The 139,987-nt window shown below is 35.8% G+C and overlaps 1 protein-coding gene and 1 non-coding gene across 2 annotated transcripts; one reads left to right on the top strand and one right to left on the bottom strand.

Moving 5' to 3' along the window:
• Window positions 1-1,357: 1,357 nt before the first annotated feature.
• Window positions 1,358-1,430, top strand: Trnap-cgg (transfer RNA proline (anticodon CGG)). The gene has a single exon. It is a non-coding gene; the product is annotated as a tRNA-Pro (tRNA).
• Window positions 1,431-25,417: 23,987 nt separating this feature from the next.
• LOC149796115 (igLON family member 5-like) lies at window positions 25,418-88,416 on the bottom strand. Its single transcript, XM_089964197.1, has 5 exons — window positions 88,304-88,416; window positions 81,629-81,952; window positions 66,620-66,901; window positions 61,844-62,098; window positions 25,418-26,659 (listed from the first exon to the last, which is right to left on the bottom strand). Exons 1-5 carry the CDS (start codon window positions 88,359-88,361, stop codon window positions 26,370-26,372), a joined length of 1,209 nt encoding a protein of 402 aa, XP_089820323.1. The 5' UTR covers window positions 88,362-88,416; the 3' UTR covers window positions 25,418-26,369.
• Between the last annotated feature and the right edge of the window lie 51,571 nt (window positions 88,417-139,987).

Raw genomic sequence — 139,987 nt, 5'->3', positions numbered from 1 at the left:
ATATATATATATATATAGTGTTAATACTCTATGGTCGTCAACACAGTAACAGAAAAGAGAGAAGACCAATACGTTTGGTAAAATTCAACAAATAATATATTTCCCTTGAATACAAAGTGAAATAATCATAAAAAACCTTACAGTATTGTGAAGTAAATCCCAAATAGTCCTAAAATGTATATCCCTAGTCCAAAAGGGTACCGTGCTCTGAATGAATTCCAGTGGAATTCCAAATGAATTCCAATAAATAAGGTGCTGATATACCAATAACCTGGAATAGTGTTTATGCACTAACAATCTTTGTTTATGACAATGATATAGTACAAAATATCTCTAAATGAATTCACAATAATATCAACATAGTGATTTAGTCGGAAAGCATTGCTGAGCACTTTGTCATTCCAGTGAACAATTTAAAGAAATAATTTTTTCAAATATTAACTGAAAATCAACTAAAATTATTTCCTCTAAAGAGTGATGCTGAGATATGAATGAGTAATTCATATATAAACTCACCCTAATATGAACACCTAAGACAAAATTAGACGACCTGGATAATGGTTAACTTGATGGAAATTTCCACCAAACTGTAAACAAAATTCGTTTCTGGAATATTTTAGGGTCAGCATCAAGGCTGGGACTCAAGCTCAAGTAAACATGTTTACCCTACATGAAATTAGGCCTGTATGCCCAAATTCCTACCCTCAGATATGGACAAAAGACAACACACGCTACAAATTAGATATTCATAACACATCCCTCATAAATAAAAAAATATTATATAATAAAGCTTTCATTTACATATTAATCATATGCATTTGTACTATAACAATTACAATTACATAGAAAATTATCTTATGAATGTCAAGAGATATACACACCATAAAACATTATAGTACTTCAATACATGTGATTAGATTATATTTTCCTTTGAGGTGACTGATTTCAATATTGTATTTTTGTACCATCGAAGTCCATCTTATAAATTTCTGATATTTGCTTCTCATATCGTTAATGCAAGCGAGGTGATTGCGATCAATGAATGCCACAGTAGGGGAAGGAGCTGAAATAATATACACTCCAAAGTGTTACAAAACCAATTTCAAAGACAAATATTTCTTCTTGATTGTGTAATAATTATCTTGTAGTGTTCAATGTTATATAAAAAAAATAGCAAACTGGGTGATTCCAACCATGTTTGTCTATTAAATTCATACACCACGAAACCCAGCGTCACTTGACTAAACAGACATTTTAATGATTCACGTAAATCGAGAGCTAAAAGAACATATGCACTCTTAAGTATGGTATTTAATTTATCAAAAGCCTTCTGATATTCTTCAGATCATACCGCTCCGGTCCGGTGGCCTAGTGGTTAGAGCGTCCGCCTCGGATGCGGGAGGTCGTGGGTTCGATCCCCGTCCGAGTCATACCAGAGACTTAAAAATGGTACTAACAGCTGCCTCGCTTGGTGTTCAGCATTAAGAGGTTAGTGTTAGGACTGGTCGGCCTGGTGTCAGGATAATGTGACTGGGTGGGACATCATGCTACATGTCTGCGGCATGATGCCCCAGTGCTAGACATCACTATAAACTGCCACATTGCAGACATCGTAGCGATATGACTGAAAAATTGTTAAAGCTACGTGAAAAATCAAAATCACATCACATCACATCACATCTTTAGATCATCGAAACCTGGTTGTCTTGCTCAACAGACTAGTCAGAGGATCAACAATTATAGAAATATTGGAGCTAAATTTCCGATAATATCCAGACATACCCCAAAAAATGCATCAATTGGTTTTTTACTGATAGACACAAGGAATTTAGAAATAGCCTTGACCATAACTTTTATTGTTTTAATTTGACCGTCTCTAACAATGTATCCCAAAAATGTAACATAAGCATGCAGAACTCACTTTTTACATTCATTGTCAAATATGCGACAATCAAACATTTTCCGAATGGATTCCAAATGATCTCTCCAGGTATTCTTGTAATTGATGACGTCATCAATGCAAGCGTAGTGTTTAACTAGACTAGATGTTATAATATTCATCATATGCTGGAAAGTTGAAAGAGAACTTTTAACCAAATGACATCGCCTTATATTGGCAAGGTCTGTCTGAAGGTAAGATTGCTAAAAGAGTCTTTGCTAATTCCACTAGTACAAATTGCCAGAATCCTTTCTAAAGGTCAAACTCGTGAGATATTTTGCATTTCCTATTTCGTCAATGAATTCATCGTTTTTTGCATTATAAATTAATGCTTCAGTCACAGTTCACTTTCTATAGTCGATGCACATGCGGATATTATTTATTATTTTCGGCACTTGACTTAATGATGAACTACAGTTACTTTTACTTAGTTCTTTGAAATCATTCTCCAGCAAATATTAAATTTCTTTTTGTAAACATTCCTGTTTGAGATGATTTGTTCTGATAGGATGCTGTTTTACAGATTTAAAATCTGCAATTTCAACGTCAAGTGATATTTTATTAGTTTATGTTGGAACATCTGTACACAAGTGCTTTTATTCATATAGGTCTGTTTTAGTTTACTCTTTTCCTTGGCGATAGATGCGAATTAATCCGGCCAGATTGTTCAATATTTCAGAGTTTGAAAAGATGTTAAACGAAATGCACTATAGTCTCATTGCATGCCCTCGTTTAAATCCTCCCTGTGTGGGACAGGTATATCTAAATTTACTGAATAATTGACTGGGCTATTTATATCAACATACTCCTTTCACATATTTATGTGACATAGTTGTTTCTGTTTCATACTCCTCCCAGGAGTATTAAGTATCTAATTTAAGTCACTTACTTTCTTCTCAATTGCAACATGAGCATACAAATTAGACTAAAGAGGATATTGATATATGGGCAAGAGTGCCGGAACTATTTCACCAGGCTGAACACGCCTTTCCTTTATATTCCTGATATACCTTAATTTCAGTTTTGACTGCGTTGATAGGCTAAAATAATTGGAACTGGTAAGCGGAAAGCGCACTCCCCATCCACACATATTCAGTTTTTTTATGTTACCACAAATATTAGTTGTATACCCCCTTTTAAAGAAAAAGTTGCTCAAAATTTATCTCATTTTGAGAAAATTGCTTGCAATTTAAAATAGTCAAGAGATAATTGAAATATATTAATCTACTTCGTGGCTAAGCTTGTGATTTATACACTTCTTTGTTAACACAACAATGTGCTAAGTATCATGCAATCTGGTTAAGGAACGTATCTTGAAGGGTTACGGGTTAAATGTGCTGATGTGACCGTAGCCTCGAATGTGGAATATATCAACAACTGTCTTGATTTGGCGCAATGGTATAATCAAAATATTCTCTAATGAATTCACAATAAACCCAAAATAGTGATTAAGTATAAACATATACTTTAGCATTTTGTAATTCCAGTGAATGGTTTAAATAAATACTCGCAGATTAGAACTGAACAAAACAATAAGACTTATTCCACATTATATATTAATATAATCAACCTAAAAATTAGAGGACCAAGATGAGGGTCAAAATTTCATTTCCGGAACGTTAAATAACATAAAAAATTATTTGTGGATCCCCATCATTAACGGAACTTTCCATCAAAGTCTAATAAAAAATTGTTTCAGGAAATATTTAAGGTCAGAGTCAAGGCTGTACATAGAACTCAGTAAAAATGCTGCCTACATGACATTATTAATGTAGGTGCAACTCCTACCATCACGTATGGATAACTGTTGATCACACAATATAAATGCAATATATATACCACATAATCATGGAATGCCCAAACTCCTTCTCTCAAGTATAGACTAAAGACAATCACACAATAAAAATTAAATATATGTCAGATATAATCATGCGAAAAGACATTTATATATATATATATATATATATATATATATATATATATATATATATATATATATATATATATATATATATATATATATATATATATGGGTGGGTGGGTGGGCGTGGGTATAAAGACTCTTCCAATGTTGCCAATCTGTCGTTATTTAAATTGTCTGTATTTCTCTCAGTGTGGTTCATAAACATCAGCCGCATGGTGTAAGTGAGCATCAGCACTTAAAACTGCCATGGCATAGACGACCTCTTCCATAGTTAATAACGTATGGTCTGACGATGAATTAATCATAGTTTTGCCATGAATAGCTCGGTTTAATATGTATAACACGCACAACTAAGTTAACTATGATGTCCGCCATGTAACACAAAGGTATTTTATCGCTAAATTGACTATTCATTTCTAAGTAAAAGAGCGTTTCGTTCGTAAAGATCTTTATTTGGTCTGGGCGATCTGTACCATCTGCATTGTAGTAGGCGGTATCTTCCTTTTCTTATTTTTGTATCCCCGGAACATTATATTTGCCACTGAAAATTAGGGTAAGAAAAATAAATAATTAATGTGTATATTGATATTAATGTTCAGATATGGTATTTGCGTGCAAAATGGATTTTACAGTTACGATAATGTCACAAAGACAATAACGACATTGCAATATAAATTGGAATTACCTTTTAAAATATTAGATATTTCACACAGCAGAAAATTGATGCCTCAGTAAATTGAATAATTTACATTGTTGTTCATACAGATTCATAACCATGCATATCATGCAGAGGTTCGTTTGTACCTCCAGAAAATAAGTCAAATGTACAGCGTTTAAATATATAGTTTGATTACCGGTGCTTTTAATATCACTTTTTGCCAAAATACAGCTCATACATGAAACTAACTAATATAATGTGTCGAAGGACGAAAACGAAACATTAGTGTTATTTCAATACTTTCCACGAGTTGAATGTAGACAAAGAATGAAGGCCACTTACAAAGTTTAAGTTCCTTGGATAAGACAAGACCTGTTACCGATTAAATTAACATTTCCAAATAGTCATTTTAAAGAGTTTTTCATAGTACTAAAGTTAAGAATTAAAATACAAAACAAAACGTTTGACATTAGTCAACGGTATGCGACATAGTATCAATTGTTTAACGATTGTAACATTAGTTTTAAATCTCTCTTTCTCTCTTTTCCTCTTTGATTGATCGATTGGTTGATTGATTGATTGATCGATTGATAGATTGATCGATTAGTTGATTGATTGAATGATTGATTGATTGAATGATTGACTGAATGATTGATTCAATTATTGATTTTTATGAAAATACATACATACATGCATACATACAGACACACACACACACACATACATACCTACATACATACATACATACATACATACATACATACATACACCTAATACACATAATACAAACACCAGACAAAACCGACATGCTGCCAACCAATGATTAGTAATCTGTTTCTAAAATACGGGGGGCCTTAAAATGGAATGTTGGGAGAACCCTGAGGGTTATTTTCAGTTGACTTACCCTCTAGGCCGGACTATGCGGGCATGATAAGTCTCCACTTATTACTTATAATCCACCTTATATACACGGTTAGGCGAAAAAAAGGCTAATTATCCTTACTGTTTGAACTTTATAGGATATGATAAAGACTTCTTCTGATGGCCGAATGAGTTGAAGCTGCTTCTGCAACTGCATCCTTGCCTGAAAGAATTGCTGCTGCTCCAGTTGTTGCAAGATTTGTTACAGCGTCTGCTGTTCTTTACTTTTAGTTCTCCGTAACCATCCAAAAGGACAACAGAGCTATGTTTTGTACTGACTTTAGAGAACTGAACAAAGCTGCTGTTTTTGATGCGGAGCCAACGCAAAAATATTAAAGACACATTTTCAAAGATAACAAAATACAAATATTTCAGAAAAATTGATTAGAGTAAAGGGTACAGGCAAGCACTATTATAAGACAAGGCAAAATCAATGGCAGCATTTAAAACTTCTCAAGGATTGTTTCAGTTTAAAATGATGCCATATGGGTTGTTTCTGCATGGTTTGAAGCATTCAGATAGTTTTATAGACGACATAATAGTGTTTGCTCTCACATGGCAGTGTCACATTGTATCATTACGAGAATTGTTAACTAGATTGAGAACATCTAATGTAATGTAGGATATCGCAGACTAGAACGTTTAGGACATATGACAGGAGAGTCTCAGACGTATCTCCATTGCCTAGCAAAATGCAGTCGATATAGGAAGTAAAACGTTTTCAAACCAAAATGCAGGTCTGTTCTTTTATAGGTTTAGTAGGATTCTATAAGAAGTTTATTCCTAAATTTGCGGCTATTGTTGTACCACTCACTTACTTGACCGAGAAAGGTCAACCAAGCAAAGGTTTATGGAATGAAGCCAAGAAAGAGCTTTCGAGGCGTTGAAAACTAGTCCGATAGACTGTCAGATCTGGAGAGAAACAACATTACAAGGGTAGATGCTTAGGCTCAGTACTATTACAGGAACATGAATATGAAAATTTTCATGTTGCCTATGCCAGCTGAAAACTATACCTAGGTAGACAAAATATTTCGTAAGTGACAAGGAATGTCTAGCAATGGTATGGGATGCTTCCAAATTCCACAGGCACTTGTCCGGAATCAATTGTATCGTGGAAAGGACCACCAACCACTTATTTATCTGAAGAAGTAAAATCGGCAAATTCTAGATTGATGAGATTGACATTAGTACTCCAACCGTACAGAATGAGAATTCAGACAATTCCAGGTAGAGAAAGGAAGGATGCAAATTATTTGAGCCAACTTGATTAAGCAAAATATGTAAATAGACTCGTCTTTTAAGACAAAATCAATAACATAATTATTTGAAAGTTAGTTTAGTAATAATCTACAATATACTGTGAAATCTGTAATTGTGTCTGTGAACCAACCAGAATAGCAAACAGACTTTGACTTCCAGCGTTATGCGTCAGAAAGATCAATACGTAGATGACAAGAGTCTGCGTGGTAGTCAATAATTCTGCAAATTTTTGCGAGTGTAGAATTAAACCTACTTTTGTAGATGTTATAAAGTAATATAACATGGATATCCTCATACTGTACACACTCAGTTTTGTCCCTGGCTGGTGATATTATTTATTTCTTCGTTAAAACCACAATCGCCGTTGTATTAACCATTATTGTACTTGTTCGTCTGTTTATTCAACGACGAAATCTGTTTCCCCAGTGATATTCCGGATTCTAGTTGGATGAATGATTTCTTCACAGGCTACTACCCAATGAATTTGTGGTCCATTTGTTTCGGACTAGTATATTTTCATTGTGAAACAACGCCGTGTGTTGATAAAGAAAACACAGCCTTGTTGTAAACTATATTTCGAGTAGCGGTTCTAATCATACAATGTAGGATTGCAACCTGACCGACAAAGAGGACCGTATTAGTTTTGGACAACTACGCTACTCAACACTATAACCACTGTTATCTTTTGTTTATTTTTTTTTTTTTTTTTGGTTTTTTTTTGGCTTATTTATTTATTTGTTCTTTGTTTTTATGGAGCCTTTTGCTTGGCTTGTTTGATTATTTGGGGTATGTGCTCTTAGATCGAAATTCTAGCGAAAATAGCACAATGCTTTATGATAAGTTCATTAAGTCCTATTTTCATATTACTTGAGTCGCAATACTACAACTATTGACGTCTTTAATAAATTGTCAAATACGTTTCTTAAACCAGGTTTAACTAACATCATTAGCAACGAAGGTGAGATTACTAATGCTGGCACGATTGCAGGTCGAGTTTTTCTTAGGTACATGAGCCTTCGTGGGCAGTTAAATCTTGAACTGTGAATTCGGAATTTCGACGATGCCTATAGTTTTATGAACCACACGTACACTTTTGATAAAAGAATGTTACATTACGGTGAATACAAAATTAAATGAGTTATACGTGAACAACAGACCCACCATGTCGGCTAATTCTGCGCGTCGGCGAATTCTGCGCAACGATACGTCATTTCAGTAAACATTGCATCACGTGTTATTTTTGTTCAACAATCAATTTTTGTTACAAGAAAGAACGATCGTACTTAATTAAGGAAAGTGATATTCATAATATTCATTCGAAATGCATATGAAAATGTGATTTCTAAATGTCAACATGAATACCCACTCCGTGATATTCTTGAACCAGTAACCCAGAAAATCAGATTTACTATGCATCTTTTAGAATCATACAAATAAATAGATTATATAAAAGATGGAAATTTATACCTTTAAACAATACTGCATTTTAATCCAAGTTTCCAATTTTGCAAGACGTTGTCCCATAAGTACAAAATCTTCTGCTACCCAACGTGTCAACTTGACGGTAGAACATAAATTCTCAAGAAATTCCTCGGCGTATAGTCGGTTTCTAAATTCATCAGTAATATTCTCCATCAACAAAAACTTCTAAACACATTACATCCTATTCATTGTTGTTTCTCTTCCACATAATAGCTTATTTTTTTATAAAATGTTTAACTTTACTAACTTTATTACAAGATCGGTTTAGTTTGCTTTATATCTCTTGCCATTTATTGTCATTTTTACGTTGAATTTTGTAACACTAGCAATAAAATTGACCTAATTACTCAACTGAACTACTGACAGAAAGAGTCCAAAGTAATGCATTTCATTTGTATAGCCCGATGGATAAACATTTCATCTTTTCAAAGCTGTGCGCAGAATATGCCGGCATATCAGGAAAACAAGGGGATGGTATCCCCTGTGTCCAAAACTAATATTGTTTTGAACCTAATATTCTTTTGACAATTGCCTCTTTACAAATGGTAAGCATTGCTGTATTTTATTTTCGTTCATCGGTCGAATTCTGTATGCGTTTTACTTCAATATTGGCGACGGAATCCGTACGTGCGCAGAAGTGCCCGACATCATTTAATATATATATATATATATATATATATATATATATATATATATATATATATATATATATATATATATATTGGTGTATCCAGCAGCAGCGTTGGAGTTAATGACATGTCGTGAAATGAGTATTGTACCCCGATTGCAAGTCTTAAAAGAGTGTTCTTGATTGTTTTTATTTTCTATTTTTATTTTTTGCATTTTATTGTTACATTCTCAATCGAGTTTATGGAGCAGGGTAAATCTTGAAAATGCAACACTTATTCTGTGCAGTCCACATCATAAACCTTTTATTCACGTACATATTTTTTTTTTTTTTTTGCTGTTTTCACTTTATACATATACATTTGGTTTCAAGCTTGATCGAGTGTCAGTAATTCTTAGGTCGCTACTGCGAGACTAAGATGAGTATATTCGGGACGTTTGCAGGTATACGCTACTAAACGTTCTTGTTTGATGCTATAGCGACATTCCTTCAGAATTGCCGATGCGCATAGAGCTATAAGTGTCAACTTTAAGGACACGGATCCCTAAAGCTTCAGAAACCAACAAAATTTTAAACGGTATTGGATCTCAGGTGAACAGCAATAATCATTATGACAGCTTCGTTGGTTTTGACACACACCACAACCTCCTCTTATTACCATGATCAAATCTTCTCGTCTTATTTGAACGTGCTTCATAAACTTCATTATCCAATATACATTGTTTGGTCTGGTTTTATGCGATCTTCAATCTTATGTATCAATAGGCTTTGTTATCCATCAAACAATTCATATTAACTAGACAAAAGCTTGTTTCTCTCTTTAATACTTTCCATCTAGAATTCCTCGATACATAAATGCCATTGCCTGAAGTGTTCCTTCTTTGCATTCCATTCACACAGTGAAGTAAAACTAATAGCCACTTTGCTTCAATATGAGAGACTCGTTGACGTTCAGCTATATTTATAATACACTGGGACATGCAGTCCACATTGAAGACGTCACCAATGCCAGAATTGCCCAAAATAAGCCTGGACTTCGGGGGATGAGATATGATGGTCGGAAAAAGTCACTGAGTTTGTCGGACAAGCTGGTATTCAAAGCATCCAATCTGGCCATAAATGTACAGCCGAACGTCAGGCAACGTCATCTAAATGCGTAAAACGAACGAATTCCAAAGAATATTTGATACGATGAGCTGAAAGATGAAAAGCAACGTACACTCTTCAAACACTACCTCGAATTACTTGTAAAGAACTTTAACATTGATCTGAACCTGTGAAAATTTTGCATTGTATCATTCCAACTGGCACTGTCTTATTCGTAATGAAGCTTCAGACTATGAGCTGAGGAGAATAACTAAGGCAGTAACGAAGATTGTGCGGGGTAAATCTCTAAAGTGTAGCACTTCTCTGTGGATGAAGCAATCCCAAGCGGCAAATCGATGTTTGGAAGAATTATTAGGAAAGGTACATCTTATTTATAGAACCTAACTTATAGAAATAGGATAATAGCACGAATTCAGATGGTGCCCCAAAGTCGATGGAGTCACAAAAGCAACCGGAGATACAAATAATCAGTGTCCTCCTTTCTGAAATACCCTTCTATGTCATTCAGCCGACGTCAGGAAATGTGCTATATGTATCTAGGTATGACTGGATCAGTCAATGGATTGTCCCTTGTGTCACATACATTTCAGATCATACACTGGCCTGATCAGCTACTCACTTACTCACAGAAACAAAACCAGTTAGTGGTTTAATGGTCATATGCGAAACTGAAGAACGAACAAAACCAATGACTGATGACCTGTATAATTTAAGAAGTGTGAATCTTTCCTTCTTTGATTTGGATAAGGCGATTTCATAAAATGTTCTTATCTATGTTAGTTTATTAAAGCTCGGAAGTCAATAATTCACTATGTTTGGTTCGTTGATTGATGCATGTCATGGATTTCATGTTTCGGTTCCCATACCTTCGTTTCGTTCTAGTATTTTGTACAAAACCTGACTCTTGTTACTTCCGTCTTCATGTTTACGGTGTGCTTTAACCCCTTAGGCGTCCTTCTAAAATTATCGTGTTTTGTCAATGACATCATTAATTAATGTGCCGACAACATTTCAGAGCAAGCTAAATCATTTGCATCTGGCACATGGAACGCATGCTGTATAATATTCTACTAAACAACACTCTAATATGGTTTACATAAGAAATGTTCCTTTGTACAGCCACACGTCATCCTGCACACTGGTTGGTGGATTCAAAACAAGCAATGGATGGAATGAGTAAGACAACGTTCTTTGATTGTTTGAGACTATGACAACATTATACACGGCTGACAACATGCCACACCAAATTATCGATCCCTTGTTTATCTATGGAAACTGCAGTTTTTCCTCTAGTCTTGTATTCAATTCGTCCAAAAATATCCACATTATTCTGTTTCATTCCGATCATCCAGTCAAGGTGGTCTCAAAGTAGCTATTTAACGTTTCACGTGTGCATTGAAGATGAAATTATGTGGAACGGTAATAATAAGAAGCCTTGCAACAACAAACGATCCATTTCAGACCCCGTTCCCACCAGTACTCTAGAAACAGGAGATTAATCACTAATGGCAACCGTTTTCGCTTTATGTATTGGTTGCTTTGCCTCTTTGATGTTTTTGTTTATATAATGTTTCCAGAATAACTTAGATACCACATGTTCTTTTCCTGGTTGTGTATGTGCGTGTTTGCGTATGTTAATCATCTTACTATATTAATTCCCGGTTTGGATCTCCCTTATGGTGTGTCTGCGCAAGTATGCGTGTATAAATACAAAATATACTATATTTCCTACTCTCTTACAGTCAGCCTGTTCAAACTGCCATAGGATCAGATAGTCAACCATCCGTAATTTTCCGTTAATGGCCATAATGTCATACCAATGTTAAATTCTCATAGAGGCCTATAGTGTTACCCAGTGTTAAATTCATATAGATGACCATAGTTTTCCCTAATGGTATTGTCCATAAGCGGCCATAGTATCATACTAATGTTAATTTGCTATATATGGCCAGTGTCACCCGATGTCAAAGTTCCAAAGACATTGTCATGCTTTTTAAACTGCAACCATGATGGATAAAGTGTCTGCTAATGTTTAATAACCATTAATATCCAAAGTGTGCCCTATATATGATATATCGTCCCGCTTAACTACTAACGTGATATGGTTTACTAGGCAGACAATATTTATTAAAAATACGGTATGATCTTATTATGACCTATAATAAATATGCTCAGTGCATCCCTTCGTTTTTCCCAAGCTGCTTTTATACGGATGGTCAATATATTTTGCATCCAAAAACTTTCTCAAGAGACAAATAAACCTAATAGTTATTGTTTCTTCGGTAATGTGCTTCAAAAACCATGGGAAACATATTTCTAATTTCTCAAGGAGGTTGAACCAGTTTGAATTGAACTATGTACCAATGCGCTTACAAAATACGAGATGCCTTTGTCCAAGGCGGTTTCTCTATTAAATAAAGAATTACACAAGATCCAGGTTGATAAATCTTTGAATTTGAAGGCTACGTGTATAACCATTCATGACATCATTGAAATACTCTTACTTCTACTTATCCGTAAATATTTTATATTAAAGAGATTGATTGTGTATCTACTAAGCAAGTAATATAGATGATTTAAAACTGCCAACCTTTCGTTCGTGTAGAGGGCTTCACGGAACTGTAATTATGGTCTTGACTGTTGGCATACATGTGTAGGTTTTCATAAGCACCGCCAGCGGGAAGACTGAAAGGGCAACTGAAACTAAATACTACAGGAAGTATGCCAAGTAGAGACAGACATATAAGTACGTTTGCATACATACATACATACATACATACATACATACATGCATGCAAATCCGAGAAAATCGATACTGATGAATCGATACTTAAAGCATATGCCAGACTTCAGATTAGATCAAAACCTTTGCGAATATCGGCCAGAACCTATCATCCAATTTGTGGGTAATTTCCACGTCCTGGCTAGTTACCTTTGCTTTATTAATATTAGTATATAAATATCAATTGTAAACTTAATTTGATGAAAACATGGCATTTATAGATATTGGTCTTCTTTTCGAATTCTTTACTTTTGTTTTCTCTAGCCTACTTAATTAGACTTAGACGATAACTTCCTTTTTCACAATGGTCAATAATAAATATTTTAATGAACATGCTATAAAAGGTTAATGATAGTTTGTGATTGAGTAAAGGGACAACAAGGTCATAAACATACAATGTGCTAATTTTGCGAAATATAACGCCAATGGCAATACATAACAGTCTACTTCTTAGATTCTTTTCATCACACAGCGACATAATTTGAATTCAATAAAAGACATATTAGTAGTATAGTACGCCGATATGGGGACAACGGAAAATTAATGAATCGCTAAAGGGACTGTAAACTTTTATATTTAGGGCTTAACATTCAATTGTCCCCATAATTCGTGAATAGTATGGATTTAACGATATGCCTCCATGTTGGAAAATGAATAGGCAAGATACATGCAATATTAAAACCACATTTACTAAACGATTCATTATTGGAGTGACCAATACCTACTCGGTCGTCATTAAAAACTCCCCACCCACATTTCAAAACACCGTCTGAGTTACTAACACCCACTCATCTACTATCCAACTCCCCATATGTTATATCCAACAAGAAATTAGAATAACCAACACTCACCCATCAAACACCACACTTACTCTCCATCATACTGCATTGAGTGACCAAAGCCAACTGATCTACTATCCAACGGGTTAGACACCCTTCACATAAATAAACAGACATATGTTCCATAATGCATGAAACGTAATCAGAGAATATGATGAATATATACACACTAGTCAGAGGAAATTATGTCAAATTTATCTCTTGTCTCTATATAGGTAACCTTTCACTCTGTGTATAGAATCTACGACTACAAAAATATATGTAACGAAATAAAATATATTATATTAACCTCTAATGTTTGATACCATTTATCGCTATCGTAATATATAATGCTAAACCTGCGAAATATTCTTAAATCCCAATTGTTCACATATCGACCCATTTCAACACGGCGACATAATTTTAATTTCCCATTGTCCCCATACCAGCCGTCTATACTACTCGCGTTATATAATAGGAACGAGGTTCTATTGCGTCACTGAGTTATTACTGATAATCAAGTTACCTGTTACTTGCATTGGCACTGCAATCTGCTACAACATCTGCAATTATATATATATATATATATATATATATATATATATATATATATATATATATATATATATATATATATATACATACATACATACATACATACATACATCTGGATAATTGAGAACATTTTAAGCACTGGTAATGCATGAAAGTCACAAAGGTGTCCGATTCATACGGGTTAAGAATAATTTATTGTACTTTTTTCTGATAAGATTATACAGTTTTGTACATGTTTACGATCTAAGTGAAGTTCCCTAATTTAATCCCACTCCACAACTTTAGAAGGAATAGTATAATCTATATAACTGAAAGTAATACAAATCCTGTAACATGAACGCATATCGGCCTAGTTAAAAAGATGTTAGTAGTTAAATGTTATCTAGAACTAAATATGTAGTCATTTACAAATTGGGATTGGTTGCCATGTCGTTTTATAAGGCTACATATTTAATAGAGTAAGTGCGATATCTAGACTCCTGTTCTCTTTAACTGCATCTTTCTAGCCATCTCCAACCTCCTGTCTGTATTCGTCCATTGTGCATTGCGAAAAATGATATATGACGCGCCTTACATTTCTGACAGCATACACGACATTTGTCCAAATAATATTAACGATTTCATTGAGTTGATATTAGCATATTGTGATCTTCAATACTTCCAATGAATCAAAAACATGAAGCCAAATATGAGGTAACTTGTGTAATAGTTACACGGAGTTAGATATAACCACGCATTTAGTAAAGTTCCATCAAGCAGCTTAGATGGTTTGGTAATGGCCTAACAGACAGACAAATAAACATTATCGAAGTTACAAGGCCTGTGGATAAAGGTATTGCACATATTAAGTACCAGTGATGTGAATTCTCCTGCCATGAAGCTAAATGTGTGTGCACGCTTGCTATCCAAGTCTTCACAGTAACGTATGTCGATGGGAAGACTTGCTATATACGTCTTCAGCGTTTCATACGTGTATGGTTATGCTTGCTGTGCACGTCTTCAGAGTGTCATAAGTGTACGGGTCTACTTGCTATATATGTCGTCAGAGTTTAATACTTGTACGGGTATACTTGCTGTACACATCTTCAGAGTGTCATACGTGTACGAATAAACTTTCTATACATGTCTTCTGAGTGTCATAAGTGTACGGGTATACTTGCTATACACGTCCTCATAGTAACCTAAGTCTATGTGTATGTTTGCTCTACTCGTCCTTACTGTAAATTAAGTCTTTGTGCATGCTTACAATCTACGTCTTCACTGTAACGTAAGTTCATAGCATGCTTGCTATAGAAGTCTTCACAATGATCAAAGTATTTCGGTTTACGTGCTAGGCACGTCATTACAGCAATATTTAACTTTTCTTGACTTCTAATTAGAAATTTTAAATGGATTACTTATGGGTTTTGGAGAAGCTAACATATATCCTAGGCAAGGACATTCTATATATATATATATATATATATATATATATATATATATATATATATATATATATATATATATATATATATATATATATATTACATTTCCTAGGCAAGGACATTCTATATATATATATATATATATATATATATATATATATATATATATATATTACATTTATAGATAAAATACCCTGACAATTATTATTTAGTCTGATAAGTGAAACTAGCCATATTTCGCAACTCTATAAGTCACTGTGTCTTTTAAATATTCTTACTGAAGACACAGACTTTGTTAAAATATATTCAAAACCTCGTTTTCCAACAGATTTTAAATTAATCAGCTTCATAGGCCACAAATTTTGTCCTACCATATATTTCTGAGTACGGGTTGTCATCGTTTGTATCGACTCTGATATCTTCGTGCTCACCAGTAACTTCAATATTCAGCAAAGATTTGATGATCTCTGGTCTAGACTCTGCGCTATAGAAAAACAAAAATATGACAAGATTAACAGCTATAAGCATTCGTTCCTTACCTGTTTTATTTTCCATATATAGTTCTTTTTTGTTTATTATATTTGACGTTGATTATGTAAAAGTTGAGTTCATTCTCACTTTAAATGTCGACAGAGAGACTGCAATACAGGCAACGAATATGAGGCAAAGCACCTTGTAATTATATCAACGGTAACAGGACAAGTCCAATAATAGATCTTGTCATAATCAAGTCGGACAGTTCTCAATAATTTGAGATTCACGATGGGAGTGTCGTGCATAATTTGGAAAAGTATGTCAAATACCTATTTTCAAAGAGCAAGCCATATGCGGGTGCATCTTTAACCTGTGTCGTTAGTGCAGGCTATGCTACCCTCCGTTCCTGATGCTTGATATTCTTTTCGGGTCAACAGTTGATAATGTTCAAAGAGTATTACCAATAACATGTTACAACATTGTCGAAAAAGCTTCTATGCAATGGCTCTGTATTGTTGTCTGGTGTTAGACTCTCCTTCTCAGAACTGAATTCGAAAATTTTATGGACGAGCGCCAGCATTTGTTTTGTGTTTATCAGGAGCATTCATATTCCTGCCCTTAATTATTTGCACTTTGATATTGTTGTCATTTTGGTAAATTGGTACCATTTTTAGAGACCTCCATAAACTCCTTTGGAATATTTTGAGAGTCAATCTGACTAATTGCCAATATATAAAAGGAGATTTCTCAATCAAATATGTGCTTTTTGAATAAGTGCTTTGAAATTATTGGCATGCAACTAATTGTAAACAGTTTTATGTGAGGTTGTACGGTGAAAGTAATGCGTGCAGCCCATATCAATTTTAGATTCGATTCAAAGATTGTGCATACAAAGTACGTGTTACTGAAGTAGACTTTAGTATCAATTTGACTATAATTTATCACATTTCACCAGCTTGTTGTCGGTAGTCTCGTAGTTATTGAAGAAAATATCTCCGAAACTTGGACTTGAAAAAGCAATATTGTGTTTGATGGTACGACGATTTAGCCTTCACGGCGATTGTCTGTGTTAAAAGAGTGAATGAAAACCCTCGTATTTCTAGTTAAGAAATGTCTCAATAACGAGAATAAATATTTCCCTAATCACCTGATATCGAAAAATGCTCTATTTTAAATGATTATTTTATAACATTTTTATTCATATCCACACATGGTTCCGTGTAATGGAAGGCACAAATAGTCATGGAATATTAATTTTAAGGCCAACCGGATATACCACCAGGAATACGTCAACTTGGTGTGATTGATAGCTTGTATTAATTTTGATTTTAATTTAGGCACACCACCGAAAAGAATACATTGCTAAATTAAATCCCAATAGTTTTCTTCTCTCTGACTTTTCTGGCATGTACAATTAGCTATAGTGATTGTAGCCGCATCGTCATAACTGGTCCATGTAATTACATTAGTTTACGAACATCATCGAATTATCGATCAGTAAAGCACTTGCTGCTTAGTAACTGTTTGTATAATCAGAAGAACGTGTCTGTGTTTCAATCATATTCGTGGATTAATCATCCACGCTTGCACATAGTATGTAGTTCGCATGCCAAGTCATGGGGTATATAGGTTGTGGCGATTGTCAGGACCCATGAAGGCGAAAATGGCAAAACAGTCAATCAGACAATAATGTGTGTTTAGAACAGGGACATTATGTGTGTCAATTAACCTTTCTTATTGATAAGATGAGTGTATTATATGAGTTTTGTTTTTATTCTCAGCTAATTTAGTAAAGACTGTATGGCCCTATCTTTGATACAACTCACTAAACAGTTTAATGTTTCATTTTTTCCCGTTTCTTCTGGTTTCTTAGGACCTCACCTCTTGTTCGGTAAAATGTGAATATGTAGTAAAAAGAATAAGAAATTTTGAAAAAGCCGCAACATTTTCTTTTGTTTGTTGCAGTACTATTTTTGACTATCACAGTACTAAAATGTGCAGAATATTATGCAATATGAATTGATTAACCTTGGAATCAAGTTATTATTTTTAGAAATCATACATTAACATTGTTTTCGATGTCTACAGACCAAAATAAACATGAATAATAACTTTAAAACGAATTTGGATTAAAATCTCATATCAAGACGATGTTTAATTGACATTGAATTTATTTAATTTAACAGCATCTGCTTTCTTTTAAAGGCGTATGAACACACTGAGGAAGGATTATGCATTTTGTCTATCTATTTAAACATGTTTCTGGTTCTAAATATTATTATTAGAAGAAGAGAAACAAGTTGTGCCTGCAATAAAAAAAATCTTACCAAAGCTTGTTGTTTTTACTTGCGTCTTTACCTGCAAAATGCAAAGTAATTTAAATGGTGAATTAATGTTAATATTATTCTTTAAAAGTCTTTACAATTAAGATATTTGTTGAAATATATATATGTATTTAATTTTGATACAATTTTGTACTGCATACCGATAAAAATCGATACTTGTGATTAAAGTAAATACCTTTTATTGTTGCGAACTAGTCATGAAATTGAAGTTATTGATGATCTTGATGATGCAATGTTAGTTTTCTGTCATCATGGAGGATCATGAGACAAATTTTGAACCATGGCCCAGTTAATTGGCTGGTTAGTTAATTGACAGACTGATGAACTGCTTTTTAAATTCACAAAATGTAAAAGTGGTATTTGCATATATTTTGCTATATTGAAAGAAATGTAATAAAATTGGGTAGCTATATCGATGTCAACAAATTGATCATCAGTGAAGCTTGGAATAATCATTCAACTATGTTTGAGGCTACACAATAAACGTATCAGTATAACAACCCAAGCTTTAGAACAAACTCTGGACTCTGTTCTTTCAGCATCCATGCCTATTTCGATTTAATCACATATAGAGAAAAAGGGATGTAACTGAAATGCCTCGCCGTCTAATATAGTTCTCCGATTTAGAGCAATTTTTTCAAGAACCAATGAATGCTGAGTTTCATATACGAGCGGTAAGTTTCATAGGATACAATACAGTTAATACAACAACTTTTATTTATATCAGTATGATGTGAGTTGACAATGAAAAAGCTCACTTATCTCAATTAAGTCCAATGTTGAAAGGTATCACAGAGTACTCGAAACAGTTAGTAGAGAAGATGTAATAATCAATATGGTACAACTTTCTATTTCCATATTTTCCATATATCTATTTGTCTTATTTAGAGTAGAACAAATATATCATGATCTTGACCTGAGATTTATGGATCTGATACACCTTGTCGAACATAAACTGTTAAGGCATATCTGCTAAATGCATATCATGCAAGACTTTGGTGGCAAATTACACTAACCTTTTTTCCTACAAGTACTCTGTGGACATCCCCGTCTCTTGGTAATGCAAATAGAGATTACCACGACAACGCAAAGAATAAACACTGCAGCAACTCCTACAAACAATAGTCTCGTCTCTGTGGTATGGCTTATATTTTCTTCTGAAAATGAGAAATATGTCCTTTCTTTTTTGTCATGCAACTGACACTGTGCGATTTTAACATTAACTGAATTTATGTCGACCTATAGGTATTTAAAAAAGGGTCACTATGACCACTTATCAGATGTAAACTTGACATAGGGTACGATGCGCACCTATTAAAAAGGAATATGATTGGATATGTGGCCATCTAATGGAATGAAACATGACAGGTGTTGAAAGAGAGACAGTGAGAAACAGATAGAATGATAACTGCACCTAATGATTAACAGATTGACCTATTTGTACTCAAACAGTGTGACAGTGAAATATTCGCCTTGAAAAGCAAATCTCCAAGTCTAATTAAACATAATAACTTCTTTTGATATGATAAATATTTGTATAGTGTTGGGAGCTGATAACTTTCCAACATATTCCCCAATTATACGTACCAGTTCCTATAGAAACAAAAGCGCTCATGAGTGAAGGTATGAGAGGTAATGGTTCATAACACTCAATATAACTAACCAATATAGCTTCTTACTGATCAAAATTCAGCCTAATTAACCAATTCTAACAACCTTGAAAGATGTTCATGTTCATTGTAATTGTGTAAAATAGAGGGTACAGTGTTTGGGAATTGAACATATTCCTATAAATCACCATACTATTTGGGAATTAAACATATTCCTACAACTCACCACACTGTCAGTATAATACGCAAAACAAACTATCACTTAAAAACAAATGAACAATGCTGATGTAATGATTATTAACACAAGTTTACAAATGCTTAACAACAAACTCATGCTCGTACAAACAATCACAAACTTTGAATCAAATTTGAAGATACTGAAATTTTGCTTGGAATACATGCAAAGATAATTGACATTAACAAACAGAGTGAGAGAATAAATGATCAGTACGTTGTTTCTCTAATACTTGGTGACGTAGGACGTGGGGCTCAACATGACCGTTTTTGCAAAACTGAGAAGGGTTGTTTTCGCAATGGACGCACCTGCTTTAGTGTGGGCAACTCTCATACAAATCTTTGCAAGCAGACTAAATCAATCCCCATCAGCGTAGATTTCACTGATCCATGGAGAGGAATGAGCTACATGAATATGTTATCCTCACGTATCCAGGCCTTCACTCTTACTCCAGTTGTTGCTATTCTAAATTATGTTGCTCCTCCTGCCCACACGCGTGCGTCACCAAATCTGATCTGCTCCAAAATGTATCAAATCCACTCCCAATCTGTTACTTATATTCTGGTTCTTCATTCTTCTTTCCTCTATATGTGATCTTGATTTTTGGGGCGCTGCTTATATAAGAGAGGCTTGGCAGTGGTGAGGAACATCTCTTTTTTTGGTACGTGGAAGTGATTGAAAACATATCAAGACTAGACACGCTATTTGCAGCATTTGCCGCAAGAGAGAGAGAGAGAGAAAGAAAGAGAGAGAGAGAGAATGAAAGAGAGAAAGAAAGAACGATAGAAATTCAGAGACATCATTAAATCACCTCGTATAATAATAATAATAATAAGCAGCAAAATATTTTGCAAAATCAATATTGTATTATGCCCAGCTCAAGTGATCAACTGATTCGCTAATTCACTAAACAAGGAATGAATACGGAGGATTATTGCAGATCCTCCTCCTTGTGCACAAATTTATAGTTTTCCCTTTGCAAATAGACAATTTGCAATACACTGCAAATACAATACACTAACGTGTTTTTAAAATTAACCTTTTAAAGGTCGACAATGGTGGTGAAAGTGGCCTGAGTTCTAATGCCTATGACATTTCCAGCTTGCTATCGTCATACACTCCATTTTCCAGCTACAGAAACTTTAAAAAAAAATTATTATTTCTTCATTGTTTTTTGCATAAGGAAACGCTCTCTTAAACAAACAGTAAATGTTGTAGTGCAAGATCAGAGGCTTCGATCTTTAACTAAATCCTTATAATCTTATACGATAGGCGGGAATATATATGTATTTATTTAGTGCGTGTGTGTGTTTTAATGCCTAAAATTGAAAATATTCCAGCCTATCGTTCTTTGTAAACTCGACAATGTCAATGACCCATTGTGTTTCTGGTCGTTGGCAGTCTCCGACGTTATTAATTAGGATCCATTTTCTTTGGATTGGCGATAACAAGGTTTATCGTCGGCTCAGCTTACACTATTTCATTAGATTTACATAAAGTATGTGTTAGTATATAATGAGTTTCCCATTAATTTATTCCTTTACAAAGTCACAGGTTATGATGGATGATGATTTCAGAACTACTCTTTTTTTAAACTGACACGTCATGTAGAGTTGGTATTAGTATAGGTCCACTGAGATTTAAGAGTGATTCGATGCTTTTCCTATCACATGGTTAACAAGTTATTATAATTAGCATAAAGTTGTCTCTTCTTCAAATCTGCATCGTCAGGAGCGCTGTAATCTTGGCCAATTGTAGCTAACACAATGTCACTGAGTGCTTATCTTTTTGCCTGTTCCTCACCATGCCAATATTGCTGCTTCCATGCCTCCTTTTCCTTTCAAGAACTTACGTTTCGTAAGCACTTTTCCCGAGCTGATAGTATGCAAATATCCCACGTATCGACCTTGAGCTTGCGTGAAATTGCCAGCTTAATTGCCGTACATAATGCTGTTATACTTAATTATCATGATGATTTGGATAAAAGATCACAAATGATTTTTCTGGGTAACATTATGTTATGAGGGTCTGTAGACAATGCTTTTTCAGTCCAGGGTGACTTATGTTCTGAAATCGTAGTGGTGATGGAGGAGGGAAAATTGCGTTTGCATCAAAATGCGCTGCTCAAGGCTTGTGGGTTAGTGTATAGTCATTACATATTAACTCCACTATGTTAATCCATCCAGATTACCAAGTCTATGTGGAGGCGTTAACAAAAATGCGTTATCAAAGATATAAACGACACGGTCATATTGCTATAGGGAATGTATAACAACACTACAAAGTTGTTTGAAGCTTGACAAAAGTCTTAGAATATTGACCAATTGTGTGAAGAAATTTACGGCGCGCAGAGATAAAGGATGTGAAATATGTTAGTAGGCTTTGTTAATACACAAACAATCCTTTTGCGCCATGACCCTACCCCTAAGGAAAAATTACTATGTAATACAGCCGCATATATTTGGTATGTATTCCTAAATATCATTTCTCTTTTTATGAATTCGAAATGGAAACATTCCATACACGCCACCTATTTTTTCCAACACTCATTTGTGTTCGAGAGTGTTATATTGTTTGCATGTGGGTTTTTTTTTGTAGTATTGAATAATGTCTATCCCTCTTCACAACATATGCAAGTGTGCGTCTATGTGCAGGTTTGTGTTCGTTTTTAAAATTGTGTGAGTCTCTTATAGCATTATAATCCCTCCTGAAAGTGTCCTCTACTTTGCATTCCCTTAGACATGAACTTGTACGTGGTTGAATTTTGGTCAGTATTAGCGGATATTGATCATTAAGACTATCAGCATTAGTTACCATTTCCTATTCTATACGTTCCGCTTTCTCTTTTCTTGTTTGTAAGACTTTGATCCTCTGCTAACTTAAAGCAAATACAAAAAGTATTCCATGAAATCAATTAATGGTATCTGACTGGAAAGAAGATTGTTTTTCTCCATGGGATATAACAGTTTTCTCTATAATATTGACTATTTCGATATGTAAGAGAGAATTAATTTCATTTAACATGTAAAAATGGTTTCTTAGAACTCAAACATGTAACTGCATGGTTGCAATTAGTGAAGAGAACAATTTTAAAAAGCTATTATATTGTTCAATACACCAATTACACACAGAGTTTGGTTTACATTAAAAAATAATTCATTAAGTCTCATTTAGTTCCATATTCATCCCTTTATAAAACATTAGAGCATGAACTGCATGTGCTTTATCTAGGTCATTCTTCTTTTACCAACATCACATGGTTTACTAATATATTGATTTTGTATTTCTCTCATAACTGTTTTACTGCCAACCTCCACTCACATATTCCAACTTGGCTCATTCACTATCTAGCTTAGCCTGATGTTCGGGAATAAAGGTTATGAGAGGATTTGAAAATAGGACTCTCTTTCCTTCGATTGAAAATCTGCACTATGGTTAGACGATAGGTCTGTATTTGTATTTGATCTTAAGTACTCTCTGATATACGATAGGTTTTAGGTATTTCACAAATCGCCTGATAGCGATGGTCGAGCTTTGGCATATCTTCAAGTAATAAGTTTGGGACTGGACTATTTGGTTGTACTTTACTTACCTCTTCGCCGGTTGTTTTACTAGTGTGTGACAAGCCCCATGCTTAAAACCATCTTAGCGTATTTGCATGCATTCTCTAGGGTATATCATAAATCTAGCAATAATTCAGACGAACTTAAAAATTATCTTTTGCTTAAAAACATTAACAGCAAGTAAAGGTTCCTTTCCGTTTTAGCGTAACTATATTTTTTAGGGTAGGCTACACTAAAGATTGAGTCCGTATCTTTCCAAAAGCCAGAAAATATAATGCTTAATGTCCGATGTATACTATTCATCGTGTTAATGCAAAATATGTCAAATTCTAAAATCAATGTAAGCAGGTCGGAATTGTAAAAGAAATCTCGTAGATAATGTCCGATTAAGTGCATGCTTTCCATTCCGATCAGAATATAGATCAGATTTGCAAATTCACACCGTTTTGCATTTATATTGTGAATATAGTTATTCTGCTTCGGCAAGCTACATTACCTGCTACAATGAGTTCAAACACCACCGTTGCAGATGGCGGAAATGGATTTTCAGCGGTGACTGAATACAATCCAAAGTCCTTCAGGTTCAGATGTTTAAATGTCAATGTGGAATGCTGAGCATAGTCATGTTGGACTGAGTCATTTGGTAGGGCTCTTTTCTCGCTGCCATTTCCGATGAATCTCCATACAAATGTTGGGTCTGGATAAGATATCACCGTGTATCGTAATTTTGCATCTCCAAGATGTTTGCAATAAACCTTCGTAACTGGAGGGGATCGAAAGTCGGTTCGAGGATGACCTTAACATTAATTAATATAATTATTTTTATATTCTAGAAATCTGAAAATAATCCAATGACAATCGAAAAGTCAGTAGTTTGCTCTTTCAATGGATATATTATATAAAGTACCTGTATAAATACGTAAATACCGAAGCATTTAGGAAAACATTCAGTTCAGATGTATTTGTTAGCAAAGCAAGGTCTTTACAGATATTTTGAGCCCCTTTTCTTTAAACTTTAGTCTGCATAGTCTGACAGAGAAAATTGTATTCTTTAAGTTAATAGCATAATGACTCTGAGATTTAGTGTGTCATCTTTGTCATAGATATCGAGTGCACTCTTCCTTTCCCATTAACAAGCTAGTTCATTTTAGGAAGAATTGTTTTTTCCTGGTTTCATCTTTTTAAGTGGATGGCACACCAGTGTGATGCCATTTATATGCAAAACTGACATTTGACGATGTGACTCATCATATTTGATATTCTGTTGTAAATGATTTCCAAGTAGAACTCAGCTGATGAAAGATCATATTAAAGCAAACAAGTGAACTTATCTTTGTGATTAGGCTTGAATAGCTCATTGGCAACGTGAAAATCATCTAATGCTACTATTGTGTGAATGACAAACATATGAATCTAAAACTGCCTTGCAGTAACTTCGTTAGGTTTTGCATATCCGTATTGCTACAAACATTATTCATCATTGTTTTGTTATAAAACATATTTTGAATATGTTAGTTTCGATTATGGTGGTGGGGTATGTTATGACAATTTTAGTACTTGTGGTGATGTCTCAATAATAATAAAAGTTTTGTTGGTGGTAACGTTACAAAAAATGGGCATTCCTTTTTAACCCCACCAGAATTCTTTCAAAGAAGAATGGAAAACATTTACAAATCCAGTAGCGAACTTTTGTTTATTCATACACCAAGGTTATGCATATTATGCAAACCTGTTAAATTGCAAGATTTGGATATTAGCTATCAGTAGGCTGTAACGATGAGTTCTGTCGATTTGCTCTTTAATGCAATGCCAATGCGTTACATATAATTTAGAGACAAAGAACATAAACTAAAATTAGAACAGAAAATATTGGGGAAAACTTATATGACGTACATAACAAGAAATCGATATCTAGATTTCGTGTGTACAGAAGCTTAAGCTAAACAATATGGATCAGTCGATACAGACAGTACAAGGTCGGTAACATTGTACAACAAATCGATATCAAAATATTATGCTAACATACGATGCAGCCAAAATCCCCCTCAGAGTACAGTTTGTACATATATTGTATATAAAAACAACTAGAATTAGAACAATCATATACGGAAACTAAAGCAGAACTTTGAAGACGCGTTTCAAAATAACATTAAAAAAATGTTAAGTTAACCTAGTGGTATAGCGATAATAAAATAATATGGTGGCAGATGTCCTGCAAAAAATGATCTGGATATTTTAAAAACTAGCCTCCCCCACAGACAAAAGCAAATTACAGAAACAAGTAATAAAAATTAACAACATCAAATAATGAAATGGTCGAAAGTTATTATCCATAAACAACTGACTGAGAGGAAAACGGTGGTCTAAGAATTTACAAAAATTAAATTGTCGGATGATAGGTTGGGTGAAATATGTTTGAAAACTTGTACAAATTGGATGGTATCTGCCTAACCGATTTCAGAGTGATAGAACGGGTTCAGTGGTCTATAATGTACAATTAATATCATATCTGACATTCTACACCGATTAAATAAGTAAAGGCGAGATGTAAAATGGATTAACAGAATACCAGGCCTATTTATAGTTCGTTCTTTTTTCCACGAAAGTGTTAAGAAATAGACAAATTATGATGTGGAAGTTATTACATTGACGTACAATTAACATGAAGCGGAATCGTTTTCTCTACATGACTATCCAAACCATTGCTTGCCCGACATGTGTAGTTGGCGGTATCAAGGCACTGAGCACTGTTAAAGACCAGGTGACTTTGAGGCATGGAAAAATCTGTTTTTACGGTAGCTTCATTTCTTTCTTTGATCCAGGTGATGTTGGATTCCGGGTTGCTGTCTACATAACAACTCAGTGTTACAGTACTATTCTCGTTCACAATGTTTCGTTCTACCACTGACAGGTTAGTTATTTTGGCTCCGTCTACAAAGAACAAAAAGCATTATCAGCAAAGGACTGATTATTTGAATATTCGCTCTGTGTATGTCAACGTGTACACTGATGTGGAACAAATCGATCATGTTGAAGCTAAATAAACATTTGTCGTAAAATAGCGTAGAAATTTAGTTTCAATGGAATGGAAAATAGGAATATTGTGTTTGATATTGTATGAAATATTATTTTATTGTTTATGTGCCAGCCCTTCAAGATCAGGAAACTATACAAATGATGAAAGTAATTTCAAAGTTGAGAAAGCGATAACCGTCTGATTTATTGTTCGTCCTTCAAGCTCTAAGAAGAACAAGACATCACTAACTGGTTTGGTTTGATTGAGTGCGTGAGTGGCTTATCAAGCTCACTTGTGCTATGAACTGTCTGTGGCAGACTTGAGAGTTGTTGTTGTTGTTGTAAGGTTTAACGCCATTTTTCAGCACACGATAGGCCATATATGGCGGCCAGTATTAATGGTGGAGGAAGAACCCGGGAAAACCCCGGAAAGAACCACCGACCCACGAGAAACTACTGGCAAGCTTTCTCACATACCCACATTGGCTGAATCCGAGACTCGAACCCACGCAGACAGAGGTGAGATGGCAGTGGTCCGTAATGGACAGCGCTTTAAACCACTCGGCCACTCGGGGCCCCACAGACTTGAGAGGAGATGGCGCTTGTATTTCTTTGATAAATAGAAGACGTGCTGCAGTTCTGTGATTTACGCTTCCGCACTGCCTCTTCAATTTAAGGTCTGTAGTTCCAGTATGGATGAGACTTCTCAAGTTGGAGCGATCTTGTATGAAATTTTCCCAGGTACCATGGTCAATGTTGCAGTGTTTCAATGATGATTTGAGGATACCTTTGAATCCTACTTTCTGACCACCCTGAGATCCTCGTTCAGCTGGTCATAGAAGATCTTCTTTGGTAGTTGCAATCCCGACATCTTTGTGTTATGTATATTTATATATTTTGTAACACCTTGTACATGACATTTATATAATTTGAGTATTTTTTATTCATGGCTATGTAACTTGTATAGAATATCTTTAGTCAGACTTTGCCTCAATGACCTGGATCTGTTAAGAGTGTAGAATTACATAGGTTCTGTACATAGATGATTACGTATATCTTGACAATTTTTAATTATAATCTTAATAATAAGGCATCATTACGACTTTACATTCATTTTTCATTGGCTGATGAGGATTGGACAGTTCTAGAATCATTTAGTAATCTTCCATTGATTGGGTAGATCGCATAAATAGGCATGTTCGTTATAAATTGAGTAATAAGATCCGTCGTACGTATATAAGGAGAGAACTGGAACTGAGCAATTATATTCATCCCTATTTTGGAGTTATATCATTTCTTGTGTTCCTGTTGTAAGTCTACAGAATTATATTTTTTATGGTGTACCTATATATTATTTGAGAGGAAAAACATTTGTTATGGCTGTTCGGTGGAAATATAAAGTACTTCTTATTTTGACTATACCATATTTTGGAACTATTTTGAGTTTTTCGAGGGAGTTCTGGATAACACCATTTTCACAACGTAACAATTCTTGGCTGACCAGTATGTTTCCAGTGTTTAAATTTATAATAATTTATTTTGGCCTCACTTCATAATACTGTATGTTCCTCTGACATTTTAATGTAGACTTTTACTGGTGTAGCATATGCTTTTGTTGATTTGAAAGCAAGTAAATAGCTTTCACTGTTTCTTTCAGTGTTTTAGGATCAGAAGGTAATATTTTGATTTCCACTTAGTGGAGTCGATTAAATGCATCCTGTTGATATATCCCTGTTAATTGGGAAGTGTTCTGCCCAGCTTTGAAATATATTTTCTTTCTCAGTGAGAGGCCTGGCGCTGTTGCTGTTGTAGGGTTTAACGCAATTTTTCAGCACAAGATAGGCTATACGTGGCGGCCAGTATTAATGGTGGAGGAAGAACCCGGGAAAACCCCGGAAAGAACCAACGACCCACGAGAAGCTACTGGCAAGCTTTCTCACATACCCACATTAGCCAAATCCGAGACTCGAACCCACGCAGAGGAGAGATGGCAGCGATCCGTAACGGTAAGCGCTTTAGACAACTCGGCCACTCGGGGCCCATTGTGGCACTGTTAGTGTAAGACTGTTTGTGTAGGACTGAATCTCGTCTACCTTATTGCTGAGCCTATACAGACAATGGATTTTGAGTCTCCGCAACAAACTGTTCTTATAGATTTGTGCTGGGCCCGCCACCACCACAGTCATCACCCATTAATGAGTACATCGTGGCTTGTGCCCTTATGTTGTTCATGTGTATGGAATAGGATATTTTTCCCCAATCAGATGTTTTAAGCTATATTAATAACGTAAAGGTCATGCCCATTAAATAAACGTCTTTTAGTTTTGAATAGGAAAATTATAATAATATTTTCTTTATGCTGGGATCAGCCTAACTCTATTCTACGAATCTGGGATCAACCCAGAATACACTATTATGCGGGGATCAGTTTAGCATAGATTTAGTTAAGATGGGATCAGTCCAAAATACATTAGTATGCTGAGATCAGCCTAACACTTAGTCTACTTAAGCTGGGATCAGCCCAGAATACACTTGAATGCTTGGATCAGCATTGCACAGATTTTATTTGAGCTGGGATTAGCCTAGCACAGTCCACTGAAGCTTGGATCAACCCGGATTACAGTTTAGTGCTGGTATCAGCCAATCACCAATTATCCTTGAGCTGGGATCAGCCCATAATATAAAATAATGCTGGGATCGGCCTATCACAGATTTTCTTGAAGCTGGGATCAGCACAGAATATACACGAATGGTGGGATTAGCCTAGCACAGAGTTTACGTGAGCTTGGATCAGCCTAGCACCAATTCTACTTGAGCTGGTATCAGCCCAGAATACATTGTAATGCTGGGATCAGCCTAGCACCGATTGGGAATCAGTCTTTTACATGAAGCTGGTATCAGCCTAGCACCAATTCCACTTGAGCTGGGATCAGCCCAGAATACATTATAATGCTGGAATCAGCCTAGCGCCGATTAGAAATCATTCTTTTACATTGAGCTGGGATCAGCCTAGCACCAATTCTACATGATCTTGGATAAGCCCAGAATACACTGTAATACTGGGATCAGCCAAGCACTGATTGGGAATCAGTCTTTTACATTGAGCTGGGATCAGCCTAGTACCAATTCTACTTGAACGGGGGTCAGCCTTGCTTATTGGACCGTTCGGTGGCCTAGTGATTAGAGCGCCCGCCTCGGAAGTGGGAGATCGTGGGTTCGAAACCGAGCCGAGTCATGCCAAAGAATAAAATAAATGGTACTAACAACTGCCTCGCTAGGCGCTCAGCATTATGAAGTTAGTGTTAGGAGTGGTCGGCCTGTTGTCAGGATAATGTGACTGGGTGTGACATCATACTGCATGTCTGCAGCATGATGCCCCAGTGCTAGACATCACTATAAACTGCCACACTGCAGACATTGAAAAATTGTTAAAGCTTTGTTAGAAATCCAAATCACACACCCTAGCACTGATTTGGGAATCAGTCTTTCACATTCATATTCTTGTGAATGAGTAGCCCCCAAAAGAGAGAGAGCCAACTATTTTTAAAATATTTAAGTTAAGTATTGAAGTTATTTTAGTTATGAATTTGATGTAAAATATTGGTAATAATGAATATTGGCATGTTTAAGAGAAAGGGGGGAGAGAGAGAGAGAGAGAGAGAGAGAGAGAAAAGAGAGAGGAATGCATATACTCATGTATCCTGTATTTCTTACAATGCATGTATTAAATCATTTCTCTTACAGTTCAGTATTATTTTGTTGTGCATAAATAGGGCATTAAACATATATATTCTTCCTTTCAAATTGTGTACCTTGATTTTAACTACCTACTTAAATTCTACACAATTGTAACAGTACAATTGACTGTATAATTAGTAATAAAAGAACAGATTAGAGACAGGGTGAAATATTTAACTGGGATCATAATTAACCATTAAATGAATAGTAGACATTATTAAACCAGACAAACAGTGAACAGCATTTTAGTTTTAAATTAAAGTCCCGAGTTCCAGTATGGAGAAAATATTAAAACATCTGAGAATGAACTATCAAATGTCATTATTTCTTATGGATAAATCCAAGATATGCATAAGTTTTTTCCTTATTATATATAACAATTTATTACGTTTTGCTACCTTATATCAGTGTTAATGATGGGAACTACTGAACAATTTGTCCGTGACTTTGATAAAACACCATTTGTAGAATGGTAACTAAGAATATACATCATTACATTTGAAAACAATAGAGTTAACAAATCATGTGTTTGATAAATTCAGTGCATACGGGTACTTTTGGAAACGGAATTGTATATCATTTGCCATAACTAATTGTAGTCCATCCGAAAACAAAGCTTAATACCAATAGACTTACAACTGTTAAAAGAATTTAGTCTGGATATGTCGTCCGCGAAACATTTCAAAACATCAGTACTAACTTTACCTCCGGTAGAACGGATACAGTGAGAGCTCGCTCAATGTTGAGAGACTCTGTCTCCATCTGTATTATGAAAAGCTACTAGAACTCATTCTTACTTGGAAGATTATTCCTAAACCTGTATCCTCATTTACATTAGGCTAATGAGAGATTCACAACTAACATGATTTCCAACACTTTCTCTATTTCTGCATGCTCACACGTATACTTCCGAATAATTGTGGCATGTCCCTCTACTCTTTCAATTTACATACGTCAGCAGTTTGGCTTCGGTTGATGTATAGTCTGGGTATTTCATCAGAATCTGCATGGGTGAGTATTCAGGACCATTGGTGTACTTTCTGAATGGTGCAAAAAACTCTTAATTGTTCGCAGTCTTAATTCAAATTATATATGAAATCGCATTGCATTTTGATTTCTTTATAGTATTATATATATTATTTAATTTATATTTGAATTAATTTAATTGTTTTTTTTGTGCTAGTTTTAATATTTTTCCATTACACGCGTTTGTAACGTAATTTTATTTACTTTAGTTGACATTTTCCAGAAATTCAGTGAAGTTATTCGCAAACACCAATAATATTACTTCGTATCTAATGCTGACCAAGTTCCTGACCATTTTTCGTGAGTTGAAGTAAACAACTTTAGTAATTGTTTTATCCTTTCTTAGAGTAGTTTCATAAAGTGAATTCATGGCCGTACTTGAAGTACATGACAAATAACAAATAGCAATTATTTCAAAACTATGTTTTTTCTAGTGGACTGACCAGCATCCGTATTGCGCAGTCACCAGATTTAATACTGATATATTGAGAAATAATAGTATTCTTGCCTTAACACTTGAGACGTGAAAGTGTTTGTCTTTGCTGTGACCAGTCTGAGTTTAAATTTTAATTTTTCTTCAAATTATTTGGATTCCAAGCGATTATTCTTCCCAGGAAATACTTTTGATCTAAATAAATTCTTGGACAAATACTGTTATCGAAATTTAAAGAATTCAAATACTGGAATAATATTTTATGTGATTCAACAAAGGACTGTAGACACATCAGTACTACATTGACCATAGCTTACGTCATCGCCATTCATTTTGGATTTTATAGGGATTCGAACTCAGTTTCATTAGAACATTTTATTACTAAGACTTCTATTTTTTAATTCTTGGATTATTCTTGGATTATTTTGGGGGGGGGATTTGATTCTTAAAACCGTAAGTTATTTTTCTCTATTTTACTTCTCTAGGGAAATATATTATTTGTTAAATTTTAGAAAGCTTGATGTCTTCACTCTTTTATTGTTACTGTATAAAAGAATATTGGGCTCTTGTCCCTGGGCTATATGAATTTTGGCTAAAATATTTCAGAAAATGTTGTTTTTTGAAATTTAGATTCTCCTAATTTTTGATTTTTTTAAAATCCCAAGTATTATTCTACATTTTTAAAATCTTTAGTGAAATCAGCAAACTTTTTTACAATGTCATCAAAAGTGGAAATTTTTCTTTTAAATCCTACCCAGGAACAATTAGACCTTTTGAGAAAAAAATGAATTGATTCAAGTTGCCAAGAAATATGATCTTTCTAAAAAAAATAGATACAGTTAAAGAAAGAACTAATCCATTTACAATGGGAGAAGAGGAGAGAGAGAGACATATGCAAAGAAAGAAGGAAGAAAGAGAATATCAGTTTAAAATAAAAGAAATAGAGTTTACAAGTGAAAAGCACATACCCACTTTAGATACAAATTCTGGTTTTGATGATACAAAGAATACTAGGTAAGTGCCCTCTTTCAAAGAGAAAGGAGCAGACAAATATTTCCCTGGTTTGAACACATAGCGGAAAATTTGAAATGGACAAGGGAGCATTATATTCTGTTATTACAATGTGTACTTACTGGTAAAGCTAGTGATCTTTACCGTTGAATGTCACTACAGCAAAGTGGTGACTATGATCTTGTTCCGGAATGCATCTTATAGTGTTATGAATTAGTCCTTGAAGTTTATCGGCGAAAATTCATAAACTATGTGAAAAAGAAGCTGGACAAATTAATGTCAAATTTTCAAAAGAAAAGGAGCAGCTATTTGATAGATGGTGCTTAGCCAAGAAAGGTGATCAGGATTATGAAGTCGCAGACAAATTGTATTAATTGAAGAGTTCAAGAACTGTGTCCATAGTGACATTAAGACTTATCTTGATGAGAATAAGGTCGAACCTTGGAAAATGCGGCTAGTGCCGCTCACGAGTATTATTAAGCTCATAAAGTTCCTTTTGTAGGCAAGTGTTCCACTCAGCAGTCCTCTGGCGGAAACGTATTTAAGCCTAAAACAAGCCCTTCTAAATCTCAGTCTGGCACAACCTTTAAAAGTCAACCTTCTGATAAGCTTGATCAAAGATCCTTGTCTCTTCCTACGTGTACCTATTGCAGGAAGAAAGGACACGTTCTTTCTGGTTGCTACAGATTGGAGAAGAAAAAAATCATAATCAAGACAGACCTATTACAAACGATCTTATTTCTAAAAGGTCAAGGTAACGGTCATGTATTGAAAGCAATACAATTGTTGGGTTTAAAAAATACAGTCTGATTTTATTATGGACAATTATGAACCATTCATGTCGAAGGGTTCTATATCACTCTTCGGTAATTTGGCCAATCCTATCCCTATTAAAATGTTAAGGGGCACAGAAGCTTCTCAGAATCTTTTATTGTCAGGCACTATGCCTTTTCCTGAGAATTCTTCTTCGAATGAAAGTGTTCTTATTCAGGGAGTAGAGTGCGGATTTGTTAATGTTCCTCTCCGTTGTGTACATTTGTCATCAGCCTTGTTCTCATGAACCGTGACGGTCGGAACGGTGTATGCTTTACCAGTTGGGGGCATTCATTTATTACGAGGCGACGTCCTTGTTGGAGATAAGATTGCGGTTAATCCACTTGTAACCGACCATCCATGTTTGGATCAGAAAGTTGATCCTATTGAAAACGAATTCATTCCCTGATTTATGCCCGGCTTATGCAGTTAACAGAGCTGTAGCAAAAAAGCTCTTGAGAATGATGTTGCTCTGGAATGTATTCCTTTAGGTAACATATGTACTGGTCAGACTTTTGATGAGGTTACTTTCACTCACTGTTTGGATCAATCAAAATGTATTGATCACAGTGATCCTCTTTTAACTACATATTCTCTTTATTCTAATCAGTGAAACAAACGACAATCACTTGTCGTCTAACAGGAAAAAGATCATGAGATCTCCTGTTTGTTTCGAAGGGCCATTAGTTAAAGTGAAGCCACCAAAGTACCTGTCTCTTATTTCATTACAAATATAATCTTTATTAGCGAAATGGAGACCTACCGAGGTACCTGCTGGTGTGGAGTGGTCAGTGAACTATTAAACTGTAGTACCAAAAACTTACAGGCAGGAAACACTTCATCTGACCCATGAAACGCCTTTGGCTGGTCATTAAGGGACTAATAAGACTCATCACAAGATCTTGACTCATTTTATTGGCCATAAATAAAAAGTGATGTTTGTAAACACTGTAGATCTTGTCATACTTGTCAAATGGTAGGAAATTCCAATTAGAAGATACCTAAGGCTCATCTGCAACCTATTCCTGCATATCACGAACCATTTAGTAGAATTATGGTAGATTGTGTTATTCCCTTACCTAAGACCAAGTCAGTTACCCAATACATGTTAACCATAATGTTTGCGTCAACATGGCTTCCAGAGGCAATTCTTTTGAGGAATATTATATCTAAAACAATAATGAAAGCTTTAATACAGTTTCTTACTCAATTTGGCTTCCCATATCTGTCCAATCTGATATAGGGTCAAATATCATGTCTAGAATTTTCCAGCACGTTATGTATGAATTAGGTATCCAACAATTCAAACCTTCTGCTTCTCACCCTGAGAGCCAAGGAGCATTCGTATGATTTTATCAGACTTTAAAATGTATGATTTGATCATATTGTTTTGATACTAGTAAAAACTGAGATGAAGGCATACATTTGCTGTTGTTTGCTGTCAGAGAATCGGTTCAAGAATCTTTAGGATTGAGTCTGTTTGAACTAGGTTTAGGATACACTGTGCGTGAACCATTGAAGTTGTTGAAAGCGAAACTCCTTTTTAATGAAGATACTGAAATTAATCTTTACGATTATGTTTCCAATTTTACGTATAAGTTGTCAAAGGCTTGTGAGGCTGCAAGAGCGAATATTCACTCTACTCAGACAGGAAATTAAGATATGATAAAAACTCAAAGGAAAGGAGTTTTCAGCTTGGTGATTGAGTTCTGGCTCTCTTGCCCGTACCATCAAATCATCTTCATGACAAGTAGTATGGTCCCTACACAGTTAAAAAGAAAGTAAATGCTTTACATTACATCATAAATATTCCTGAGAGGCGAAAATGAAAACAACTTTGTCACATAAACATGTTAAAGGAGTACATTGAAAGAGATAGCCAGGTTAAACATGCAATTAATTTAGTTGTTCCTGTCCCACTCGTGAAGATTTATGTGAAGAAATATCATCGGACACTAGTGATATTGGAGTGACAAATCTTCGGGATTGAGTAATTATGGATAATCTGGAACAGGAACTTTCATATTTGCAACAGCAAGAAAGGAATGAACTTAAACGTTTATTATTTGAATATGAGTACTTATTTCCAGATGTTCCTACAAGAACAAACAAATATTTTCATGACGATGAAATTGTAAATTCTAAATTGTGAAACAACACCCGTACAGGATGAACCCTCTCAAACAGGAATGACTGCACTGATAAGATCGAGAATGCCAAGTCAGTCACCAAATACGACCTTCTGAACGGATTTTGACAAATACCACTAACTGAAAAGCATAGGAAATTTCGGCATTCGTGACTCCAGCTGTACTTTATTAATGTAAAGTGATGTCGTTTGGGATGAAAGGCTCGCCAAGTATTTTTAAACGTCTAATGAATATGATCACCTCTGGTCTAGATACTTGTGATGTTTATATCAATGATATCATCATCTACAAAGACACCTGGAAAGAACATTTAGCCACATTTCGGAAATTCGTTGTCAGATTAACTGATGCAAATTTGACAATTAATGTATCTAAACGTGAGTTCTGCCGTGCTTGTGTAACATTTATATGACATATCGTGGGACACTGGCTGGTTAAACGTATAGATTCTAAGGTCAGTGCTCTCTCTGAGTTCCCTGAGTTTATCAATAAACAGCAACTGATGCGATTTGTGGGTATGGCTGGATACTATCGGACAATGTATTGAGCAAAAACAAAACAAGATTCATTGGACAGAAAAATGTCAGGAGGTTTTTGATAAGTTAAACTGTATTTTGATGCAAGTGATGTTGGGGTCGGAGCAGTATTGATTCAAGAAGATATTGTAGTTTTGATCATCCAGTGTGCTATTTTTCTAAGAAATTAAAGAAGCACCAGAGAAAGTATTTTACAATCGAGAAGGAATGTTTGGATTTGAGATTGGCAACACTTTGAAGTTTACGTTAAAGTCCTTCTTCGATAATTGTGTTTAGTGATCACAACCTCCTTACTTTCATCGGCAAGATGAAACAAAAAAAAAAATAAGAGATTACTAAGGTGGAGTTATTGCAAGAATATAACCTTAACATGAGGCAAATCAAGGGAAAAGATAATTTAAAGGCAGATGCTCTTTCCCGTGTATTGAAATGCATTAGTTCATTTATATTTTGTAGCATTTATAAGATTTCTTCTTATGTTATTTTTACAAACCACATGCATAATTGACCTATTGTAAGAAGAAAGCTTTATTATATAAATCGTTCTTTTTCTTTTAAGGTGAAAGTGTTATATAATTTAGTTATTCATCTGTTAGTTTTTAAAAAAATTCAAATTCCATTACATGCTATTGTAATATTGTTGACTTGGTGTGATGTTGTCCAGAATAGAGTTCATTTGTGTTTACCCTAACTGATTTTATTTTCGATGTAAACAACTAGTACAAGAAACAATGAACGTTGCTGACCTTGTTTCATAATCATTGACAGTTTTAGTAAACAACTTGTTAGAAAAGTTTTTATCCTTCTCAGAGTAAGAATTACTAAATTGAGTTAAGGTCATACCTGGACGACATGATATTTATCATGTAACTAACTTCTATTTTTTTCCAGCAGGTTGAACTCTTGACCCCAATTCGGGAATCTGTTTTACGTTTTAGTTAGTTTTATAACTGACGTTATGATCAGACTTCTATAATTCGTGCTTTAACACTTGAGACTTCAAGTTGTTTTATATTGTGTCCAGTTAGGGCTGAGATTTTATTTTCTTCAAGTTGTTGAATTTCAAGTGATTGTTTTCTCTGGAAATGCAAGTGCTCTGATAGTTCTTGGACAAATACATTTACTGGAATTTATACGAAATTCAAAACTGGAATAATATTATATGTGATTCAACAAGAGACTGTTTAAACATCAGTATAACGTTGACTATTACATACGTCATCGTCTTCCATTATGGATTTTGATCGGGATTTGAACTGTGATTTAATTAGGACTTTTCATGGATAAGACTTATGTTTTAATTCTTGGATTAATTTTGGATCTGACTTGTAATACCGTAAGTTCTTCTTTCGCATTTTTCATTTTTTGTTATTGATAAATAAATTATTTGTTAAATTTTACAAAGCTTGTTGTCCTCACTCTTTTCTATTATTTTTTAAGAACGTAGACTCGTAATAGAATCGAGAAACTCTTTACTAATAACTATACAGACTAATAATGAGAGCATGACAAAATACTGAAACCTTTCCTGGAGATTAGTAAAAAGAGCAGTATCGTAAGGAGTTGGTTGTTTTTATCTCTAGACATGGTTGTTAGAGGCTAGACGCAATGCTCGCGTGCAAAGACATGTTGTAAGTGAGGCTGGAACTGTCACAGTTTTCTGGGTTTTGGCCAGTCTATAGGTTAAAATAATTATTGATGGCTGGAGCACTACCATATAGCACACATTACAAAATGATCTAACATATATCCCTAAAATTATTAACTGCATCTGCCCTACCAGACTAAATAATCCTTAGGATTATATTAGGATGTTTCTCTCCACCTAAGAGAAGATCATATGAGGAAAATTGTGCTCTCTGTAGTAAGCGTGAATGTTACAGAATGGTGGATTGGGGAGCAGCAGAGAGGGTGAACAGACCATAGAATTCCGACAAAACAAATAAAACAAACAAATAAATCATCTCGTAGAAAGGTCCAGATTTTACAAATGAACTTTCCTTGAGATGTTTATTTTTGCAATGACCGATTGTACTAATAAAACCTCAGTTTGAAATAGTAGCTGAAAAAATAAAGTACTCTACGTGTTTATTTATTTCTTGTTTATTTTTTTGACGACCAACGTTGGTAGGTACCCTCTCTGCTGCTATTAATTTACCACCATACCAAGTTTGATGAATATTTTTCAATGCGTTCTCGCTGTCGTTTTTCCTCATCTGTTTCATCTTCATCTGAATCTTCGGAATTTGTTCTATGTTTCAAGTAATATTCAAGTTCTGATGGTGGTTTTTCTATTTTGGGATTTATGTTTTTTCTTTTTCTGTAATAGTTCATCAAACTTCGATATCGATCTCCACCGCAATTTTTGCAAATCTGATATAATCCTCTAACGCCGTTGTTACATCCAACACATCTTCGTGGACCAGCATGAGGATTTTTCTTTATAAGATAATTATGTTTCTTGCAATATTCTCCACGGCACCTTTTGTTGCATTTATCTGTTGTTCCTTGACGCAGCCACGCACAGTTGTTCATTATATTAATGATATCTGTTTAATTAAATTTAATTTTATCATCACCCCTGTTACCCAAATATTTTATCAATACCCACACGATATCTTGTTCTTGGATCATGTAAATTTATTGTTATAAATCCATGCGGGGTAGCTTGCGCTCGTGAGAAGAAATTTTTGAATTTAATTATATCCATGTCACCACCACACCATGTTTGATGAATATTTCGCAACGTGTGTGTGTCTACGCCATTAAACACAACTAAAATGTTGCAGTTGTCTCTGATCACCTTCGGAATTTGTGTATATCGTTGAGTAACATAGATCACGTCTGTATTTTTGTGTCTACCTCGGGAAAATATTCTGGCTGGATTTGATTGTTTATCTAGCATCACATCGTCGTATACAACTAAATTATTAATAAATCCGTCTATGGAATCTACGGATGGTGCTTCATCAATATCGGTTATAAACTCTATAACATCATTATCTTCATCCAGTAATCGCGCGTTTTCATTGAAATCTTTAAGTACATCATAACATCGTTGATCATCAACGGATGGTGCTACTAAATACAACTTATCCCATTTCAACCATCTCATTATCAGATTAAGTAATAATTGCGTCTTACCCGATCCAGATGGTCCTATGATAATCATTCTGATGGAGTTCGGTAGCGCAGGATGATGCTTAACTGGCTCTCGCTGCCGAGTTGCTGAGAAATCAATTATATCCATATATATTATAACATGAATTTATATTGTTTACGTTGTAGAGTTAAAACTCCAACTGTTGATTTAGCTACGGTTATAACAAAAAATAAAAAAATAGCGTATGGTGGAAAATGTTCTGTATGCGGTAGAAAGAAATTTTCGTTTTTACCTAATAGGCGCGGTGGTGATATTGCTAATTTGATGTCAAAGTTTCCAGGTGCTCCATGGGCTAAATACAGCGGAGAAAAACATCTACCAGGATATAATTATTGCGGTCCTGGTACTCGACTTGATATCAGGCTCGATAATCAAGATCAACCAAAACCAGGCGAGGAACCAATAAATGCTATTGATCGAGCTTGTCATACTCATGATGTAACTTATAAAAGTAAAAATCTACAAGATAGGCATATTGCAGATGTAAAATTAATTCATTCATTAAATTCTATAAAAAATAAAAATATTAGAGAATCATTAGCTAATTGGTTAGTAAGATCCTCGATGAAAGGTAAATTAGCGATTGGGGCTGGTAATTAATAATGGAATCAATTTATTATTCACCGAGAGGATACTGGAGAGGCAAAGCAACAATTGGTAAACTCGCTGATGCAGCATCGGTTAAACATTCTACTGCTAAAACGTGGTTATCTAAACAAGCAATATGGCAAATTTATCTACCACGTCCTAAACAAATTCAGTACGCGTATTTCGATGTCAGTGTTCCTAATGAAGTTCATCAAGCTGATATTCTGTTTTTACCGCATGATACTGTGCGTGGAAAAACGTACAAGTACGCGTTAACCGTAGTTGATGTTGCAAGTAGATATAAAGAAGCAGAGCCGCTATCGGCGAAAACATCATCTGAAGTAGCCGATGCGTTTGAACGAATTTATCAACGAGGACTCGGACCACAAGGTGGTGGACCACAAGGTGGTCTACGATGGCCACAGCTACTACAGGTTGATCCAGGTAAGGAATTTCTTGGTCTAGTATCATCGTTGATGAAACAACATAATACCAAAATACGACGAGGTCATACTGCAATTCATCGTGATCAAGCAATTGTTGAGCGATTTAATCGAACACTTGCTGAACGGTTATTTGGATATCAATACGCGAGGGAATTTATTCAGGATAAAAGATCTCGCGAATGGGTTGCAAGATTACCAAACGTGATAGCTGCATTAAATAATGAGATCACACGAACAACCAACATGAAACCCATTAGCGCGGTCACAAAAAAAAATATACCAACACAACGGAAAGATGCTGGAAAACAAAAAATATTAGGTGATGTTACAGTCAGATATTTATATGAGCCTGGTGAACTTGAAGGTGGTAAAGCGAGAGCGACTGATCCTATTTGGAGTGTTACCACACACAAAATATCTACCGTGACAAGATCCACTGGAAGAAATGTAGGCGTTTCCAGACCTGCAATCTACAGATTAGATTCGGCCGCTCCTCAACGTGGATTTACACGTGAACAACTACAAATAATTTCCGCGGATACACAACTACCACCGCGATTACTCCGGTGATTTCGATCACTTAACTAGCACCCAAGGTGCCAGCACCCCGACGTCGATTACACTCAAGACAGGTTAACATAGTATTTTCTCGTGTATGACCGCGACTATTATCTTTTCTATCTACGGTAAATTGTCTTGAATCATTACTCGAATACCGCCATAACATTATACAATTACAACATGCGCAATGATTGTTCTGCTTCTGTTTTAACTCAATAATAAATTCAACATCAAGATCAAAGTCACGTTTACTTTTTTGTCAGATTGTTTGTATCCGATTAATTTTTTTCTTATTATATCATCATCGATGATGTTAAATTTATCAACGATTTCAGGAATTATAATTCTACGTAATTGAGATATATTTCTGACCCTCGATACCGCTAAATAAACTAAATTTGACCACTCGATGCGATCGTCTACAATCCAGACTCGTGTGTCAGAAATAGTTAATCCCTGAGACGAGTGGATTGTCATAGCGTATCCCAACACCCACGGAGATTTGTCAGCGCGTAATGCATCTTCGACCACACTGATATCAACGGCGACAATATCATTTAATACGAGATTCTGTTTCCTTGACTCTGTCTGTCCTGGAATATCAACATTAATATTCTGTTTTCGTGTATCTGATGGTCTATAACATAACGGAACGGGTAGTTCTGAATATTGTTCTTTATGTAGTTGAAATAACTGTTGTTGTAAAGCGTCTCTGATTATTTTTCTACTTGCTACGATCAAATCGTTGGGTCTCCATGAGTTCAAAAAATCACTTATTGATGTCTCTGAGATCACTCCACGTATTATTTCACACTGAATTTTGTTTGATTGTAATCTGATTAATTTTTTAAACTCCTTCAAATTTGCATCAAGAGCTCTATGATCATCATCTATTTCTTCGTAATAATCAACGAAATTTTTTAACCAATCATGTGGAGATGGTCCAACAAAGGGCGGCGGTTGACCATGATCGCCACACATTATTATGGCGGTATTTTTCGTCAACAACCAATCAAGAAACATTTTTAATGTATCCAATGACACCGTGCATATCTCGTCCCAAATAATTATTTTAGGTATATATTTTTCTCCCATCCGTTCAGGAGTCCATGTATCCCCGCGCCACCGAAAGAAACTATGATACGTGCACGATTGTACTTGCCGCTGTTTCATCTCACGTGCAAGTCTATGTGTGGGTGTCAGCACGATTATATCTGAATTTCTAAAAACATTAATCGTTCGAGTCGTTTTGCCGCATCCACCAGGTCCATTGAGATATACTGTCTTATATCTAGTTATTGGATCACTCAACGATGGTGCCTTTGACATTTCTGATATTTTATTACCCTCACGATAAACATCTCTCATTGGAACATCTGCTGATTCTGTATAATTGTGTAATAGTTCCTTTTTTATTCTCCACGAACCCCATCGTTCATCATTACTTGTAAATTTCATAACAAGTTCTAAATATTTACTTGAAATATAAAACGAGTCCGTTGCGACTCTGACTGCGGTCTCAGGAAATCTATTAATCATCGATAATAAATTTATAGAAACATAAGCCAACATGGAAGATCTTAGATGAGTATATTGCGGGGATACATCATTTATGTAACTAACGATCGTACCTAATTTTGTTCCGTCGGATAAATAAACACTCTCTCGATTTACAAATGTATTTTTCGCCGTTGTATCAGCGATTATAAAATCGTACTCGGCATCATCTAGAATTAATCGTGCGTGATGTCTTTTATAATCATATGCACCACCTTGAGTAAATTTACCTATAATTTTTCTACCGAGATCTTTTGCGGTTTTGAGTTTATTAGGAATATCATCTTCGGAAATATCCTTAAACTCGCTAATAACTTCAGAATCTGACATGGGCAACCAAACTTTGGTCTGTGCATGATATGATATAATTGCCTCACTGACCACCAACGATGTCAGTATCATGCAATCTAGCATATATCGCAACAAAACTATAGGTGCCCAACGTTTTTCACAAAAATGTCTGCCAAACCAAACATAACAAATCTTGTGAAGATTTTCGTTAAACTCGAACGACTCAATACAGGCGAATCCAGTCAGATCAAAATCAGGTAATGGTCCATTAATTGCCACTCGCGTCATCTCGTTTGTAGGGTGACCAAATCTTTCAAAGTACACAGAACAATCTCCGTATCCCAGAAAACTTCCTGGATAACATGCAACCATATCAACCGAAATAACATCATTGTAATTGTATTTGGTATTCCATAATCCGCCATGTCCATATTCGACGCAACTTGCGCGTACGTCCTCGAGTAAATCAAATCGTGTTGGTTTCCATGAATTTCGTTCTCTGGCGAAATGAGCCGCAACAGATGGAACGGTAAAACAATTAGTTAGTAATTTGTCAGTATTTTCCGCGTGCTTGCACTGTAAAAACGTCGCAAGATTTTTCATCTCGTTATGGAGGGATTCTGTGCGATATATTTCACCGTTCGGTTTGACAAACTGATCAAATTCACCTTCCTCATTACTTTTAAATAACCATACCGATACAGGATCGGTTTTACTTATTTCGTTGATAAAATCAAACATACTATCTGCCCCAGAATTATCTGCCACAGAATTATCTGCCACAGAATTATCTGTGGGGTAAAATCTAACAGTTCGATCACATGGAAATATTGTTACTGCGTTAGTCCATGCGTGTGCGTTATGATCGATAATATTTATTGGAGCTCCCTTTGATTTATATTTCGATTGGTACAGTACTTCTCCCGTTATTGTCGATACGGTTATTGGAAATTTTAATATTTTTCCTAACTCAGCAACATCTTTTATTGTAGCACCGGTATCCTTAACTGAATCAGCCCACGAGTTTATTTTTTCACGCCTTAAATCAGTTAATCCATTTCCACGCATCGTGTTTGTAAAGTGTTCTATTACTCGTTCAGCTACACAATTTAACCTTGAAAATTTCATCGGCGCTAGTTTATCAACGTTAGGTTTTTTATTTATCTCATAGATTCCATAAATAACCGCCGTTACAGGATATGCTCGTTCATAATACGGTTTATCAATACCAGTCAATAGACCCGGTCTGGAAGTTTTACTTAATATGATAGTTTTATTATTACCAAGGACAGGATCATATTTGTCACGGATAATCCAACTATCTGTTTCTGTTAATACAATAAATTTTACTCTGAATAAATATTTTTGATTGCCCTCGTATTCAGCGATGTAGTTAATGATAGTTGCCGCTCGCTTGTCGTTCACTGTGGCGTCCGTGACAGTGTTGCGTATGATCTTGAACGTTGACCATGTATGAGATGCACCATCCGTGTAAAATTCTTTCTTAGCGTCGTGAATTTTCGAGATCAAACTTTTATTTTTTCGGATCAACCAGATCTCGCACTGGCAAGTCAGAAGATAATCTGTCAAGGTTGAATTTATGCTTAACAGGCCTAGTTTGGGATAATCTCTGAAACTCGTTCATATAATTAAAACAAATATTTAAATAAAGAAAATTATATATATATATATATATATATATATATATATATATATATATATATATATATATATATATATATATATATACAATGTCTCAATGTAGATGGTTGATGATCGGCTCAGTAAATCGATGCAACAAATCCTGTAGAAAGGAATTTTGTTGGATGCACTCACAAAACATACGACGAGGAAGTCTAGGACCAATACCATGTCTACGGTGTGGTATTGGAGTGCGAGGCAAAACAAAATTATGTGGAAAGTGCGGGGGAAAACGGTTCAGAGAACTTAAAAGATATTATGACAAAAAAAATAATAGTGGTGAAAACGCTATAAAATCCGTGGAGGATTATATATCAAGATTTCAGACAAACAATGATTTAAACATATAATATTATTATAATGGAGCAAAATATATTTGTCCCACATCCTGTCATAACAAACTATGAATCAAATATTAATGGTGTCATCAGACACTGCAAGTTGAAGAGACCAGTTGGTTGTATTAATAATGTTGGTTATCTTAGATTTACAGTTGGGAAGAAACATTATCTATGTCATAGATTTACGTACGAGTGTCACAAGGGTTTGATCAAAGACGGTCTTGTTATTGATCATATTGACGGGGACACTCAAAACAATAATTTATCCAACCTTCGTGTTGTCACATACAGCGAGAATAATACACGTGGAAATACAGGAAGATATAAGACAATCGGAAAGAGGGCGGTAATTTCTACAAACATAGAAACCGGTAAGGAAATTATGTTTCAGTCTATGAACGCGGCTGCGACATATTTTGATATTAACTCGCGTTCAGTACAAAAAGTAGCAGATAATATAACCAGATCTACTTTATCGAAAAAATATAAACAGAAAATTATCTTTAAGTATCAATAACTATCATCACCACATTATTAACTATCATCACCACATTATTAACTATCATCACCACATTGAATTAATTTTTTTAATTTATGTCACAGTAGGTCCTCCATACACTACTGAATTTTTGATTACATAAGGGGAGATTACTTTGTAATATATAGTTTTCTTCGTAGATGGTTGGTTTTTTATGATCGTAATTAGTCAGTTTAACTAATTACATCGTACAGTGCCGACGAACCTAACTCATTAGACTCATAAGTATTATTTATGGTTTTTAAATATTTCCCCATCATACAACACATGATAATATTATTGATCCGTAGGAAGCTGTGTGTGAAACAGAAACCGTTGCTCATTGTAATCGACCTGCAGTTGTGCATTAATGCCACTGTTATTATTGATTCTCAGTCTACTTAGGAAACCCGCTACAAATACAGAAACTATTATTATTGATTCTCGGTCTACTTGGGAAACCCGCTACAAATACAGAAACTATTATTCAGAAACTGTTATAAATACAGAAACTGTTATTATTCAGAAACCGCTACAAATACAGAAACTATTATTCAGAAACCGCTACAAATACAGAAACTATTATTCAGAAACCGCTACAAATACAGAAACTGTTAAATACAGAAACTGTTATTATTCAGAAACTGTTAAATACAGAAACTGTTATTATTCAGAAACTGTTATAAATACAGAAACTGTTGTTATTCAGAAACCGCTGTTTACTGTAAATATTGGTTCCTTAGCTATATATTAACTTCCGAAACATATGTTCGTAACAATGTTTGATAGCTCGATCAGTATGGTATTGGACTGTGACGCTCGCGGTCCAGGATCGAATCCCCATGGCTGACAATTTGTCGGTGGTGCGCATAATTGCGATTTTTATAATAGTGGGGAGTAACCGCAAGAACCCCCCCCCCCCCCGCTCAGCAAATTCACAACCACAATATTGACTTGTGGTTGATACATATTTTCGTATCACCCACTGGATTAATTATTGTGGGTGTGATTTTGCTGAGCGTACATGTTTGTGCTGTCCTTAGTTAGTGCCGTTTCATTCATAATCTGAGCTCGCTAATACACTCGATAGGGGCTCTTCATTCATTGTATATAACCATTCATTGTATATATGTTATATGTATATCCTATAAACTTGGTAGATTGCGGTGGCAAGCTACGAGTTTAATGAGGACTGTGCTGTCCTTGTGCTGTCCTTAGTTAGTTATATGTTATATGTATATCCTATAAACTTGGTAGATTGCGGTGGCAAGCTACGAGTTTAATGAGGGTTGTGCTGTCCTCCCTCTTGGGCCTCTAGACCGTTGTTTGGCGGGTTAGGGGCTCTCGTAGAGGGAATATTTGCCTAATGAACTTGGTAGATTGCGGTGGCAAGCTACGAGTTCTTGGTTGTGCTGTCCTTGAAACATCCCGACGAACTCGCTAATACACTCGATAGGTGTTCTAGGGATATTTTTTTTTATTTTAAAGATTTATATATTATATAATGAACCATGAAAATATCAATGATGTAATTGTCGCTATTAAAAAATTAAAAAAAGATGGAATTAATATATCTGATGAACTTAATCCTGAAAAAATAGTTTCTGACTTTGAGATTTTACAAGAACGTAAAACCATGGGTACACACACACTATCATCTGAATACAGGCTCATGAAACGGATTCAATCGGCAATGTTTCAGCCGCTAGCTACCGTAGAAGATGATCATGTGAAGGAGTTCGTTCCTCTTTCTACCGCCGTAGAAAGAATTAAGTCGTTATTATCCCACGAGTATGAGGCAAAGAAAACGATTAGTACTCGCATAAGACTATTAAGAAAAATAATGTCAGATCGTGAAACGATCCAAGGTAACTTCGTTACTGGTGAAACGATCCAAGGTAACTTCGTTACTGGTGAAACGATCCAAGGTAACTTCGTTACTGGTGAAACGATCCAAGGTAACCTCGTTACTGGTGAAACGGTCCAGAGTAACCTCGTTACTGGTGATAATGAAAATGAAAGTTTTGGTAACTGGGGTCCATGTCAACGCTGACCACGTGTATTGGTAGTCAAAATCAAGAAAGTTCTAACCTTGTCAAATTTGTTCCTAATAAATTTTATTTATTATAAATTTTATTTATTATAAATTTTATTTATTATAAATTTTATTTATTAATAATATTATTTTTACTGAGGATTTATTTTTTTTTTACTAAAATCAAGAAAAATGCAAAATTACTTGATTCTGACGGGGTAGTTGGTAGTCAAAATCAAAGAAAAATGCACGAACTACTTGATTTCTGACGGGGTAGTTGGTAGTCAAAATCAGGAAAATTGAGCAATTTCGTTGTATTTTAGTAAAAACAAAATAAAAGTCTCAGTAAAAATAATATTATTAATAAATAAAATTAATTTATAATAAATAAAATTTATTAGGAACAATTTGACAAGGTTAGAACTTTCTTGATTTTGACGGGGTAGTTGGTAGTCAAAATCAAGTAGTTCGTGCATTTTTATGTTTCTGAGGGGGTAGTTGGTAGTCAAAATCAAGTAGTTCGTGCATTTTTATGTTTCTGAGGGGGTAGCTGGTAGTCAAAATCAAGTAATTTGTACAATTTCAGTAAAAATCAGGAAAATTAATAAATATTATTTTTTTTTGTGATAGAAATTTTAATTTTACTTTCATCGACCAGCTTTTTTAGTTGCCTGGGCCGATTAATTTGTACCAAACACAAATTTGTGCTAGTAATAATAAAATATTTTTTTAAGTTGATCGAATTTGATTCTGAAGATCTACAACAAAAGTCCTTAGACAGAAATCCTTACGACGGAAGTCCTTAGACAGAAATCCTTAAGACGGAAGTCTTTACGACAAAAGTCTTACGACAAAAGTCTTACGACTTTACATACAGATTTATTACAAGCTCTTCTTCACGTATGTCAATCAAGCGATTAAGGTGGTCTGTGAGTTTAAAATTGATTCTTGTTAAGATATTATTGTGACACCGCAAATACACGGGATTAGTTGGTTCTTGCACGATTAAATTTCCAGGGGGAACTTGTGGTGTGAACGTGTATAGGATGTATCCTTGTTGAGCCTGATTTGATCTTCCGAGATCTATTTGATAGCTGCCATCGATTACGTCACAAACCAGATTGACCGCGACCGTCGGTGTTATATTAACGATCCGCGGGGATACGTGTCTTCCGCCGCCATGTGGATCATTATCATATCTGAGAACAGTTGGAGGCGGAATTAATTTTCTCCATGCATCGAGTAGTTTAGGAAAAAACTCATCAATGACATCATTGATAGATTTTCTTAACTCGGTTACACTATACCCGGGAAATTTATAATTCGGTACATCGGCTTCTGTTAATTTATATTTTTCTAACCATTTATATACATCAGGATTTTCAGGTGATTTTAAAAGACTAACCGTCGCCTGAACTATTCGGTTATTAATATATTCCATATCTGATATAAGCTGATTTAATATTTCCACACGCGTGATGATTTTTTCACGCGATGACGCTGATATGTCAAAAATATGTTCGTTAAAATATTGATTTAGTTGATCTAGTTGTTTTTTACACTCTTGATTGATTTCCTGAAAATATTCAATAATCGTTTCTCGATAAAAACCCCTAAAATGTCCTGTTTCTCCCGGATTTTTAAAAAACCATGCCTCAATTTCACCGAAGAAGGTAAAATCGTGAAGCATTGATTTATTTTTTATAATACGTAGTTGTTCCCCGTATGATGGATTAATTTCATGATATGATTGTCTATCCGTGACATAATCAGACTTTTTCGGTTCTGGTGGTATCGGTGTTATCGGTGGTGATATTTCAGGCCAACCTAGTACGGATCTTATCGTGGACTGATAAATATCAACGGCATAATCAGGCGAGTTTATTTCAATCGTCGAGGACAACGTCGACTCATGAACATTAATTGATATTTTTGATTCTTTTCCTGTTATTGATTTTATTCTACGCGCAAATTCCTCACTGATCTCTTCAATCTGGTAACTGCCGGTTGGTATTCCAACAACAACCCAGTCAGGTGTTCCATCGGGTTTGTTCTTGTTAGTAAATACGAGCGAATTATTTGCTGGTGCATCATGAAATGATTTTGATCTGATATTTGGCCAGCTGTAATATACTCGTAATTGCGCTAGTGCTATTTCTTTTACTGGAATTGCAATAGGAAAATTAACACTAAATTCAGGATTAATTGAACTTACCGAGATCATCGTTATCTTTGGCGGAGTTGTGTTGGTCACGATCTGCTGGGTTATCATTGAAAATTCGAAATCAGATATAATTCCATCACTGAGACTCGCTGATAACAACGAGGATAATTTCGAGTATGCTACCGTCGCTGTATGTAATTTTATTTTGTAATCGGATAATTTTTCGTTCGTACAAGTACATATTTTTTTTGTGATGATACCAAGCACACCTGCAATAGTTGTTGCTGCTGAAATACAGATAGTTACAGCTACTGGTGCCATCGTTGTCAACGCTGATAATATTACACCGGTTCCAGCAACAACAGCGGATACTGAATAAACAATCACATCAACGATAACCAATCGTCGTCGATATTTTTTTACTTTTACTGTATATTGATCAACTTGATCTTTTAGCGCAGCCTGCCATTCACGCGCTTGATTGTATCTGTATTGTGCACCGTCCATATATATTTTTATACAGTAACCAATTGAGGTGTTTCAGCTACAAATTCCAAACACCACCAGAAGGATGTTGCGGTTAATTTCTTATCAGCTGCTTCCAGAATAAATATTTCTTCGGTTCCGCTATTTAATACAACAGATACAACCCCGGAAAACCTGTCTGTGGAATAACGCCATGGAAACGTTGTAAATATTTCAAATTTTGCAGCACTAAACACAGATAGCCTGTACACACCAGTGACTGTTGCGGTATATTTGATAGTATTATTTTGCTGCGACCATGTTGCAAATCCCGATGATACCGTGCATACGATGTTTGTAATATGCCCGGGAGTTATTGCAGCTGCAATTTTAATCAAATTGGTTTTACTGACAATCTCAGGAATTCCCGCTACGACGTCTTGCTGTGTTTGTTTGATCGTGTCTAGGTTATTTTTGATATCAACGAGTTTCATGTCAATGGCGCGTGGAGTACCGAAGAATTTATCTATGGTATCATCGGTTTTTTGAAAATTTCTTCGAAATCTTCCAAAAGCTCCTGCGTGAACGTCATACTCAGCCCGTAACGTGGATAATTTACCGTCTACGGTGCCATAGTTGACATCGACGTATTTTTTTGTTGCTGCGTCTTCGTCAGATGTTGGATCTTTTAAAACTACTATTTTGTTCCCGTTCATGCTAAGTTCACCTGTCATTGTGTCACCGGTGTTTCTCACGCGATTAGCAACACTTTTTGCAATTTCATCTCTGATGGTTTTAAGTGACATACTTGAATCTCTGATTTTGCCGCTATCAGTAAACACGGGAATATTATCTGTAACTGCACCAAGTACTCGCCGGACTATATCATTCCATTTGATATTGCTGGTTTTTAGTTTACCATATCGATCTTGAAAAATAACAACCTCATCTGGATCAACTCCAGCAAGGTTCATGATATCAGCGAGGTCATCTTTAGTCGCATACTTTGACAGATCAACGTCGGATTTTATTTTTTTACTAGTAGAAGATCTTCCGTAGATGTCAACCATTATAATAAGATCCGTTGTTTAAAATGCTTTACGCGCAACAAATCGGTTGCTTGTATAATCGTGCACGACTTTATGTGGCGGCTTGGATGATTTTGATATAGCGTCGAGTACATTAATTACTTCACGGCCGCATATTGGCGGATCTGTCATTGTTTGTGTGGGTAGCGTTGAATACCAAACTTTATAACCTCTGGTTGTTGCGTGGAGTGGTGCGACATACTTGATAAATTCAACAGGTGGAGCTAACCCGTACGAATCAAAATAAACAATTCCACGCGGATCAACCGCGTATGATACCCAATGAGTACCACGTCCGGAACGTTTGTCAAGATTAATAATACCTGTTTCAAGTTTGTTTGGTTGTTTCGGTAATTGATCTCGCATAAAAACATCTCTAAAGGCAGATATTTTTAATTTTTTAGCAGCATCAAGTAAATCAAAATTTGATGCTGGAACGTCTAACGAAATGATCCTGGAAGCCTTAGGCCTCTCCCCCAACGAGATCCCGGTAATCTTAGACCGCGTCCCTTTTTTTGTATCCCCGCCCTGCTGCTTTCTTTAGTGCCATTCCAGCGGCTGTTCCAACAGCACCTAACGCGGCCGCTTTTGCTACGGCTGGAGCAGCCGCAGCTATTAATGCCGGAATGGCCGCAAGAAGTGGAAATATACCACCCGTTTTAACCATGTCTTTGATGGCGCTCGGGGAGAGATGGAATTGAACTCCAGTTTTTGATTCTAAGGCTTTATTGAAATGTTTAATCTGATTATTTGTCAACGATAATTTGTTTGGACCACCACTAATATGATCTCGTTTTAGTGATATTTTAGTTCCGCATTTGTTGGCGGTTTTTGATTGAAGCTTTTTTACCTGACCCGGGGTCAGAGTAACATTAACATGACTATACGACATTTTTATATAAAATATATTTTTCTAAATAACACGATTAAAGATTTTCCACCGGTGCATCAACGACCCTCATTCGACCACTGCCACCTTCAAGTAACATGGCCTTGTCGCTAAGTATGACCGCGATCGCTCTGTAGGCGCCGGGAACAACTGGTGGACCGGGTATATCAGGAGGAGGGTTAGTAACATGAGCTCGAAAGTGTATATCAACAACAGATTGTTTGGATAAATCAAGATGTTCTAGTGAAAAATAATAAATCGGATATAGACCTGTAAAATCTAGTTGTGATATTTGCAACCCGGTATCTATATTTTGATCACGTCCCATGAATGACATTAAACGATGATATGCGCGCGCTACATGATTTTGAACAAAATTTAGTTGTATATCCTCGGCTGGTTCTTGATGTCCATTTATCCGTAAGGAAACTTCATTAACTCCAAGGTTGTCAAATATCATATGTGAACGTTCTTGATTATTCGTCCGAGCATTATCTTGTAGTGCAATAAAAATATGTCGTGGTGCAGAAACACCCTGTTGTGATGCTATATGCCATGTAAATAAACCATTAATATTGCTTTGAGCAGCATCTGTGGTTACTGTTAACCATGATAGCAATGATTTACCGCCTTGATCCATAAAAGATAGTAATTTTTGTTCCTCAGTAATAGATGGAGTCATTACTGGCATCCACAATGAAAGTTTTGATATATTTACTTTACCCTCGGCAACACCAGCACCTCGCCAGATTGCATCATTATCATTACCTTTTCTTACGAGCACAATTGTGTGTTTAGCTCCAAAGATGACTTTTCTAACATTTCTGCAAAATCCAAAGATGTGAGATAATGGAATTGCACACGAAAAATTTCTATTATCTCCTGACAGTGCTGATCGGCGTGTTGCAAATCCCAGGTTGTAAGTCGCATTAACGCTTTTTATAATATCACAATCAGCACCTGGTCTGTCTGCGTGCTCAAAATCAACTGGTTGTGGATCAGCTGCAGTATTTCGTGTTGCCAGTAACTTAGTATACTGAACATGATCAGCGTTGTTGGTAATATCCTTAGCAAACATCATTGTTGGACCAGCTGATCTTGTAAAGTCGTCAGAATATCTCGCCAGACCAATTATTGTTGTAGCAACATCAACATCCTTCTGAACTGATTCAATATTTTTTCCATCAATCATGTATGTGGCGCTATCAAACAACGCCATGATCCCGTTGTTGGCAAAACCAACACGTAAATTAGCAGCATATGGCGTATTAGCTACAACATTCGTTACAAGTCTACCTTCTACTTCAATAAACGCCTCAGCGGGCAAGAAATATCTACTTGTATCATGAACCTGTAATTCGATTCTCCCCTGATGATTTGGTATTCTTGCGTCATAAGAATAAAATTGATAATCACGTACCGACTCGTACTTAAGGACAGGTGCCTCCATATCAAATGCTGGGTCTGATTCGCGCCTGAACATTTTTATTATAGTTACCATTTTTCCAAATGATGATCATCGTCGACGAAGACCGCCCCCTGCTATTAAATTTGCTGTTATATTTTTTCTGCTTCTTCAGATATCGCCGCTAGTTTTTGATTTGCGGCCTGATTTATTATTTTACTGACATCTGAGGGCATCACCTCAGTACTTGCCAGTTTCACCGGTGGTTGTTGTTTTCGTCGCAATAATCGTGCTAGTCTTTCCTTGATCGCCGAGAACGCCTTACCAGCAACATTGACAATTGCACCAGGAGCTTTATCACGAACAATATCAATAGCCTTCATCGATAATTGTTTTGCAACAGGTGCTACTTTTGGAGCTATCCTCGTGAATAATCCTCGAATGACATCACCAAGTCCAATTCCGTAAATAACACTATAGATTGGTAATCGTGAGTTTACCGCTCTAACCTGTGTGGGTTTACGATGATTATCATGCACAATCATCTTATTTTATTTACCATTTATCTAACAACTAGTCATCAACGAGCTCATCAATAAGTTCTCGGTAAACGCCAATATCCATGATACCACCTTGAAATAGTCGCCGACAAATATCAGCTGCTTCATTGGTTATTTCTGGTGAATTATTTCCGGCACGTTTTCCTCCTATGAGAACTTCTAACCGTGACACATCATTAATGATATTATCAGGACAAATAAAATTATTTCCCAGACCACTGCCAGTAGCTCCTTCGTCTGATTTCTTAGATGGTGTTGTTCTAAATAGCTTTTTAATTTTTGACAGCTGTGAATAAGATTGTTTTTGTTCTGTTTGTTGCAGAGGTGGAGGAAGCTGAAGCTGGGAGAGTTGTTCTTGTTGTTTCAGTCCCTCTCTAAGTTTTTTTACTTCTTCTTTAATAATTTCATATTTTTGACCTCTAGCTTGTTTTTTGTTGTAATATACGCGATATATATGTTTAATAAGATTATCATCTTTTATTTTTTCATGATGGGGTTTTAAAATACTAGATTTATTAAATATGCTATTTAATATTACCTCGGGTAATTGTTCTTCTTTAGTATTTCTAATTTCTTCAACAACTCCTTCTTTGAATCTTGTAATCAAATCTACGTTTACTTCTACTAGTTCGGGTTCATGTGCACGCTCTTTTTGCACGTCGGCGACTTCAGTACGAAGTTCTCCAATACCTTCAAGTATTTCCTCACCAACAGGTGGAGGCTGAGCCGCAGCTATTTCCCCGGCTATACCAGTTGGAAGATCTCGTAAAATCTTCTTTGCCTGTTTAGTTCTTCTTGCTATTTTTTCAGCCTGCGCCGCAGTTTGTTCTAATACCGGAAAAATACCCTTTTTCCTCTTCTCATCTTCCTCTTTAATATCTCCCCATATAGTTTTTTCAACAGCCGCTGCAGCTTTCTTAGTAGCTGCAGTGACGGGTTAATAGTTTTTTAGTGTCTTCTTCGTACTCAACTTTTGATTCTTGCTGCGCTTGTAGATTTTTTCTAAATGAGTCTTTGACAGGAAGAAATTTTTTAATTGCTTCTAATCGTTCTCGAGCTGTTCTTGCAGTATGAGATTCTGGATGTATCATTTTATTATAACATAATAATTTAATTAATATCAGCAAAAGAGGAATACAGAAGTTTGATGATATATTATAAACACAGAAAGAACATAAATCCCAAAATAGAAAAACCACCATCAGAACTTGAATATTACTTGAAACATAGAACAAATTCCGAAGATTCAGATGAAGATGAAACAGATGAGGAAAAACGACAGCGAGAACGCATTGAAAAATATTCATCAAACTTGGTATGGTGGTAAATTAATAGCAGCAGAGAGGGTACCTACCAACGTTGGTCGTCAAAAAAATAAACAAGAAATAAATAAACACGTAGAGTACTTTATTTTTTCAGCTACTATTTCAAACTGAGGTTTTATTAGTACAATCGGTCATTGCAAAAATAAACATCTCAAGGAAAGTTCATTTGTAAAATCTGGACCTTTCTACGAGATGATTTATTTGTTTGTTTTATTTGTTTTGTCGGAATTCTATGGTCTGTTCACCCTCTCTGCTGCTTGGGGAGATAGTGTCAGTTAACCGTCTGTCTGTTTATTTGTAGTGTGTCTACTAGTTTTTAAAAACCATAGCTTTTAATAAAGCTTAATCTCCCGGTTTTGGGGCAGATGTTCAGAGGAGATGTGCATGTATCAGTAACTTGTCATGGATTATCCCATATCGTACACCAGCATGAAATAATTTATGATTTCGTAGTGATAATTTTAAATTATCGCTTGCTGAATTATTGATTGTATTGGAGGGAAGGTATTGGGGGAGGGCTATCATTTCGATCCAGGGTTAAAACGAGGGTGTTCCGTGTGTGGCTGAAACAGGTGCTGCCACCGTCGTTTATTTACTACAAGCTGTCTGTTAGTCAATTATATACTCCCTTGATTCTGAATACCATATCATGTTGGCAAGCAGGCGTGAAAAGTGGTACAGAATATACGTTGCAGTATGATTCGTGCTATTCTGTCCATATAGCCCCAATCCGACGATGGTATATAGGTCTCATCTCCTTCCTTTTATTCAGACTTTAATGGGGGGTTTTCATATCAGCACTCCTGAAGATATCTAGATAGGTGGCTGCTTCAGCTTCCTTGATCATTACTTTTAGTTGGGGAGTTTTAGTCTATTTTCCAAGTTTTGCTACCCTTTTATGTTGGAACTTTGAAATTACAAATATCACTTTCTGAAGTGTTAATTGAAACACGTTTAGCACTGGTAAAGCTGAATATGATCTAAAGTGAAAGCTTCGATAGCCAGAATGTCGTAATCTAGTGAGTTATGCTACGAAGGTAGTCGCAATTGTTACCCAAAGCTTATTGACTTCGATAGTATGAAGGATATCATTGTTGAAGCACTTACAGAGTGTTGGGGATAATTTGACACCTTACTTGATATTGTAGATAATAATGGTATGAATATTATGAAAGTATCATAGGATTTCCGAATGGTACGCTTGCTTGCAAGTTAGCTTTTCTGATTGCATCATATACACTTCCAACAGGAATGTTGTTTGAGTGAATCATTTTCATACGATTAAAACCACACTACGCGTCAAGTTAAACTTTGCCTTTGATTCGAATTTACGTTAATTGTCAACAATGGCTTATGTTACGAATTTCGACACGAGCATAAGTCAAAAAACGACGCTGTGATCAAGTTAATATAATACAGGGCACTGCAGTTGTAGTGCTGAGTAAATGTGAACTTCCACAAATGATAATCATTACAAAAACCAGTTAAAAAAGTATGTATGTATGTATGGATGGATGGATGGATGCAGGCATGCATGCATGCAGGCATGCATGTTAGTGTGTGTGTGTGTGTCATTGTGAACACAATGCATGTTAGTATTATGATAACAGCGGTTTTGTTTTATTTTTTTGGCTGATCTAGGTCACAGCCATCTACCCCTCATATGAGATGCATATACCCATGTGTGAACGTTACCTACAGGTGCCCTTGGAAGAGGAAAGTCGTGTTGGGTAGAATTCCGTTACTTAGACCTGTAATTAACAAAACCAGTATTATCACACTATTTACACAGACGTCCGTCCGGTGACAAGTACATACGAGGGTGCGGCACGAGTACATTCACTGGTCATGGTCATGATTTTCATCAACATTAGCGTAGCAAACAAATCGATTGGCTACCGCATAATAGACACACGGACGGGTTATCTCATCAGTTCTTCGTCAGTTTATTGTTTAAAGTCACCTAAAAATTCTTCTTTCAATCTCGTGCCTCCATTGACTCATTGTTCTTCCATAAAATTCGTAATGACTCTTCGGTAGTAAATCGTCCGGCTACTGCTAAAGGCATTGCAAATGTTAGGAGTTTTTGTAGTGGTATCACAGTACTCGTCGGTTGATGACATATGTTTATCTATCTCTGATATTTTGTCTTCAACACCATTCAGTCTAACTATTATTATGTGGAGATTTTCAAATATTGGCTATATGTCTCTCTTGTCCATACAAATTTGTATCGACTTAATACTACTGAGTATGGGCTGAGGATCTTTCTTATCAATACCAATATTTTTGTGGAGTTAATACTATCAAGTATAGGCTGTAGGTTGATATAAGATTTTTTATATTGCCTTAGTACTATTAATTATAGGCTCTAGATCTTCCTGTCGACATCAGAAGTTTTTACAGCTTGGCAATATTTCAGGTCACTCCATATCTGATATCAACTGGTTGAACTGATTTCATACGTTTCTTTTACTTCTTTTTCAGGATTTGAATCGTGCAGTCATCAGTAATCTGCAGTGTAAAGTCTGTTTGTTTTCTTGGCATTCTATAAACTTTATGTTTAAAAAGGAAACTACTAAATTGTTGCTGCCTTTAAATCTACTATCCTCCGGTTCAGTGTTTTAGTTTCCGCCAATACTGCGTCAACTCAGACAAGGGAAATGTTTGATTCTCGATACCCAACGACTACTGTTCCATAACTGTACTGTGACTGAGTTGGGAATGGACACATATATACAAATACATGCCTGAATATATCATTTGACCAGCACCACTAGTCACACCGGATACTACTGATATGCTTTCAATAACAATTCCAATTGATTTACCTATGATAGTTATGATACTCGTGATTCTCGCCACACACAGACCAACTTTAGTTACTCCGGCGATTCTGCAAATAGCATTAAAGACCAAACGCTGAAAAAATTGCCTGCAAGGAATGTAAATATTCCACAGTCATATTTCGTGTCGGCGGCACAGACAGCTAACAAATTAGGTGTTATCCTGCTTCCGACTGTTGCTAGCGTGAAGTTCAGCGGTGAGATCGTGGATAACTTGTCTCTGGAAAGATTCCATTGATGTCCGATTTTCTTTTTCAGCTGAGTCCTGTTCGAGTTGCCCTCACCTCAAACTGCAACATTACCTGTTTATTTAAGGGTAAAGTGACTGTTTGTTTGGTCCCGAGAATAACCTTACCACCATCTCTGCTGAATGCAAAATTGGTGAAAGTGGAGTCCCCGCGATGGTTTAGCTGGTTTCAACGCGATGCAATATCAAGTTATGATGCCGGATTGGTGCCATGCATCCGAAAGCCGTCATCACCAGCAGGTCTGGCAGACAGGGGGGCATGTTGTGGGTCTAAGACCGCAGCCTACGTAAGTAAGTTAAAATATATGGGATATCATCTTCAAAGTTACTTGCATTGGTGATAAACATTATAGAAAGGCCAGATGATCTTGCATAATCGTTGATGTACCTAGCGAGTCGACAATTGTTGTAGCAATATCAACTTTTTCTAAGCAGGCTTTGATTTCAGTTCCATCCATAAGATAATGTGCGCTGTTAAGCGACTTCATGATGCAGTTATTAATAAATCATACGTTGTCGTCGGAATTAAAATGCAGTATTGCTGAACAAGATTTATATGAACTTTGCACGGAAGAAAATACCTAGATTTCTTCTAAATCTGAAGTTCTTTTGTCTCTTCCCGGTCTGACAACATAGCATCATTTAGGTATTGCGAAATATTGGTAATTTCGAAAGTTTCAATCTCGCAAGAAAGACGCGTTCATGCCAAACGCTGAATCGGATATACCTTTGTGTTGGGTTATCGTTTATACATAGGGCTCACTGGGGGACTATTATGGTACAGGCAAAGTAATAATACCAAACGGTGATTTTCACCTTGGAGAATAAACATTTTACCGTTTTTTTAAAGTTGCAATAGTTTAGGTTCCTTAAAGTAGCTGGAAATTTATTTCGAAATATGTTGGTAATCAAGAGACAGCAGATCCGATTTAAATACTATTATAAAACCCAGACTACATTGTTTATTAGCTTTATTGTGCATCTCTTTCTTTATTATTTTGTTGTAGAACCCCAGTTGAATATCTCCTTGATATTTAAAGATCCGTTCTCAAGTCTTCAAGAGAACAAATATCAGGATAAATAGTGCTTAACATTATAAAATAGTCCGATTGCAATGTATGAACAATAGACATCAGACTAAATATCAAATTAATTTAACATTTCAAACCTCCGTACACTATGCTAAATCACCTGGCCGTAAGAAAAGATTTTACTATGGTCTGTGTCCATCATACGTCATGCGTCGTTCGGCATGTGTGGAGCAGTGTCAGTCAACAATTGTCATTTTCAACTTCTACTTCAAGGTCCCATATCCAACCACAGCCAAATTTAGCAGAGAACATCTTGACAACAAAACATTAAGGTTTGTCCAAATTATGCCGATAGGGTATAAACTACGTACGTCATTGCTAAAAGTAAAAAGTCAGTAATATATTCTTCTTTAAAAAACAATGAACATAATTTGCATAAATTTGACGTTACGCACTCTGTATAAATGTTCAACCAATCTCTTTTCAAAGCCAAACATGCAAATTATATTCAATTTTTTAGACCAAACTCTTGCACAAAACCTTATAAAATGTTTACAAATGACGCCAGTCTACCGTCAGGTATTACCAACCATGATTACAAATATGATAAATTCAAAGGCATATTTCTTCGGCGGATAGCTTCACAGAAGTCTGACTAAATATGACGGAACAGGATCATCTGATGCGTGAAACGATAGCTTTAGAACTGACTCGCATAGCATCGTTGTGAACAAACTACTTCTGAATTCCCAAATCATTAAAACACCTTTACAGAACGTAATATGTAAAATTTGTGAATTTGACGGTTTTCCGAGCAACAACAGAGCTTCTATGGAAGTCACGTTCAAGATTCGTCTTTTTCTTAGTAAATACATCAACACGCACACACATAAACTATATAACTGGTGTAATTTCAATATCTGCAAATGACTACTTGTGGCATTGTGATTGCTCATGTGCTAATGCCTTGCATAATACTATATTTTATGTTTTCGTTTTTATTTCTTTTGTTTTGTTATATGTCTCGGTCAGATTCCCACGCCATTTTGATATATCAAACTAAAAGCGAACATAATCAAAAATACTCTCTACTTCATTCAAAATACTGGCATTTCTGAGCTGGTCCACTTACTGCTATTCCAATGCTGGACCAGTCATATATATATATATATATATATATATATATATATATATATATATATATATATATATAATGGAACAGGTTCTAATATCCTGTTCGTAGGTTGTGTGGGACTGGTATGAAATGAAAACTGTTTAGAAAATAACTGGTGATCAATGGAGAAATATGTTGATTTGGAGATAAATCTGAGTGTATTAATATTTATTTGGCTGGGCCAGTCATAATTGTAAAGTATTTTTGCCAATATATTTCACGGACCATATTGAATTTTCAAGGAAGACAAATCCTATTGTATTCTTTCTCATTCTACGAGTTAATTCCCTTGTAGTTGGTAGCGATTATTTGGCAGATTTAGTGAATATGACACTGGATATTTTGTCAGTTTTTCAACAAATTAAAAAAAATCAATAAATAAGAATTTTTTTTAAACTTAGAGCTACTAAAATATAGTAAACTATGTCAGTTTCGTTACTCCTATAATCTGAAATACTTTAAACTAATACCCTAGGTGTCGATTTGGTATCATACAATCTCGACTCAGGGCCATTCAACCTAATCTTGGGCCAAACGTGGACAAATGAATCGACACGTGAGATCAAATATTTAGGATGCTATTCTCCTTACATAATAGCATCCTCGCCCTTTATTTCTAAAACTGAATGTGGTTCATTTACATGCATATATTTTTAAGCATCGTTATAAGCATGCATGCTCTTAGGGGGTTGTTTGAAGCAAAAGGAGCAACGTTTTATACTTTAAATATATATTATGAAGAGAAGAAAACTCTTTGATTACTTGTAAGTGATCTAGCTTTGGTCCAGGAAACTGATGGGTTTTTTAAATGACTGGTCCAGCTCATTCACTATTGCCTATCATATCGATCCTTATTTCTTCTTAGCGATTTATCCGAGGAGGGATCTGTTATTGAAATACTCAGTCGGGTCCTGAATATCGTGGACAATAATGTTTGGAGAAAAAAGTTACTTCTCTACCTTTACCTCTACTCTCTCTTAGTAAATGAAACATACTTACATTGAACTCGAATGTCAATTGTTTTCTGGTTTAACAATTCCCCGTACTTCCTTGATTTGGCCTTCACTTTGCACATGTATCTTCCAGTATCTGTTCTGCTTACGTTGTCAAATCTTAGTATACTATCGGCAATTCTTCCGCTCCACAGAGGTTGTTCCGGGACAGGATTTCCCTTAGCACTGCACAATACACTTATCGATTGTTTCTCGTTAACTGTCAGGGGACTGGTGGCGTTAAATTCGATAATAGGTGAGTCTGAAATTAAAAATATAGTAAACAGATCTAAACTCTTCCCTTCAGTAAATGTAACTACCAAACATACTGTATATCTATGCTTAGTGTATTCAAGTGCATCTACCAAGTTGTCAGTGAAAACGTTCACTATTAAATAATTTGAAAAGTTTAACTAGCGATTTATATGTTTAGCAGAAAGTTTTATTGAGTTATTCTATACATAAAATCACAGATTTGTTGTTTTGAATGTTTAACACACCTCTTGCACACAGATGTCATGCCATTGATCATAACCATCCTAATATTTTTATTCCATTGCTTATATTCCTAAAAGCGAAACAGGCAAATCTGATATTTCAGTAAAATGTTAAACCAGGTAGCACGTATATATATATATATATACCATTTATTAACAAATAGAGATAAACAGTTTTAGTAACATTAGTATTATGTATAATACACGCTTATTAGAAGAAAAGAAAATAAATTACACAAAAAAAATAAAAAAAAAAAATACAAAGATAAATGTAATCAACATATACACTAGTATAATCTTTATAGCTCTGAAAGTGGTTATCAGAACTCAATTTATTTAATAAAAATATAATACAAATATGGTGTGCATTACGGTTACTATCAAGTATTTTATAAATAATTAATCATGTTATATTGATAATTAATTACAAATTAATTTCATTTTTAAAGAACTAGTAAACATATTTTTATGTTATTAGATTATACTTTTACCAATTAAGATTTTCTGCACAGTAAAATAATATGAAATATTCATATCTAATTGTAAACAGGGGACTTAATTCAGAAAAAAACAAAAAAAAACAAAACAAAAAAAAAAAAAAAAAAAAAACAAAAAAAAAAAAACAAAAAATTAAAAATTAATAAAAAATTACTAAATGTCATATAGTGTTTTTGAATTTAGACCTTTTGGATATACCGTATTAAGACGGTGAATCCAATAGGTTTCCTTTAGTAGACGTTCCATTTCAGAATCAGCTTTAACAATAGGTTGGAAGGATATATATATATATAATTTCCTTATCAAAGATAATATATTAAATACATTTAGAAAACGAATGAAAATATTGTCATTTGGATAAAGATACAGCAACGTATTCTTATTGTCTAACTAAAGACTCTGATAAACACTTCAGCACTAAGACAGTTTCAATCGCTCCGGTGGCCTAGTGGTTAGAGTGTCCGCCTCAGATGTGGGTGTTCGGGCGTTCGAAACCAGCCGAGTCATACCAAAGGCTTATATATTTTAAAAAACACGGTACGAACAGCTCCCTTGCTAGGCGCTCAGCATTGAGAAGTTAGTTTCAGGACAGGTTGGACAGATGTCAGGATAATGTGACTGCGTGGGACATCATACTATATGTCTGCGGCACGATGCTCCAGTGCTAGACATCACTCTAACTTGCCAAACTGCAGACATTGTAGCCATATGACTAAAAAATTAATAAAGCTACGCTAAAAATCCAAAACACACACACGATTTCAATCTGTCTGATTCAAAAAGGAATTAAAAAAAAGAATAGCTTGCTCGCGTACTCACTAAACATCCACTCCAGAATAAAGAAACTGTGGTTTTAGACAAAATAAAAGTTTGAATTAATTGTAGGAACAGTCGATTATATTTGTATCCATTGGTAACGTGCCAGATATGTAGTAAGTAATGGTAGAATATCAACCAAAAAGAAACAAATATTCTGCACAGATGTTACCTGTACCTATTCAAAACCGTCTACGAAAAAAAGTAAGTGCGTGTCATGGAAGTAATAGGAAAGTTGTTGACTCAGCCAAGATAAAATTCTTTTCACGCCAAAAACGTTGGACAAAGAAGCGAAAATGTGATTCATGTTATTACGACATTCTACATATTAATAGTTCAAATCTGGACAATAGGTATCTAGTTTTAGCTATTTATTGATCACAAACCTCTGAAGCTTGAACAATAATACTTTTAGGGCATTTATATACACCTAAAGTGCAACCATAACTATTTTAAAGCTTAAACTGTACACTTAATGTAGCGAAACCATTCTAATATATATGAGTAAAGCATACAATATAAATAAAAAGCTGCTACGCATGTACAACCGACTATTCAGACCACCCGGATGGCCTAGCGGTTAGAGCGTCCGCCTCGCATGTGGGAGGTCATGGGTTCGAACCCCGGCCGAGACATACCAAAGACTTTTAAAAAAATTATACATACAGCTCACTCCGTTAGCGCTCGGCATTAAGACGTTAGTGTTAGGAATGGTAGGCCTGGTGTCAGGATAATGTGACTGGGTGGGACATCATGCTACATGTCTGCGCCATGATACCCCAGTACTAGACATCACTATAAACTGCCACACTTCAGACACCGTGGCGATATGACTTAAAAATTGTTAAAGCTACGTAAAAAATCCAAATCTCTCACACACACACACACACACACACACACATAATCGCCTTTTCAAAGCCACGCTGTTGTCTGTACTTTTGTATGATGCATTTCTCTGTGCAATGTATGTCTCTAAAGCAACCAATAACTCCCACAATTTTCTGTATCGTAACATGCAGTCCATTTATATAAATTATATACAGTCGGTCTAACCTGTATTATGTGCATTGTATAATGTTTAGCAGCCATTAACTCTAAAGTACTTTGGACAATCTGCAATATGCATTGGGTTCAATTAGGTAATTAAGCCTATTACATACCCTCCTCTCATTAATATTACATCATACTTATTTCAAAGCGTGAATGGTTATGAGATTCTATAATAAGTTAGTATGCTATGTTAAGAATTAAGCACGAAATGTGGCATGAAAATAACTTTATGTACAAGTTGTTGATTTAGTAATTAGATTACTTAACATTGTATGTCCATAAATACCAACCTTTATATCCTGTATAAAAATATTAAAATGGGTAAATGCATAAAAAATATGTTAACGTACAAACATGGTCTTTATGACATAAAAGCAAACTAGTTCCCTTTTATAGATGATAAATAATGGCCATTTGAATATGAGAAATAATTATTCGATTCTGATAATTTTGTGTTGAATTTGAAGCATCAAGCAATGTTCGTGAGATACTGGACTACCGCCAAGAGAGTAACTATAAAACGAGTAACAGAAAGACACATAGTATGAAGAAGATTATATGAAACTTGTTACATTAACATACAGAAATATTCACATGTAGACATTCTTTTATAGAATGAATGAATTACAAGTCATTACTGTCGAATTAGTGATTTATCAAGGTTAATGTTTCATCGGAGATAAATATAAAGCTCAAAAAATTATTTAAAGATAAATATAGTATCAAAACATTCTAAGCGAAAATAATGTAACTAAATCAATTATTTGATAAGCATAGTGATTGAGCAAGGATAGATAGTAAAATATTGAAACTACCAACAAGTATTACAAGTTCTTTGTGTACTGTATTGTGATTTCAAAGGATCATAAAGCCAGTTAATATTTTTAAAGGAAAAATCATGGACGATAACAACCGCTGATAATATTACATCAGGATCATGTAAGTCTATTACAGCAGTACACAAAGACGCATATATTTAACATAGAAATGATTGTATTAGAACGTGTTACAAGAATTTGCACGAAATATAAGTTGTATTATACGATGGAACTATTCCAATGAATAGTCCTACATGATGATTTACAAAACAAGACAAAACATATTTTAATACAACAAGCGTGTCGTCATATTTGTGAAAATGATGTTGACGATATTTTAATCAAATGAAAAGAGGTCATGGTCATTTAACTGGATAATATTTAGGTGTTGCAAAAAGGTAAAATAAGGCTGAAAAGCTGGTTAAAATAGTTAATATTGTTATTGTTTATTGTTTTCAAAACATTGGAAAAGATTTTATTGCGAATAAGGTGAATCATGTTTGTAGTCACTTAAATGTCATTCGTAATATGGATTATTAATATTTAAATAAAGAAATGGAAACAGTATCGAATGACATTTGTGCATGCGAGTATTTTTAATATAACCAAAAGAATATGATCGTCAATTTTCTGTTGAATCAGAAAAAAATTATTGTGAAATTTCTTTCTGGTATGAATCTTATTTCAAATTGGGATTTAATGAGAGTGCACATGCGAAATCCATGACAACAAACTGTATGTTTGCATAAAGCCACAGATGGTCAATATCAGATGATGAAAAGAACAAAAGAGCCGGAAATTTAAGTTTCTGTTTTCTTTCATGGGGGAGGTGACAGCTAATATATGACCAGAAAGTTGGTGACCAATTATGTTACTTAATATCATCCATTAATTTACGCAACACGTTTCATTTAGAATCTCTCTATGTTTCTGTAAACGGAAGGGTACATATCTTAAAAAGGTATTTCCTTGTATATGATCTTTTGAACGGAATTCACGAACACAATAAAAAATGTTGACAGGTATATTCTAATGTTCGACGTATTTTGCTGTCATTCGTCAAATTCTTTTGAGGTTTGTATTAATAGATATGTATGTACTTACATTCAACATTTAAAGTTATAGGCTCTGACACGATTGTAACATTTATATAAGTGGTGTAGTTGTTGACAATCTGGCAGTACACCATTTTTCCGTTGTCTCTTGGCATTAGTTCGGTGATTACCAGGTTTCCGTCAGCGTTACTTGTACCCCAATCGCCAGTCCATATGATTTCTGAGGTGGGGCTACTATAGTCACTTGTGTTGCAATGTAAAATCCCTGTCTGTTTCTCCAACCAGGGAAACTGTTCACCATATTCGTGTATTTTCGGCTTTTTTGCCGGGCCTGAAAAATAAACAAAATTATGAAAATTCATATCAACAATAAGAAGTATGGACAAATCTGCATAATTATAATAATTGATCCACTTTTCATCCAACAATTTTCTTTTAATTTTGATTAAAAAAATTCTGAGCCAAATCAAGTAAGATTTGGGCTGTAGTATTCTTTCCTGTTGAATAAAATTATCCTAGCTGTTTCACTTCATAATTGCAACATTTTCACATTTTGTTTTCTGTTTAAGTAGCAAATGGAGGAATTGAAGGAAAACTATATATATACATATATGTGTGTGTGTGTGTGTGTGTGTGTGTGTGTGTGTGTGTGTGTGTACAGCAATGAATTCTGAATGTAATCCAGTAGGTAAATGATACATTCAAACATAAAATTATAATGCGCACGAAAGTAATGTGAAATTGTAATTGATTACAAATTCTGGAAACGTAATGCGAAGTTCTAATTAGTTTTAAATTACATTAGCTGTTCGTCATAGCTACAAACAGCAACTTCTCAATTGTTTTAGAAACTGTTATTGTAATACAAAAACGGTTTACAATTTTTTTTAAATTAGTTCTTCAATATTGTATTATATGTGTTATGTTAATCTCTTGTGCGAAGAAAATTGCTCTGTGCAAAACATGAATTAACCAATGAGAAACGTGAGTTGCAACAATATGTGTGTGTATGTGTGTGTGTGTGTGTGTGTGTGAAAATACTTAAATATTCTCACAGCACTGAATCAATCTTCTAGACTGACATTCTCAAAAGGGAATAATCATCTGTTCTGGTGGAACATATCATTAATCAGTTTAAAAGGTGCAACAAATGTGCATTAATTTCTCGTTGCCAAATGTCGGACCTTCTAAACGAATAAATAATTAGGAAAACGTGAATCGGGTAAAGTAGTTGTTGTTTTTGTTGTTGCTGTATGGTTTAATGCCATTTTTCAGCACATGATAGGCTATACATTGCGGCCAGTGTAAATGGTGGTGGAAGAACCCGTGAAAACCCCGGAAAGAACACCGACCCACGACAAGCTATAATATACCAGCTGGTGATTTTTTTAGGCGACATCATTTTTTCTTTTTAATTTATGCAAACAATCATGGATTTGGAGTGGAGAAATTCAAAGGGATCACGAAAGGAAGCCACACACTTGGATAAACGATGCACTGGAATATATCTGTTGCATAAACAAATACTTTGTTCGTACTGACAAACCCATATTTACAGTACATTGGTACATCATAATCCGCTTATGTTGACATCTGGCCTGAGTACTGTATGCTGTGATACACTTAATCATGCTACCGGACTATACCTACAATCGACCGACCTCTGATGACGCGAAGAGATATTTTGAAGAAGGAGTAAGTAATATCTGTTAAGTTTGTTCATTGATCCTATACTTCTGCCATCAATCCAGAGACTTAAACTAAGCAACAAGAAATAGAAAAGCAAACCAGTTATGCATAATTGAAAATAATTTATTTCTCAAAATACAGGAGTAAAAGAGTGAAATTAACTTCCAGCATGGTGAGGGAATTCCTATTTCCTAAAAGTACTATCAATTCCAATTTTTTTAAGAAATCCGAATACATTCCAACGAAGAAAGCCCCCTCTGTGTTGAAGTTTCAATGATACAGAACGAATTAATTAATTTCCAAAGAATTCAAATAGTCGTTGAATAAATTTAGTTAATACCTTACAGTTATTCTAGCGTGTCGTGCAAAATATAAATCTTTTGAAAAGCCAGATCGGGAGATTAAGTCCGAAAACACGCAGATTGGGACCTACCATTGAGAAGGTTTTGTACGGAATATCGTTTTCACTAAATATTCACCTATTTGTCTTCCTATACACATGCAATTCTCAAACAGGACACGCCGTTTCTCCCTGTTGAGTGCGATATTCACCACACCACAACGTGCCCCAATTTTACATTCTTTACATTCTACAGTGAGGGAAAACACCAGCAATTGATTGACGAATAAAGGAAGCCGCATTTTTGTTACAACGAACAATGCCTAAAATGTGTGAATTTATGTTAACAGTTAAAATGTTGCCACAAGCAACCGTACTTGTGATATATAGAATCTTTGTTGGGGTTCGGACCGGAAAATCCCAGTCAAGAGGTTACACTACTTGTCTCCCCACGAAGCTATAATGTAACCCTTCGACTGTGATTTTCTTGTCTCGGTCCAAACTTCAACTAACTAAACTTTCTAGTTCACGGATTCATTGAAAATTTATTTTCTGTATTGGAAATATGGCAAGTGCTACAATGAAATTGCCCATGGATTAATGTGTTGACGGATAAATGATTCATTCTGGATGGTAAGTGTCATTAAATAGTTTAGGTATAAGCGGCAGAGGAGGCTAACTTTCTGGAAGTTCCATTTTTAAAAACTAAGGCTTTATACGAAAAATGAAAAAGGAGGTAAAGATATCACTGTTGGAAGGTTTATATTTGAAAACTAAGGCTTCCTACGAAAACGAAAGTCAATGATGTCAAATTGTCGTTTACCCGTATAGACACAATAATGGCACCTGGTGGTGAATCTTATACTGCTAGATTAACTCGAGAAAGATTCGAAGCGATCAAAACGTTTTTGCCTGTAAGTATTCTATTAAAAAAAACTTCAAGAACTCAAGAAGCACAAGGAGAATTTTGAAGATGGTACAGACAAATTAAAGCTGCAGACGCGGCTGAAGGTCTTCGTCCAACGTTAGAACAGACTGCTAAAGATACTAAGAAAACAAAAAAGCTTTTACAAAAACTTCTAACTGATATAGCTGCTGCTCAGCCAGCCCCCGTAGATGAAACAATACTTGAAGGTATTGGTGAAATAAAAGAAGTTATTACACCTAAACCTAAAGTAATAAAAATGAAAATATTGAATTTACTAAAAATTTTAGAAAAGGTGTTATTAAGAAACTTAAAGAGGTTGAAGAGAATAATTTTCCACGTGCTGCACTTGATAGTTATTTTCAAAAATCTGAAAATTTAGAACCTGAGCATGCTAACATGAATAAAGATAGTTATTTTAAATGGATCTATCGTTTGTATTATGACAAACCCAATATCAGAAAGAATGATAAAATATATGAATATATTAAAGAAGTAAATAGGCTTTTGGATCAGCTTCAACAACAAGAACCAGAACCTTTCCAGCAAGAACCTTCCTATCAGCTTCCTCCACCGAAGCAACAAATAGAACGACAACAAAAACAACCACAATATTCACGAAGTACTCGGTCACAAAAACAAAAACTACAACCTCCTCAACAATAATTGCTAGAACTAATCAATGTTAAGAATAACTTTACGTCTAAAGGTATTAGCCTCATTACAAATTTGCCACGTGAAAAGGTAGTAGATATTGCCGCACGTGGAAATCGTCAACTAGCAAAATATGTAAAAACTGAAGATCTTCTTCATTGGAATAATGATGATGATTATATTAAAGATGTATATTTCATATATAGTAATAGACAGGCAAAAAATTATGACCCGTATTTTCGTGATTTTAAAAGTGATGTAGAAATAAAAAAGATAAAAGAAGAATAATTCTTTCGTGACTTATTTAGCCCAGGCGCTACAGGGAGTGGTTTTTCTACTCAAGGAAGTTGTCTTTATTGCTTGTCCTGACATTGTTCTTTCTGACGTAGAAAGAATAGAAGTTCTGATTGGAGGAAAACATGATGGATATAATTCGCAGAAAATTACTGATGAAATATCGGATATTTGTCGAAGGTGGTTTACTGGCGGTGTCATGGATCGCAAAATTTATCGTTCTCTCCTTGATGAAATTGCTTATGATTATCACATTGACTAAACAAATAATTGATCAGTATGTAATTAAGAAAATGATTATACACACTGCATAACATAGACCTGTAATGATCAGGGTAGTAAAATCACGATAGCCAATTTACAAAGCGATCTACGGGGATGGACTTGGTGATACTGTTATGGGTTTTTTTCCGAAGAATGACTCCGAAAGCAATACCGATTGCAAATCAGTTTAGGATGAAGGCTATTGATGTTATTCGTGATAATCGTATTAATGCTATTTGGTAATCTTGCCGGTAAAGCGTTCTCGACAGTCAAGGAAAGACTAGCCCGATTAGTACGAAGAAAACCAGAACAAAAAGTGAAACTGGCCAGCACTGAAGTTATGCCTGCAAAAATCAGTAAAATAATAAATCAAGCTGCAAATGAAAAACTAGCAGAATTGGCTGCTAATGAAGTTGTTCCTGCAAAGTTAACTAATGAAATTATACCGACAAATACAAGTTTTATTTCAGGACGTGGCTTTCGTGTTAGACGATAACAATTATAATAAAATGTTCAAACGTGTATCCGATCCGGCGTTCAATATAGACGCACCAGTTCTCAAAGATGAATCTATACGCGATTATCGATTTTATTCTTACGACGCACGACAACCAAATCAGCGTGGAAGAATCGAATTACAGGTTCAAGATACAAGCAGATACTTCTTACCCGCTGAAGCGTTTATTGAGGTAAATTTAAAATTATAAAAGCAGATAATAGTGAGTATGCAGCTGAGGTCAGAGTTGGTTTTGTCAACAATGTTATCATGGCTTTGTTTGACAGTGCTACGTACATGATTGACGGAAGAAATATTGAAATGATTCAAAAAGATGTTGATGTTACTACAACGATAATAGGTCTAGCAAGATATTCTGATGATTACACAAGATCAGCTGGCCGTACAATGATATTCGCCAAAGATAACACTGATCATCCTGAACATATTAACATATCTACAGGTAACGTAAGAAACGCTGCATGAAATACAGAAACATCTGCAGTAACATCAGTGAACAGGAATTACAAGTAATTGTTCAGGTACAAATCCACGTTGCGGAGCAGTTGAATCTAGTTTGTATATTGCAGGTCTAGCAGTAGATCTTACCACGCTAGATATTGTATGTGTCGTTACACGCCAAATAGGATCAGTCGCTCTATTTTTCACCGCCTTCAAGTTCAACGGGTTCATATAAATACCTAACAGTAATATTACCTAATACTGGTTGTTTTGAAAAATCATTTCGTTTTATTGGTATGTGCTTTTCTTGTAATTGCATTATTAGGTTTCATGGCAGTTTTTCAGTTAATTGCATTATTTAATGCAGCTTTCACATTTGGTAATGTTGTAACTCATTAGCGAGATCTTTTTTCTTGATTTATTTCCTTCGCATACTGATATTAAAATAACCGCTCAGCAATTGTTCGATTAAATCGTTCAACAATTGTCTGATCACGATGTATTGCAGTATCTCCACGTCTAATTTCGACATTATGTTTTTTTTTTCATCAGAGATGATACTGCACTAAGAAATTCCTTGCCAGGATCAACTTGTAATAGTTGTGGCTATCGTAAGGGTCCTCGTTGATAAATTCGCTCAAAAACAGATATAACTTCAGTAGCTGTTTTAGCTGATAGCGGCTCTGCTTCTTTATATATACTTGCAACATCAACGACAGTCAACGCGTATTTGTATGTTATTTGACGTCTACCAGTTTTAATAGTATCATGTGGTAAAAACAAAATATCTGCTTGATGAACTTCATTAGGAGTGCTGACATCAAAACGTGCATGCTGAATTCGCTTAGGTGGTGGTATATAATTTGACATGTTGCCTGTCGTGCTAACCAACGTTCGACACCTGGTGCATCAACATGTTTACTAATTGCAGCTCTACCTCTCCAATGTCCCACTGGGCTATAATAAATCGATTCCATTATTTTAATAATCATTTGATTAATTACCGGTTCCGAATACTAGTTTACCTTTAACTTGAAGGTAGCGTGCAAGCAGCAGTTGATCAAGCTCTAGTTAGTGTCTTCATGGAAGACAAGTCTGCAAATGCTTTCACACTGTATAAACCCTATGCTTGTTTCAAATTTATTTATACAGCACACTATATGACTGATATTTTGAGGCCGTTGTTAGTTCTGTGTCAAGCTTATTAGAGATTTGATATTGACTTTACCGATGTTAATCCCTTTCTCCAGTCCACTGTTGAGGTTCTAGAAAGTCTGAGGTCAGAGTCTGGTAGTAATATGTCTAGGTTTCCAGCAGCACCAAGTTTAGATTCATCAGGTTTATGTACATTGGAGTACAAAGGCCATACAATTGGCGATGTTGCTAAGCACAGTTCGGAGGCTGCATGGTCTTGTGCCAAATTTGTTGATATTGTTATAGACAATCTAAAGGCAAGATTTACAGAGTAGAGGTATTCGATAGTTTTAAGTGCTCTAACCAAATTGTTTGATCCCTATTGGTATGACTCACAGGCTAACAGTTCCATTCTTTCATAGGTGTCAGGTATTGTTTCAGATTACTTGTCTACTTATGCATTAAGAAGTCAGTCAGAGGTTAGTCAGGAGCTGGCTGGCTTTGTGGCTTTCGCTGTGGTTCACGCTCTCATGAATGATAAGGTATATAGAGGTGTTAAGGACCTGATCTGGTTGGCAGTGAGAGCCAGGACAACATATCCTTGTGCATCTGCGGCTGCTGAGATACTACTGGTGTCACCTGTCAGCACTGTAGATTAGCTCGAGAGTGACTAGAAGCAATAAGGAACTTTCTTCCTCTTCGTGATGCTCTCTAGCAAATCTACAAGAACGACAACAAGCACAAGTTGAATAGGCAGCAGGCACAGAGTGGTTATTTAAGCCCGTTAGAAAATTAAATGAAAGAGTTGCAGACTCTACTGTAGGTCTTATTCTAGAGAATGTATGAGAATCAGCATGAACAGATGCGAAGAATTAGACTTTTAAGCTGTATTCATTAAGTTGGTAGCCCTAAAATAGAGAATGATCCTCGTGTGGCATTCTAAAACACTTTAACTATGCGAAACAGTCATGTAATGATTTATTTTATGGCTGAATTGCTTGTTGTCAGTAAAGTAATAACTATCCCATCCTTTTGAATTTTCATTGACTTTACATTAATAGACTTGGGAAAATATTCCCTACTTGTTCCAGCGATATTTTTGGAAAATTTGCGATACAATAATGAGGTTGGCGATTTTTGTGGCGTAAAGTATTTAAAAGACATGACCTTTCTTGATTAAGTATATCTACCGAATTTATTTTATTTGAATATCAAGTGGACAATTGGCTACGAAAATATTGTAAATGCTTCCGTTGCAACGACGCAGAACACAAGCGATCATTCATTGCAAATAATAAAGTCGGTTATTGTATTATTTTAATACAGTTGTTGTTAAAGCATCAAGCCTACATATCACAAAATATATATCGGACTGAAAATCCTCATAGCAAGCAATAAAGGTTAAATCTCGAGAAATCTAATGATAAATTTCGATTCATGATTAGTACCGATACTTTGAGTAACAGAATTACAGATCAGAAAAGCTAACTAAATGATAAGACAGCAGGATAATGAATATCAGATAAGTGACAATGATGAAACCCACCCAAACAAGGATCACTATTTCCAAGAACGTGTATCTGTAACAACAATTAAGAAAACTGATTTTGTTTTTAAAAAATAACCTTGTATGTATGGTTGATAGTGTCCGGTTGATACACATTTAAAGATAACTACTATTGGCAGTATCAACACCTTATCTCGCAAGACATTTTACAGGTAATGCAATTGTTGATATAGTCTCAGTCGTCGCTGTGGTTTGAGCAGCCGGTACTACACTATTCTCTCGAAGAGTTTCTTCAGTCTTTCATCTTTTGTTATTTACCCGTAATCTTTGAATACCTTTTTAATTGTTTCTCATAAATAACTCTGCAACTGTGTTCCAGATCTAACTATCTGCGTACCCTCCAACAGTTCTTGCAATGCATCTCATGTATTTCGTTCTAAATTTCCCACTGATATCATCATTCGAACTCTTTTATCAATTTTTGTTCATTTTTACATGATTGTAGTCAATTATAGACTCTGTTTCTCTTAAACATTTATCAAATACCTCATGGGTGTACATTATTTGCATCAGGCTTATTTCTTGCACTTGCATTAGTTGACTTAGAAAGCCCCAGTTCGAATCCATGATTCTCTTTGTTACATCTTGAATCAAATCCCCACTAAGTATTTTGTTTAAATTAATTGATTATTTGAATATTGTTTTGTTTTTTTCACAACGTAATATACTACATGAATACGAAGTCTTTCCAGTATGTCCTATTTACACAGATCATGATTTCTTTATCAAATGCACGTATCTTTGCTTCATAAGACAGGTGCAAAACTACCTTGACATTAATATGTTTGGTTATTTACATAGAGAAAAACTGAATAATCACAAATACAAAATGACCTGAGATCTGTTAAAGAAGAAGCAGATTGTTATTATCTCAAGATGACTAGCAAGAGTTGGAAAATCATCAACAATCTATTGCAAATGACGAGATAAATGCTAAGCATTTGATTGAAAATGAGTTTTACAGATTGGATGCAAGTAATGTAAAGAGGTAAGAAATCTTTGCCAAAATACCCAAATCATTATTAGATTAATAGATAAGTTATTGAAATCAAGACAGTTTATGCATACAATTGCCGTTGAGTACATTACATCAAAAGGAATTATATAATTCACCGAATGTTTTCATTCATGCTTCTTTGACAACTTTCAACAATCTAGAGTTCAAAAATTAATCTGTGAATAAGGGAATACTATCAAAATGCTTAATAAATAATACAGACAGTACTGGCTTTTTCTTTGATGCATTTGATTCGCTAGATGCACTTGTTACCATAGTTACAATTACAAGAGGTGAATTTTCGTAATCTTGCAAATGAGGATATTGACTATCTTGAATTCTTCAACATTGTTTATTTTAAATAATCTTGCAGATGAGCTATGTTGGGTTACATTTCAGTTTTATGAGTCATACAACTTAAATTGAAGACGAATTACATTTAAATGTACGTAACGTAACAAAAGTCTGTTTTCTCATACAACTTCCTTAAGAAGTAAATTCAGCTGATGCACATGAAAATTATATCCCGTAACAAACTGCATCAACTCTTTTGTATTTGTTTTACTTCTATGTTATCTTCACGAAATTTTCATGCAGTGATAACATCATTCAAGAGATTTAAAGACCTTATCCAATTCAGTTTTATTTTGTTATTTTATCGGAGTCTCGTCTTATCGTTTTTGTGTTTTACGTCACATCAGAACAAAAAAGTAATATCGTGCCGAGTGAATCTTAATGCAGTACTGTGCTTAGTGATATATAGCGGCAGAAGCTCATGTGATAACAGGATATGAACTCTTAACATCTGGTTTCATTTCAATTACCTAAGAATCTATGGCTTACTGTTCTGATCAAGGCAATTATAGTCATCGTTTATCAGTGTATACGAAACGTCACATTGTTGTACTACTGAATGGTACCATTTATCGACAAATTCTTATCACTGTCTCATTCATCTATTTATACACGGAGATGTTTAAATTCTCAAGACGTAAATTGAATAGAATGAAAAGGAATTTAATTGCCGAAAATGCTGTATAAAACAAAGAGACCCTTTCGCAGCTAACATACGTTTGCTTCAACAATAGCTTGCAGAATACTGCGAAGGGCTTTACAGTACAACAAGTTGAATATTGATGTACAAATGAAGATGCAGACCTGAAATAAAGCAGAAACGTGTACCTGTGTGCTTCACCGACACTAAAAATAAATTTTTAAAAAATGTTCAGAGCATACAGTCTGTTGACACCTATAAAGCATATAATGTAGCAAACGTTATATCAATAGTTACCATAGTCAGGAACATGTCACTGTATGCCACCATTTCCGACAAGATTTATAAGAGACACAAATTTATAAACTCTTGCATGACCGCAATTATTCTTTAAAGTTTACACTGCAATGCCTCCTATGCAAGAAAAAGGCTAATTAACGTGTTTTTAAACAGTCGTCTCTTATGTTATGGGCAGGGATCCCGCGGCACCGGGAAATCGGGAAACAGTCGGGAGAAATGATTATTTGTTTCCTAACCGTGAAAAGTCCTTGAATTTCGCAAATATTGACGAAAGTCTCGGGAAAAAACGGGAATTATCCTCCAAAACTTGACGCTCAAAACAATTACATAACTGAATCGTAACTGAACTGATCGTGAGTTAAATTTATCGAGTTCTAACCAGAATATTAGGAGGTTGCAGTATGGATCATTTGGGTGCTTGCCATAAATTAATTTGTTGAGACAATCCAAACGCTCAGTGTATTAGATTTGTCTGGCAGACGTTTTGTTTCACGGACAGTTCGATATCCGTATATTGTTTATCTGAAAGGTATGAAACCAGTCTAGCATCACAAGAGGCCAACATGGTGGCGTTAAAGCATTGCGGCTTTGCGGATGGGCTTGCAACCTTAAACATTGTTAAATCGAGTTATAAATGCATGAAATCGATATGAACATTATTTATTTTCTCAGCAATTGCGAGTATTAAAGTCGTTATGTCTTTAATCTACTTAAATGCGATAAAACTAATGCGTTGATGAAATTTGAGCTGGTACTAGTGATTTCGACTGCTAGGCGCACGAGCACACAGAATCTCACTACCGTCATTTTCAAATGTTGGAGAAAAAAAATGAAAGTTGTTTGCTGGTTGTAATGATTGTAATGAAAATATTTAAAAAAATGAAAGGCTTAAAATTCTCTATATTTATTCCAAGACCGACATCCGGAGTTTTGTTGTATCACGTGAATACCACGTTGACATGTGCTTTATCACGCAGGGAGCGTATCACGCAGGGATGAATCAGATTGTCCAAGTTTCTTGTACTTGTTCTCTAAATAAATATTTTATGAATTATATATTCATTCTGGTCTTTACAAAATGTATCAGACTTTCATTTAATATAATTGAAATTTCGTACAACGACATAAAAAGGGGTTTGTTGTTGATATCGCGTGACTATTGGACTTCCAATGTCGTTGTTTGAGAGTTGTGAATCATGTGACTATTAACGCAAATGGTGAGTACTGTGCCAGGTTTCATCTATGTTGAGTTTCGTCTAGTTTGTCAGCTGATTAAAGACATAACGATTATAATACTTGCCATTTTTGAGGAAATAAATAATTTTCCTATCGATTTCATGCAGGTATAAGTCGATATAACATAGTTTAAATTTGTTAGACCGGCTGGTAAACTATCTTGCGGTGGTGGTCGATTCCATTTTTTTATATATGCAATTGCTCTGAACCTACACTCCATCCTAAATGTCCAGATGGGGTTAGAATATTCAAATGAAACCCGGATTAGAAAATTTCGAATCTCTCAGCTGGACTTTGGTGCGAAACTATTACACAGTGATATGTAGCTTGAAGCAATGGTTTCAGATCTTAAGTAGAACGCAGATGAAATAGGAAAGTGTCGTCCCATTTATTACAGATGAAGAAACGATAAGAGCCCATCTATCAATACAGGTTTTGGGACTGGTTTATTGAACTACAAGAAGACAAGTTGATTTTACAGAAAATTCAGACCTTGTGTATCCAACAATATATAATTTTGAAGGTCTTTTGTTAAAATTAAAAATCAACCCTTTTGTACATGTCTTTAAATTATTGAATTTTAAACTAAATCGTCTTAAGGGGTTTAGGTTGGTTGAAAAATCTTGGGTGAGATTTTATTTGCACAAATATATTCAGGGTTAAACTCAGAGTCATTTCAAATTTTTTTCGGGGGGGGGGGGGCAAAACTTGACGGGCTTGTTAATTTTCATATATAGACTACAGCAATTTTACATCACATGCGAATGGGGGGGGGAGGGCAACATGCCCCCACCCCAATGACGTCTCTGGTTAAAATGTGTTCGTTACAAAATAAGCTTCTAATACTTTGCATCTATTTCTTTTCATACTGTGATAGGAAATGTTTACTTTGTATAACAGGTGCATATGTTGATCTATAATTCTTTAGAATTAAAAGTTTGAAAGAAAACAAAATTAATTTATTCTCATTGTGTTGTTTTCACGTAGCAACATAATGCAGGTCAGAAAAGTAAAGTTAGAATGTGCATTCTCTACATTGAAATCGTTTTTAAAATGCACTGTATAGGAATATAGTCAGATTTGTTTCGTGTGACTCATTTTGTGGCTTTGTACATGATTGTATTTCCTGACATACATGTTATGGAGAGTCTTGAAAAAGAAACGTCTTCAGATTTGAAAATGCATGTTTTATGATCCAAGGTGTTATCTAATTATATTTAGTATTGGTTATATGTTAACCTTGAAAAAATTCATTTTGTTTTGGAAAAGACATGGACATTTATATTTAGAAAAGCGTGGGAACCTTGTATGGATACATATCATACAAATAGATTATTGTATTTGGCGTAAAGAAAGGAATTATAATGTAAAGAATTAGATTGATGCTTTATCTTGATCAAGACGAAATGTGTATTTTTACTAAGAGAAAGGAATATCAACTCTTCAAACGTTAATCGACTTAATGTTAGCTAGAGAACGTATATGGCTGGAAAGTAAATACTGAATTTTCGTTCTGAATTCTTCTTCGCTGCAGTGGTATAAAACGTTAGCTCCACATAAGATGTACAATATACATAAACGTCCTCCAAAAAATGATTGAATTAAAGATTGTTGGCAATCGTTTGAAGAAAGACTTTTATTATGCTGCTTATCTTTATCTGATAAAGTCATTTAAAACTTGTTGTCAATCAGTTATCATTCTAACGAGTGGAAGCGCAATGTAACAGTGATTTTATTAGCGTATGCACGTTAAAGATTTCGTTACATCTATGAATATCTTCGACACTTAGCATGATTGTCTCTCCTTTGGTATTTTGAAGCGTCGCGGAAAGAGTTAGTCAGCAAGGACAAAGGAACCTTAAACAGACATAATATTTTCGACACTGTGTAATACGTTTGAATCTTCATTGCTGACTGACATAATCGGTTCCCTCATCCAAAAAATTGATAAAGTCTTTTGTGACTAAATTACAGTAATCTTTAACAAATACTTGCAAACATTATAATAAAGTGGCCGTCTTTTAAACTGCATGAGACTAGAACAGTCATTCTACAATTATAATCCAACTGCAGCTTTTGTGAAGATGCCCTATTGAAATTTTCATTCAAACAACTTTGATATTTTTAAGGGGACATTCCAGTAAAATTAAACTTGAAAAACTTAAAAATTTACTTAATAAGAACAAAGCCTTTTTATACAAATGAAAACAAAGCATCCTTGCATAATGTTCAGATACAGGGCAGAGTCTGGAGATGTTGTTGACCGTGGGGTGTTTGTTCGTTTCTGTTTTCTTTGATGAGCTCAAGAAACAAATTACGAAAGCATCCAGACTGAGAATAAAACGTTTCTAGATGTAGAGCATGTCTTGTGTTTTGATTGAGGCTGACTTGAGAAAACTAAACAAACGTAGAGACAGACTATTGTCAAGGTATAAGGGAAGAGACACGATATATTTTTTTCTATATAACCGTGCAGCAAAGTCTGCTGGCTGCTATAACGTTATGATCACAGACAGTTAAACACACGTTCTTGTGCAATTAATTGTATTTTATTAGGATGGAACTGTATACGAAAGATAACACATTAGTGAGCTATTCATGAGATAAATTGTCATTATAAAATCAGAACTTTGTTTCTCGTGATATTATTACTTGCGATACCTTATAATGTTTGAACATGCTGAAGTACTTCAGAGTGTTACAAAACCTGCTGTTTTAGTTAGGGTGAAACACAGTCGTGGAACTAAGTTTCGTCATAATCAGATTCATTCATATGCTCTCCCAGTAGTTCAACAACCGAAACCAACTGTGTTCACAATGTAGATTGTCAACAATATCATGGTGATAAACAGAAGCAGAAAACTTTACCTGCAATTTGAGATGAACAAAAGCTCGGAGGCAATAGTAATGCCTTGGTTTGCCAGCATTTAAAGAGACACTCCAAAATGGTTGAAACATAAGGACCAGTCTCAAAGATCAAATGGCACAGATCCTGACAGCGACACTTAACACCAAGTATGTTTGGGTGAATCGTTGCAATTGTAATTCGATTACAGTTATCATTTTATCTCAATTGCATCTACACATATGTATACATATGTATTGACTATATAACATTGACGGTTGAGGAGGTGGTTTAAACGTTGCCAACAAAGATAATATCTGTACTGTAATCGAAACATCAGAGCATATGAGATGGGTTAAATTTTTGAGATGTATGCCACGTGTGCAAATTTATTATTATGGGCTAGTATCATGATCGTAACATCTTTTCTCTGCTAATGAAGACCAATTAAGAAGTGACACAAAATGTTTGCATGCTTCAACTATTTGCATCTTATTACATGTTTTCATCAACGTTCCCACAGACCCTAACTGTGTATATATAGTTTCGAGAAGACAATAATAATGGTTAGACATTGAGCATCAAATAAAATTAGGCTGCAAGAAATTGACCAAAAGATTCATCATTTCAGGCATAAATTAAACACGCTATAATTTTGTACATTTTGTAGGCTGTATTGCATGATTGAATTGTATGAGGTACTAACAAAATGGATATTTACCAACGATTGCAGATCATTTATTTATTCGTTTATTATATAAATCACTACTTTTCAAACAACTGTTGTGAAGAATAAGTAAATATTGTCAAACACAAAGTATACTAACATGCATTCAGTGTATAAGAAAAAGATTAACCTACCGTAAATTAAAATGTCTATAGTATCGTCTTCATATGCTTCCGTCGTAACATAAACACAGGTCCATGTGCCTCCATCCCTATCAGTATCCAAGCTGTCCATATAAGTATAAGCTCCACTAATGTTGGCTGTGAAACTATATCTGCTTGTATTTCTGTCACAGACTCCTCCGCGAATGTGATAGCACCTGGAAAGTTCTATATTTGTGGAGTTATACCAGTAGATAATGCCACTGTCAAATAAGCTGGACGTCAAACACGACAGGAGCAGCGTTTCCCCTCTTACCGGAACCGACTTGTCACTTTCAAGCCTTAAACTAAGTACTTCTGCAAAACATAAGAATATGTTTTCACATTTCTAAAACTGGAAACTGCATATAATGTTTTGGTAATTGCAAACATTTTGTTTCCATGCAATCTAGGAAATATTATCGAAGAGTAAATTAACAGTACATTAATTCAATCAGCACGTAATTTGCAGCTAAAGATTAATTGTCCTTAAATAATTGCATTCTAGTGTAATTCATATCAAATCCCACGTGTCTGGTAAAGCAGTTGGAGTCTAGACCAGATATTATTTCAAGTTTTAATGATTGATGTGCAAATTATCCAGTGTAAAAATTAGGATAAACGACGTGATTTGGCACTCAGTTGACTCATCAGTTTTGGACGTCATCATCTGTCTGGGTTCCATTGTCCTTGAACTGCTTCTTACCTTGATCTGCCTGGGTCCAGTTCCAAGACAAGATGGTTCGGAAATGTAAGTTGTATCCTCCTTACGAAGATTTCTGTTGGAACTGGTGTCGCCCATTCCTCTTGTATGTCGAGAGAGGCACTTACTAATCCCTTTCAGAATGCGGCAATCGCAGGCGCCCCAACTACACGCGCAGGAAAGACTCGCACCAATGGCAGCCGATGTAGTTTTCTTTGGTGCGAATGTTGGCATGGGCAACACCTCTCCAGAGCGAAAGTTCTGGTATCTTCGATAACAATGTATTTTCGTGTCAGTCCACCCTTCAAGAACGTAACCAGAGAAACTACATCTGACGTGACCATCGTCCTTTTCATTAATGTGCTTAAGAACTTCAAATAATTTCAAATGACCCAGTGCATAGAGTAAATTTCTGCAATGATGACATTTTGCACACTGTTGACTTAATTCGTGCCACTCCACATTCAGTGTTCCCTATTATCAACACCATCATCGCCATTCTCTTGGAACTTTCTTGAATTCCTCGTATTTTGTTGATAACGAAACTATGCTTTCTTCCGGTTTCAAACAAGCATCAAGTTAGCCTAGAAATCTGCTAAATATCGGCAAATGTCGTGTTTGTGCGATGAATCGAAAGCTGCAACTGAGAATATGTCAATGCCTCAGGAAATGTATTTGACTCTTCTCTGGGCGCCAAAGATACCAAACGCTTATCGACTGTTTTGAGTTTACGAAACAATGATTCTGGTCTACTTTGGCGTCTTCGAGGATCAGAGTTTTAAAGTTCCTCGATATACAACGGTGCGATTTCGCTATCATACCACCAAGAACAAAACCTAATGCTTGCTATGTCATTACGCTTTGGTTTAATGTAAGGTACAAAACATTCTGCTTATTGTTCTAGACGTTTTATCTATATGCAGTGTTCAAAGATACTTTTAAAATCCGTATATGATGTTGTTTCATTATATGTAGACTGTGTTGACTTTGGGTGTATTCATCTTTGGGTTAGATGAGTCTATTCCCTTCAGTCATTCGTTTGACTTTTGTACATGTCAGGATCTTGAGTGTTCAAGCAGAGTGATTATTCTAATTGTTCGATGTATTGACCGGTTGCTTTCTTGCTGTTAGTTTTATTCATAGCATATGCTTCTGTACCAGTATGAACGAAACGTAACCATTTTCTGAAGCATGTTCCAAAATTGATTTGTCTTAGTACGCTCTTTAGAAATTAAGTCAGTCACGTCGACATTAAGTCCATCATGTCGAAGGATTTATCAAATTCCACATTAATGAATAAAGGAAAGATTATTTTATATGTCCACAATATCTAACGATATATGTGTCTAACCTTCACAAAACCGTTTACAACACCATTTTGATTATCAAAATTGGAGCCAAGTTTTATATTTAAATATTTATTTTTAATTATTTAACGCTAATACAACTAAAGCAACCGAAAGAAGCTTCTCTGTGCACTGATACATTTGACCTATATGCAGTGTGTGTGTGTGTGTCCGTGTGTGTGTGTGTGTTTCCAAAATGATGCAAAACAATATTGCTACTGGAAAACATATAAATACTTTTGTATCTTAATATGTTCGTTTTTGTCTCTTGCTTATTGCAAAAGTATTTATGATCTTCACTTAAAATGATAAAATTATTTCTCCAGTCCCAGATAAAATTGCTCTTGTCACGTTTTACATATTCAAGCTGATCTAATATTTTCTCCTTTTTGATCCATCTTTTATTTTCCATATTCACTAATCATATATTTATGTCTCTAACATATGTACATAATTTGCATTAATGTTTTGAATTTATTGGATATGTTTTTGTATGCCAAGAGTCCGTCCTAATCTTAATTTGGTGTAGTGTTCCAACGTCTCGATAAAATTTTTAATTCCTTTGTCTATTTCGTCATTGATAGCTTTGGTGTCATTACAATCCAAATATGTACAAGCACTGCAGTGAATCGACGTTGTTGAAATTATAAATCCATCCTTGCCACGACCACGCGGCTTAATTAAATGCGCACTAACGACAATATCCACCTAGTAAGTCAGAGGATCAATTGCGCTTTAACACCGATATCATTCCAGTAATTATATTTGATAGGGGTTGTCGAGCGTCTTATCTGGTTTTATGTGTATGTGATAATTGCCACGTGATATTCTAATTTACCACTGCGTTTGTGAGACTCGAATTCAATACTTTTTAATTGCCGTGGGTTTTCTCCTTTTAAGAAGATACCCAGCAACGTCGTTAGCAATTGCAGATGCAATACGACATGCGTTTTGTTCAACCTCAACTGTTTCCTGATGAAGGATTTATTCATCCTCACATACACCTAATAATGCAAGAATGTCAGCTTTTCTTGCACCTCTTGGCATTCGTATATTATGCTCACGTGCACATTGTTTCATTTTTTGTACCGATGCTATTTCATTAGCATCCGGTAGTGCATTATCCAGGACAATAAGTTAATTGAGTGCATCTATTAGTCTCAAAATATCAAGTATGTCAGTTTTTCACAGACGGTTTGGCATTTGTATTCTACGCTGCTGTGCAATTTATTCTATCTAATGAACAGTCGGCATGTTTACATAAGGAAATGCTGTATGTAATTGAATATTCCATCAATGACCTTCTTTAATGTTTCTACTCTACTAAGATCAGAAACTGTAATAGCTTCTGTTCTAGATATTTTTTTTAATATTTAAATATGTGTCTGTTTCGGGTGTATGTGCAGTCACATGTGTTTGTGCAATACGAAACTTATGGAATACACCAATAGTAACACAAGATTGTGAATCAGCACATTTCAAATAATTTATTTCGGAGTCCTCATCATCAAATTCCCTTACGAGTTTAGATAAAATATCTTTCGGAATGGAGTCGACCCAAATAAGATAGAATGACTCAGTAACAAACTGTTGGTTAGTGAAGGCAGATGTTATTGTTAAATCAATATCTAAAAGATTTATCTGACTGATAGCCTCTAAAAGAGATATTCATTCCTATTTCAATATTAGTTCATATTATCAGATAATTCACTCGTGTAGCTCTCTTCAAACCTTTCAGATGTAGCAGGTGGTTTAATCAACGTCATGGAGTTCATTTTCTTGGGTGGTATCCTTTTCTGTTCGTAAGTATGGCGGAGCCTAAATATGTTCTGTTTTAAAATCATGCCTAAGGTAATTAATTCATCAACAGTTTCAAATTATGTGTTCGAAAACGTATATAGCCACTTTGATAAATCTGTATAATGCATTCAAAGGAAACAGTGATTTAAGCTTTTCTGCCACGTTTTTTATATAAAATTCGTAAGGAAGGATGTCGCCATTATCTGAGATCTCTATAAATTCCTTGAAAACTGTATCACTGTATCGGTGAATTTTTCTCCATTATATTTACCGCAGTAATTATTCAATATATATATATATATATATATATATATATATATATATATATATATATATATATATATATATATATATATATATATTCTGCAATACTTGGTGTAAAATATCCTCTGCCAGTAAGAAAACAGTATCTGCCACACAATACTGTACAACCAATAACAAGTTTGTGTAGCACTGAGAGAATATGGTATGTAGTATAACTGTAATCAGGAATAAATGACTGACTGAAAACTTTACCATGCACACCATCATAATAAACAATCGTATCTACCGTAGTAGTGTTATCTATGCTTTTGCTGGTTAATATCGAGGTAACTGTATCTATCTTGTATTGCTCTGACCATTATTTGGCCACTTCACTTTATTGGAGTATTAATCCACGAATTACACATAGTATGTGGTTCTTTTATAAATATGAACGAACATCAAAAGGGATAGAAGTCAGTGACTAATATCAGGAACACAAATACAAAATCGCCATAGTATCACTACCACACGTCATGTATGCAACATCAATTGCTTCATACCTAATCACGTGATATTTGTTGATTTTTGTTGTCGGTGCGTTTATCATTGTGTGTTTGCGTCTTTATTTCTTGTTATTGTTTTCTTAAGATTATTTTTGCCCTATACTCAATGTAAAACTAAAAGATTTTGATGTAGTATAAGCAATCTAGTTTACTCTGAGTAGTTATAAAAATGCGAAAATGAGAGTCGTCAATTAATAGCTGGCATTTAGGGATTTTTAATGCGAAGTTGCGAGAATTTGACATTTTGGAGATTTATATTTTAAACCACGCGAAAAAGATTGTACACTTTTAATTTTGCTTTGATCTGACACTTTATTGTACCACTACACTGGATTGTAATAATTTATTAATTCACAGGTGATCTCTTGGGTTTCCAATATCTGTATACTAAATGGTAATAACTGAACACTTTTAAGTGACCCGGCGACGTTTGCCTACTCTTATGGTAATAAATTGCAATGGGGGGGGGGGGGCAAGAACATGGGGGCAGAGCGGGAATATGCATTTTGCAAGCAGTCTCTTCTCATCACGAATGTTGCTCTATGAATAATATATTTGTGTATATATGATAATTAATGTAATAAATTTGGAGTATGTGCAGTTGGTTATAGCGCCTCGTCTTAAGGAATTCTTAGCACTTTGTGATTACTTCTCTTATTATTGGAATTCGGAACAATGGAAATATTCCTTAACCTTAAAACGTTATCCAATTACTAGAAGCAAACGTCACGGAGTGAAGTGTTAGTGAGTTCCCATGATACCATGGTTCAATATTAGTAAATTCAGGTCAAAACCGAATGAGTGTCCCTGGATACCATAGCCCTTATTAAAATCTGTAGGTCTACATTGGTGGTGTGACTGCAGTAGCAGTATTTACGGTAGTAAACCGGTAAATTACACAATGGGTTCACTAAGATGGGACTCGGCAGACACAGCTTATGTCGCCATGTGATGCAGTTTTACTGGCGTAATGTGCCTGGAAACCATAGTTTTACTGGCCTAAGGTGGCGTAGCTAAAATAGTTCCCTGTGTTAAAGGTTAGTTGTATAGTTTCTACGGCGTAAGCTGCTGGTGGTACGTAAACCTAACGAAGAGAAACCATGTAGATCGGCAGTTGATATATATTTGGCAGTTTGTGAGATCTGTGATCTTGCATTGATTAGAGTAAAATGTATGTATAGAACGGACACGTCGGGTTTTCTAATTAAAACTGAAGTTGTATGGAAGTCTTTGGAAATTTGGGGTAAACTTATGACTTCTAGCGGGAATCGCGCAAGGGTTTGACACCGCTCGGTCAAGTAACGACCCCTGGCATATACCATTATATACGAGCAGTTGCTATAATGGTTATTTGAAACCATTATTTGTTTCCTACAAAACAATTTAACCCGTCATTGAGCTATTATTACAAATATCTAATAGATCCTGACGATTCAACCTCGCCATCTCACTAACGTGCAAACCTATCTGCCCATTCATTGTGTGTGTGTGTGTGTGTGTGCTTGCTTATTGGCAGCATGTAGGAAATTAACATGATCAATTTAATATTTAATTTGTATCTTTTGTCTTTTACCTCATAAGACATGTGATTAAACTCTTATGATATTATAAATAAATTTAAAATACTTTCCTGGATTAGCCAAAACTTCTTTTTATAAACAGAATATATGCTACATTTTCGGTCATTATGTAAAAATAGTACAATTAACAAATTGCTGCAAGTGTTAGGTTAGACTTTGAAAATAAAATTTAAAATATACCACAAAGTCGTGCATGCTATCTGCCATAAAAGTTGACAACAAATTTATGTGTTAGAAATTCCATAGTTATTAAAATTATTTCTGAATTAATTCACAGGCGCTCTTTCATACTGTAATAATGCGATGGTGTGACGCTAGCGCCTACCTCTGAAAACATATAAATGAACATGAATTGGAACATTTTTTAGTTACATATTTCAAGTCAAAGTCATGCATAGTAAAGCAAATACATAATTTCTGACAGAACCTACCGTGAATAATTATGGATAACACAATGAAGGCGATCAGCTGGGGGACGTTTTTGTTCATCCTGAATGTGCTTTGTCCCGCGCTTGATTAGTATTTAACATCTTTTCAGCAATCCACTGACATCATGTGTCATTGCAGTAAATTTTATATTGTTTTGTTCTCTGTTAGTTGTGTGACAATGTATTACATTTCCTTTTTTCTCGTGTATCATATATAGTTTCCGCCTTGACTCGCTTTGTCTAAGTCACGTAAATTTCAAAATAGCGTAGGGCATATTTTTCTGCATCTTGACACATTGTTAAAGAAAAGTTAACTCTCAGCTATTGTAGCAGCAAGGAGAAGATGGTTATCGCCTTTTCTTTTATGAATGAGCTAGATTGATAAACTGTTCGAATAGATTTGTAACCTGCCTATAATAATGAAATTTTGAAGACTTGATAACAATGCCAAAAGAATTAATCAAGATTGTTTTAACGTTGTCTAATTCAAGTTCATTGTTGAATTGTATTGTATGTTTTGGCAGTGTGTGACCATTCTTTATCTTTATTTTCATGGATCACATCCATTGATCTGTACTCAGGTTTGTGAATCACGCAAGTTTGTGAATCACGAATCGGTTTTGTGGTAGATTTTAGGGGATTGTCAATTGGGATTCAATAGCGCATGTATGACGTTTGTGATCACTCAAGAGAAAGTTGTTTTCGGTTGCGTGGGTAATGTAATACAGATAGGGTGTACAGGTGGAAGTGTGTGTGTGTGTGTGTGTGTGTGATTTGGATTTTTAACGTACCTTTAACAATTGTTCAGTCATATCTCTACGATGTCTGCAGTGTGGCAGTTTGTGGTGATGTCTAGCAATGGGGTAACATGCCGCAGACATGTACCATGATGTCCCACCCAGTCACATTATCCTGACACCAGTCCGACCAGTCCTAACATTAACCTCTTAATGCTAAGCGGCTGGCAACACATCTGTGAGTACCATTTTTATAAGTCTTTGGTATGTTTTTTGCTGGGGTTCGAACCCACGACCTCCCGCATCCGAGGCGGACGCCCTAACCACTAGGCCAGACGGAAGTTGTTGTTTTGAGGTAGTTGGATACAGAGGAAACATGGACGATATTGCAAACCCATCGTGTCAGTGATGAAACTTATTGACCAGCTATTAGAGACCGAATCAGGTGAAATTCAATCGACTGATGAATAAGCCCAGCTTTGTTTCAAAACACTAATTTCCTTCATCAGAAGAGGCATTATTTGATGCTGCCCTTGCAGTTTCAAATTTACTTTTGTCAGTAAGAAATGTTATCATAACAATGAACACTGGCGTTTCCAGGTAATTTAACAATTCTTCCATGGATTTCACCGTGAAGATTTTGATTTCTTCAATTAGATCCCAGAATCTTACCAGTACCTTCTCTTTGCTCAGCCAACGAACATCAGTATGAAGAACAAAATCACCATAATTGCTTTCGTACTCTTCTTACAATGTTTTAAACTGCAGTTGATTTGAAGGATTTGCTCGTATAAAGTTTATACTTGTAAGAACAATATCCATTATATTTTGGAGCGCATCATCTTTCAGTTTTGAACAAAAGGCTTGCTGGTAAATGATACAATGATAAGCTTGGGAACCGAGGAAATCGTCATCTACCATCAGCAATACTCTCCGCCCTACCATTGCTGGGGCACCAGCCGTGGTAACCGACACGAGCTTTTTCATACAAATGCCATTTCTTAATAAACACTCCTTCAGTGCTTTGTGTATCCTCACCCCTTGTTGTATTTTGCAATGGAACCCGTGCCAGCAATTCTTCTTTACATTTAAGTTCCATGTCAAATCTAACCCAGATTATAAGTTGTTCTGTATCTGTGACATCATATGACACATCCATTACTAGACAAGCCGGTTTTGCATTCCTCAAATCAAAAAGCAAAAGCTCAAATATATCACGCGATATAATTTCAACCTTTCTTGCTACCATCTGGTAAGACAGCTGATGATTTGATATATGTTTCTTGATCTCATTATTGCTCTTAAACTCAGCAAATAAAGAATCTGCGTTTTCTTGGAAACATAGTTTAATGGTTTCTCTCTATAGATGCCGCATTAGCACAGTCACTTGATCTCAACAGTCGACGAAAAACACTTTGCTGGCCATTATGATTCATTTTTAGGGAAGCAACTTTGTCTTCTCTTACCTTCGTACCAATTGGATAATGTTTGTCGAAATCTTTATGCATTGACGTTTAGTGCCTCTGTATGTTGTTTAATTTTTCAAAACAGATAGAATTCTGACATATCAGACACACCGGCTTATCATTTGACAATATAAACACAAAATTCAGTTTCCATAACTTATTAAACGTACGGTTCTCTTCCGTAACTTTCCGAAGTTTTGCTTCGCTCTAACTACTTTCATTTTTTAGATTTTTAGAAATAAATATATTTATGAATGTTTGTAGTTATTACTAATTACACAAGTGGCAGGCTAGAGTGTTCTATATATCCGTTTCCTGTTTTATTAATTTTGGCAGGATGTGTTTATTTTAATTACAAACGACTCGTGTCTTCTGCATGACAGGATGCGTTAATACTAACTGGTTATTTGTTATTATCATTCGATAGATGGCGTTTGCTGTAATAGGCTATGTTTGATTTTGTTGATCCCAGATCACGTGATTACCTGGTTAAGAAGATATTCTATGAAAGGAGAACATTGACTTTTTTTTACACAAATGCACAAAAATTGCTCGAGCTCTGGCGGACCATTTAAATTCAGCCCGCGGGCCACAGCTTGGACAGCACTGCCTCTGCGGATATGTAATTCAAATTCCTTTGATTTACTAAAAGCCTCATTAAAGAAATTCTTTCTTAACCAGCTGGATTTATCTATTTTATCATTGAGTCCAGAAATATTTGTGCATGTTTAATTCAATATTTGTATATATGATTTCTGACATGCTGAAATAAGTACACCTGTGAAGAGTATATTGTATATATATTTATCTGTTGAGAAATTTAGCTAAACACATTAATTAATTTTTAATCTGAACGTGTGTAAGTTATATTTAAATCAAAAACAATTTCAAATAATCTGTTGCAAAAACTGAGTCTTTCATGACCAAATATTTTGTCCTCGTTAAATAATAATAAAAATAATAATAATAATAATTATTATTATTATTATTATTATTATTATTATTATTATTATTATAATGAAAACCTTTCTAGATTTGCTCCATTTGGAGTGTTTTTAAAATCAGTTTTAAAAGATAGATAAGCCAGCCACGGGATGTGTTAAAGTCAATAAAGATTTACTAGAACATGTAGATATCAGTCAATGTTGAATATTAATATACACTTACTAGTCAAGTCAAACTTGAGATATTATTTCACAAACTCAAACATTACAAAGCTCTTTAATTTAAAACAACAGCCAAAAAATAGTTTAAACCTATGTACATGATCATAACGATAAGAAGATCACCTACAAATAATAACAAAAAGTACTGATTTTACAGTGGCAAAATCAAAACCTGGGATAATTATTCAGTGGCTTGAGTAATGCTTGCAAAATGATATAAAAGAAAATTTCGACAATTTTGTGCTGAAAACATTTTGTCGTACCTCCAGTGATTTAGTCAATCAACTGTTATTACAGCCTATTCCAAAATCGAAAAGAGACAACATTTATGAAGAATCTTATTTTATGCTTAGAAAGAAAAAGGCAGTCTTAAAGCCCAAAGAAAAAAAAAATGTTTATTAAGTTCAGACCGTTGGTTTTTGCGAAGATTGAGACAAAAAAGTAAATGGCTATGATTCAGTCACTTTCACAAGGGTCACTCGCATTTCAAATATTTTTAATGCAACTTTTCCAGAAAATACACCATAAAAACTCGCGTATGTATGTTCATATGCCAATACTGTTGATATTGTTACGAGTCTATGCTCTTAAAATAAGTAACAGAAAAGATTGAAGACAGCAAGCCTTGTAAAATTTATCAAATAATTTATTTCACTACAATACAAAGTGAAAAATGAGAAAAAAGATCTTACGGTAGTGCGAATTAAATTCAAAAATAATCCAAGAGTTAAAAACACGAGTCCTAGTAATAAAATGTCCCGAATGAAAATCGGTTCAAGACCCGAAGAGATTAAAATTTAAGACGATGATGTGTCTGTAATGGCCTGCCAGTCAACATTCTCTTGTTGAATCGCAAAAATATTATTCCAGGTTTGAATGCAGTATAAATTCAAATGAATGTATTTATTCAAGAATTGTGACAGAGCATTTTTGTATTTCCAGAGAAAATAATCACTTAAATTCAATAATTTAAGAAAATAAAATTCAGCCCAAACTGGTCACAACATAATACAACTTGAAGTGCTAGATGTTAAAGCACCACTGGTAAAATCATCGCAATCACAAGATACTATCGTTCGCTGCTTGACCCCAGGTCACAAATTAGCATTTTCTAAAAACAACCATTACCTAATAGAAAATAACCGTCTAGAATGATCACATGGGTCTTGTTTACTTGCACACACTAGTCTATAAAATTTACCTTGAAATCTTCAAAACCCTGACCCAAAATAACATGTTTACTGAATAATAATTCGGTTAATAGATTCATAAGCATATATAATAATGTAGATATTATTAGTTGTTTACATAAATGAAATAAAAAGTCAATCAGGTCAAGTAGAAATGAACACAATGCTGGACAAGGTCAAGTCCAGCAAACAGTATTACATTACAGTAACATGTAATGAAATAAAACAAAATAAAAAAATAACAAACAAACAATTAAATTAAATATACATAACAATACATTAAATTGCTCATGAATAAGCATGTCGTTACGGTTTCAGTAAGCACATACTTGCGGTTTCAACAGCAGACTTGTGTAACAAAGCAATAGTATGGTACTTTATATAATGATGCATCTCAATTTATATCCAGTGTGCTGGACTTTATCCAAATATTTATACAAATAAACAAAATTTGAACATTACTAAGCGTCAAGACGTCTATAAATAGCTCATTTGCACGCACTTGGTTGACTTACAGAATGGGCTTCATAACACAGAATCGAATACATTGCAAATTGGCCATCTTCCATAATTTACAGACTTTGATCCTATAAAACTGGCAATTGATACAACTGCAATTTTTGGGAAAATTGTTTTATTAATGTAGCTATTTCAAAGGTAATTTTAAGTACATGCAGCTTGGTTATCACTTCCAAATTGTCAAACTTGCAAATGATGTTAATTTTTAGATCAATGTGATTGACATATTCATACAATTCTTGATTTATGCAACCAAAACCTTTAAAAACCCTTACAATTAATTGAATGATCTATCCAAATCTTTGCATTAGGTTTTGAATATTCATACATTCGAAATCATTCCTAGCAGTGATACGTATCAAAAGATGTAAACTATTTTTCAATTTTAGACAACTTTTCTTGGATTACTAAATTATAAATGATTTTCAAGAAAATACATGTCTGGCGTATCCCCCCAATTTTTTTTAAAAATCTTCTCCAACCTGGCTAGTCTAGCAATTATTTTAAATGAAATTTGTTGAACATTTTGCTTTCAAGAAATTAAATTTCCTATTCAGTCGTCAAACGAATAATATCTTAGATTCGATGTACAGAATTTAAAACTGCTAGGTCAGTCAAATGAACCAAGTAGAGGACAATATTTATTTGCTATCCAATATCCACTTATATTCTATCCAGCACACTGTTTAGAGCCACCATCATATGTGTACATATTGTTGTTGTAGGGTTTAACGCCATTTTTCAGGACAAGATAGACTATACATGGCTGTCAGTATAAATGGTAGAGGAAGAACCCTGGGAAAACCCCAGAAAGAACCACCGACCCACGAGAAGCTACTGGCAAGTTTTCTCACATACCCACATTGGCCGAACCCGAGACTCGAACCCACGCAGACAGAGGTGAGATGGCAGTGATCCGTAACGGTGAGTGCTTTAGACCACTCGGCCACTCGGGGCTCCTATGTGTACATATAACTTCATTCGTATTAAAACATTATGTCAAACAAAGAGACAATTTCGGTTTTCTTATATATTCTCATGAATTACAATGAAATTTTAATGACCATCGCAAAGTCAATTTCATATTATTGTCTTTTTCCTTGTTTCTTTGTTTCTTTAAAATATCCTCACACGTATTGCTTCTACATCTTTTGTTTATGCTTGTCTTGCTTACATTTTTTCAAGAATGGATTCTTCTTCTGCTTCTTCTTCTTCTTCTTCTTCTTATAGTTCAATACCCTCTTTCTCTTTTTTTACATTCTTGGGACACTCTGCAAGTCTGTGTCTTTCTGCTGACAATTATGACAGGTATCGTTACGTTTGTCGTTATTTATTTCTAGGGGTTCCTTTTCTTTGACACAGTTTAAGAGTTTGTACACACTCTATTCATGCAAAGATACATATACTATCACACAAATTAATACAGGGATTCAGTTTCAGTACTTTTGTGGAAGATATTTACACGCAGAAAGAAAATGGCAATTATTGATTAATCCAGGCCTTGTTTAAATTAACCGCCCTTGTGTTTACAGTAAAATATAATTTCTATCGACATATCTTAGAACTGGGTGAACGACATAAGAAGCTAGCCTTGTGCAAAGTAGAATGTAGTGACATTAAATAGTGGTATGCAATGGTGGCCGAAATAAAAACATACAAGAATCCTTAAGATCACAAATTTCATGTACAAATCACGGATGCTTCCAAAAATGTCAACTCAGCAAATTAGTTAGTTTTTCGAAAGATTATTTCTGATCCTCTACGACAACCGATTGCAACTTCCCAATCACGTCATGTTACTCGTTGTCACAGAAAAAGGCAAAAAATAACTTGGTTTCGCCTTAGAATGATTTGATCATTTTTCGTCGTACATGCGTACAACATTGCCTAGGGTATGTAATTGTTTTTTTTAGTTAAGCGACTGAACTAGCATTTAGATCGCTTGCGGCGAGAAACATAAGAAGCACGTTATGCACTAGTATTTTACCCTTACTAATACTCATTCTCTTGTAGATTTAAGGCAAGTAGCTTTTCTAACTGAAACATTGGTCTTTTGGGATCTTGTCAAGAGTGCACATTCTCCATTTCGTTCTACAACCATAGGAGTAAGTGTTACATTTTTATTTTATTTGATGTGTGATGCATATTCAATTTCAATGTCGTAGCGTGAAATGTTGCCTTTACCACTACGCGGCTTTGAAATGCTGTGTACTTTTGTACTGTTACAAGTTGCTATTAACAGTTTAATTTAGATTTTAATTCCTTACTTGTTATTATGACCAGTTTGGTTTTATTTTAGCTGTATGGTCTGTGCGGGTGTATCAGACTGTATGTCTGTATGGGGATGGAAGCAGGTGCGACCATCAAGGCCAAACCAGGATGGAAGTGCTGATTTGTACACTTGTGCGAATAGTGGATCCGTGAAGGGTGAGTGTGGCCAATGCAAGTGTGCGCCAACCCAAGAATTCGGGAGAACTGCATGTTTTGACAATGGACATATAAACCAGGTCAAAATGTTTCGTTTGCAAGTTTATACAAGTATTTATATGAGTCATACTTGGTTATGAATCGTATGGACTGCACGAATGACTATGAGTCACGAGTCATATGTTTGGTATAATTGTTATGTTGATTACAATGGATCATGTTTGTTTTAATTGTATATGTTTCAACTGAGTATATGGAACACATTACAAGATAAATTGAATCTTTCGCATTTTGGACGATGTGTCGTATGTGTGCTTGTAGCTACAAATCTTAGACTTCGTTTAACATAAGATTATTGTGGCTAACTTATTAATTTTGCATGCAAAATATGACAATAAAACTATTATGCATGAAACAGACATTGTTTTGAAAGCATTATAAGTTGCGTTTTCGGATGTGTTTTTAAATTTCCATTAAGAAACAATACTCACTTTAACTGTCATTTGTGTTCTCTCTCTCTCTCTCTCTCTCTCTCTCTCTCTCTCTCTCTCTCTCTCAGTATGCTATTTTTAGTTTCAAAAGTGTAACTGATAAATATTACAACCCGTCTTACAATTTTTTGAAACCTTTGGGTAATTTCTCATTGTTGGCTGCTGAGGTCAGCTGGGTTATCAAAACATTTATTTCTCATTGGATGGGTTAGGTCAGGTGGGTTATTTTACCATGTGAGATATTTGCAAATTGTCACGTAGGAGTAGCAGCTAAATGTATTTCAACCTATTGTGTTTTTATACAAGTCGTTAGAGCAGGATAATTTGCGTCAGTCTTATTTCTTTTGTTTTTATTATACCATTAGTCCTACGACATATTTATTGTTACGTGGGGGTATTATTTGAGAGAAAACATTTGTTTAGAATATTCAGTGGAAAAACAAAGTGAATTATTCAAAGGAGGTCTGGACAATGCCACTTTGGTACTTCAGTACTGTTGGCAGAACGTTACATTTGAAGATTTGAAACTTATTCGGAACATTCGATTATTTTGGGCCGGAATGTAACTTTGTTTGCATTTTTGGGGATTCAAGTCATAATACTGTACGTTTTCTTCTTATATTTTTATTTTGTAACTTTGATAATTTAATAATTTGCTAACTTTTACAAAACATGTTTGTTTCGCTTCTTTCTGCTACTGTGCTTTTCACCATCGAGTTGTAACACGGCGTTTTGAATTGTTGTAACGCTTTATGACCTAAAAATCTAGTGCATTTGCTTTCCAAGCAGCGATAGCGAAAGTCGCAAATATTTGTTGAAGTTGAAGTTACAGTCAATAGCACGCTGACAAAATCTTACATATCTTTATTTCTGATAAATGGAAACCATGCTAGCCTTATGCAGAATCGAACCGAGTAATTGGGTGTTACTGATATGTGTGAGAGCATTAAAATATACAGCTTGGAAAAGGATTTTATCATGTAATCATGCAAAATTACAAAAAGGATAGGGTTTAGTATGGATGTGGTTTCGTAAGGATATGCTCTTGAAATTTATTTCAATTTATTAATGAGGAGAATATATTAGAAACGTAAATCTATATATTTTAGCATCACACGGGTCAACCGACCTAAGTGGCGGCAGGCATGGGTGAAAAAATAAAATGACGCAAAAAATATATGGAATTGTCGGAATGACAAATTAACAGGAACATAGACTATATATGACACATCATGATATTTTTTATTTGTCATCTAATTTGAATATTTTCCTTTGATATGGGCAAAATGGGGTGTGGGAACAGAAGAATATGATGGCCAGACCAAGTGTGAGAAAAAATGACGCAGTTTATCAGCACTTGTGCTTATATGTTTTAATGCTTTTATTAGCATAATTTGCTTTAATGCTTTTATTAATGTAAGTCTTTATTTGAAACATTTCAGGAACGAGTGAGGGAAGCGGCTACAAATTCATTGCTTGGATATATATCATCGCCCAAAATGTCAGTTTGGACCGCCTCGTGTAGAGGAAGAAGAACTATCTCGAGGAGCCGTCGGAAGTGGCCTTGCCACTCGCGATCCACGTCGTACTAGGTGATACTATGATCGCTGAATTGCCAGTGATTAAGTTAAACTTGGGCCAAATAACATCCTCACGGATGTTGATCGAATAGAAATTCTAATTGGTGGATGTTGATCCGGCAACAGTTCCCACGAAATCACAAAAGAATCAACATCTATTTGCCAGCGTTTATTTACCAGTGGTTCATAGACTGTGGCGTTTATCTGGAGCTGATTGATGAAATTACCGAAGATTACTACAGTGTGTGATCAGTTAGATCGGCGATAACAAAATAACATGATTATACACAATGCGCAACATAGACATGAAAGCGTAATTGTGATACATTCACGATTACCGGTTCATATAATGACCTTCGGAGATGGACTCGGCGACGTTGTTCAAGGTTTATTCAGAAGGATAACCCCAAAAGTGTCAGCAAGTGTCAGCAAATTAATCAATCATGATGCAAATAAGCGGTTGAAATAATTAGCTGGAGTGCCATCACCGACAAAACAAAAAGTAGCCGCCGTCAGAGAAAAATATAAAACTCCAAGTCTAATTGCGAAAAGTGGTCTGGCTTGACGGTAGGCTTAGACAACAACGAATATAAATAAAAATGTTCAAGCGTGTATCTGATCCAGCATTTGACATTGATGCATTAGTCCTCAAAGATGAAGCAGTGCGTGATTATCAGTATTATTCTTATGATGAAAGTGTACCTGACGCACGTGGACGAATCGAACAACAAGTGCAAGATACAATCAGATATTTCTTGCCCGACGAGGCATTTATTGAGATCGAAGGGAAACTTCTAAAAGCAGATGACACAGCATATGGAATATGAGATCGAGTTGGTTTTATTAATAATGGTGTTATGGCGTTGTTTAACAGTGCTACAAACATCACGGGTGGAAAAAAACATTGAATCATGTCTCGCAAAACATTGATGTTGATTCTCGGCCTTGCAAGATATTCCGATGATAAGTCACAGTCCGAAGGTCCGTCAATGATGTTTACCAAAGATACCAGTGATCATCCCGACGGTCGCAACGTAATACGGAACGTTGCTGGAGATGTAGTAACATCGTCGAGTGTGTAGTTTAATCTGGTATTCGCATCAAGTCGATCAATGTTAAATGATAAAGAAAAATTTTCTTGTGTAATTCCGCTATTAGGTGTCTTTAGATTCTGCAGACCTGTTAGAAACGTTATATTTGGTGCCAAACACACCGTGCCACTTGTTAGAAAAGCCACATGACGCAATCTGGCGACTCAATACAGTTGATGCTAGTAAAGTGAAACTAACAAAACTTTCGTTTTGGCTGCCAAGGTTGACACCATCACTCGGTGCTCTCTTTCATGGATAGCGGAGGTAAGTCACCGCTGTCGTGGTTAACAATGACCACAGACAGCATCCAGAGTAACGTTGCTGGGTTATTCACATGACAGATAGCATAGTGTTAAAAATGGTATTCTGGTCCAGGTACTCATTGGGTTGCATACGCGGTTGACCCACGAGGAGTCGTTTATTCTGATTCGTATGGATTGGCACCACTGAGCGAATTTTTACAGTATAATGGCTTAACAATCTGGTATACAACATTTACCATCACAGACAATAACGGATGCACCTATATGCAGTTCAGAAGTACTTAACACCATGTCAAGGTCATCAGCGCCGCTTCATAAAGTTGTGCATGAATATACCGCCCGTCGTTTTATCCAGATTAATAGTTTATAATGGCAGATATTTACGAAAGGTCTGCTCAAGGCAAGCCCCATGGTGACATTGATTTATCCAGATATGCAAAACGAGATGAACTTATTGATCTTTGGACACAAATGAAGTCGTTCATTTTTAGAACCACCACGGACGGTTAAAGACGGGCAATATCCCGTTGCCAGATATTATCCTGCGAGTTCCAGAAGCGACCGAAGATAACATAGTGGTGTTTACGAAAACCGGTAAGATTAAAGAATCGAAGGATTAAGTTCTCACTCTCATGGGAGAGATCTCTGGACGTATTAGAAGAATTCGATATATAACGTATGGCGATCTCAACATGAGCAGAAATACAATTATCAATTTGAGAGAACAAAACTCAGATGATGACCTGGCAACAAAAACATACGTGGACAACAACAACACGATCAGTACTGAAATCAGTAGGTACATTGCTAAAACCGGCGATGCAATGACTGGCAGTCTCCATATGAGTGGAAATAACGCTGATAATTTGAAAGAACCAGAAGCAAAGGATGAAGCTGCAACGAAACAATACGTGGACAACAACAACATCCCGATGATGACTCGATAATGATAATCAATAATGGAATGATCACGATCATATGTAAATACACTAATCATGTAAACGCTTTCATAAATTTTCGTACAAACATACATTGAACCATAGATAATTTTTTGGAAATCCTACGGTCATCTTCACCAAGCTCTTTGAAATTTACACACAACTTGTTGATCTGGTCAACGTTAAAACAACAATCGAAATTACTAACATTGAGGAGCTCACCAACATCAACTCAAGAATTAATTCGATAAACACAGAACTCGATAAAATCAAAAACATTTCCGATGGTGTAATTCACACGACTCCGCTCATCAACATGCTATTCACGGTAGCGTCTGGAACTGCAACTTGGACAAAACAAAACAACTTAATGAAATATACCCGGTGAGGTTACCGGGGTGTATAAGCTCTCCAGGTATGGCCCCAATCAATGTGAGAGAAAACATCGAGGAAACATTCACACTGGTTCCAGACGAGAAAGCTTTGATCTCATCGACTTTTTGTGGTTTCTGTAATTCCTCTCGACAGAATTTCACAGTTGGTCACTTGGCATGTTACACAATGAATCCCACACAATCTTTTCGGCATAATCAAGCGTGTGCGTGGAAGGCATCGCTGGAAGAAGTCATCGTCGAGCACATGACAACACAAATGACGCATCATCATCGATAATATTGTATACACGTTTTCCTCGCTGGTCGCTGTTATAATGACGTTAATCGGTACATTCTCAGCGAAACACGTGATACCGCCTGTGCTTGGAATCGGTGTCTCTGTTGTTGTCGGTGTTGCTAGTATACTCAATATTATCACGAAAAAAATTATCTAAAAGTACCAGTATATGTTGCAGGAACACACAGAAATAGCACTGTGACATATGCGTGCATAAATAAATCATCGATACCGACAGCGGGGTTCCATGACGGTGCAATATCAGACAATAAATTTGATGTAATTTAAGATATTTATTGTCGTTATCAAAACAATGCTAACACATCGTTGCCAACATTGCCATCGCCATATTTAGAATCTGCCGTATAAATAATAATAACCGCAGAAATAACCATACAACTGGAACAGATCATCGCGAACAGAACACAGCCGACTACCACAGTTATATTAGCAACATCAACACAGCCAGAATTCAAAACTGGTTTTCCAACTCCGATTAAAGTTCCTAATGGTCGGTCACTTGAAATCGCATTGGCACAATTACGACTTTAATATAATTGGCCAAATATCAGAGAAAATCCTTTGGTAAATGAGACGCCAATAATTCGCTGATATTCTCGCATAAAATCGGCGTTGTTGCAACAAGTATGCAAGCCCCAATCTGGAAAGTCGTTACCATCCCAACAGGTTCATATCAACTCGAACAAATCAATGATGAACCTCAAGATAGAATTAAATTTCTAACATGAAAAGAATCAAAGATCTCTATCAAAGTACACCAGCCAACGCTGAATGCCGCCGTAGAAATATCGACGCCAGATTATGCTGTTGACATATACCAATCGTCGATAAGAACCTTTCTAATATCGCCGCTGACAGTACCAGCTGTTGTTAAACCACTACGTCGATCTCTTAATACATCGTCCTCACAACTGCATTTTCCACTAACCGACCAACAAGGTAATTTATTGGACACACGTCGTGAAGAATTGACCATTAGTTTGTATGTGCTTACAGATAATAACGGCACACTATGATGAAATAAAAACAAAACAATAAACATTTTTTGCCATTATATTTTTTGTTGTTATTTAGGTTATTCTTCTCATTCTGCTGGAATCTTAAAAGACTCAAATGCTAATTTGTTTATCTGTCTCGCACGCGCTCTTGCAGCCGCTCAAGTTTCATATTGTCGATACAAATATGATCGAATTTTCTCAATGGCTCTTGCCAATGGAACAAATTTAGCTATATCATGCTGTTCGTGTAAATCCGCTAATGACATCTCTATTTCGCGCTGGAGTAATTTAATAAATATGTACTCTGCCGCTAGTGTACATCTGCCCTCTTCACGTTACTGCTGTATCATCTCAAAATCATCGTTGTTTTTTTCAACATCGAGTTGAACCGCGAGGCCATCTTACTGCAACTGTTCTATCGTAGAAATAATCTCTTTAATATTTTCCTGGTTCATTATAATACAAATGTATTTTTTCAATTCAAGATTGTATCTATATCAATTCTATAACGTGTTGCTGAATAGTGTAAACTTATCGTGATGAATCCATGCAGGGTTTCCTGACCAAGTACGGAGAACATTTTAAACTTGCCTACGTCCATGTGTCCGGGATCCCATGTCTGATGAATATTTCGAAGCTTATGTGTATCAACCCCGTTAAAAATAACCGAAACATTGCGATTATCTCTAATTTCCTCGGTGATCTGAGTATACCGCTGGATGAAGTAAATGACACCTCTGTTTTTATATCTGACCCGTGAAAACATTCTGGCTGGATTGGCTAGTTTGTCAATTATGGCATCATTGTAAACCACTATTATTTTGATATCCCCGTTAAGATCCTCGACGGACTGTGCTTCATCGATGTCTCTCATAGATTCAATAACAGCGTCTTCCACCGCTGCAGATTCATTAAATTCCCGAAGAACATTATATCATTGTTGGTCATCCACGGATGACGTTACCAAATAAAGTTTGTCTTATTTGAGCCACCTCATTATCATGTTGACCAACAACTGAGTTTTACCCTATCCAGACTGACAATTTTAATAGCTAGAATGGAATTTGTTAACCCTATTTAATGCTTGACTGGTGCTTGCTGAGGTGTTGATAAAAAGTCATCACGTTCATATTGTACAAATATACTACTATTTGTAATCTAGAGTTTATAGTGTATGAGATGCAAGACGGCCACTGGTACGAAATTTCTGAGGTCAACCACGTTGAAAAAAAATACGCCGGCGTTTACAGGTAAATATTTAAAATTCGGTACATAAAAATGTAAGTTAGTGAATAATCCTTTCGCACAAAATGGTGGCGATGTACCTAAGGCACTCGGGAAAGCACCTGGAACACCATGGCTAAATATCATGGGAAAAACATCTTCCATTAAATAATTATTGTGATCCTGGAAGAACTCGCCATGATATTATACTTCACGAAAAAAATCAACCAAAACCAGGCGAATTTCCAATAAATATGATGGGTCAGGCGTGACATGTGCATGATGTCGCGTATAATAATCCAGATCTACAAAAGCGACATATCGCGGATGCCAAACTGATTCACACGCTGAATTCAATAAACAACAAAATCATAGAAGAAACACTTGCGAATTGGTCGATGAGTTCGGCGATGAAAGATAAAATAGTGTTTTAAGTTGGCAATTAAACGCCTTACAATTACAATCGATTTGTTTTAGTCCAATAGGATACTAGAGAAGTACAGCAGCAATTTAAAAAATGTCCGAGGCAGCAGGTGTCACACGAGCTATAGACGCAGATTGGTTGTCACGACAGACAACATGGCAAATTTATCTTTCGCGTCCCAAAACGATTCAACATGGACGGTGTGATATCAGCACACCCAAAAAATTTAATCAGTAAGATAGCTTGTTTTTACAAAATGACGTACACAAACGGCGCACATGCAAATACGCGTTGACTGTCATAGAAGTTGCAAGTAGATACGAAGAGGCTGACCCGTTATAATCTAAAATAAATAGCAACTGAAGTTTCAGCAGCGTTTGAACGAATTTATCAACGTGGAACCCGGTCATATGTTAGTCTGCGATGGCCATACTTGCTAAACGTTGATCCTGGCAAAGAACCTATCGGTACAGTAACGAATCTGATGCAACTGCATACTGATAAAATCAGACGTGGGCACACCGCGATGCATCGTGATCAGGCAATCGTTGAACGTTTCAATCAAACACTTGCACAGCAACTCTTTGGATATCAATATGCCCAATACTTTCTGCACGTTCAGGATATATTTCGTTAATAGATTGCGAGACTTCCTCATGTGGTGGCCACGTTAATCGAGGTCAAGAGTGGAATTAACATGAAACTTGTCAAAGAAATTGAGAAGAAAGAAAAACACATACCACGATGAAAATCACCAGATCAGCTACAACAACCAGTGTTGTGTAATAAAGTAACAGTGAGGTATTTATATGAACTTGGTGAACTTGAGGGTTGTTCAGCAAGATAAACTGATCCCGTGTGAAGTGTAGCAACATATAAAATTTTCAGCGTCGTAACATCTAATACGCCGATGAAGAACACCAGATGGCAAAACAAAACTGATCAAATTATTCGTCGTCGATGCTATTTATGCAAGCGTCGTTGACTTCGCCACTGTGAAATAAACCAGACTGATACAGCTTCGTTTGTACTTATATTGTGAATTTCCTCAAAAATCTCGCCGTCGTAAAATCTTATTTTTCTTTCTTGTGGAAATTTTGTTGCTGCTTCTGTCCACACCAGACATTTATAATCAATTAATGTTATTGGAGCACCTTAGTACGATAATTACCTGTCGTATAAAATCTCATCGATTATTGTTTTTACAAGTATTGGAATCTTCAGTGTTTTTGTAAGTGTGGCAACGTCATTTATTTGAGCTCCGTTAATAAAAGAATTTTCCCAGTTATTTTGTTTCTATTCTTGATTCTGTAAGTCTGTTTCCTCGTTCTGAGTTTGCAAAATGTTCTCTGACACGTTGAGCCACGCAATGTAGCGAACCTGTTTTTACTGGAGCAAGAGCAGCTGTGTCTGGTTCATTCAAACTATACATTTTGTGCACAACAGCTGTAGAATGATAAGCGTTCTTGTAGCATGTGTCGTCTATCACGATAAATGTTCCTGGTTTGGTAAATTTGTCCAGGATGGCTATCGATGATGATCTTGGTTGTTATACAGGATCCAGTTTATCACGTATAAATACACTCTGATCCATCTGGTGTTTGTTGCTTAGATATAAATTTGATCCTGAAAAAAATCCTTCTTGTTGTCATGTATATTTTGTAATATTTTATGAGCAAAATTTTGATTATTTGTTAAATCTATAAATGTTCCATCACCATATATTTTAAACGTCGACCAAACATGAACAGCACTATCGGTGATGAATTCGTTCCTTGCTTGTTTGATAAAGATCATGCAGCTTTAACTCAAATGGTATCGTTTCTTATATTTGGTTAATCCGTCAAAATCTGTTTTGGTGATGTGCTCTGGTTTAATATCTGATAATCTTTTCCATTCTCGTTCAAAAACATTTTCTCTGCTCTTCGTTGGTTCTATTTTGTCAATCTCTCCATTTCACTAGCTGTTAATAACAATTTTCTCTCATTTAGAAATTTTACTTGTGCAATTTTCGACGTTCGGAAAGTCGTTTTATCCCGATTGGACTTAAAGAACTGTTTTCGCAGTTGTTTTGAAACAGTAGAATTAGTCATTCTTATATATGAGAAAAGTATTTTCTTCAATTTGACTTGATTAATAATAAAATACGCATCAGGCAAAAAATAGTTGTCGGTGGCTGATGGTCGGATCAGTCACACCTTGTGGAACAAACTGTCATGGAGAATACTTTGGATATCATTTAGCCAGTGTTCACTGTCACCGAACTGGACCACAGGCATGTCTGAAGTGTGGGGTGGAGGTTACAGGAAAAACCCGTTATGTGTTTCTTGTGACGGACAAAAATATCGAGTGCTTAATCGATATTATGAAATACTAAATGCTTCTCATGACATCGGAATAAAAGACGCTAAAGATTATCTCGAGAAGGATTCTTCTGCTGAAAAATAATGTTTTGTTACATGAAGAGAAAATTAAATAAATGGAATAAATTGAGAAAGATTAATGTTGATGAATTTGTGAGGCTTCCGATATAATATAACTACAAAGCGAACTGATGCGGTGTCGCGGGACATTGTCGTCGTTGGAAATGTCAGCAACATGGGGTTTCTCACAATCGGTATCGGAATTTCCGTTAGTAAACAAGAAAAAATATCGATCGTACAGATTTAGTTATGAAAGCTTCAACGGTGTGCTTGATGACGGTCTTATTATCGATCACATCAACTCAAATAGAACAGACAATAGACGGAAAATTTGCAAGCAATCACACCAAGCAGAATACGAAGCGATGAAAAACCGGCAAAATCACAAAACACCACAATCAGTTAGATCAATTGATCTCGATATTGGAGAAACAAAAGAGTTGTTATCAAGAACAGCTGCTGTAAAAATATTGATATTCATGTAGTTTAAGTATGCAAAGTGTGTAATTAATTCAGCTTCATCAAAAGTATTTAGTCAAACATAAAAATTTCAGTATATTAAGTAATACAAAGTAATTTGATTCCAAATGTAATAAATTTCTGGAATCTCAATTATACTTATAGTTTAGATATTGCCACTCGTCCCGCGCCCCTTATGTCGATTAACCCCCTATGATGCTCATAGCAAATGAAAATATTCATATTGTATGGCACATTAAAAACATCATGATGTGTCACATATAGTTCATGTTAATGTTCTTTGGTTATTCCAGCTCTTCCATGTAATTTATTTGTGCGTCATCTATTTCACCCATGTCTTGCGTGCCTTTGGTTGGTTGACCCCCTGTGCTGCTTTTTTATTCCTTAGATGTTTTGACGTATGAATAATATATTTTTATACGCACACATATTGCAACAGTCCGTTTCGTATTGAAATCCTATTTTATATCTGTTTCACAAACACATACACATTCGCATACAGACCAATGCAAACACATACAGACATATCTTATAATATCTCTTTTTCTCTCTCTCAGTGTACAACCGTTCAAGAAATGGTCTTTTTGTAACACACTGACTATTGAAGAAACAAAATGTAACCTGAGTGAGAGAATTAACATCTACAATTGCAAAAAAAAAAACAAATTGCATAACGTACACACCATTTCTGGTTGAATAAACTGTTGCAATATTACCAGAAATCATATATTCAACTAAATGGTCAGTGTATGCTAGCAGAATACATGTCACAATTTGTTACAATGGGGGTGAAAATATTAAAACTCAAAACCGGCACACGTCCATAATAGTTTAACTTGACTGGTAAATTTTCATTCCCATTTTATATTTTATATGTTCAATATATACCATCCCCAATGTCATTCAAGCGTTAAATTCTCGTAGATATCTAAAAACGTTACTCTGCCTATAAAATGGGTAATGTTTGGTACTCATAGATGATTTTGTTTTCAAAAGAAAGGTAGGGTAGGGTATGAACATTATAGAGGTTGTGGATGCTAATTTAGGTACATTTGCTTTGTGTGAGTTTGATTTCACTCCCTATCAAGGCAACAACAATATTGCGTATTGAAACACAGTCTACTCTTTCACCTGCAATCACATAAGTATAGTATGTGTATTGGCATTACTATCCTCTTGCAACAAGTAGGAACCAAATCTGACACAGGCGAAAGCTGACGCTAGCAAAATATTGTAACATTTAAGAAGCTTCTATTGCATATGTCAAATCGTAAAAGTAACTCGCGGCAAGCATAATTGTAACATATTTGAGAACCAAATTTGTCACGCGCCTACCATTATACCTGACAAATAGGATTCCTGTTTTTTGTGACTAGAATATCAACCAATCTGACTATCTCGGTGACAATAAAAACCAAGGTAGGCAAATGTTCATTTGCCCAATATAAAATGGAGTAGTTTCACCAGAAATATAATTATATCTTCAGTGTCCAAGTTTTATCATTTTGAAACATGTCATGTTACTTTAATGCTAAAAGCGATGAAGGTTAGTGGAAAAACTATATCAACAATTTATCTCTTTATTACATTCACGTTGCAGAAACAGCTAAACCGGATGAAACTGTTTCCATACCTGTCTTTGACCAATTCAAAACCCTGCATACTATTTTGTATTCTAATACTTTAATAGCCCTTGACTTTCATGTTTAATAACGTTTTGAAGACATTACTGTTTTGTCCTTCCTGATGGACAATCCGCCACTTTGGTTCTCAACAAGTCGTGTCTCTTTCAGAGAACGCTTATGTCTGTTAACTCACTGGTCTAGCAATGAAAACATTTGTATCAGTGTCCTTTGGTAAAGGTACATCTGCTCTCGAGTAGTTGATTGTGAACTAACTAAGAAAATTGGGTTACCATCTCAACAATCTTATAAATAGTATTTTTATGGTGGAAAAATTGTAAATCTCAAGGGCTTTTTCGAAAAGAATATGTAAGTAACGACCGCATTATTTCGACATTAAGTTGAAAGAAAGAATGTGTTGATAATGTTTCTTTGTTTGCTTTACATCTGATTATTTATATAGCTGAAGATATTTGCATACTGGCGCAGCACCAATGGAACAAGACCTTGTCTTCGAACTTTAATTATACCAAGTCATATCTGGTATTGTGCTGTAAGATTCAGATATACATGTATTAATATATATATATATATATATATATATATATATATATATATATATATATAATTTTTATTGTGTGATTTACCTTTGTCTATAATTGAGAATAGGAGTTTGATCCTACCTGACTAATGTCTTTTTTTGTTGTTGTCATAAACAACATATTACATAGCTAAATCTTGCATATGATTATATAGCAAGATCATTATCATTTGATAGTAAACATGCTTACATGGTTTTTAGTTCAAGATACAACCATGATTCTGACATTAGAAAATTTAGAAATTAATTATATTTACGGTTTGATGGACATTTCCATTAAGATGATCTTCATCCTGGTAATATTTGTGACTTAGGTTTTGTAGTATGCCTTTTATATTAGAATAACTCATTTCTATCTTTAACTTCAGTTGCGTTCAAATATAATTGAGATGAATCTTTTATGAAAATTATTAACTGAAATTACATAGTGCGAATCGATCATTTACTGACTAAATCACTGTTTTGGAATTATTGCGCACTCATTAGCTAATTTGATCAAATGAGTAATCATTTTGTTTTTTATCTAACTGTTCGGCTTTGATCATGACATTTTATATCACCTTTTCCAACGCGGTCATCATTTTGCTTTAGTGAAGTGACCTTTCGGGTTATTTGCAATTTGTTTTCAACCTGCCTTTTTACTTGTTTGCTTTCCATTTGATTTACAATGACATTTGTAAAATAGATAAAACGAGTTTTAACCTAGATGATTTATCAAAACACAGTTTAATCAGTTCAGTTGACTAACTACATCATCTAGTAAATTCTAAATAATAGTGTATGATATATTTCCATGTTATACTTCACTGATTACTACGCAGCAACTCATGTCACAATAAATATTGTAACAAATTTGGGGAAAACGCAACTACATGAACAAAGAAGAAAACGCGTACACGCATATTTATGAAACACTTTTTCTATAATTATTGTTTGATACACTATTTCCATTTTATTTATTACTTCGTTTCTTTTAAGATTGCTGTGTCTAAAAGTAATCAATCTTGCACTCAATGCAGAAGAGACAAATAAAATGTGTGGTATTGGTGATAACAATAATTACGATATTAATACTGATGATGACGTGGAAGAGAAGCGTCGTATTGATAGTGATTAGGACACTGTAATTAAAAGTATCGTTCTCTTTCTTACAAGTACGAATTTATGTTGTTATTCCAATGTAAAAGCCTATAGCGTTCGTTGTACTCAGGAAAACAAATTGCGGAAACATTACATTCTTTCAAATAAATATACATACTTTACTGACACATTTTCCGTTTTCAGCTTTCTATTGTTATCGAGCAGAACAAATACTTTACAGATTGGTAAGCTAATGACTTCATGCGAGTCATTTTGTTACTCAGTCGCCAATTCTCCGGAATGATCGTACAGAGAAGAGATCGTGCGTTAGACCGGTATGTATTAAATATTAGTAGGTGTCCATTCTTCCCTGTAAAACAGCCTAACAATAGTTTGTGTTCTGGAGAACAATTCGATAAGGAAGTAATGGATAACTGACGTACGACTAATCACATGATAAACAAAAACTACATACTCGCCGCCTATAAGTAAGTTATATATGCTTGACGGAATTCCGGATGGTCACACACTCTCTGTGAAGAAAAATAGCTTTGCGACGCATGATTATATAGCCCAAATGCAAATTTAGATCAATGCTTGAACCCGAAACTTCCTAACTCTTGACGGGCGCTCTACCGCTTGAGCTATCCGAGCCGACGCTCTTAATTTTACCATTACACTTTACTTTCTCTCTGCCTTTTTAAGACATCTATAGATTTACCTTCCACTTAACTTTAACCTTCCTAGCAGGCTCGAAGTACATATGCAGAATCCTATCGGAGACGTAAATACATCACGGAAAATGTACAGCAATAGCAAGGTTCGAATCCGAAAGCTCACTACCTCTGGATGGGTGCTCAACCAATTGAGCTATGTGAGGTGACGTGCCCAATTCTACCCGTTACATTGCTGAAGAATAATATAAAATAATAATATACTTTTCTAGTTAACATTGGTGTCTAACCCAGTAGTAAGACTACCAAGTTAGTTAAAGTAGAGTCTAGGAATACAATCGAATGTACAAACAGAAAATCTAGAGTTTGAGTAGATTATTCGTCTAATAACCTGTGGTACGAAAGAAAAAGAAAACTCCTTCAGCAATAGAATATCATACGCCTAGAAAGATAACTGCAACACAGATCACTACGCAAGTGACCTGAAGACGAGTAGATAAAATCAAACTCCATATCATCGAATGTATCACATACGTCTTTGCCAGATCTCAAAAAGACGACCTGTATAGAAGTATACTTTCGTTATCAGAGAGATATGCAAAGAACAAATATTTTCCAACTGACTCCAAAAGTAACTACAGAACAGCTAGAATATTCAGACAATAAATGGATTTCATCATTGGAAGTGCAGAATACACCATTATTAGAGTGAGACAGATACGTAGACAAAAACAGAGAAATATAAATAGATGTTATAAGAGTCATACATAGGTAGATTTAAATTGAATGATGCAATTCATGAATTCAACTCAAACAAAAACGGATTCAAAAGACGTAGGTCAAACTGGTGGAACTAACAAAGATATTAATGTGAATGTGAATATTGGAAATGACATACAATTCAGGATTAGACATTAAACCTTAATAACATAGATTCGATTGGAATTTAAGTATGGCTCATGTAACTGTCAGCATATGCAAATTAAGTGATATAATATCAAGAAAGCTGTAACATCTACACATATTGTTTACAAAAGGTAAACAGATTTAGCATGCCAAATATTACAAATATTAAGATCGCTTAAGATCTCGGTTTTGAAATAATTTCCTCGTAAATCAATCTAAAACACGAAAGAAAAGACTGTGTCTGCTTATTTTGGTAATTAGTTAAATAAGTTCAAAGTCAAGATCAAATGCAATATGTTTATGATATTATGCATTACCTTAGCTAGGTTATTTCGGATGTGTAGGTGGTATATATTAGAAGACGAAAAGATGGAGTCTGAAGCATGCTTTACGTGTTTGGCGAAGTGAGATGAGCACTTGAATACGCACAGCAATACTCCTGATAACACAAAGTTCAGTTCAAATCAATCTATTTGTTATCCAAAAAAGAGTGCAGCGCAGACGAAAAATAAACGAAAGAATGAAATGATGATGCTATTTAGTGGCAGTAGCTGTGAAGGACAGGTTTTACCAATCTAAGAAGATTTATCAAGACATTTAAACAATATATTTTCAATACACGTACCATGGTCCGTTAAGAACATAATAGGATTATTTAAACCATTATTCGATAGAAGTGATTTAAAATTATTTTACTTAAATACAGATTTACAGATTGTGATAAAAGAAAATGTTTTTCATTTCTCGCGTTTGAACATAACTTGAAGAAACCTTGACACGCCTCGATTTTGTTACATCGACATATTCTAATCCCAAGAGTATGGCAATAGAGACAAAGACTAAATAGTGTTTCTGTTGTTTCATTTTTTGGGGTGGGATTGTTTCTGATTTTCTGCAAACTAATTTGGATACTTTAGGTACCACATGCCTTTATTTAATTAAAGTGATAGGTATTTAAATGAGTTCCAATGATTAGGAGAACACTGCGAATGGTTAGAACCAAGGTTACTTTAAAAGCATTAATATATGTAATGTCCGAGAAATATTTAGCCGTTTTAAGGTTAATCCAATCCCAGATCTTTTATTGTGTAAGATAACATCTCGTGAAGGCCATGTGGACTTGCATTAATATAAATATAAACAATGAGAATTCTGAAGAAATCTAGTGTGAACAAACGATTTTCGGAATAACTTAATCGTGTCATTTCGAGAGCGCTCGAGGTTTTCTGCAAGTAACGTTGTACAGAACTCAGCCGTCATCATTACGGTAAATTTTTGTATTTACCTCGATGTTTATGACAACTGAATACGGTGACACTCCAAGTGATTTTATAGTTCTTTCCAGAGTGTATTAGTTGTCAAATTTGCATAAGTGAGTCTGTAATAGAATTTCCGAGTTATCTCTAGGTGATCTTACCATGTGTAATTGTAGATGATGATATCATCAATGTAAGCATTACAATTATCTAGACCAGGTGTAATCCTGTTCAATACAAGTTAAAATATACAACGTGGACCATTCATCCCAAACGTCATTACTTTATATTGATAAAGTCCATCTGGGGTCACGAATGCCGAAATTTTCTTAGACCTTTCAGTCAGTGGAATTTGCCAGAGTCATTTCCAAACGTCAAATTTGGGGACATACTTTGCATTTTCAATTGTATCAACGCAGTAATCGATTTTTAGCAATGGAACTGGATATGTTTTAGTCACACGGTTCACCCTTCCGTGTACATGCATAAAGAACTGTCTGGTTCTGGAACACGTATACTTGGTCAACTCAAATCACTTTTATTCGGTTCTATGAACTCATTATCTAGCAAACACTGATTTTGTTATTCAATATTCCCATTTGAAACAGTTACTCCTGTACGGGTGCTGTTTCACATGTGTGGAATCTACATTTTCATCATCGTTGTAGACTTTTTTTGTTCTTCTAAAAATATCTGGAAACAAGTGTCCATATTTGAGTCTTAGGTCTTTCTTTTCTTGTCTCTACATGTGTGAAAGTTTCTGCTCCGGATTATTCAAGCTTTCTGAATCCCAAAGATTAGTTAGTGCATATTTGCTACAGTCTGATTGCATTCCATCGCTTAAATCCTCACTGGGTGGAACCGGTGCTAAAACATCGACTGCATGATTGACCGGCCAATCCCACCGACATACTCCTTCAACATATTTATATGGCAAGGTTGTTTTGTTTTGCTTTCGCCTCCCTGGCGTATTGATGATAGAACTTAAAAATCACTTACTTTCTTTTCAAATTTGTAAGGACCATAGTACTTAACCAGAAGAGGATATTGTGGTTTGGGCAAGAGACCCATAATTCTATCATCCGGCTGAAAACTCATTTCGAGTGTATTTGAAGCATGTCTTAATTTCATTTTTGACGTTGTAGAGTTCAAATTAGTTCTTACAACATCACAAACCTTTGATGACTTGTATTTAAACTGGAAACATAATCGAGAAGAAAAATTTTAATACCTTCATTTGAAAGATTGTTATTATATTTTCATGCTGGTAACAATCATTACCTTGAAAGATATGGACAAACCACGCAGCTTCAGAATATAATATGAGTTTTGCCAAATAAAAATGTCATTCCTTATATTATTTCATCAATGAGATATTTGCTGTCAATGAGACATTTATGATCTGTGTAGCTCTGTTTACAGGATAGCATTGGAACAGAACAATCATAGGAAGAGAATGCTGGCAGTGAGTGAAGAGTAAAGTTAGATGCAGGTTGTTGATCATTATTAGACAGATTGTTCATCATTAAGATCGACGAAATACACACACAGTTGAATCTTTCTACGACAATATTTATTTCTTTTCCCTTTTTGTATCTTTATGGAAAGGCCCGATATGTCATGAATTACATATGTCATTAACCATTTGCAAACATCTGTTGCCAAACCTAGTAATTTCACAAATATGCAACAATGACAGTAGTTGGTTTGCAATTGTGTTTGTAAAAGATATCTGTTCGCAATGGTGTAGTGCTTTAGCACTGTGTCTTTAATCGTGTATTTCTCCAATGTTTAGCTCCATCACCCGCGTTAAAAAAATTTAGTTTTTATATGGGCAAGCATTGTTAAATAACAAGACCCATCCAGGCACAGGAATGAGATAGTAGTTATTAACTCTTATTATATAACAACCTTGTTCACTGCTCATTATTCAGAATGGATTCATAAATAGTTAAATGATTTTCACTAATTGTTCCTTTCACCTTTTTTGAACTCAAGCTAGCCATACAATTTGCTTTGTTTCCCGGTTAAAGCCATCATAATGTTTATCTAGGAGTTGCGTCGAAATCAATTTCGTGAGATAAATTAGACAAAAGGTCTTATTGATGATTTTTATTACAAATTCAAAGAATGACATTCATTTAGTTTTGTCACAATTTTATGTACGTTGTTAGATGCATGCTTCCCAAAATTACAAATTAGTCACGTTTTCTTAATGCAGTGTCAGATGTAACAGTTCTTCGCATTGTTTCATTCTAATTCTCGTAAGCTTTCCATTACATATAAAAGTATTCTAACTTTTGTTTGTGTGTTGTGGTGTGTGTAGTGGAAGAAATACGCCTGAACACCTTGGCATTAATACAGATATATACTGAATGAAGTGCATTAACACCTTAAATCACCTTCTCATATTTATAAAATAATGTAAAGTACTATTGTTCGTCATACACATGGAAAAAGATACTAGAAACACCTCCAAGCCTGAGGCTAAGGTCATCATTCAGGACAGTTGCATATACAAAATTAGTTCCTAATTTTTATCTTTGTTGTTTTGTTTGTTATTTATAAAGCTGCAAATATGACCAAGAATACAATACTTACTACTCGTACTCCAGTGTAATATTTATTTTAAGTCATTTCTCAGATAAAACCGTTTGCCTAAATAATGCCCATAGCTGTGAAATCCGACCCTGTATGACGATAGTAAAAAGTCCTTGAGACCCTCAGTATCTTCCAGATATTCGATTTATGCAAAAGGTTTCTTCAAGGTATTTCCAACGAGTGCAATAGATTTAAGGATTAAAATATGACGATATGGCATGCAAGCAGCATCCAACAACCTGAAATAACCTTCATAACAGTGAAATGACTCTATGAGGCAATTGTAACAATCCCTTTGGACCTTTAATATCTTCCACATATCCGTGTTATGCAAAAACTCCTTCAAGGTCTTTCTCATTTTTAAAATTGCCTTTTACGGACTTACTTCAAACAAATACTATGCAAGCACCATGCAGCAACTTGGAATAACCCAGAAAACTGTGAAATATGATAATATGGAATGAGAGCAACGGTCCTTTATTTTATTATATCTTCCAAATATTCTGCTCATGCAACAACTCATTTGAAGCCCTTAATACATTTAATATAGTCTAATTTCCAAGACATTGCATGCAAGCATCATGCAACAACTAGACATAGCCTTCATAATTTTTAAACATAACTCATCAGGAATAGCAACAGTTCCTTAAGACCTTCAAAACCATCAAAATGTTATTTTTAAGAAACAACTTTCTTGAAGACCTTTTCAACCTTTAAAATAGTCTTCTAAGGATTACTTTATAACAAATGCATGCGGGCATCATGCAATAACGTTTAAATAACCTTCATAACTGTGAAATACGTCTATATGGGGTGATAGTAATAGTCCCTTTAGACTTTTAATAATTTCAACCTATTCTTGTAATGCTGAAATTTCTAAAACAAAATGACATGCATGGATAATGCATCAAAGTGGAAAAAGCTTCATAACTGTAACAGATGTCTCTGTGGACTGACAATAGCAATCCCAATAAACCTTTCCTATCCTCATAATAAGATATTCAGGCCAAAATGATTGAAAGTAACTAATGGCATTCAACAAATAAATACAAATGAAAAACTGGATGCACACAGTATATCTTCAAACAATTTTGGCCAGGTCTGAATTCACACCATGCAACAATTTTATTTATTTTCATATCCGTGAAACTTTAGTCTACAAGGACGAATCCTATCTTGCAACTATCCATTTATGAAAAATTCCGCTAATTCCTGTCATTTATCATCTAACATCTAGAAATTACTTAGCCATCAGTCTGATATTTCTCATTAACTGTTTATTTCAGAACACGGTCTGTACAAACCGTGACAAAATCCTGTAGTACGTACAACCGGGAAAGCGTACAGTGGAAAACCGATACACAGGTGATACCGCTCACCTCTAGTAGCTAGGATCTGTACAAATTCAACATGTAACAATTTGTCCAGGGATAGTGATCTTTGTAGCAAATTGCATTATGCCTTGTCAAATGTATAGAAGTGTCACATTAAAAAGCAATGAAAAGGGCTATATTCGAAATTTACTCTGGTACTCAGCCTATTGCTTGTGTAAGTAATAGTGCACTCAAATTGTTCGTTTTGGTTGTACCAGAAGCACATTTTATAAGAGCAATGCGTTACATTTATGTGTCAATAGCTAAGCAAGGGGAAAATGTATTTGGAAATATAGCTCCAGGGAGGCACTACCTTACCAAATAATATTACTGATCTCTCTCATGAAGACAATATTCTGTCTTTCATGTATATCAGTGTGGTAGTTTGAAATAATGCTGGTAACTTACGGAAGGTACTTTGGATATATCTTATTGGTATTTTGAGATCACAACATGATTGAGTGCGTCCATGCTAATCCAACTCTTCCATTTCGTTCCAGATAACAAGATAGACCTAAAATTATAATAAATGTGTTACATAATATGATAGATCATTATGCTGTGGCACTTGATGGAGATTTCAAAATGATATTAATGGTGTTAGCCCAGAAAACTAAAACACATTAAGTTGAAATAGTAACACAAACAATGTAGCAATGGTGATTATAACAGTGACTATTCTTCCCAAACATATATGAGGTTGCTAGAAGTATGTTTATCCGATTGTGTTCAGAAATTTTCAGACTAAATAGATAATACGGTACACTAGTTATTATAAAGTGTAAGGCAATGTGGGGCTGGGGAGGTGTGATCATTTGTGGAACAATTAATACATACCAGAAAGGAAGTGATTATGTGTGAAATTAAAAGATATTACCATAACTAAGCCACTTCATGATTGAAATAATATTTGTAGATATTTCAAGTGCTTACAGCCACTTAAGTGCCTCACAGATCAACTATAGGTACAAATAGCTCCCATACCATCAACTAAATGTGATATTCTGTTCCCAAACTCTTGCGAAACAGAGATGAACATTTTCAGATGTGGGATATGTACCAAGAACTTATTTAGATCAATTTTAAAAACTTAATTCAAATGATATGTTAGAACATTTATGGTGTATTTTAAGACTTTGTGTTACTGAATGGTTTATTAAAATAAGATATCAGCTGTGCAAGACTTCTGCTTTCTTGCAGAGAACTAAAATATATTGCCATGCATAAGCGAATTCGTGATGGAAATAGCATTTTTCGTTATTTTAAGTGCATACAGCTAAATATGTGCTTAACATATCAAATATTGGTGAAATTCATTTCTATCTAATGTATTGAAATTCAAATTCAAATTCTGAGCCTAAATATACAAATATAGATATTTCCGCATGTGGAACATGTAAACATATTAGATCAATTGTACAAAGTTAATTCAAGTGATTTGTTTTAAAATATGAGCGTTGGTTAGCAATTATTATTCGTAAATAATAATGCTTAAAGTAAATTGATTCGTTAGAATGGGATATCAGGTTTTGCCTCAATGCCGTACTATTTCCAACAATGTATCAACAATAATAAAGAATGCATTGGTGTTAGACTTACTTCATCTTGCTGTATTCATACATCCAAGATAAGCAGGCCTGGATAAAGTATATATGACCTATATTTCTTTTGACTTTTCCATGCTCGGACAGTTTGAAATGGCTTAGCAGACAATCTGAGTAGGCTCTACTATACAGCTTTTGTCTTCATCCTCTCATTAAATACAGTGTAACTATGTTATTAACAATTGCTGTAAGTCTTACATACAGACGTATATTAAAAATATAGTTACCCCGTCATAAACATAATAAACACAATTCATGACCAAAAGGCCCAATACCAACTAGAATGATGACCTCATTTTCATTAAACAAAAGCCTTATTATAATTTTCAAAGATATTTTCTCTAACTAAATGTAAACATTATTTAAATAATGAAATTTTGTATAGCACAGCAATACATACATGATGATAATAACAAGCATCATTCATTAAGACTTTAAATATAATCATATTTGCAAAAAACTTACAAATCAAGAATTAAACGTTTAAAGAAAAAATTAAAAATGTAAATTTTAAATTCGATAGTTCTTTTTTGTAAACTCAATATCCAAAAATAAGTTTTAAACTGCATGAGTCCAAGTTAATAAATAAACACGAGATTTGAAATAGCAATTATGTATCTATATATTTTATACATTTTTGTCCGTACTGATCTTTCCAGTGTGTCCAAATCCTATCCAATCATATGTTAATCTAAAGATTTTTCAGAGATGTTGTTCCTGCCTTTGGGAATGTGACATGTTACTTTAGGGCTGGAGAGTGAACAAAACAGCGTGTAGTGGGACACACATTTCACTTCTGGATCAGAGAGAATGCCTCATTGCTGAATGTATACATCTGGCAAACAGAACCATACTTTAAAGCTCATATTCTAAAACTAAACAAGTTCTTTTCACTTTATTTCATCAGTAGGTCTTTCAGTAAGAACTTGCAGTTGCCTGTAACGTATATGTCGATATAACTCCCCCATGTAAGCAATATGGTAAGAAACCTTCTCTCACTTAAAAATATATTAATGAGAAGTGCGTGGGGTTAATTATCGATGAGACTCCCCTGAGCAGTCTATGACTGATACGTTCTGACCATGCTGCCTCGTCAAACGACAACATGATTACGACATTGCATTGATCTCATGTTCTCTAATTTGTAAATGGTCAAAATTATATCAGTGTGGTACAATTGTGGAAGTAGGAAAACGCCCCTATCATCAATTATAGAGACTGAAGCAAAATAGATGGTTTGTTTGAAACGTGTTTTCTGCAGCAAGCAGAGGAGGACGCGGTTTGAAATTTATCATTTAATCAACAATCGAACAATCTTCCAGTATGGTTTCAAATTTGAGACGTAAGGTTTAAAGGTTGAATCTTATCCATTTTTCTCGTGCTTTCTTTTTAAGATTATTCACATTTTTGCTTAATTTCTTATAAATTTGGCATTGGTTGCTGAAATGCAGATATATATTACAATGATGTATAAGTGAATATTACCCACAGACATTCAATTACATACATATATATATATATATATATATATATATATATATATATATATATATATATATATATATATATATATATATATATTCTTGGCATCCGTCCGTCTACGAGAGACGATGGCATAGCTCCAAAGTACGCTTTTGCTTATCCTTCTTTTTAGCTCTCTTTTCAGCTTGCTTTATTCTTCTCTTTTCCTCTACGTTTTGAACTCCCTGCCTGACAGCTAGACGCCAGCTGGAACGGTTGTTTGCACAGCTCTCCCAGTCGTTGACATTGATGTTTGCTGTCTTCATATCCTTCTTGCAAACATCTTTGTAGCGCAGATGTGGTCGTCCAGTTGGTCGTGCACCTTCTGCTAACTCCCCATATAACAGGTCCTTAGGAATGCGACCTGGGTCCATTCTCTTGACATGGCCGAGCCAGCGAAGGCGCCTCTCGCTGAGTATGGAGAACATGCTGTTCATGTTGGCGCGTTCTAGAACCTCTGTGTTGGGTACTTTGTCCTGCCACTGGATGTGCAGAATGCGCCGCAGACATCTCAGGTGGAAGCTGTTGAGTTTCCTCTCGTGTCTTGCATAGGTGGTCCATGTTTCGCTGCTGTAGAGAAGTGAGCTGAGCATGCACACTTGGTAGACACGCAGTTTGGTCTTCTATGTGAGGTTGGGGTTGTTCCAGACCCTCTGGTTAAGTCTGGCCATCACTGCTGCTGCCTTGGCAATCCTGCCGCCCACCTCAGAATCAATGGAGAGTGAGCTGCAGATGTTAGACCCGAGGTATGTGAAGTTCTCGACAACTTCCAAATTGTACCCATCGATGGAGACAGAGAGAGGGGAGTCTGTGTCCTGTGCCATGACACTCGTTTTCTTCAAACTGATGGTCAGTCCAAATTCCTTACATGCATGGGAGAGGCAGCATACCAGCTGCTGCAGTCCATCTTCCGTGTGTGATGTCAAGGCTGCATCGTCGGCAAAGAGCAATTCACGGATGAGTACCTCTGTGACTTTAGTCTTAGCACGGAGACGGGCGATGTTGAACAGCTTGCCGTCAGCCCTGGTATGGATGTACACTCCCTCGCTGGAGTCCTTGAATTCATACTGGAGAAGCATGGAGAAGAAGATGGCAAAGAGCGTTGGTGCAAGGACACAGCCTTGTTTGACTCCGCTAATGACTGGGAATGCTTCAGATGTTGCGCCATTGAAGCACACTGTGCTGTGCATGTTCTCGTGGAACGACATAATGACAGCAAGCAGACGTGGGGGGCAGCCGATCTTCTGCAGGAGTCTGAAGAGTCCACTCCGACTAACCATGTCAAATGCCTTCGGCAGGTCTATGAAGGCAATGTAGAGGGGCATCCGCTGCTCGCGACACTTCTCCTGCAGCTGATGTAGTGAGAAGATCATGTCTACAGTTGACCTGCCGGCTCGAAATCCACACTGGGATTCTGGGTAGACGCGGGAGGCTAGGATCTGCAAGCGTGCCAAGGCAACACGGGCGAAGGCCTTTCCGACGATGCTGAGGAGGGAGATGCCCCGATAGTTGTTGCAGTCGCTACGGTCTCCTTTGTTTTTGTACAAAGTGACGATGTTGGCGTCACGCATGTCCTGTGGGATGTATCCCTGTTCGCAGCAAAGGCAGAGGAGTGTGTGTAGGGGCTGGAGTAGTGCTGGTTTTCCGCTCTTGAGGACTTCAAGCGGAATGCCGTCGCTTCCTGGAGCCTTCCCACAAGCAAGGCAATCCATGGCTTTTCCGAGCTCTTCCAGGGTGGGCTGTGTGTCTAGCTCCTCCATGACAGGCAGGTCTGGAATGGCGTCCAAGGCAGTTCCAGTGACATTGTTTTGGGTTGCATATAGCTCGAGATAGTGCTCAACCCATCGCTGCAGTTGTTTACCCTGGTCTGTGATGACTTCGCCCGTCTTGGACTTGAGGGGGGCGGTCTTGTAGCTGGGGGGGCCTGTCGCCTTTTTGATACCCTCATACATTCCTCTTGTATCCCCGGTGTCAGCAGCTGTCTGTATACTGTTGCAAAGGTTCAGCCAGTAGGTGTTGGCACAGCGGCGGGCGGTCTTCTGGGCGTTATTCCTTGCAATCCTGAGGGCTTGTAGTGTTCTGGGGCTAGGTGCAGCCTTGTATGCCAGGAGGGCTTTCCTCTTTGCCTCAGTCACGGGCTCCATTTCCTCCCAGTTTGCCTCATACCAGTCGACATTCTTTCGCTCCCTCTTCCCCTAAGCTGTGATGGCTGAATTGTACACAGAGTCACGGATATGGGACCACTTGGAATCAATGGTGTCATCAGGTGTCACTTTGGTGACGGCTTCCTTCAGTTTGCTGATGAACTGCTGTGTTTTCTCTGGGTTGTTTGCATAGCAGGTGTTGATACGTGGGTGACCCTTCTTCTTGGCGTGGTAGAGCTTCTTGGGTAATATTCGCACCTTGCTGGCCACGAGGGAATGGTCCGTGTCACAATCGGCACTGTGGTAGCTGCGGGTAAGGAGGACACTTGCCAGTTCTGCACGCCTGGTGATGACGAGGTCTAGCTGGTGCCAGTGGCGTGCACGTGGGTGTCTCCACGATACCTGGTGGATCTCCTTGCATTTGAAGAAAGTGTTGGTCACACATAGGCTGTGGGAGCAGCACATCTCCAGCAGTCGCTGACCATTCTCGTTGATCTTGCCCTTTCCGTAAAAGCCGAGACAGGTGGACCAGGCCTCGTGGTCAGCTCCCACTCTAGCATTGAAGTCTCCTAGTAAGTAAAGGCTTTCATTGTTGGGGATACTGGATATTGCCTGATCCAGAGCCTCATAAAACTTGTCTTTCTCCTCGTAGGTGGAGTAGAGGGTTGGGGCGAACATACTGAAGATGTTGACCGGGCCTAAGGATGTTGACAGCCGGAGGGCAAGGATTCTCTCAGTACCTGATGATGGAGGTTCAATGAAGGCGATTAGCGTATTCTTGACGGCAAAGCCTACACCATGCTGCCTAGGTTCATCCAAGGGCTTCCCCTGCCAAAAGAATGTGTAATTGGCTTCCCTGATGGTGCCGCTGTCAGCCAGTCGGGTCTCCTGGAGGCAGGCAATGTCGATGTTCAGTCGGGAGAGTTCTCTGTCAATAACGGCAGTCTTCCGTGCATCGTCGATCTGCTGTAGGTCAGTGTTCAATCCAGGACACATGGTCCTGATGTTCCAGGTTGCAAAACGAAGAGTTGGAGTTTTTATTTCTTCTTTTAGTCTTTCCTGGTGCAGAGTTTTGTGGTCCACTTGTCGAGATGATTCTCTAAGCTCCACGCACCCAGTGAAGCAGGCAGCACCTTACTGACTGGGGGCTGCCCAGCTTGAGGCGGGCGGTAGCTGTCCAGTGAGACCTGATGATCTCTCCCACCGTCAGAAGTAACCCTTGGCGCCAAGCTCTACGCCAATCGAGCTTTGACTTAGAACCGGTAAACTGCTACTTCTCGTGTTGTGCCGACGCCGTACGACGACGCTGGAGTGTCCTCTCCAGTGGAGATATGAAGCCTGGGCAGGGTGGTATGGAGAATCAGCTGTTGCCCATGCAGCAGATCCCCCCTCTCCACGCAGCTGGTGTGCCCAAGTGAACGACGAATGCCGATACAGCTTGGCACCAACGGTGTCGCAGAAGTTGCCGGAATGACGTTGAAGTCAATGTCATACCGCCTTAGGGACTCCATCTCCGGATTTTCTGTACGGGTTTACTCCCTTAGCCTTTCCCATGAGTGGGTATAGCCACAAGGCAGCAGAGGTTTGGAATCGGAGTTTTCCTTCTCCTAGATGAGCTACCATCCAAGGTTTACGAGTCCCATCTACCCGAAGCAACTGGTTTTAAGGCGCCAGTGGGCCGCCTTCACCCCTTCTCCTGTTAGTAGAAAACATGGTCTGCCGGGCTTCAAATCTAAGCCACTCGCGAAGGCCAGGAGCTGGATTTTAGTTGACAGAGGCAGTAAGAGACGCAGGCCGTATGGAGCATTTTGGAGGATTGGGGCGCTTGTCTCCCCAAGGTTAAAATATAATTAAAGAAACAGTAAGCTAGTGCCTGAAAAAAAAAGTATAACAATTACAGACGGTGTCAATATGTCAGACTCTAATGGGGTTATCTACATATGCATACATCCATGTTTGTCGTATTTCAGTTTTCATGGTAAGGTTCTGCTTATCGCGAATACAAGACTTTACTGAACAAGTTTCTAAAAGTTAAAAAAGGTCTAACAAATAAAATTATTTTCTTAAAAATTAAACAATCACAGCTACCACTGAAACTGAGTTAACATCTTATTAAAATAATCTACATATGGATAACAATGTACATCTCACATTTCATTTACCTATGCGAAATGTTTTTTTTTTGGGAGGGGTATGTTGATGTTTTGGGGGTTTGGGAGGGTGTAATCATGCTAACGAGCTAATTTGAACGGACGGACGGACAGGACGAATTAAAATGTCGCTGCATCGTTATCAATAATTCTTTGTATGTAATGATTACTTTTATAATTTGATTAGATTACGAGAAGTATTTCCCAAAATATGGAGAACACAACCTCATATTTACTTAGTTAAATTTGACGGAACGCTGTGATTTAAAAAATGCGAAGAAAAAATATACACGAACACAATTTGGCTAAATTACCATCCTGCTCAAAGGAATGGTGGACTGCTGCAACTAGTATACTAAGTATGTCCTTCAGCACTATGGAGAACAATAATAAAGTATGCAACCATGTATTTTATTCCAAATTTTACCTTATTTTGTTATATACCCGTATTATCTTCTAGCAAAAACAAATTAATGTATTAATTTTCCAATGACAGACTATAATTTTCTTTAAATTGAACTCAAATTATACTTTATCCATAACAAAACTGACACAGCTCCGCCCGTTCATTAGCATAATTATTTCTTTACAAATTATTGTTCATTTTAAATATTTCCCTAGATTTACGACTCATAAGTACATTGTAAAACAAAACGAAAATTAGATGCAAAATGGATAATCTTTAACTTGTTTTCAAATCTCGCATCCTCTATACGAGAACAATTTTTTAGCCATATTTACCTTAACAAAACAAAAGTACATAAAATTCATTGGCCATGGTGATATCCATATTGATACTTCAGCGCTTTTGTGTTTTGACATACCGCATTCAATGTGCTAGAATGTCACAAATTTACAGAATGATTTGCTGACTTTAAAAAAAATATTTTATTTTTTATATTTTATTTTTAAACATGTATGCACTTGGCAAATTATTGAAGATTACACTGATTATTCTTGTTGGTTTATACAGAAATATAGTGTATTGCATGAATATATATATATATAAGCAGGTCTGAACTAATTTTATTTCAAAAATGTGAAAAGATCTTCAAGACAATATCTTTGACTTAAGGCAACATCTGTCCACTGACGCATGTCTGTTTTCAAGTTCATTTTCCTTTCCAAATTCAACCACTGTCCCATACCATATATTTATATAGTGATACGAAGACTATTAAACGTGCAATAATGCATATGCTTTGTCTGAAATTTGATGACTAGAAAAGCAGCTATGATAAAATCTTCCTTATAGCAAAATTACTAAACCTGAAGTTGCGTAGATTTATGGAGACTCTAGAGACTTATCAAATGCTGAATAAGTGTTCTCCCAAATGTTTTGATTTGGTATGTTTTCAGCATTATAAATACAATTTTAGATATACAAATATGTTAGATGTCATAAGAAATAAAACCGTAGCAAATGGCAAACAATCGTTTAGATATGCTGCTGCATTTCTGTGAAATGAGCAGTCTACTATTACGTTAGAGAACAATACAATTTTGATTCAATAAATTCATTAATTGTATACTGAAATGGTAAGAACAGTAAATGTATTATCTAAAAATATACCTCCCAACCCTACTGCTATGATGACAACAACTCATATATGAGTTTTCGTTTTGTCATTCTGCCTTTGTCTTATATTCTTTCAAGTGCCCTACTGTTATCTCCTTTCTTTCTAAGTAAGGTATAATGTACACCTCAGCATATTATCAGTACAAGTTGGTGTTTTCTCCTTTAATTTAAATTCCGATGTCAGCCTATATTTCTAGAAACATAGCTTTGTTCGTTTTTGTTTATTTTATCTTTAGGTGGGTGTGGCTAATGGGGATTCTTTTACATCCTTTAGACTATCCTAACCCGCAACTATGACCTTAAAGAACAGTCTCCACGATATGCGCACAAGAAAATTCTACAACTTCATACGAAAGTTTTTCCTGATGCCTTCAATGCTTTATAAAAATACTTCTTATGCAATCATTAAATAATTTCTGGTGGCTGGACTTACAGATGAAGAAACATGTTCAAATCAAGATGTACCTCTTGCTTATTTAATGGGCACATGAACACTTTGGTCGTGCAAACATTATCTAATTAGCATTATTTATTTCCTTCATTTGATCAGTTCCCTTTTTGGCAAAAGCTAATGTAAACCCCTTCTTTGCACAGTGATATCGATTCTCAACTAGTAATACAAATATCCAACAAAACAATTTATTTTCATGGTAAGAAAATTGACGTCAACCGATTTCAGTTAAAATGCCCGGTAATCAGTATCTCACAATGTTGTCATTCTTTGACGACGAATGTGGCTAGCTCGGACGGTAATCACTTCGGTGGCGCCTGCTAAGTAGGTTCTAAACGCAGAGAAAAATTGCATGTGTTCTTCCTTGTCGTCTGTGGTACGCTGCCACTGATGTTTCATGATCGAAGACCAGCAAGCAGCAAACTCTTATTTTATTGAAGTACTCCTGAATTGATAAGAAATTTTCCCTCATTTTAACATTGTTGATTTGGAGGATAGACTCTTCTCAGAACACGAACAAGTATCAGTCCTTTCCACTCCTGATATCCGCTACACCATGAACCTGACGCGTCAACAAGCAGATAAGAGTTGGATTGGAGGTGTCCATAGGGACTCTGGTCAGAATAAGGGCAAGCTGAACCACCAATGTTGTACATGAAATTTAGCCTCGAACAATTCCATTAAATCGATTCATTTTAGTTTCTTAATTCTACCTTGGACACATTAGTGAGTAATTTACAATTACCACAAGTATTGTTCGAGCAATACATATTTTCTGAAGAGAAAAGATGTGCATCCATATGAGTACCTGAGCGACTATGACAAGTTTGCCGAAAATCAGTTGCCACCAATCGACCTGTGTTTCAAATTGAAGTCACGTGAAGGCATCGCAGAAAATGATTAGGCACACGCAGACAATGTTTGGTTACTATTCGAATGCAAAAACATGGTCACTATCGCGATCTTTATCTGCGTACCGATGTGTTCTTCGCTGATACATTGGAGATATTTCGTGACACTGCCATACGCGTGAAGTTAGATACCGCACATGGATATCTTAAAAACCAAAATCTAGTTGGATATGCTCACCGACATTGACCAACAAATGGTTCCGGTGGCCTAGTGGCTAGAGCGTCCGCTTCAGATGCGGGAGGTTATGGGTTCGATACCCGGCCGAGTCATATCAAAGACTTACAAAAATGGTACTAACAGCTGCCTCGCTTGGCGCTCAGCATTAAGAGGTTAGTGTTAGGACTGGTCGGCCTTGTGTCAGATAATGTGACTGGGTGGGACATCATGCTACATGTCTGCAGCATGATTCTCCAGTGCTAGACATCACTATAATCTGTCACACTGCAGACATCGTAGCGATATAACTGAAAAATTGTTAAAGCTACGTTAAAAATCCAAATCACACACATACACATACACACCAACATATGGTTGTTGAGAAATCATTTCAAGGAGATATTTATATGGCTAGTCACATATATGCGTGAGTCAACAACTCAAACGTGGACGGATATGACCCTGCTATCCCTAACAGTTACGTTATGTATCTAATATCAATAACCTTTATGGTTGGGAAATGATGCAACCGTTGCCGTTTGGTGGGTTTCACAGGATTGATCCCACACACATTGACGTGCAAAAACAAGAGCATGATTACAACAACAACAGTGACCACGCATAGGTCTTTGAAATTAATCTATAATATATCCGGAACATTTGCATGATGTACATAACGATTATTCGCTGGCACCAGAAGCGTTGTCGGTGTTTGGTACGTGGTTGCCCCGTATCAGGGCGCAACCGTTGACAAATCTGGACGTAAATACTCAGAATGCACCAAACAAATCAGGACGTAAATACACCGAATGCACCAAGCTAATACCAAGTCTTAAGACTTAAAACAATAATTATCACACGTGCGAAACCTGCAGCGGGATGCGTGTAACCACGATACAGTAAGTTTTTGGATTTCTCCAGTAAGCTTCGATGACACCATATATCCAGATAAATTTGGATCTGAGAACAAAGGCTACAAATGAATATGAGAAGGATGTTTTCAAGTTCATGAACAGTGTTGTGGTCGGAAAACCATGGAGAATCTTTCCAAACGGATTTGAACTGACATGGTCAGTGATAGTAACAAGACGAACTTCGAAGGCTCATCGCTGAGCCGGCCTTTGTATCTTGGAAGATCTTTGATGGTGAAACTTTGCCGTTCACAGTAGAAAATCAAAACTCAAGCTGACAAAACCAGTTTATATTGGTTCGTTGTGTTAGGTTTGTCGAATCTGTTGATCTACGAGTTTTACTATGACAAGACTAAACATTTTTACTAGGATCGGGTCCAGATGATATACACCAATAACGACTGGCGGCTGAGGCATATCAAACCAATGACGTGTACGCGGACATGGCACAATCATGATTGGTAAACGATAAGATCCATGTCAGCTAGTTCACGTTGTTGGATATCATTTGATGCCTCAAAAAGGCTTTGGTTGGTTGTTAGAGTAATCTCGTATATGCAGCCGTGTACCGGGTCCACAGTAATTATAACCAGGGATCAGTTTCTGCTATTTATTAATGCTATCTCATGGCATTGACGCACGTGGTCTTGGAAATATTCATTCGACTTGATGTGCGCCGACAGCACGTTGGATGAATTCGACATAAATTTGCACGGATAACAAAGGTTCCGAATAATTATCTCACTGTTGATTCGATTGGAGATTGCATGGGTAAATATCGTTCAGGATTGGATGCATCAATTTAACAGTCATAAAAATTATATAAAATGTCTGCCAGTGATGTGATAGAAGAGTATGAAAAGTGACCCGGTAAAGCTTCTCGTAAACACCAGGAATTGATTATTGGTAATGTTATTGCAGGTCGAAAAGTGTTTACGATGTGTTAGAGTCGGACCAAACTGAACGAAGAAGACCTCTCAACCGTCTTTGAATTAACACTTGTTCAGCTAATATAACCAACAAAGAAAATGCCCTAACGTGCCGAGGATATTAAAATGACAACAGCATCGCTAACATGGAACAAAATAACAACCGCGTCCAGCTGATAAATTAGCTAGACGCACAAAGAATATCATAAAAGCAGCATAAGCATCTGTAGACGTTATTACACGTTTGCCATAGATGGTACCTGAAGTCAAAGAAAAAGAAGAAGTCTGGGAACTTGAAGGGCGAGCAATCAAAGAAACCATTTTTCCACCTGAGTACCAATCACCGACGAAAATACCACAGCCACATTTTAAAGAACAAGTGGGTCTCTAAACACCTCATCGGTGCTCCCGCGTCCATACCCTCCAACTAGAAAGATTTAGTAATTAAAGAACCATCACAGAACTTAAAAAGATGTATCGATCAAGTAGTTTTACAGTGAATTTGATGGGTTTAAAAAAAGCCTCTGATAAAATTTTTGAGCATTATAATAAAGTAAATTGAATTGGTTAAAGCTGAAAAAACTGATGAAAAGCTGTTCAAGCTATGTAATGTTTTATGAGATTCTTGTGCGGGATAGGAGAATATCCATCAGTCACTGAAACTAAGACAGAAGAATATTCTCATCAAGCAGCCGCATCTCAAAATCACCAAACGGAAGAGAAATAATAATGGATAGACAAAGAAGGAAAAAGGTTGACAAAGCAACAGTTGCCAATAAAAGTTACACTGAGAAAATAGGCAAAAAAGGCAGAAGAACAACAATTTGCACTCAACGGGAAGAGGAAGAACAATGGGAGTAGATAACGAAAAAACCTGCACCTACTTTTCTAACACAAGAACAATACAAATGGATATAAGAACAAATATAAAGGTACGATCAACAACCAAAATAAGGAGAACGCTTAGGTGTGACCGTAATGACCTTGCTGATCGAATGGCAATACCCCAAGAATCAATTCGTGCATGAAACAACTCACCAGATACATTAATGAGCCCACATTGATTTGCCAGAGACTGGTCATCAGTGACGTCATGGACAAAACTAAATATCACACGCTGATGCATGAACTTGGTAAGCATATCAATGAAGTATACGACTAACGAAGTTAACACCAATGGTGAGTTCTGAAACGATTGTGACTCTCCATGTCTTGCTTGAACTCATTGCTGCCATGTAACAGGTGAACAGTGGAATGAATTTGACCGTGAAGCGAAAACATATTAAGAACGTCAAGCTTGGAGTAAAGAAGATCATGAAAAACAAGAGCAACAACAAAAACGTAAACCCACACAACCGTACCTGCTTCTCGCACAATGGAAGAAGAAGACGAACACTAATTTGATAAAAGAACAGGTAAAAACTTGGAACCAGCAAAGTAACCAAAGAAAGATGAATGACTTGGTGGGCTGTGTGACCCTAACAAGCTCGCAGAACGATTGAAAAAACTTGCGGAACCAGTTCGTACGGGTAACAACGCACCAGAAGTCATTAATGATGCCACACCGACTTGCCAGAGACTGGCCACCAATAACAGAAATATCGCGCAATATTGGATGAACTTGTTGAAGATATTTTTTATACCATGATGTATACTACGAACGAAGCTCGTACACGGATGATGAGTCTTAAATGATTGAGACAGTGCCTATTTCACGCGAACTATATACTGCGATGCAACAGACTGTTGTAAATATAGCCGAGAGCGTTAATTTGATAATAACAATCTCTTCAACGAAATCAGAATTCACTGTGACTAATACTGCAGCTGTTACCGCTGGTGAATCAAGCCCAATCGAGATCGCTGCGAGTTTATTACAATCGTCCTTATATCAGATCGGAATCGTTTGGAGGTCTGCGTGCAAATAACTCATTTGCGTCTTCAGGAGACACTTGAGCATCCTGAAACCCTATTGAACTTCCTGCCGGCGCGATCGACATGGACTTGATCAATGACAAAATTGGACGAAGAATCACACTGGTGACTGGCAAAGTCTCTCAAATTTATATACGTGCAAATGACCCACATTCAGTTCCGTCATAGCAATAGAATCTTCAACGTATGCGGTTGTCATTGCACAATCTTCAATAAGATCAGTTTGTGCTGGAACATAATTTCAGATGATAAACAATTTTTACAAAAGGGATTTCATATTACCTCAACAACGAAGATCAATTTAACTACCAGAAGTAGTTACGAAATGGGGTCTGAAACGACAGGCGTAGATGTCCAGGGTCATATACGCCTTGGGTTTTCTCCAACTGTAATTTAATATCGATTACACCTACATCATCTTTGTATATTTCACGTCATAATAATCGGCTGACACATATTCGTTTTACCCTTGTGGATCAAGAGGAGCACGTTATTGATCTGCGCGGTAAAATGTCGCTGATACATCTTAACATTAGACATCGACCTGACATCTGATATAATGACAGTCGTATTTGGACAAGTGAGACCGGTGCGCGTTGTTAATGCGAGACAAGTCGTTTACTTGACATCTTACGGAACTGGCCTAGGTAACGTTGTTTGTGGATTGTTAGCAAGCGCATCGAAGGTACTCGGCATTCTATCCACGCGCACTGCACCAATCGTTCAACAAGTTGAAATGCGAGTAGCTGATGGCATCAAACGTATTCCTGTGCATCGGATGAAGCAACTGGGATCGCAGGAGGCTCAGTCGCTTCCAGATCATCTACGGCCATTAGTGACTGCCGCAACACCAAAAGCGGTAACACAATCATCGACAGAAACAATGCCTCCTACGGTTGGCAAAATTATTAATGAAGACGCTCAGGAAAGATTGTCAAATTCAGTAATTTCAGATCTGGCAATTGGAGGTGGATTATGGCTGAGGATGTGAGTAATGTATTCACCGAATCCGACAGGCAATAGGTATTAGAGAAAATTAATAATGTATAAACAATGGCCCACTTCAATGATATATCTGATCCTGCGTTTAACATGGAGCGCCTGTGTTCCTAGGCCGATCAATCAGAACTTCACACGTGATGATATTGGTCGGCGATTTAGGGGCTGATTCACCTGTTGATTAAAAGGTGCAAACATTTACAGCAAATTTTTGCTGCACACATCGGTGTACATTTTATACGCTTACCGGTATTTCTTGTGGCTATGGAGCAAGATTCGGTTGAGAATTCTTTTGGTGTCATCTACATCATATTTCCGGAGCAAATCATATGTTTGGTGATTTGTAAATCCACTTAGAATACCACAACACCCTTTCATGTGGCAATTTTGAATTTCTCGCTAATTATGGCTGTTACCAAGAACCGGTATGTGTCTAAAGTGTATGCAGGTTTATTCCGAAACGATTTGCCTGCAGTAAAATTGCACATTTTAATGAACAGGTAGCATTAGACTCACAGTTCGTCCATCAGTATCACCATGGAATTGGGAGAGACGATTTATCGAACTACTGTGATCGTGTATCGAAGTAAAGGATATATGCCGTATTATTAAGACCCAACCAGACACATCAATCAATTAAAAATAGAATTATAAGTTCTGGACATGTTTATGAGTCTATAAGCCTTTCTTTGAAGTTGAGGAAAATTATGGAGCCAATGCCCAACGGTATCATGATGCTCTTGAACAGTGCACATTACTCCATTGATAGAAAAGAAGTCGAATCAATTTCTTGATAATCTATAAATAGCCACAACAATACCTGGACTTGCCAGATGCAGCGATGATAACACGAGAACAGACGACTCAGCAATGCTGTTTATTAACTACATAACTGATCATGCAAATTATAAACCACATATAAATTAGATGACCTCCGTAAGGACGATTCGAACGATGCTATTTGGCGTAGATGAGGTGTTCATTGTAAAGAAGAGTTGTCAAAGTTAACTTTGTGGATGCCTTCACTCCCTACGGAATCAAGTTTGTTACCATTTATACGCTGTCATTGCTTGCGCATACCTCAGATGCTAACACACCAACTGTTATTACATGGCTATAAGCACTCAACAAGGACTTATTGCACCGAAACACATGTTCCTAGATTTTCAAAGTATAACTCGAGATAATATCCATGACATTGACAAAATGGTATTTAACATCTTACAAGTGACTGAAGTTTAATTTCTGTTAAACGGTCATCAAGAACACTCTGAAGAAATTAAGCCTAACTATATGGATGCCAGTCATATTACACTTGCAAATTTCCCAAAGTAACTCTGATATTTTGCACCGGATGTATTATTTCCATTTAAACATCTGGAGTTGTTCAAGTAGTCCGTTTTTGACATGCTTTTTCATGCACGTGTCGCCGCTGTTGATTTTAATTACAAATGTTATGCTGTGATACATACCGACAAGACTATATTGCTACAGGGCGATGGTGGCGGAATGTAGGTGGGATGCAAATGTGGAAACCATAGAATTCATAACTGAATCTGTTACGTATTTAATTAATATCCTATCACGAAGTGAAGGTCAGCTTTAGTGAAAATCAACTTGCGAACATAACAACTCAATTAAAAATGATTCTCAGGTCACATTGAAACTTTCTCCGCCAGAATTAACTGGAAATGTCCAGTGTGGTTGACCCAAGCACAATTCATTCAGCTTAACGCCGCTAATAAAACGATACGTCAGAGGCATTAACATTACTCAAGTCAGATTCGACACAAATTTAAAATACCGATGCAATATTTCTATTCCTTGCAGAGATTCCTGCATTACTGACTGCAGCGGTCCCAGCTGTTTCAAAAGCTGCTGAGCTAGGGGCGGGGTCGGAGCCGTATCCGGGCTGGCGCTGATAAAGGCGGAAAGTGGTCGTATAAAAAATGGAAAAGGCCTTCAATTACAAAGAAAAGGTTGTCGAATACTATCCAGCAGAAGTCTTCCATTACCCTGCCGCAAAGGAACATGCCGTTGATTAATCATGATTTACGATGGCAAAATAAATCAGTCTAGCATGTTCGTGGTCTCTTTATGCGAAATGAACTTGTATCGATGGTGCCACACACACTTGAAACTGGTATTTTCAACTTGGATTTGACAGCAGGACCTGACAAAGGTTGATTTGCATTCATGGTAACACTTGAATATCGTTTGTTTTTTGACTCGTACGGACTTGCACACCACTTGAAGTTCTTAATTATTTAATCAGGCACGCACCACAACCACTATTGTATTCAACAATGCCAGTACAAACTCGGTTGGATGGACCAGTATGCAGTCATCATATGGTTGAAGCGTTGATTGCACTTGAGCGTTCACCACCTCCGCAAGACCTGTCGATTTCACATTGAAGTACGTTTAATATTATACAAAATGGCTATTAACATTTACGGATGTTACAAAGCCTGACGTGGTGCTGATGTGGATATCTGCAGATCTCCCACCGAAGCGGATTTTATTAAGTTTATTACTTGTGTTGTTCTTGACGTTGACCCAGGTGAGCTTTAAAATCAAAAACTGGTTAACTGCAAAACTCTATTGTTGATATTTCGATATTATTGTTAAGATAAAAGACACTGCCACAAACAACCTGGCTCAACTCACTGAAAATGTTGCAATCAGACGCTGATGTGTCAGTTGCTTATATCAAAGATGATGTTGTTGACAATAATGCAACAACAAAACAATACGTGGATGAACAAATCGCTAACGAGTCCTCACCACATGTAGAAAAGCCATGGGGTAGATTTATTGGAATATTAACCAATGAAGGACCTGAAAAATAAGATCGTATGTTAAAAAGTCGATTTCCTTTTGTCACTGTCGGGAATGGACATGATAAACCTAATGGTAATATCTGAGTGGCACTTGAGTCCGGATCATATCTACTTATATTAAACGGATATAGAGCTATGTGGGGTGTATTGACTATGGTGATAAATTATTCACTACATCGTACATTAATGGAACGTCTTTAAGAAGAAACTACATAAAAACGGTTTTATTAATACGGTATCAGTACCATTAGTCCTCAGATATGAAATTCAGTTCCAAGGACACATCATTTATCCGGAAGAGTACTTTAAAAACTTTCTCATTGTGTTTAAAGATTAGATTTATTATTACAAATAAGTAATGTATTCTGACCGCGGTGATGAGGTTGTGGAATTTTACCGACTGGGTGACCGCGGATGCCAACATCTATCGTCACATTCTTCCACAAATATCTGCTTCATGGTATTGTTATGAGACACTTATATATATATACATATATATATATATACATATATATATATACATATATATATATACATATATATATATATATATATATATATATATATATATATACATATATATATATATATATATATATATATATATATATATATATATATATATATATACATATATATATATACATATATATATATATATATATATATATATATATATATATATATATATATATATATATATATATATATATATATATATATATATATATATATATATATATATATATATATATATATATATATATATATATATATATATATATATATATATATATATATATATATATATATATATATATATATATATATATATATATATATATATATATATATATATATATATATACTAAAATAAAGTATTGTTAGGGGTCAGGTAGAAATTGGCAGTTTGGACCACCCTGATGTATTACTGCCAACTCAAGGACAATTTGGTGTAATAGCATTAGCATGTAAAAACGCCAAAACACTCCAGGAGTGTTTCTACAATGGCGAACTTCTATCTACCGCTATGTCCACCCCAGTAGGCTATGATTCTTCAGGCTTGGGTAGAGAACCCTGGTTCGTTACTATGGACCACTAGTGAGACACTCACCCAATCAACGGAAATGAAGGATTTGAACATAAAGTGACCTTAAATGGTCTTAACAACCTCTCTACTGCACCATTCTGAAGAAAGGTTGCACCTCTTCATTTAACTGCACCAAATTCACCTGCTGCAATAGGTAAGAGACCAACCCAGTTTACCTTTATTCTATTAAATGATTTGTCAAATGCAGGAATGGGTTGCAGTTGAGCCTTAGGTATCTTCTGACTGAGTTGTCCTACCGTTTGACAATTGTAACAAGATCTATATTATACATCACTTCTAATTTGGCCAATACAAATTATTTAAACTCTTGTGCTAAGTCTTAATGACTCAAAATGACCAGCCAAGGGAGTTTCATTGGCTAGACTATGATTATCTTGTCAATATAACCTTGCAACAATAATTGAAAAGTTCACTGACCACACTCTACCAGCAGATACCTCACATGGTGTCATCTTTCTAATAAAGACCCCATTTATCAAAAATAACAGATTTGTACCTGTGTGGCGTCAGTTTTGCTAACTATCCTCCGCAACAAACAGGAGTTCTCAGAACTATGTTCCTGTGCGACAACGACTGGTTATCTTTTGTCACCTTCATTATAATAGAGAGCATGAGCAGTAAACAAATGATCACTGTACTCAATATTTCTTGTTTGATCAATAATATAAGCCTGCCTGATCAATCAAAAGACTGATTCATAAATCGTTTAGCGAAAGGAATAATTTCTCAAGAACTATTCTTTGCCGTAACCCTAGAAAGTGCACAAACAGGGTATAAATCAGGGATTTAATTTGCAAAAGAATATTTTTTATCCAAACAAAGCTTGTCGGTCACAAGTGTATTTACCACAACCTTATTTTCTGCTAAGTCGTTTCCTGGTATTAAATGAATGCCCACAATGGGTCCTGAGACTATATCAGATGACAAATTTACACAACGTAGATGAATATTAAAAAATCTGCATTCTACTCTCTGAATACGAATACCTACTAGACGATAATCTTTAAGATAAAAGCAAAGTACCTGATAATAAAAGACTATGTAAATTTCCCATATTCCTTAATATTTAAACAGGGATAGGCTTGGCAGAATCACGAATAAGTTATGCAAAACATTTCGATCTGGACCTCTTAGAAATAAAGCGTTTGTAATAGCACTGTCTTTATTCTGTTGGGTTTTTTGTCAATCTGTAGCAATCAGAAATCACGGGATCCTTCTTCTTACAATAAGTACACGTAGGAAGAAATCGGGATTTCTGATATGTCTAATCAGAAGCTTGACTCCTTGCAGATGTACTAAATTGAAATTTGGAAGGATTCATACGATACTGCGATTGTTATCTTACCAAAAAAATAAAGCCGAGGGGAAGACTTATTGACAAAGAATATTCTTCAGCTGTTCATATCAACATAGTCGAAAGGTTCCATCTTTTGCTATTAAATAGTTTTCTTTTTCTCGAGCAAATTTGCTTTGTTTACTCAGTTTCTTTTCTACAATTCCTAAACCCTATATTATAAATACAATGATTCTCTCACGCTCTCAACATACGATTCATCCAATCACTCTCTACAAACATTCACAAGTTGAAAAACGAAAGTATTATTCATGTAATCTTACGTATGGAAAGTGAGATTCAAATAACCTCATGGGCTGCAAATACGTTTCAAATAATATTATGCAATGTAAGAGAGATTCACATAATATCACGTATGGAATACGACTAAGATTCAAATAATCTCAAGGAATTCAAATATGTTTCAAATAATAGTATTCACTGTAAGTGAGATTCACATAATCTCCTATAATATGCAGTGTAAGTGAGATTCATATAATCTCTGGAATACAAATAAGATTCAAAATAATGTCATGTAATTAAAAATGTACTCAGTTAAAACATCGGTTGGAACAAACATATGCCTCTTGACACTTGTACAGTCGTATGATTCATAAACTGATGAACACAAAGTTTCACCGAGTCCTTGAGTTGGCCCACACTTTAATCGGCCGCTCACAACCTTCACGGATCCACCACATGTACAGACATACGTATACACATACGTATAGACAGCATACAGCACCACTGTATTGGCTACATCTACATTCGTGGCTCCACCACGTGCACAGACACACGTATACACATACGTATAGATAGCACGCAGCACTAAACAGCTACAGTCAGCCCTACACAGCTACAGTCAGCCCTAAGCAGCTACCGTCAGCCCTAAACAGCTACCATCAGCCCTACACATCTTCGTCAGATCTAAACAGCCCTGAACAGCCCTGAACAGCTACAATAAAGCCAAACTGGTCATAATAATGGGTTCTGAAAAATGGGTTCTGAAAAATCTTTAGATATATGCTAATAAATTAAACTCTAATAGCAACTTGTAACTCAAAGTTCACAACGTTTCAAATCAGCGTAGTAGTAAATGCATCATTACACGATATGACATTAAGACCTGAATAAGCTTCACATATCAAATAAAATATAAATTTAACACTTACCCATATGGCTGGAGAACACAATGGAGAACGTTCACTCCTTGACAAGATCCAAAACGACCAGTGTCGGTTAGAAATTTGTTGTTGTTGTTGTTGTTTTAGCGTTTAACGCCATTTTTCAGCACATGATAGGCTATACATGGCGGCCAGTATTAATGGTGGAGGAAGAACCCGGGAAAATCCCAGTAAAGAACCACCGACCCACGAGAAGCTACTGCCAAGCTTTCTCACATACCCACACTGGCTGAATTCGAGAGTCGAACCCACGCAGACAGAGGTGAGATGGCAGTGATCCGTAACGGAGAGCGCTTTAGACCACTCGGCCACTCGGTGTCGGTTAGAAATGGAATCTAGCTTAAATCCATGAGAGAGTGAGTAATAGTCAGGGTAAAATACCCGTGCATATCGTGCTTTTAATGTCTCTCGTCGCAAGTAATTTTCGACGAGATACATGCTAGTACAGTCGCTTACCTAGAAAAATAATTATTCACCCTAGGTAACGTTGTACGCATGTACAACGAAAAATGGTCAAATTGTTCTAAGGCAAAACAAAGTTATTTCTTGCCTTATTCTGTGACACCTTCAAGATACATTCATTTAACACATCAAAAACGGCATTCTGTTGTACTGACAGTGAAGTGCAAACTTCACCAGCATTGCTAATGAGTTCACTACGTAATAATAAAGTCCAATGTTCTCTTGGCCATTTCAAATTTACAACCATTTTCTAAAATGAGGAAATATCAATCTCTTTTTACTTTAAACGGTCACATAATAAACCTTCACTTGTGAGTAAAAAACCATAGTGTTTTCTGTCTGCCATTTCTAATTCGTTTAATCTAAATTGCAATAACCTTTCAATGCACAATGCATCACGCTCTCTTTGCATTCTCTCTCTCTCTCTCTCTCTCTCTCTCTCTCTCTCTCTCTCTCTCTCTCTCTTTCCTCTAGTAATCAAACCCAAAGCACTTTTTTCCAAAGATTTGTTCCCCCTAATATTGGAACAAAATAATTTTTATATCTTCCTTATTTAAAGACGCTATCGCTTCAGAAAGATTATATCTCCAGGCACGCTCAAGCAACTCGTTTTTCCTCGGTGGAATTTAAAACAAAGTTCTTTAATTTTGACGACATTGTGAAAGCTTGCTTGTTTCAGTAAATATTTCACGTGTCAGCTAGTAGGAAACAAGAGTCGCTCAAATGGACTGACCCTGTACTCTTCGAAAAGAATTTCGATGAATCTAAGATATGATAGGCTTAAAGTTTTAAATGTCGAATATTAGATTTTTGGATATTCTTCAACGTTAACAAGACTTGCAAAATGGTTACTGTTTCAACAGTATTGAATGTTAGATCTTGTTGTTGTTGTTGTTGTTGTTGTAGTGTTTAACGCCATTTTTCAGCACACGATAGGTTATACATGGCGGCCAGTATTAATGGTGGAGGAAGAACCCGGGAAAACCCCCGGAAAGAACCACCGACCCACGAAAAGCTACTGGCAGGCTTTTTCACATACCCACGTTGGCTGAATCCGAGACTCGAACCCACCCAGACAGAGGTGAGATGGCAGTGATCCGTAACGGAGAGCGCTTTAGACCACTCGGCCGCTCAGGGCCCCAATGGTAGATCTTGATCATTTTAATTAGAGACCTACCAGATATAAGGAGAAGTTTTCATTGAAATTCAAATGTCCATCATAATGAGAAGTGATAACAAG

Source organism: Sinohyriopsis cumingii, chromosome 7 (genome assembly GCF_028554795.1).
Source record: "Sinohyriopsis cumingii isolate HCF-2022 chromosome 7, ASM2855479v2, whole genome shotgun sequence".
Lineage (NCBI taxonomy): Eukaryota > Metazoa > Mollusca > Bivalvia > Unionida > Unionidae > Sinohyriopsis > Sinohyriopsis cumingii.
Note: the sequence above shows the minus strand (reverse complement) of the source record. Positions and strands in the feature narration are given on the sequence as shown.

Excerpts from the sequence above, each read along its gene's own strand:
- LOC149796115 (XM_089964197.1), bottom strand. The coding sequence starts at position 88,361 with ATGAACAAAAACGTCCCCCAGCTGATCGCCTTCATTGTGTTATCCATA. Across the intron at positions 81,953-88,303 it reads GTTATCCATAATTATTCACG|AAGTACTTAGTTTAAGGCTT; the intron begins GTAGGTTCTGTC and ends TATGTTTTGCAG. Across the intron at positions 62,099-66,619 it reads TATAACTTTAAATGTTGAAT|ACTCACCTATTATCGAATTT; the intron begins GTAAGTACATAC and ends TTTTAATTTCAG.